Below are 144,179 nucleotides of genomic sequence, written 5' to 3'. Positions count from 1 at the left end.
TCAGTAGAAAGGTTTAGTTTGTACAACTTCAAGACCAGGAGTGTTTGTTTAGAGACCTGCAGGTCATTAGAAGCTAAGAAAATCTAAGTTTTCTATTTTGTATGTATTCATGGAAGAAGATGCCAGCTCACAAGATAGAAACTGGGGAGAATCAACTCAGTAGAATTTAAAGATTAGATAGGGAGGGGTTATTTGTTTGGATTTGAATTGCTATATGTCATTGGCACTGGAAAACAGGTTGAAATGGTGTTCTGCACTATGTTTTACATTTATAACTGAGTTTTATAACGAGATAGCTTAATCATACAGTCATAGAATCCTACAGCATGTAGACAGGCCCTTCTGCCCAAACTGATCCAAAATGTCCATCTACTCTAATCCCATTTCCTGCACTTGGCCCATATACTTATAAACCTTTCCTATCCATGTTTTTGTCCAAATGCCTTTTAAATGTTGTTAATGTACACGCCTCAATCACTTCCGCTGGCAACTCATTCCATATGCATACCATTCTGTGTAAAAAAGTTGCCCCTCAGGCTCCCTTTAATTCTTTCCCCTCCAACCCTAAACTGATGTCCTCTACTCCTCAATTCCCTAATCCTGGGAAAAAGATTGAGTGCATTCACCCTATCCATACCTCTCACGAACTTTTACAATTCTATAAAATCCCCCGTCAGTTTTGTACGCTGTAAAGAAAAATGTCCTGGCTTGTCCAACCTCTCCCTATAACTCAGAACCTTGAGTCCTGGCAATGTCCTTGTAAATTTCATATAGCAAGATGACTAAAACTGAACACAAAACTCCAAATGCGGCCTCACTAACGTCCTGTACAACTGCAACATAAATTTCCAACTTCTATACTCAATGCTCTGGCTGACAAAAGCCAGAGTGCCAAAAGCCTTCTTCACTGTGCTGTCTACCTGTGACTCCACTTTCAGAGAATCATGCATCTGGTCTCCCAGGTCCCTCTGCTCCACTGTACTCCATAAGGCCTTACCATTCACTGTGAAATTCCTACCTTGATTTGACTTTCCAAAATGCAAGACCTCGTACTTATCTATAATAAACTCTATTTGCCATTTCTCAGCCTACTTCCCCAGGTGATCAAGGTCCTTCTGCAATTTCTGATAACCTTTCTCATTGTCCACAACACTGTCTATTTTAGTGTCATCTGCAAACTTACTAATCATGCCTTGTACGTTCTTATCCAAATCATTGATATAGATGACAAACAGCAATGAGCCCAGCACCAATCCCTGAGGTACACACTTATCACAGGCCTCCAGTCTGACAAGCATCCTTACACTATTACCTTATGCTTCCTACCATCAAGCCAATTGTGTATCCAATTTGCCAGCTCCCCCTTGATTCTATGTGATCTAACGTTCCAGAGCAGCTACCATGTGGAACCTTATCAAAGGCTTTACTGAAATCCATATGTCTACTGCCCTGCACTCATCAACCTTCCTGGCTACTTCATCAAAGAACTCAAACAAATTTGCTAGGCCAGTTCTGAGAAAAGGTCACCAGATCCAAAATGTTAACTTTAATTTCTCTTCACAAATGCTGTCAGACCTGCTGAGCTTTTCCAGCAACTTCTGTTTTTGTTTCTGATTTACAGCATCTACAGTTCTTTCATTTTTTATTTCTTTTTTAGCTGCACAAGGGTCCCTAACAATATGGTGAGAAGCAACTACATATATTCGTAGTATTCCTCATCCACAGAGGTTACTAGCCTCAATGCGTGATCCTGGCATATTTTTCACCCACTTTATAATATAGTTCTCCATTTTAATGCTGCACTTTGGAGCACACTGTACCTTACAATTTAATGCTGCTGGCAGGACACTTTACATGCAAGGACTGCAACCCATTCATAGATTCTTCCAGGGTACATCTCAGGGCTCCTCCCTTAGCATTCACTCACTCTTCACCTACTTGGATGTGCACAGCAGCTTGGTCTTATCTTTCCTCAGCCAGATATACCTCACATTACTACTGTCTTTATTTCCCATTTAGCGCAGACATAAAGGAAGAAAGCTTGTCATAGTTGTCAGCTAGCCCCACTGGAGCCAAGGAACAAGGTTTCCACAAAGAGTAACTCAGCACAGTAAGTAATGGGTAGTCACTTGGGGCAGTCAGAGTCATGATGCTCTCCTCATAAGGGGTAAGGAGCCAAATGCCAGGCAGCAGTACAGCCCACAAACCTTCTGGAATCTTTCTGCCATACCAGGGGCTGTTTTCCTCATGGAATGACAGAAAGGCAGGTACTATGGGAGGTGAATGCAGGTGGCACATTTGTTACTTTTGAAGCAGGTTGGGGGTGCTCAAGAAAGTGATTAGGCAGTGCAGAGGACATGCAGTGTTAGTAGTGTCGAGGGCTTGGGATGAAAGCGAAGTTGATTGAGGGAAGATGGTATGGCCATGAGCAAAGATTGTAGAATACAAGCCTTGACGGGAATTGGGTAGAGTAGCAGAGATAAAGTAAGTGTGAGGTATTGGATGCTTATGCTGGCAAAATGAAGAAGATCATTGACATCCTTTCTACAATGCTGAGCATTCCTCCAGAAGACTGAGATTAATGTTTGGTGTTACAACCTCCATCTGCTAGTCCTGGTGGAAAAGGAAGTCCCACCTCTGCATAACCCATTCAGTAGGGCCTCCAGGTCCCTGCCCTCAAAACGTGGCATAAATTTCCCACTGCCTATCATGTCTGGGACCATGCTGATTGATTTCATGGATGGCACAGGCATAAGTGATGGAAGTGCATTTTAATATAGTAGCTGAGTGGAATGTTGTTCTGTGAATGGAGCATGGTAAGATAGAGCCAGAATCAAAACTGAGGGAGACCATATGGAAGGAGTAGGGAGTCAATGAGGCAAGTTTAATAAGATACAATGAGAAAATTCACAAGGCCTTGCAGCAGAAATTTCTCTAAAGAAACTCAGTATAATTCAGGTTGAGCCAAAAAAGTAAGATTCAGCCTAATAAAAAATTCTCAGTTATTTACTGTCCATAAAAACAGCAGAAATCCAATCCAACAAATCAAATCCAGCCAATATTGTTCCATTTGTTTACTCTCGATCACCAAAGTAATGGAAGCTATCATCATCAGTGCTACCAGAAGGTACTTACTCAGCAATCACCTGCTTACCACTACTGAATTGGATTCTACCAGGCCCACTCAGATCCAGACTTCATAATATTTTTGAGTTAAATATAAGCAAAAGAGCAAAAGAGCTGAACTTGACAGGTGAGGTGATAAATGATTTCCCATTACCTCAAGAAAGCATTTCATTCAGTGCGCCATCAAGGAACCCTAGCAAAATTGAAGTCAATGGGCATCATGGGGAAAAACATACTGTCGTAAACACAGTAAATGCTGGATAAACTCAATAGGTCTGGCAGAATCTGTGAAGAGAGAAATAGAGTTAATATTTTGTGTCCAGTATGACTCTTCTTAAAACAATGTGTCCACTGTTTAGAATCATAACAAGCATAAATGGTGTGGTTGTTAAAAGCAAACCTCTCAGCTGCAGGACATCAGTATAGAATTTCTTTAAGATAGCTCTTTTCTGATCAGCCTGTTCAGAGATGTTATTGCATACCTCTCAATCAGGTGGGACTTGAATCCAGGCCTCCTAACTCAGAGGTAGGAATAGTTCAATGTACCACAAGTGCCCCTAAATTCCTTATGTTAATGTCACGGACACAAATATCTTCAGCAGTTCCATTACCTACTATGCTTCCTTCACAAGGTAATAGGTGATAGCGGGAGCTGGTCCTTCCAGATTTTGTGAAATGTGCCACCAGACCTGTTGAGTTTCTTCAACATTTTCTGTTTTTATATTAAATGGCAGCAAACATTCATGGCATACATATGCTGGCAATGTTCATCTCCAACAAAAAAAGAGAATTTAATGCTCTCTTCTTGACATTTAATTGCATTTTTAATCGCTGAACCCACTATCATCACCTTTGTGGAGGGTGACTGTTGAACAGAAACATAAATGGACCAGTCATTTAACATGATGACAGTAGGAGCAGGGTAGATGCTGGGAATTCTGCAGTAAGTGATTTACCTCTCCACTCCCCAAAATGTGTCCACCTACAAGGTACAAGCAACAGTGTGATGGAATATTTTCCACTTGCCTGGGTGAATACAGTTCCAGCAACAGGCAAGAGGTTTGGCATTACTCAGGCCAAAGCAGATTCCTTGCTCCGCATCCCATCGCCCCCCACTGCACAATGACAATAGTATTATCATATACAAAATGCACTGCAGCAACTCAATAAGCATCCTTTAACAGCACATTCCAAATCTCTGGCCTCTGCTTTCTAGAAAGGCAAAGATAACAGAAGAATGGGAATGACAACATCTCTACCTCTAGAAGTTCCCCTAATTCAAACAGCATTCTAACTTGGAACTGTATTCTTATTTTCTACTGGGACTCCCTCCCTAGTAGTATTCGAAGAATACCTGCACAACATGGACTACAGCAAGTCAAGATGTCAACTCCAGATCAACTTCACAAGGGCATGAGGAATAGACAGCAAATATCTGCCATGCCAGGGATTCTCACATTCCATGAAAAAAAATCATTAAAATAAAACAGGTGAGCAGCAGTGGAGAAGGTGGAAGTGCAGGGAAAGACAGACAGGGAAAGCAGGAAGTGGTGGAGTGCAGTAGGGGAAGAGAAGAAGAACATCAAGGAGTAAATGGAGGAAGAGTGAATGGAAGGTAGGAGTGGGAAGGTGAAGAGAATATGGGGAAGGTTGGGCAAAAGAGTGAAGGAGAAGAAAGAGAATGAGCAATAAAGTGGCTATTGGAATTCCATCTGAAGAAGAATGGAATAATGCAGATGGGAACCACATATAAGATAAAGGAATACACCATAAATAGTAGGAAACTGAAAAGTATGATGGAACATTGGAATGCACATCCACAAATTCTTAAACATTATGGGACGTATAGATAAGATGGTTATGAAAGCAAATTACATATTTTCCTTTCTCTGAAATACAGAATATAAGAACATTGAGGATATGCTACATATAAAGCCCTATTTAGATCACAATTGGACTATCACATTTCTGGTTGCCACATTACAAACAGGATGCGACCATACTAAGATTAGATTACTTACAGTGTGGAAACAGGCCCTCCAGCCCACCAAAATGCAACCCACCCAACATTTACCCCATCACCTAACACTATGGGCAATGTAGCATGGCCAATTCACCTAATCTGCACACTTTTGGACTGAGGGAGGAAACCCACACAGACACAGGGCAAATGTGCAAACTCCACACAGACGGTCACCTGAGGCAGGAATTGAACCCAGGTCTCTGGCACTATAAGGCAGCAGTGCTAACCACTGTGCCACAATACCACACACTAAGAAGAGTACAAAGGAGCTGCCAGGTTTTGAGAACTTTAGCTATGAGGAAAGATTAGATAGGCTGGAGTTTATTTCTTTGGAAACTCTTGTGAATTATTCTGGAAAGCTGATAATTCTCCTTGGTTTTTCCTTAGCCAGAGGTGATTTGCTAACTAATCAGCACATATTTTTCCTGCAATATAAAATCAGAATGATCATTTGAAATTTGGCATTCATGTTGTTGTCCTGATGAGCACAACCTGTCATTTCAGCAACCTGTCCTTTTCGGCAATATTCCAAGATCTTTTCTACTAAGTAAATGAAAATTTAAAGTCATTGTTAAAAGGATTAGAATCAAATTGAGGAATCTTTTCACCCAGAAGGCAGTAGGAGTCTGGAATACTTCACTTTTAAACAGGGCAGAGTAAAAAACTCTCACTGTATTTAAAAAGTACTTGAATATACACTTGAAGTAGCGTAATCTAACAGGCTACGCGTAAGAGCTGCAAAGTGCAATCGGGCCCGAATACACTTTCTTGACTAAAACCAAAGTGATGGACTAACTAGCCTCCTACTGTGCCCTACATTTCCATGATTCCATGAGCTGCATCAACCCACATAAAAAAGTTGCAAATATTGATGAATTTTGCTTTGCAATTTTCTCATCTTACTCCCTCCTGTCCAGAAGGTACTCACTAATATTAGGTTGGTGTTCCAAACATGCTGGAAGCCCCTGGTACATCCTCAAATGGCAAATTTTCATGTCTGTGGAAAAATAGTGAGCTGACCTGACTATGGAAAATCTAAAGCTCTTTTCACCTAGCAAGCACACACATATTACATCAGGCATTATTGTATGGAGCATGACTGCAAGATCTGAGATCAAACTAAGTAACCTTGGGCCTATATCTTTCATACTATTTTTAACAATGAGTTCAAATTTCCTGACAGATGTGGCATCCAAAAATCAGAAATTGGTTCTCAAAGTTTATCAGAAAACTTGAAATAATTGCTTAATATTTTTATCCTATACAATGATGACAGATTTAAGTTTTGTTAACCAGTCTCTGATAGACCCCAAGTTCTACTGGCCTTCTGTAACACATTCCCAGCTCTATTATTCCATCTCACACACTCCCAGTTTTGTTGGTCTGTCTGAGATACATTCTTAGTTCATAAGCCAGTTTACAATGCACTCTCAGCTATTACAAGATACACAGCGTACACTAGGCCCATTGTTAAAATGTGTGAAACACACTCCAAACTATGTTATCTAATTTGTATAATTTATCCTCAACATTTTTAAAAGTCATTTTAGTTATACATATATTCTTTACGCAAGAGAGAGTTTTAGTTTTGTGAAAATAACTACTTTTGCATTATACCTACCTACAAGTTTTTGGAAGCTTTCCAATAAAACCTCTAAGTTGAAACGTATTGTGCTTTGTTGTCGCGTATCAGTTCAAAGGAAATGGTCTTATGTTAAGGTATTTAAGTATGTAATGAAGATGTTGATTTATTCATCGCATACTCTGATACTGGAACTGTACTATCACTTTGTTATAGGCACTGATACTGGGGCTGTACTGCCTCCCTGTTCAGACTGTATAATCCTCCTGTTATAAACACTGATACAGGGGCTGCCCTGTCAGTCTTTCCAGGTATTAAGTTAAAAATCACACAACACCAGGTTATAGTCCAACAGGTTTAATTGGAAGCACACTAGCTTTCGGAGCGACGCTCCTTCATCAGGTGATAATGAAGGAGTGTCGCTCCGAAAGCTAGTGTGCTTCCAATTAAACCTTTTGGACTATAACCTGGTGTTGTGTGATTTTTAACTTTGTACACCCCAGTTCAACACCGGCATCTCCAAATCATGTTTACAGGTATTGATAGCGAGACTGTACTGTAGGCCTGTTATGCACATTGATACATGGCTTTGTTGGTCTTTTATAGACATCATTAACTAAAATGTAATATTGGTCTGTTACAGACATGGATTCCAGGATTGTACTCTGAGCTGTTACACTGATACCAAGTGTGTACTATTGACCCGCGACATTCAGTAACAGCAGGAGCTGAGCACGAAATGGCTGAATGGCAAGCAAGCAGCTGCTAAATCTCAAGCAATGCATAAACTAACTTTGAACACAACAGCATACCTTGACTCAAGTTCTGCCAGTCTCTGTGGAAGCCATAACTCATCATCCTCACTTATTGGGATGTTTTGATTGCAATTTGTAACATTTATCTTTAATATTTTCACTAATAAAGACCTGAATAGACAAGCAAAAGGTAGTACCATTTGTATAGTTGGCACACAAAAAATACAGAACCGTCATTCACTTCATTGACACAGTGCTGATTTACATGCAAGCATACGAACAAGAACAACAGTAGACCACTCAGCTCTTTGGGCCTGCTCCACCAATCAATAAGATCATGGCTGATCTGATTTTAACCTTAACCCTATATTTCTGTATATCACTGATCATCTTTCATTCCCATGTTAATCAAGAATTTATTTCTCCTTAAACTATTTTAAGAGTCTGCATTAACTGCCTTTTGAGGAAGGGAATTTCAGAAACCTATGACACACAGAAAAAAAATGTTTTATTATCTCTGTTTTAAATAAGTGATTCCTTATTTCTAAACTATGACCCCGTACTTCGAGATTTTCCCCATAAAGGGAAACATCAACCTGGTCAAGTCCCCGGATCTTACAGATTTCAATAAGTAAACCCTGACTCTTCTAAACTGGTGAGGATAGAGGCCTACCTTGTCTAGCCTTAGTGTACGCTGTGTATCTTGTAATAGAGCTGAAAGTGCATTGTAAACTGGCTTATGAACTGAGAGTGTATCTCAGACAGACCAACAAAACTGGGAGTATGTGAGGTGGAATAACAGAGCTGTGACAGGTGTTAAGTTCACTGGCTTGTAGTTTCCTGCTTTCTGTCTCCCTCCTTATCTGGATAAAGGACTAGTCATTAGCTATTTTCCAAACCAAAAGAAACTTTCCCTGACTCTATTAATTAAAATTAAAACCAATACTCAACTATTTCATTGGCTATTTCTTTGTAGAACCTAGGATAAAATCTATCAACTGGGGACTTGTCAACTCACAGTTCCAACAATTTACTTGCCTGGTAATTATAATTTTCTTCAGTTGCTCCCACCTTTTCAATTCCTGACTTAATCATTTCCAGGATGCTACTTGTATCCTTTCTTGTAAAGATCGATGCAAACTCTGTTCAATTTCTCCACCATCTCTTCATTTGCCATTACTGATTCCTCAGACTGATTTTCTATAGGACCATTTTGTTAACTCTTCTTTTTTAAAATATCTAAAGAAACATTTCCTATCTGTTTTTATATTTTTGCCAACTTTCTCTCCCACTCTAATTTTTTTCTCTCCTTATTAATCTTTTTGTAATTCTTTGCTATTTTTTATATTCTGTCTAATCTTCTGGCCTGCCATCTGTCTTTGCAGAATTATATGTCTTTTGAGTTTGATATTACCTTTGACTATTTTAGTTAGCCATGGATAATAAGTCCATCTTTTAGAATATTTCTTACTTGTTGTAATGTATCTATTCTGCGCTTTCTGGAATATCCCCTTCAAATTACAGAACTATATCTCTATTGACCTATTTCTTAATCTAAATTGCCAATTAAGTTTTGTTAATACTGCTTTATGCTCTCATTATTTCCCCTGTTTAAATACAAAATAATCCACTTGGACCCACACTTCTCTCCCTTAAACTGTATATAAAATTCAATCATGCTATGGCTGCAACTATGCATGGACATTTGTAGTACGAGATCAGCGATTAACCCAGCCACATTGGTCAAAACCCTAGATTCCTTACAGGCCCTTCGGCTCAGCAAGTCAACACTGACCCTCTGAAGAGTAACCCACCCAGACCCATTTCCCTCTGACTAATGCACCTAACACTATGGGCAATTCACCAAACCTGCACATCTTTGGACTATGGGAAGAAACCAGAGCACCCGGAGGAAACCCACACAGACACAGGGAGAATGTGCAAACTCCACACAGTCACCCAAGGCAGGAATCAAACCTTACCTGGGTCCCTGGCACTGTGAGGCAGCAGTGCTAATCACTGAGTCTGCTCTGTGATTGGTGCCATGACATGCTGTATACGATCGTGTCCCAAAAAGTTTCAAGAAATTCCTCCTCTAGACTACTTTCCCCATTTGATTTTTCCACTCTATATTTAGGTTAAAATCTCCCATGATAATTGCTGTACCTTTTTGACAGGCCTCCAATATGTATTCCTACTGTTAGGGGACCTGTACACAACTGCCACAAGGCAAACTTGTCTATTGTTCTGATATATTTTATTGAAAGACCATCTCCTCCTCCTTTTCCTTATTTCCTGCCCTTTCTAAAATGTCACATACCCTTCAATATTCAGGTCCCAATCTAGGTCATCCTGCAGCAATGCTTCACTTCTGGCCTCTAGATCATATTTATTTATCTCAATTAGTATGACTAGTTCATCTGTTTTGCTTTAAAAGCTACATTATATGACCCTAACATGGCCAATGTGGAGCTGAAACATTAAGTCTGATATATGATGTTAAACTACACTGATCAGAAATTCCCAAACTCCTTCTATGATGTAATAAACCAACAGGGCCATGGTGGGATTTAAATTCAAGGCGGCAGAACATTACCTGCATTAATAGGTTAGCAATACTACACAAGGCCAAGCTTAACAACATTTAAAAAATTGTACAAGCATTGTTGTTTTATTGAGTGGTTGCTCACAACTGAGAGATGTACAAGTGAAAATTACTCTAACCAAGATTATTGGACAAATCGCTGTTGCAGAAGACCAATCCTAATTATCTAAGATTGTTAGTAAATTGTTCCTGATTAAGCAATGCTATTTTCCCAAAGTTGTTTTGGTTTACTGGGAGCTTGAGGAAATCGCAGGACTAAATCTAGCCACTAATCCTCAAACTGTAAGCATGGAACTAATTGCATGGCACTTGGGCAATTTGTCACATGGAATTTATGCTGCTTGGTTGAAGTATTTATTCCAGTCCTAGGACAGAATATAGATGAAGGGCTTGTGCCCGAAACGTCGAATTTCCTGTTCCTTGGATGCTGCCTGACCTGCTGCGCTTTAACCAGCAACACATTTTCAGCTAGGACAAAATATAGTAAAACTGGTTTAACAGTGGATGGAAAGCTATGTTTAAGAAAGCAACTTGAAAAATCCATTAACGACAGAACTTGGACAGATTGGTTAGTCTTCAGTTGTAACATAAACATGAGAATTCAATCCCTGGTGTGATCCCATGTTTACAGTGAGGTTATGGAAAATTTTCTGAACATTTCTACATATTGAGCCTGATAGTTCAGCAAAAATCATAATACGTTTTGTGTTTTATTTCTTCCAGAGTAGCTGTTTGTAAAGTCTGTTTAGAATGGTCAGGATATTGTATGGAAGCAGTATTTTCACTTGCCATAATGAAATGCCCATACATTGTCTGATAAATCTTTAGCAAGCCATTCATAAAATTAGTTTCATGCCTCAATAGACTTTAGACACACTAAGTGCATTTTCAGCCTTTGTTTCTCAATTGACTTAGAACTGACATCAGACAAGTAACTTCCTGCCTTCACAGAACAGTACAGTTGTATCAAAATTAATAAATAGACAGGTAATAATATTCTTATTTTTTCCAATATTCCAAAGTCATCATTCCTAATTTATTAAGATTTACTTTAATGCAATGAAATACAAATATAAAGAAAATACTGAAAATCTGGATATTTTATTCATTGGTATATTTCCAATTACATGATGACATGATGAAAGAAGTTAAAGTTTGTAAACTTTGAACAGAAATGAAAGAAGCAGACTTTGTTTTCCAATAAAGGGGTGAAGAATGAAGGAACATATAGACATGCAATAACATTTAAAAGAGCTAGAACAGTGGGTGGAAGAAACCTCTTCACACAGAGTTGTGAGGCTGTGACATTCCTACCCAGAGTTAATGTATGAGGCAAAATCAATGTCTATATTAAGAATTAAAGTTGCCATTCAGGTGGATTAAACTCCCTTTAGCCAGTAGGAAAGGATAGCAGAGGAATTAAAATCAAGGTGTGTGATTTAGTACTTTGCTCCTGCTCCACCACTATTTAACGAGACAGCTCAATCATACATCTCAGTCCAGTAGAAGCATCATGAAATTGTGAGCAAGAACAAGTGGCCCATTAAGAGGCCAGCCACGAGCAGGAAGATTAATATGGAGTTCTCGTGCTCTGTTTCTACACCAAAACCACTATTTTGCCATCTGCTCATATTCTGTACCACTTGTGTTTTTTGTCAACTTATTTAACCTATCAATATCTCACTGTAAAGTGTTTATATATCTCTGAACTTGCTTTTCCACCTATTTTTACTTTGTCTGCAAATTTATCTACAGTACATTTGCTTGCTTCCTCCAAGTCATTAATATATAATGGAAGCAGTTCTGATCCCAGCACTGACCACTGTGAAACCCCACTGGCAAATGGTCACCAAACTGAAAAAGAACTCCTTATCCTCATTGACTTGCTATGGACCAGGCCAGACCCCCTCCAAACATTTCAAGAAAGTAGCCTGGACCCTTTGCTATTTGATACAAGCAGTTGTAAAGTGGATATTCCAGGAGAGATGCAGCTGGTCAAACCACTTAGTTTTAAACAAAATAGAATTTATTTACAAGATTACAACGCAAACAAAAGAGAACAGAATACACTATGACTTAACCTATACAAAAACCCAACATATTGTCCCACCTTAATGATGCTGTTCCAAATACTTGCAACAATCTCCATAAACATCCCTTGGCAAAAAAGGAAAAATTAAACACAGAGTCTTAGAAGAAAGATAGAAATGGCACCCTCTTCCGTGTAGTTGTTTCTTAGATCAGCAGCCTCAAAACTGCCTGACTGCTTTCAGTGAACAGCCAGACTGCCAGAAAACAAATCAAACCAGAGGAATGCTGAGCTGGGAGAACTGGCCACTCTTTCATTGTACAAGTGCCTCTTTTTCAAAACTTGAAAGCCTTTTGCCTGAGGTAGTATCTATTAGCTATAATCAAACTGGCCCTATAACCAATCCAAGCCAAACTTTTTGGAAGCACTGTTTTTATGACCTCTCTGAAAGAAAATCCAAAGACAGCATAACCTTGTTAAAGGAGCAGCATCATTACACCGTTTCCTGCCTATTAGCCAATTCTTTATCCATGCCAAAATGTTACCGTCAACTCTATTGGCACTTACAACTTAAACTTTTGTGAGGTAGTTTGTTGAATGCTTTCTGGAAGTCCAAATACAACACATCTACTCCCCTCTATCCACAGAAACAATTTCCCTTTCATGAAGCCACATAAATCATGCTTTCTTTTAAAATTCCTACAGTGTGAAAGCAGGCCCTTCAGCCCAACAAGTCCACACTGACCCTCCGAAGAGTAACCCACCCAGAGCTATCCCCCTACCCTATATTTACTCCTGACTAATGCACCTAGCCTACACATCCCTGAATGCTAGGGGAAATTTAGCATGGCCAATTCACCTAACCTGCACATCTTTTGATTGTGGGAGGAAACCCACGCAGACACAGTGAGAATATGCAAACTCCACACTGACAGTCGCCCAAGGCTGAAATCGAACCCAGGTCCCTGATGCTGTGAGGCAGCAGTGCTATCCACTGAGCCAATGTGCTTGATTAAGTTATGATTTTCCAAATGTACTACTTCCTTAATAATTGATTCCAACATTTTTCCAATAATACATGTTAGGATATTTGACTTATATTTATCACTTTTTGACTCCCTCCATTGATAAATAGGAGTGTCACATTGTTAATTTTGCAATCCTCCAGTACTTCCTAGAATCCAAGGATATTTGGAAATTTACAACCAATGCATCCATTATCTTTGTAGTTACTTCATTTAGGATCTTAGGATTCAAACCATTAGGGCCAAGCGACCAATTTACTTTTCACACCATTAGTTTGCCTAACAATCTCTTATGGCGGTGTCGGTTCTAAATCCCTCCGCTATATTTTTCGATATTGATAGGATGTTCATAATATCTTTCAATATAAGACTGATGCAAAATTTCTGTTCAATTCCTCTGCCATTTCCATGTTTGCCAGAACTATCTCCCCAGATCGATTTTCTAAAGGGCCTATCTTTATTTTGAAGTCAATCTTAATTTTCACATATTTTAATAAATTCTTACTGCCTCACTGGGTTGCCCGCATAGTTTATTTTCTCTATTGTTATTATATTTTTAGCCTTGCCTTGCTGAATTCTGAAATGATATCAGTCTTTGGGACCGTCACTGACATTTGCTTTGTACTATGCTTTTTCTTTCAACATCATCCCCTCCTTAACTTCCTTGATTAGCTTTAGTTGGTTTATTCCTCTTCTAGAATCTTTCTGCCTTACTAGAATATATTTTTGCTGAGAATCATGAATTACCTCCTAAAACCTCTGCCGTTGCATGTGTATTGTCCTTCCTTCTAATCGATCCAATTGGTCAATTTTAGCTAATGATAACCTCATTTCATAGTAACTCCCTTATTTATGTTCAACACAGCTGTTTCCAATCCAAGATTCTCATTCTCAAACTGAATATTAAATTCAATCATGTTATGATTGCCATCATTACTTTCAAGAAGATCTTTCACTATGAGGCTTGATGGGAGATGGATGCAGCAGCAGAGATAGAATGAGCATGAGGTATTGGAGAGAAGATGATGGTGCAGAGCAGGAAAAGATACTGACTTCCTTCTTTCAGTGCTGGGTATTCCTCCACAGCATGTCATCAGATTACTTTTGGGGGATATGTTAGAAGAGGCGATGGCCTAGTGGTATTATCACTAGATTATTAATCCAGAAACTCCACAAATGTTCTGGGGTCCTGGGTTTGAATACTACCATGACAGATGGTAGAAATAAAATTCAACAAAAAAAACCTCAGCAATTCGGAATCTATTGATGGCTACAAAACCATTGTCATTTAGAGTCATAGAGATATATAGCATGGAGACAGACCTTTCGGTCCAACCCATCCATGCTGACCAGATATCCCAACCCAATCTAGTCCCACCTTCCAGCACCTGGCCCATATCCCTCAAAACCCTTTCTATTCACATACCCATCCAAATGCCTCTTAAATGTTGCAACTGTACCAGCCTCCACCACTTCCGCTGGAAGCTCATTCCATACACGTAGCACCCTCTGCATGAAAAGGTTGCCCCTTCGGTCTCTTTTATATCTTTCCCCTCTCATCCTAAACCTATACCCTCTAGTTCTGGACTCCCCAACCCCAGGGAAAAGACTTAGCCTATTTACCCTATCCATGCCTCTCATAATTTTGTAAACCTCTATAAGGTCACCCCTCAGCCTCCGACGCTCCAGGGAAAACAGCCCCAGCCTGTTCAGCCTCTCTCTATAGCTCAAATCCTCCAACCCTGGCAACATCCTTGTAAGTCTTTTCTGAACCTTTTCAAGTTTCACAACATCTTTCTGATAGGAAGAAGACTAGAATGGCACGCAATATTCCAACATGGCCTAACCAATGTCCTGTACAGCCGCAACATGAGCTCCTAAATCCTGTACTCAATACTCTGACCAATAAAGGAAAGCATACCAAACGCCTTCTTCACCATCCTATCTACCTGCGAATCCAGTTTCAAGGAGCTATGAACCTGCACTCCAAGTTCTCTTTGTTCAGCAACACTCCCTAGGACCTTGCCATTAAGTGTATAAGTCCTGCTAAGATTTGCTTTCCCAAAATGCAGCACTTCACATTTATCTGAATTAAACTCTATCTGCGACTTTTTAGCCCATTGGCCCATCTGGTCAAGATCCTGTTGTAATTTGAGGTAACCCTCTTCGCTGTTCACTACACCTCTAATTTTGGTGTCATCTGCAAACTTACTAACTGTACCTTTTATACTCGCTTCCAAATCATTTATGTAAATGACAAAAAGTAGAGGACCAAGCACCGATTCTTGTGGCACTCCACTGGTCACAGGCCTCCAGTCTGAAAAACAACCCTCAACCACCACACTCTGTCTTCCACCTTTGAGCCAGTTCTGTATCCAAATGGCTGGTTCTCCCTGTATTCTGTGAGATCTAACCTTGCTAACCGGTCTCCCATGGGGAACCTTGTGAAACACCTTACTGAAGTCCATATAAATCACATCTACCATTCTGCCCTCATCAATCCTCTTTGTTACTTCCTCAAAAAACTCAATCAAGTTTGTGAGACATAATTTCCCACACACAAAGCCATGTTTACTATCCCTTATCAGTCCTTGCCTTTCCAAATACATGTACATCCTGTCCCTCAGGATTCCCTCCAATAACTTGCCCACCACCGACGTCAGACTCACTGGTCTATAATCCAACTGGCTTGCTAAGGTGATTGGATGAAGTATCATCTAGACTCAAAACACCAGCTTGTTTTCTCTTCATTAATGCTGTCTGACCCACTGTGTTCTCCATCAGTTTTTCTTTTCAGTTCTATTCTCCATAATCCCTTTGTTTGCCTGCCCATTTCACAGAAACATGGTGGTGTGTGAAGTGGCAGGGATTTGAGCCCATAGTTACTATCGAAATATGATTTGGGAAAATGTAAACTTGTCCACTTTGGTAGGAAGCATATTAAAGCAGCATTTTGTTTAAATGGAGAAAGATTGCAGAACGTTGAGATACTGAAGAATCCATATGTCTTAGCCGATAAAACATGAAAGACTTGTATGCAGGGGTAACCTTATTGAAACATAAAATTCTGACAGGATGAGTATTAAAAGGATGGTTCCTTTTGAGGGAGATGGGCTGAGGGGAAGCTACAGTTGAAAAGTAAGGACTCTCCCTTTTAAGATGTAGAAATGGAGAATTTCTGTCTCACAAACTATCGTGTATTTTTGGAACACTTCCCTTGAGAACTGTGGAAGCAGCTGCTTTTGGTAATCTGTACCACCATAACACTTGTTTTTCTGTGCAGTGTGCCTCAATGACTACCACCTGGTGGCTCTGACCTCCATAACTATGAAGTGATTTGGGAGTTTAGTCACATCTCACATCAACTCCAGCCCACCAAATTACCATGATCCTTTGCAATTCACTGACTGACACAACTCCATGACAGACGCCATCTCCCTGGCCGTATACTCATCCATGGAACATCTGGATGACAAGGTTACCTACATCAGCTTCCTACTTATTGACTTCAGCTCTGCCTCTAACACCATAATTCCAAACAAACTCAACTCTAAACTCCCACTAGGTCTTGGCTGCCACAACAATTGAATTCTCAACTTTCTGACCTGTAGACCATAATCAGTACGAATAGGTAATACCCCTTCTCTGCCATAATCTTCAACTTCAGTGCTGTACAAGGCTGCATATTCAGCCCTCTACTATATTCCTTATATACTCATGACTGTGTGGCCTAATTCTACCCTAAATCCATTTACAAGTTTGCAGATGACTCTACGATTATAGGTCAGATCTCAAACAATAATAATACGGAATACAGGAAAGAGATTGAGTGCTTAGTGATATAATGTAAAGACAGCAATTTCTCCATCAATGTCAACAAAACGAAAGAGCTGGTCATTGACTTCAGGGAGCAGAATGGATCAGACGCTCCGTCTGCATTAATGATGCAGAGGTGGAGATGGTTGAAAGCATCAAACTTCTGGAAGTGATGATCAATGACAATCTGTCCTGGTCCAGCTATGTTGATGCGACAATCAAAAAAGCACACCAACGTCTCTACTTCCTCAGCAGGCTGAGGAAATTCAGCAAATCCACAATTTTTATAGATACATCACTGAAAACATCTTATTTGGATGTATCACAGCATGGTATGACAACTGGTCTTCTCAAGATCGCAAGAAACTACAGAGAGTCATGAACATAGCCTAGACCGTCACACAAATAGGCCTTCCATCCATTGACTCCATCTATACCTCCCGCTGCCTTGGGAAAGCAACCAATATAATCAAAGACCCCTCCCACCCCGGTTATACTCTCTTCCACTCTCTTCCATCAGGCAGAAGAGATAAATGATCAAATACACATACGACCAAATTTAAAATTGCTTTCTTCCCCACTGTTATCAGAATTATGAACAGACCTTTCAAATGTTAATTTTGATCTCTGTCTCTCTCTGCACTTTTTCTATGGCTGTAACACTGTAGTCCACACTTTGTTTTGCTGCCCTGATACATTTTGTGTGGTACAATCTGCCTGTATAGTACCCAAAGCAACACTTTTCACTGTATCTCGGTACATGTAACAACAATAAATCAAACTTTTCTCCTTCATTCTTTTCTGAGAACTTTGTATCCTTGAACGTTAATTGATCAGTCCTAACCATTTCTAAGTTAATCTTCCATTATTGCTACTGCATCACATACTCACCTGTCAATTTGCACTTACACCTCACCAACTCTTTATCATCATACTTTATGTATTTGCACATATGCTTTGTAAACGAATTTCTGTATTCCTATGATCCTTCTTAGTCTATTTTTATTTGATATGGTAGGATTTCCTTCTCCATTCCAAATATTCTCAATTCTTTATGCACCTCATTGTCATGTTCTACTTCTCAATGTTGGGTGTCCCTTCAACCAACAGACAGACAGAGTCATAGAGTCTTAGAATTGTACAGCACAGAAACAGACCCTTTAATCCAAATAGTCCAGGCCGAACACAATCCTCAACTAAACTAATCCTACCTGCCTCCTCCTGGCCCATATCCGTCCAAATGTTTCCTATTAATGTACCTATCCAAATTTCTTTTACATGTTATAATTGTATCCATATCTATCACTTCCTCAAGAAATTCATTCCACATGCAAACCACCCTCTGTGTAAAGAATTTGCCCTCATGTGTTTTTTAAATGTCTCTCCTCTCACCCTAAATATGTGCCTCAGAGTCTTGAAATTCTCCAGCCTAGGGAAAAGACAACTACTATTAACTATCTGTACCCCTTATTATTTTAAAAACTTCTACCAATTCGCCTCTCAACCTCCTATGCTCCAGTTTAAAAAGTCCCAGCCTATCCAGTCTTTCTTTATATCTCAAACCTTCCATACCCAGGCAACATCCTGATAAATCTCATCTGAACGCTCTCCAGCTTAATAATATTCTTTCTATGTCATGTAGCTCAAAACAATAATTTTCTATTGTTATGTCAAGAAGACGACCAAAGTCCTGCCCAATCCTAACAATGGTAAGGAGCAGAAACACCAGCTGATTTCTCACACTCTGGTTGGGGAGTTCTGAGACTAAATTCTATCATTTTCCTTCAGCTGCTCAGCTGAGGTATCCAAATAAGGAAAGACCAAGATTGCTGATCTTTGCTAGGGTCTTAGGTCTCTGCAGGATCGCAACGTACTTGCATAATCCCTGAGAAAAGCATATACCATTTGGACTAAATGACATATCTTGCCCACCAGCACGACACACATTGCTGATACATTCACACTAATTTTCCAAACTTGAAATTGCCGCTGAGAATACTCAATGTCTCCTGATATCTCTGATTCAGTGTGTACCTGACAATATCTCACCCTTTCCCATTATGATTCCTTCCATGGTGAGTTTTTCCAACTGAGTTGAGGCCATTAAGAGATGGTCCACCTCCACAACCTGTGCTATTGATATATATTTACTGTTACAAAGCAACTAGAACAGGAGACAGAATAAATTTTCTGGTATGGAAAATAAAATGGGCGGGGAGGAAAAAAGGGACAAACAATTTTGCAAAGATTACAAGAATAAAATCACAAATAACCATACCTGCAACTACCTCTTCGTCAAAACTAAGAATTGAGAATATTTCTGTAACTGTAATCTTTTAACATCAGAACATAACAGATAGGAGCAAGAATATATCATCAGACTCTTAGAGTCTGCTGTATCATTTAATATGATCATGTTTGATCTTTTTGCTTCAAATCCATATTGCCACCAGCTTCTTATATTTCTTCATTCTCTGTGGGATCAAGAAATCACTCAGCCCTGAACATACTCAGCAATGGAATATCAACAACTCAGAGTTACAATACATTAATTTACATTATTTTCACAGACATAGTGCTCTCAGTCCATAGGTGCTTCTGTTCTGGAAAACATCACATTCAATTTTATTCATAAATTGTAACCTTCACTTGTAAAAAATATGATATATCCAATCATGCCCTGCTTTTTCAGATAGATTGTTTCAATTCATTTCAAAGTTGTAACAACTCTGTTCTGAATTCAGAAGCATACCTATGTGAATACGTACGCTCACCTAACTGCCTTTACCGCTGCAAATTTTTAGATAGCACTTTCTCCATGAAGATTCATGTTTGCCAGAAACACATATCAGAAACCACAAGTACAGCATCTTTCCTTTTCCATCCATTATCCAATGAACAGAAAATTGTAAGCTGTACACATGAACGTTTTTAATCATGTCCAGTAAGGAAGGCTTCACTCTAGGAGCATGCAAATAGGAAATATATTTGAATTTGCCTTTTTTTTAAGAAAGAAGATCCATCCAAGGGCTCAATGGCCAAATGTGCTGCATTGTATGGTTTCCAAGCATTAGGGACCCAGTTTCTGTCTCTCCCTAAAGCTAAGTCAGCTGATCAAAGCCAAGATTGCATCTTAAATGGTGTCAGCACCGCTGACCTAATGAGAGGAGGGGTTGGGGGAAAAGTATGCCACATTCTTCACCACTATGCAACAGGACCAAATAGAATATATGCATAAAAAACTTAGGGAAGCAGAGTTACCAATTCCCAGGATTTCTTTTTTTTTAAACCATTCTCCCATCAAAAAATTATAAATGACAATGGTTAAATGTGTTTTAAACAAGATTGTATTTATGTAAGTTTAAAGAATGAGCCAAAGATCATGAACTATCAATGGCACAGCAAAAGTGAGGACTGCAGGTGCTGGAGATTAGAGTTGAGAGTGTGGTGCTGGAAAAGCGCAGGTCAGGCAGCATCCAAGGAGCAGGAGAGTCGACGTTTCAGGCAAAAGCCTTTCATCAGAATGAGGGCAATGGCATGGAACGATTGTTGTTTTGCTAAAAACAGACAATAGTAACTAATCTGTAATTAATAAACCACACAAATGGTTTCTGTTGTGAGAGCATGGATTCTCTGCAGGGATTACTTAATATGATTCTACCTTTGTTATGACTAGAGATAGCAATACCCATTAAGTCAGCTTTCAAAACAGAAATCTACATGAAAATAGTTTCACTCAACACAAAAATACAATGCAGAAAAAGATTCCAAACTTTTTTCATAAGTTAACAAAAAGAGTTGATGAGGATTTTTTTTAAAGACTCTTTCATAGGATGTGAGCATTGTTGGCTAGGCCTCCACTTGTTACCCTTTCTAAATGCCTTTAAGAAGGTGGCGGTGAACTGCTTTCTTGAACTGCTGCAGTCTGTCAAGTGTATGCACACCCACAGTGCTGTTAAGAGGAGAATTTCATGATTTTTATCCCTTAACCAGTGAAAGAATAGTGGCGTAGTTCCAAATGTATACAAATTGTTGAAGGTAGCGGGGCAGATTAAGAATACTGTGTTAGAAATTGGAGTAAGACTAGGGCACTGGACCCCACCCCTGAGGCTCCCAGTCTCCTTCCTGATAAAGGGCTTTTGCCCGAAACTTGATTTTTCTCCCCCATGGATGTTGCCTGACCTGTTGTGCTTTTCCAGCACCACACTCTTGACTCTGATCTCCAACATCTGCAGTACTCACTTTCACCTGATCTAATTGTAGCCTTAACTCCATTTTCTGACTGCCTCACATACCTCAACTCTTTTACTGATCAAGAATCTGTCAAGCCCCCTCAGAATCTTGTATGTTTCAATCAGATCACCTCTCATTCTTCTAAATTTCAGTGAATCTCAGCTCAATTTATTCAATCTTTCCTCATAAGATCACTCCCCTTCATCTAAAGAATCAAACTAATTAACTGACTCTGAACTACTAATACTGCATATATGTAGCTAAGGACATTCAGGATTTTAGGAGGCATAGAGTACAATAGCACATAACTTATGATATCGCATTATGAAACAGTGATTCAACGTATTGTGTTCAATTTTGAGCACCATACTTAAAGGATATCATGGTCACTTTCAAGAGGGTCAAGAAAAGATTTATTAAAATGGGTCCTGGGTTGTGAGGTTAGATCGGGAGAGGCAACGGCCTGTGGTATTATTGCTGGACTGTTAATCCAGAGACCCAGGAAATATTCTGGAGACCTGGATTCAAATCCTGCCATCGCAGAAAGTGGAATTTGAATTCAATAAATATGTGAAACTAAAGTTAAATGATGACCATGAATCCACTGTCAATTGTTGGGAAAAACTCATCTGGTTCGTAAATGCCCTTTAGGGAGGGAAACTGCCATCCTTACCTGTTCTGATTTGCATGTGACTCCAGAACCACAATGTGGCTGACTTTTAACTGCCCTTTGGGCAATTAAGGGTGGGCAGTAGATGCTGGCTGAGCCAGCAATGTCTTCATCCCATGAATGAATAATAAAAGAAAAGAATGTAGAAGGTGAAATTGTTTTTCTGAAAGGAGTTTGAAAGGAACTTTGATAAAGATATTCAGAATAATGAGGAGTTCAGTCTTCCCTGGATTCAAGGGAGGTGTCAGAATACTGAAAATTATTTTGATCAAGAAAAGTTGTCAGGATAATCCCAGTTATTAAAGATCGGTCAGTTTAACTTCGGTAGTGGGGAAGCTTCTACAAACAAGTTTTCAGGATAGAATCAATGAAAAAGATAGCTGATTAGGAATAGTCAGCGTGGATATTTTAAGGGGAAACCGTGTTTGACTAATTTGCAGGAAGTGTTTTCATGAAGTAACAGAAAGACTCAATGAGGGTAATGCCATTGATTTAATAGACATGGATTTCCAGGACACATTTGATACAGTACCACACAATAGACTTGAGGAAATTTTTAGATCATGGTTTAAAAGGGACAATTGTAATGTGGATACAAAAATGGCTGAGTAATAGGAAAAAAAGAGTAATGGTACATGAATATTTTTCAGCCTGGAGTAGTTTGTAGTGGAGTTCCCAGGGTTCGGTATTCAGACACTTGCTTTCCTTGATATAAATTCCAGTGATCTGGATCTGAGCTTGGAGGAAGCAATTTCAAAGATTGCAGATGACACAAAACTTGGCAGAATTATAAACTAAGGAGAACAGTGTATAACTCCAAAGGGACATTGATAAAGTTGGTGGAGTGGGTGGATAGACGGCAAATGAAGTTCAATGCAAAGAAATGTAAAGTAATGCACTTTGGTCAGAAGAAAATTGAAAGACAAAGTAATACAAAGAATACAATCCTAAATGGAGGGCAGGAACAGAGGGACCTGTGTGAATATGTGCACAGATCATTGAGGGTGGCAGGACAGGTGACAGGCAGAAAGTATTTAATAAAACAGGCAGTGTCCTTTAGCTTTATTAATAGGGGCATAGAATCCAAGAGCAAGATGATGTCTAACTTGTCTTTGACACTTGTTAAATATAAAGTGGAGTATTGTCTACAGTTGTGAACATGTAGGAAAGATGCGATTGGTTTGGACAGAATGCAGAAGCAATTTACAAAAATGGCTCCAGGAATGAGAAATTTCACTTATGATGATAATTTAAGAAGTTATTCTCCTTGAAGAGAAGAAGGCTCAAAGGGGATTTAACAGAAGTTTCAAAATCATGAGTAGGCTGGAAGATAGACAGAAACTGTTGCCACTCGTAAAGAAAAATAGGAATAAGATTTAAAGTGCTGAACAAAAAAAGCAATAAAGAGGTATGTGATTTTTTTTTCACAGTGAGAAGTTAAGGGATTGAATGCACTAGCTAGAAATGTGGTGGAGGCAAATTCAATTGAGGCATTGAAGAGGGCATAATTATCTGGATAAAAATAGTGTAAAAGGATATGGGGAAAAGGGAGAAGATTAGCACTTGATAATAATGCTTGATGGAAACGTTGGTGCTGGTATAATGGACTGAATGGACTCCTGCGCTGTATTGATTCTGTGATTGACAAAAGAATAAAGAATCAGAGGATATAATCAGAAACATAGATTTCCAATAATTGACAAAATGACTAATTATAACGAGGAAAATAATTTTACAGTTGGTATTTAAAACTTACTGCCTGAGAAGGTAGTAGAAGCAGATTCCAAAGAGATTGGACAAGGTCCAAAGTGAACAGAAAATGCAAGTCTTTGGTGAAATAATAGGGGAATAGGGCAGAGACCCAGCACAGCCTCAAATCATCTTCTGCTAGGAATTTGCAATTCAAATTGGAAATCAAAACACAAATAGATCAACCATAATCTTTGTGAGCAGGCTGAAGGGATGAAATGACCTACCTTTGCTTCTATTTTGTATGTTTGGTTAATTTAACATACCTCCTTCTGCATTGATGCAATAGCAGAACACATTCTTTTTTGTCTTATGTATATTTCACATTATTATGCAAAGTTTAACTGAATGGTGGAACAATCGTTGCTACTGTTTTGCTGTTAAGTAAAACAACATAATAATTCAGGTTGGGTATTATTGTACAAAGAGCTTTCTCAGTCTTTCTGAGGAGATACTGAGATAATGCATTTAAGGATGTGTGTAAAAGGCGTGATAATCCAGTTTAGAACAAAAAGGGAACTACTGTTTCTCACCTGGGTTATTCTTGCATACACATAAACCTACAACACTCAGATTGCCCACAGGAAATACTAGCACAACTGTACCTGAGCGTACCTGCAGTATTTAATTTTAAGGCTCATTTCAATGCCTTCCATGTTGGAACAGCCTGCTTGAAAGGCTCTTGTGAAAAATTAACACCAGCAATGATCTACTAAGATATATTGAGACCAATTTTCCAAGGAGTGACAAATTTCATGCAGATTGGCACTACACTTTTTTAAAAAATGCTCCACAAGACTGGAAGAAATTTCTGATCAGGGCTCCATCTGAAATGCAGAGCTGTATTTCCATCTGATGGGTCTGTCAGCGTAGAACAGTCAGCAGAAAACAAAGCACACTCACTGTATCACAGTGGTCAGTCCCCATATACTGAAATCTAGAAGTTCATAGTTGTGAAATGTTAAGTACATAAGATAAATGTAATGTTCGGGTGCTGGATGGGAGGTTAACAGGGGAGAAGTGATTAGGGTGCCAGGTAAATAGTGTGCCAAGTGAGTAAGGGGTAGGGGTCTCGGAGAGTCTCAGAAAACAAGACCTGGTAAGTGATTTAGGGCACCTATTGAATCTCTACGGTGTGGAAAAAGGCCATTTGGCCCAACGAGTCCAAACCAACCCTCTGAAGAGCATCCCTATTCCCCCACCCAATTCCCTGTAACACTGTATTTCCCATGGCTAACACACCTAAACTACATATCCCTGAAAGCTATGGGTAATTCAGCATGGCCAATCCTTCTAATTTGCACAAGTTTGGACTGTGGTAGGAAATTGGAGCACTCAGCAAAAACCCATGCAGACACAGGGAGAATATGCAAATTCCACACAGACAGTCACCTGAGGGTGGAATTGAACTCAGGATCTTTGTGCTGTGAGGCAGCACTGCTAACCACTGAGCCACCATGGTGTCCACCATGGGTGGGTTAAGGTAGAGGGAGGGGTGAGGGGAGGCGTATATCAGGTTCAGTCGGATGAAGATGTCAGTTCCAGTGGTTGAAATGGTGGCAGGTTATGGGCAATTATGGGAGTAGGGCTGGTGAGGCAACATGAGAAATAGGTTTGCTTCCAGTGGGGATTTCCCAATGGTGCAGGTGGGTGCAGGGCAAGAATGAAGTAGAAGCAAGATATGGGGTCAGGTCCAGAATGGGGCTTGGGATCCAGAGTGAGGAGAAATAGTGAGTTAGGTTCAGCAGTGTGGAAGGGTTAGAGATGCTGCACCATCCAAAACAGGGGTGATTGGATCTGGGGGTGGGGCAGAAATTTAAGTCTGGCAGAAGGGGAAGAGGGGTCAGGTCCGGAGAAGAGAAAAGAGTGATCAAATCTGCTGGCAGAGCAAGGGGCATCAGGTCTGATGACAGCAGAATGGCGGTCCAGGTAAGACAGGTTTAGATCTGGCAGCAGGGAAGGGAGGGTCAGGTCCAGCCATGAGGAAGGAGATTAGATATGGCAGTGCAGAAAGAAGAGTTGAGTTGTTGACTCCAAATCACAGAGTTGGGTGTCGGATCTGATGGTGAAGGGATGTCTGATGCTAGATATAGAGGGATTGTAGTCAGAGTCTGCAGGGAATAAGGAGTCTGGGGGTGGGGGGGGAGGTGCAGTGTGAAGTATGTTGATAGTCAACAGCATCATCAATCAGGAATTAGACTCGGCAGTTAATAATCTAACTTATCATGAGGAATTGTTTGCTTAACTGCAACGGAACCTTCCAAACTCTCTGATTTAAAATGATATTTTCAAAGGGTTTTAGGTGTAGGAGAATTGCGTATCGGAATCTTCAATTTCCCAGACAGTCTCTTCACATCTGCTTTGATGGGTTTCCATAGGATCCGCATGCAAAACTTTTATTGACAATTCAGATATGATTATCTCTCTGGCAGAAAATTGGGGACATTATTATAATTTTCAAAAAAAAAGTCAGACCACAAACACTTTCATACCAAAGGAATAAAATGTGTCCATAGTTGGGTACATTTCAATGCCACACTTGAGATATGGTACTGGTAGTCGTAGATAATGACCCAATACCTCCTAATACCTCACAAAAAATCTACACTAAAATAGGCCAAACACGAAAGAGGTCCAAGGTCTGTGGTCCACATGAGCTTCCTCTCAACCCTCAATCAACAAAATGCAGAAATAATTGAAGATGGTAGGACAAGTTAAGAAAACAGATAATGAAGCTTTATATTTAGGGCTACAGACCATAAAAGTAGGAGAAAGTGAGGAGTGCAGATGCTGGAGATCAGAGCTGAAAAATGTGTTGCTGGAAAAGCACAGCAAGTCAGGCAGCATCCAAGGAGCAGGAGAATCGACATTTCGGGCATAAGCCCTTCCTGAAGAAGGGCATATGCCTGAAACGTCCATTTTCCTGCTCCTTGGATGCTGCCTGACCTGCTGCGCTTTTCCAGCAACACGTTTTTCAGACGATAAAAGTAAGAAAGTTGTGATAAACCTGTTTAAAGCATAGGTTGAGTTTCAATAAGGTTTTGTGATCAGATTTGGACAATACACTTTGGATAATGCAAAGGCACTAAAGACAATGCAGAAAAAGATTCAGGGATGAGAAATATCGGTTGTGTGGATAGGTTGGAAAAGCTGGGGCTGTTTTCATTAGAAAGGGAATCCAAAAGGAGGATGGATGAGATGTACAAAATCATGAAGGAGCAGGTCAGATTAATACGGAGAAATAGTTCTCACTGAGAAAGGTACCAAAAACAGTTTGAAACTAAGTTAAACTGATTGGCAAACAAGCATTGGCAACATGAGGAAAAGCTTTTTTTTATATAGTATGTGGTTAGAAGCTGGAATGTCCTACCTGGTGGAGGCACATTCAGTTATGACTTATAAAAGAGAATTGATTAGTGACCTGAGGAGAGAAAAAAAATTGCTCTCGGGGAGAAAAAGCAAGGAGTTGAGAAAAGGTGACTTCCTCTGACAGAGAATTGTCACAGACAAAACAGATGAATGGTCTCCTACCAAGTTGACTATTTTATTAGCATATCTCATTATTCCTTTTACCCCTAATGTAAGCATCTAGCTTCCTCATAAATACATCAATGCCTTATCCATGGGTCTCCCCTCTCCCAAGGTCATATGATATGAAGATATGAGCAGAATGCATTTGGTCTCCCACACGCAGTCTCCAGTGTGGTTACATAAACAAAATTACAAAAAAGCATAAATTAAGCATCACGTTGCTAAGTAGGTAATAATAATTATCAATATCTTACAGGCTGTCTTTGATGCCTTAGTTGCGAACCGTTTGAACGTGCAGAACAATGATGAATGGACACCTAACTGTTCACATGGTAAATTCTGGACTTTGTTGCCTATGAAGATAATACCTATTATAAAGGATTCAATCATAAGATTTTTTTTAAAACACTGATATCCTGAATTTTCCCATATCTATTAAAAAATGCTGACTCACCTGCATTGGTCTCAATCTCTGATTATTGCCAAGATGGTCATTTCATTACATTGTTTACTTATTCTTCAGATGGAAGCATTGCTGGAAAGCATTTGCTGCCCATCTTTAGTTGCCCTTGAGAACATAATGGTAAGTTGCCTTCTCGAACCACTTCAGTCCATCAGTTCACTAGTTTCTAAGTTCTTTTTCTCAGCCCAAGAAATCATAGTTTTGCACTTTTCAATGAATAATTTGATCCTCCATCCCCACCTCTTTTCTGTAGTCACATTAATATTCAACCTCAATTTTGTTTTACCCTACAAATAAATGTTTTACTTACTGCTTTCAATAAATGGGCAAAGAGATCAAGATGATATTGCCTGTGTTACAAAGATATGTGGGAGTTTAAGCTAAGGCCACAAACAGCAAACCTTGCATAATGAACATCAAAGTTGGTGACATTTCCCTCCCCACCCCTCTCCACCTACCGCAAAGACCGTGCCCTCCATGACTACCTGGTCAGGTCCACGCCCCCCTACAACCCACCCTCCCATCCTGGCACCTTCCCCTGCCACTGCAGGAACTGTAAAACCTATGCTCACACCTTCTCCCTCACCTCTATCCAAGGCCCTAAAGGCGCCTTCCACATCCGTCAAAGTTTTATCTACACATCCACTAATATTGTATTTATTGTATCCGTTGCTCCCGATGTGGTCTCCTCTACATTGGGGAGACTGGGTGCCTCCTAGCAGAGCGCTTTAGGGAACATCTCCGAGACACCTGCACCAATCAACCACACCGCCCTGTGGCCCAACATTTCAACTCCCCCTCCCACTCTGTCGAAGACATGGAGGTCCTAGGCCTCCTTCACTGCTGCTCCCTCACCACCAGATGCCTGGAAGAAGAACGCCTCATCTTCCGCTTCGGACCACTTCAACCCCAGGGCATCAATGTGGACTTCAACAGTTTCCTCATTTCCCCTTCCCCCACCACACCCTAGTTCCAAACTTCCAGCTCAACACTGTCCCCATGACTTGTCCGGACTTGTCCTACCTGCCTATCTCCTTTTCCATCTATCCACTCCACCCTCTCCTCCCTGACCTATCACCTTCATCCCCTCCCCCACTCACCTATTGTACTCTATGCTACTTTCTCCCCACCCCCACCCTCTTCTAGCTTATCTCTCCACGCTTCAGGCTCTCTGCCTTTTTTCCTGATGAAGGGCTTTTGCCAGAAATGTCGATTTTGCTGCTTCTTGGATGCTGCCTGAACTGCTGTGCTCTTCCAGCACCACTAATCCAGAGTCTGACATACATGTCAATCCAAAATAAGAGACTCCTAGTCTCTGATGTGCTGGTCCAATTAGGATTCTGGTCAATCTTGCCAGTGGGAATTCAGCATTCATAATGTCCTTGAATAATGAGGGAAGATGATTAGCTTCTCTCTTCTTCCAATAGTCATCACTTATGTGGCGTACATATGTTGCTTGCTATAATCAGTACGAGCCTGAATGGTGTTCATGTCCTGCTGTCTGTAGGCACAGATTGTTTCAGCATCTGAAATGTTACAAATGGTACTGAACCATATGCACTCATGACACATCCTTACTTACAATTAATCTTGTAATAGAGGGAAGATCATTGATGAGATAGCTGAAGGTGCTGGGCTGAGGACACTTCCCAAAGGAACTCTAAATCAATGTCCTTGTATTGAGATGGATAACCATCTTTGTTTGTATTAATCAGGACTCCAACCAGTGGAAAATTTCCTTCTGATTGCCATTGCCTTCAAATTTTCTTGGCCTTGGTGCCACATTCAGTTAAATACTGCCTTGATGTCAAGGGCTGTCATGCTCATGTCACTTCTGGAATTCAGCTCTTTTTTTCTGCGTTTGAGCCAAGGCTATAATGAGAACTGGAGTTCAGTGACTCTGTCAGACTCATTTTGAATATTAAGCTATCCCTTATGCAGCATCTATTCATATAGATTTGCAGTAATAGACACTGGATAGTGATCAGAAGCAAAGCCTTGGAGGCATTTCCCTCCCACGCCCAGGCCCACTGAGGCTTATTTTAGTCCACCAATTGTGGTTTGAGTTGAATCAGTAAAATCACTATTGGTCAGGAATCAAACTTAAGACTTTCTGGTCCAAATTGCACAATTCCACAGAAGATTTATTTCTTTCTTTAAAGTGGCTTAATGCTTTTCTTTAAAAGTGCTCTTGTTGATTAAATACACATTTTAATAAAAAAAGATAAGGAATAGCTCTCAGATGCTTTTCTTCAGCCTGGGCTTGCTTGACAGTTAAGCCTGTTTGACATGTTCTGTCACTGGAAGGACTCTCATGAACACTGCATGAATATAACTACTTCTCTAAACAGGCAGACAACAGCCTAACAGTCCACTTCAGTCTCCACTTGAAGCAGAGCTTTGTTTCTCTCTCCCTGTGTGGGCTAGCTGTAAACTGAGACCCTCTGTTCCAGGTAGCCAGCCCGGTGCCCATGTTGGCCTCTGGGTGGAAGGTCACCAGGATGGCTTATACATGTTGATCAGAAGGGGATAGTGGATGGTGTGAATAGTTTAAGAAGCCCATTACTCTACAAGCCCTATGGCGGACAGAAGAGACTGAACAAAGAAACAAAAATACTGAAATGGCACGAGTTTTACTCAAGCTTATTATTCCAGAAACCGACATTATTATAACAAATGACACTGGAGGTACCATCGATCGCAATATGTCTCAAGCATAATAATCAGTAATTTATCAGTAATGATTTAGTAATCATTGATAAAATCAAACCTTCAGACTGAAGAATAAATATGACAACTAGCATAGGATATCTTTCAAAAATGTGACAAAATAGGTTGAAAGAACAGGCAAAGACCTAATTAATGCAATCATACATAGAATCACAGACGGTTACTGAACAGAAGGAGAGCATTCAGCCTGCTGTGTGTCTGTGCTGGCTCTCTAAATAAGCAATTCACCAAATACCATTCACCCGTCTTCTCTCCACATATTCTTCCTTAATCAGATAATAATCCAATTTCCTCTTGAATTCCTCAACTGAACCTGCTTCTATACAAGCTCAAGCAATGTGTTCCAGAATTTAACCACTCACTACATGATAAAGTTTAATCTCCACAGTTTATGCCAATTAACTTAAATTATGTCCCATTATTCTTGATCTCTCTACCAATGGGAACAGTTTTTCTCTATCCACTCTGTCAAACCTTTCATGATTTTTAATATCTTTATCAAACCTCCTCTACAAAGAAAACAGCTGCAACATTTCAAATCCATGGATTACAGGGATAACTAGCCATTTGGATACAGAACTGACTCAAAGGTAGAATTCAGAAGGTGGTGGTGGCGGGTCGCTTTTCAGACTGGAGGCCTGTGACCATTGGTGTGCCACAAGGATCGGTGCTTTTCATCATTTATATAAATGATTTGGATGTGAACATAGGAGGTATAGTTAGTAATTTTGCAGGTGACACCAAAATTGGAGGTGTAGTGGACAGCGAAGAAGGTTACCTCAGATTACAATGGGATCTTGATCAGATGGGCCAATGGGCTGAGGAGTGGTAGTTGGTGTTGAAGTTAGATAAATGTAAAGTGCTCCATTTTGGGAAGGCAAATCTGAGCAGGACTTACGTACTTAATGGTGTAAGTGTGGGAGTGTTGCTGAACAAAGAGACCTTGGAGTGTAGGTTCATAGCTCCTTGAAAGTAGAGCTGCAGGTAGATAGGATACTGAAGAAGGCATTTGGTATGCTTTCCTTTATTGGTCAGAATATTGAGTACAGGAGTTGGGAGGACATGTTGCGGCTATACAGGACATTGGTTAGGCTACTGTTGGAATATTGTGTGCAATTCTGGTCTCCTTCCTATCAGAAGGATGTTGTGAAACTTGAAAGGGTTCAGAAAATATTTACAAGGATGTTGCCAGGGTTGGAGGATTGGAGCTATAGGGTGAGGCTGAATAGAATGTGGCTATTTTCCCCTGGGGCGTCAGAGGCTGAGGAATGACCCTATAGAGGTTTATAAAATCATGACAGGCATGGAAAAGGTAAATAGATAAGGACATTTTCCTTGGGGTGGGGGAGTCCAGAACTAGAGGGCAGAGGTTTAGAGTAAGGGGAGAAAAATTTGAAAGGGACCTAAGGTGAAACTTTTTCACACAGAGGATGGTGTGTATATGGAATGAGCTCTGTATATGGAATGAGCTGTCAGAGGAAGTGGTGAAGGCTGGTACAATTACAACATTTAAAAGGCATCTGGATGGGTATACAAATAGGAAGGGTTTAGAGGGATACGGGCCAAGTGCTGGCAAATGGGACTAGATTAGGTTAGGATACCTGAACGGCATGAACAAGCTGGATCGATAGGTCTGTTTCCATGCCATACATCACAATGACTTTATCTTTGTAACTGAAATTCCTCGTCCGTAGAAAGATCCTTTCTGCAGTCTCTTTCCTAAAATGCAGGATCTAAAACTAGACTCAATTCTCCAGTTGAGTTTAAATAGTGTTTTCAACAAGTTTAAAATAAACTTTAAAATGAAAGAAAGGACTACTGATGCTGGAAATCCAAAACAAGTACAGCAAATTCTGGAGAAACTGGGCAAGCCTGATAGCATCTGTGGAGAGAAAGCAGAAATAGCATTGCGAGTCCAGTGACCCTTTTTCAGAACTGACCTTTGTATCGTAGTTTGTGACAAAGTCCACACATTTACCTAAACACATTGACCCAGATATTTTGTAGTATTGAGACCAACAATGACAAATCAGACAATTGATAAAACAATCACAACTTCTATTAAACAAATAGTTAAAATAAGCAAGCCACTCAACATTTAATTATTTATATTTTGTCTATATATCTGAACTTGGGGTGGGCTGGTGAAGGTTCAATAGTCTCTCTCTGTCTTCTTCTGAAGTGGATCTCACATTGCAGCTGAGCTCTCTAGAAAGGGCATCTTGGCTGTAACATCTTTGTTGGTTAAGTTTCTGCTGCTTTCCCAAGGCCAAATCCAAGGTTATATACCTTTCCGGCAAACCTTTCAAACAAAGTCCTTATTGGTCGGAGAGAACTTCGATGTTCCATTCCAGGAGTAACAATAGTGCCTTTGATCATTTGCACTCCTTTCACTGTTCATGGCATAGGTGACGAAGGCCAGGTGCCATCTGGCCTAGGAAAGGGTTCAAATGCAAATGCACCCTTTGTCTGTATCGATGACATGTATCATTTGCATCCATTCGTAGTTGCTTGAGTTAGGAGGCCCTCATTAGTACCCTTGTGTTGTAGCCTAATCAAGTCAGCATCCTGTCTCCAGAGAGTGTAATTGACAGATTCTTAGCCAACTTCACTTAGACCCCAATATTCAGTTCCGTTGGCCATTTCTACACTAAGTACCACAAAAGCCATCTGGCCACAGTATAACTGAATACAACAGGTCTTCTGTTACCTATGCTGTAAGAGTCAGAAGAGAACGAAGACAGCAGAAAAAATTTAGCCAGAGCATTGTTAGTGCAAATATAATGGGGCATTTTCTAGCTCACCCAACATGTCACATGGCACTGGTTAGTCATGATTTGTGTTAACTTTGGACAAATTAACTTTGGAGCAAATAATATTTTCAGATGGATAGAAAGATCCTGCACATAAATAATCCAAAAAAGAAAATGACTTGTCATATTTATTGGGATTTTCCTCATTTATTAAACTTCCAGAGACTCCTGTTAGAAGATGATTACTCCAGCAGGGCACCAGTACGCCACCTAACAAAACAGTATTTGTTTCACAAGCCACGGCAGTGCTTTAGGTTAGTCCAACCAGGGGAGGTAATACAGAAAGTCTCAACTGTGTTTCTATCTCCTCCCTACATATACACGTACGATCCTCTAGGGCAGAGATTAATGCTCAATTATCAGGATTTTCCTCGTACAGTATGATTTTCAGATCAAATTTCTTAAGTACTCTTAACAACTGCCCCAAATGCAATGAGCTGAATCGACACCAAATGGAAATCAAAACTTCCTGGTTTTCACTGGGCAACATATTTGATAACTGAAACCTGGCGATAAAAGATGAAATTTTCTTTAGCAGTATTTACAAAAATATGGTAACTATCATTACCACTATTGATGGTCAATGCAACAATTGGTCATTACCAACCACAATTAGCCTGCAACAGTGGCAGACACCATTAGGCTACAACTGATCATATCTTTACTTGGGGAAACCATCATGCTTTCTCTCATCACAGGGTAAAACTTCCCCTAAAGCCCATGACCTCAGGACTTCATGATGTACAGAAATTATGAAATGACCACTATTAATTTACCTCTTTCAAATCAAAGTGAAAAAAATTGATGCAGTATATTTGGATTAAATTAGAAAATAGTGAAACAAAAGTGACATAGCATCTGAAAGACAAAAGAGAGCTTTATATTTTGGTTGCATGCCAAAATAGATAAGTGACCACACTTAAAATACTTCCATTAGGTCTAAAATGTATAAAAATGGCTAAAATCAGAACTGTCCTTCATGACCTGCGATACTGTCACACATCACCTTGGGTTGAATTTGATGTTCTTTTTGGCTAAGTCCAGGAAGTGTCAAGATGTTTGGAGGGATTTCTGCAACAGGTTCCTAGCCATTTCTTACCAAACTCACTTCACCAAACTAACAGGTGTCATTCCCAAAACAACTTGACACTCAGTAGATATCCTCTGGAAGACCAATATCCCATACATTCATGGCATCTTTAAAAGACTACTGTGTATCCAGACAAGCACTCAAAGCTGCATTGCTCAGTCAACGACATTTGCAGATGAGGTTGGAGAACAGAAGGATGGCATCATAATTCTCCAACAGGGGTTTGGAGGCCCTGGTCAAGGATGCACTGCAAAAGAGAGGAGCATGCTTTCCGGAGACTGGCAGAGACAGCCACACCACTAGACCCTGGTAGACTGGTCCAAGGTTGTCACCAGATTAGTGCATCTCTATGGTGTGGAGGTGTGGCCAGCAGTCAATAGCCTTCTCCACTATGCCTGGATAAAAAGACTTATGATCTCTATGCTAACTCAAAATCATGATCTCTGCAACTGCACCCAGCTCCTACAAAGGCTCACGCTCTGTCACTCCCAGTGTTGCTTACAACATTTTCCCTCACTCACACTCTCTATCTGTCCAAACCCCACCTCCAGGTAAACTCAGAGACTACTAACCTTGCACACCTACTCATTCCTTCAGAATACCTCACCACCTTACCAACACCTGCACCAGCACTAACAGCTATACCACCCAATTTCATCTCACTCAATGTCTCCCTTTCTCTCTTGACAGGAGAAGAAAGCCCAGGAAGAGACAACTCATACAGGTGGAGGGATGTCAGATTTCGGCTCCTCATCCCATACGAGGACAGAATTGTGGACTTGCAGAAGACTGGAACCACTTCTGCCAGGATGTCATAAAAATCAATGTGCCACCAAGTGAACTGGTGCCACCCTTCATTCCAATACAGCTCTCATGTTAACCACATTCTAAGTGAGAACCACTGCACACCACCTCCAAGGACTGGCTGCAATGCCGTTTTTTACCCCTTGCAAGTACTACCAATATGTCTAGCACTTTCACAGAGAAATGCCTGGCTACCCCAGAAGCAACCTTCTTGATCTTTGAAGGTAAGAATAACAAGGAGGAGGAAGGAAAATAAGAAAGCTTATTAAGGGCACTTTGGTGGCACAGGTGACAATGCAGTATACATTATTTAGCACTTTTATTGCGAATGACATTGCTTTCACTCTCCATCTGGTCTTTTGTCTCTTTGTGTAGCCCCAAATGAAATGATCCATTATGCAATATAACTTTATGGCTACACAGGATGTGCCATGGATTGTTGTCTCCAATGAGAGCCTGCTGCAGCATCTGGAATCAAGAGGAAAAAGGCATTTAGAGCTAGTGGGAGCTGCTGACACCTGTGGCCAGTATCCTATGATATCTCTATTCTTTCCTGGGCCTTGTGTTCAAAAGTGTTGGTGTGAATGAGTCGTCAGTGATAACTGGGGCAAGGAGGTTTACTGCAAACATGGGAGAAATGCATTAGGTTGGCCAGAGATTAGAGATCCCATTGAGGTACAAGGCATGGGACTGTATTTAATGCTCCTTCCCTTTAAAAATCTAACACCGTTGGTCTTGCAGCTCCAAGCCTCACAGGTCAACTCACGTAACCCACCCAATCTGAGTGTGGTTGCAGGCATTCTCTTTCTCAATGCGCACTTTGAATTTTCCAGTATGATGGAAGATAGTAGTGACATCCATTGACCAGAGGCTTCCAGCTTTCACCTCTACATGTCAATGAGCCCCCAACATCCAAAATTTCCTTACTGGTAGCCCTTCTGTTTAACATCTTTTGCATCTCCAACCTATTTTCATGAGCCTGCAGCTGCCAACCTTTACCCCCTGCTCCAAGCAAATGATCTGACTCTGCTGAGCAATAGTTGCTCCTCACCATGGATGAATATCCTTTCCACATAATTCCCTTCTCATTCATGCTTTACTGCATCTCCTCATTGCAGATACTATTGACCCTTCAAAACTGTCATCCCCTTTCCCTCAGGCCATGCAGCCACTGGTCTCGAAGAGTAACTTGCAAAATCTCATTCCTGTGACAGGGACTTCTTCCCATCTAACCCTATTACCCTTGGATTTTGTGGATGGACCTGACAGATTGACAATGGCCAGCCCTCTTAAGTGATTGACAAAAACAGTCAAGACTCCTGACTGTGGTTGTATATCTCCTTGATCACATTAGCCTTATCCCACCCATCAGCACCCCCCACCCACCCACACACCCATCCAAAATGGAGCCACAGTTTTGAATATGACACCTCTGTGGTTTGCAGAGGCACAGGCCCAATGACTGAGAACACCTCAAGCAGATGCCTGACCATTGCAAATACCCTGAACCTGTATGGGAGACTGCCATTAAGCACTAGTGCTGGGAACCCCTAATTGCCAGGTACCTCTTTGATTTGACATAAGAGTATTTCCCTAAGATTTTGGGACATGACTGCCCGCTTGAATCACATGTAGTGTATTTGCTGCATAAGCTGCTGGCACATGGTGCAAGTGTGAAATTATTGCAGTTTAGCAGGATATACGCTGCCTTTACAGAGGACTGCGGGCTCGCAAGGCAAGCTGCCTGGTTATGTGATTGCGCTAATTGGCATGACATGATAAGGCATGGTAAGGCAAGATGTGGATGGTGCGAGCAGGTAGGCGCTAATTGATTGAATGCTCAGAGAAAAAAATGAGCAAACTTAAAATTTCTGCTTAGTCTATTCCTGGAACTGACCCCTGCACAAAGTGTATCTGCTGCAGCCTTTCAATGTTAGTTACTGGTGCATTCTGCAACGCAAGTGCTTCCAGTGTGCCAGTCAGTGTAATGGAGAGGCCATGATAGTTGTGAGGTGTTGGCAAATACTGAATCTAATGAACTTGGATTAGGGGTGCATGACTGTGCATGGTGGTCCCTCAGAACAAGCAGTAAGCTGAATTTGTCAGGTCCTCACTTTGATTTCCATGGAGCAAGTGAGGGCTGCAGATGCTGGAGATCTGCACCAAAAAGTGTGGTGTAGGAAAAGCACAGCAGGTCAGGCAGCATCCGAGGAGCAGGAGAATCAATATTTTGGGCATAAGCCCCTCATCAGGAATGTGGTTTCCATGTTAAGCTTTCTCAGTATCTAACTTGTCTGCCACACTGAAATCAATTAGGCAGGTTGAGCTGATTAAGAAGGTATTTAACAAGTAATAGTCCCCTTATTTGCAATTCACCCACTGTCTCGTGAGACATTGACTGCACCACTTGTCATAACGATAAAGGATAGAGGGAGTTACTCATCAGACTCTCGGACTCTGCCACCGATTCTGTTAGCAAATCTCACCATAGCCCACGTCGCTCAAATCTAAAAGATTCCACCCTATCTTTCACTGTTACTGGAAATCATGAGATTTGTGTATAGCCACATGTAAAATCATAAGAAACAGGGGCAGGAGTAGACTGCACAAGCCCTTGAGCCTACCTCCACCATTCATGGTTAATCATCAACCTTAACTCTGTTTGCTGCCCATACCTCATATCCCTGATTCCCTAAGAGGTCAGCTTTACCATTTGGCTATTTATTCCAGAGTGTGGGTAAAAAAGTTACAGAATACCAGCTGAGAATTGAATAATAATTGAAAACAGGGGAACATCATGATTTGGAACATGGTCCTGCATAGGCTTTGAAAACACAATTTAACGCTTCCATGCAAGAGCATTGGTGCATTCTGCTGTAGTGGATAGGATTTAAGGGAATTCATGGGCCTCTGCCATATTCAAAAATTTGTACAATGTGGCCTCTGCTGGAGTTACAGGTTTTGTACAAATGAAGATGTAGCCATTGTTGGCTATGCCACCATTTATTATACATCCCTAATTATTCTGGAAAAGGTAGTGGTGAGCTATATTTTTGAACCAGTGAAATTTTTGGGCTGTAAGTACAACCACAATGCTGTGAGAAAGTGAATTCCAATATTTTAGCTCAATAACAGTGAAGATTGGTGATATAGGTCCAAGGAGAAAGTGAGGACTGCAGATGCTGGAGATCAGAGCTGAAAATGTGTTGCTGGAAAAGTGCATCAGGTCAGGCAGCATCCAAGGAGCAGGAGAATCGACATTTCGGGCATGAGCCCTTCTTCAGGAATGAGGAAAGTGTCAAGGAGATGAGACTGTGGTAGCGAGTCGGTTTGAGGATGTGGCTGAAGAGCTTCTGGGCAGAGGAGGTGACCTGGGGTGTGCAGTGAGAGAAGGACTCACTGAAATCCTTGTAGAGGGAGGAAGAGAGCTTCTTCAAGGAAGGCATCCTTGCAAGAGGATTCGCAGTAGGTTAAAATCTTTGAGGAGAAAGTGAGGACTGCAGATGCTGGAGATCAGAGCTGAAAATGTGTTGCTGGAAAAGCGCAGCAGGTCAGGCAGCATCCAAGGAGCAGGAAAATCGACGTTTCGGGCATGAGCCCTTCTTCAGGAATGGGGAAGGTTTGACACTTTCCTCATTCCTGAAGAAGGGCTCATGCCTGAAACGTCAATTCTCCTGCTCCTTGGATGCTGCCTGACCTGATATAGGCCCAAGTCAGATTGAGGTGTGGCTTGTAAGATAACTTGCAGGCAATGTTGTTCTAGGCATCTGCTGGCCTTGTCCTTCTGGTTGCTAGAAGTCATGGGTTTGGAAGGTGTAAATTGGACACGTCTTAGTACATTGTTGCACTACATTTTGTGGATGGTATCCACCGCAGTCATTGTGCATTGATGCAATGGAGTGAACAATGAAAATGGTGGATAGGTTCCTGAATGATGTCATGTTTGTTTCAGCATTTTTGTGTCTATACCCATTCAGACAAGTGGAGAGTATTCCATGACACTCCTGATTTGTTACCTTGTAGACAATGGACAGGCATTGGCGAGACAGGAGTTGAATTAATTACCACAGAATTATTCAATGCCACAGTATTTATTGTTCCAGTTCAGTTTCTAGTTGACGGTAACCACCACGATGTTGTTTTTCAGGGATCCAGTGAAGTGAACATCATAATTATATTCACTTATGCCTATGAAGGTCATTTCCTGATATTTGCGTGGCGCAAATGTTATTTGCCACTTATTAGATAAAGTTTGGATACTATCCAAGTTGTACTGCATAGGGAAACAGCTGCATCTGTAGCTGAGAAGTTGCAAGTGGTGCCAAACATTGTGTAATTATCAGCTAACATCCCCACTTTTAACCTTATCATGGAAAGTCATGATGAAGTAACTGAAGATGGTTGGACCTAGAAAGGTTTTCTGAGGAATGAAAGGTTCTTGAGGCACAATGATAGGGTCTTTACCTTTGAGCTGCAAATGTGTTGCTGGTCAAAGCACAGCAGGTTAGGCAGCATCTCAGGAATAGAGAATTCGACGTTTCGAGCATAAGCCCTTTCTATTCCTGAGATGCTGCCTAACCTGCTGTGCTTTGACCAGCAACACATTTGCAGCTGTGATCTCCAGCATCTGCAGACCTCATTTTTTACTCTTTACCTTTGAGCCAAAAGAACGGGTTCAAATCTCACCTGCTCCTGAGGTATACCATAACATATCTGAATAAATTGGTTTAAAATATCTACCCTGAGGAACACCTGCAAGATATCCTTGAACTGAGATGATTAACCTTCAACAGGTTAATCACAAGTGCCTCCCTTTGGGTGGGGTATGATTCCAACCAGCACTGAGGTTTTTGTTTTCCTGCTTCACTTTGACTCCAGTTTTGCTATGACTTTTTGATGCCATACTCAATGAAATGCTGCCTTGATGTCAAGAACAGTCACTCTCATCTGATCTCTAGTATTCCGTTCAACTGTCCATGTTTGGACCATGGCTTTATTGAGGTCAGCAGCTAATTAGCTTTGATGGAACCCTAAGTGAGTATCAATGAGCAAGTTATGCAGCAAGAGCTGCTTGCTAAAATGGTTGACAACCTTATCCATCACTTTTCTGGTGATCAAGTGTAGACTGGCAAGGCAGTAATTGGTTGTTTTGGCCCTGAGCATCTTTTTGCGGACAGTATATACCTGGGCAACTTTTTGTATTGCCGGATTAACACTAATGTTGTGGTTAGCAAGATTAGCTTGGCTTGGGGTGCAGTTAACTCTGGGGCACAAGTCTTCAGTCCTATTGAAGAATGTCATCAGAACGCATGCTTTTTGCATTATCTTGTGCCATCATTCATTTTTCATATCATGTGGAGTGAATCAAATTGACTGAAGACTGACAATTGTGATGCTAGAGACCTCAGAAGGAGGCTAATTTGGATCATCTGCTTAACATTTTTGACTGTATATAGATGTATATACTTCAACTTTGTCTGTTACTTTAATCATCTGGGCTTCTCTATCATTGATGGTGGGGATATTTGTGGACCCTGCTCCTCTTGTTAGTTGTTTTTTTCTTATTCATTCAGAGAATGTGAGCATTGCTTGCTTGGACAGCATCTATTGTCCATTTCTACTTACCATTGAAAGGTGATGGTGAGCTGCCTTCTTGAATTGTTTCAGTCCAGGTGCTGTAGGTATACTCACAATGCTGTGACAGTGCCTACTGTCTTACGTAATACAAGGTAGTTTATTCCATGATAGCAATGGGTTCAAGTTACACGATTAGATACAATTATCTCCAGTCAGGCATGATCCATTGAAGATTTCATATCAGATTGTTTGATTCTCCACCTAAAGGTTGTTTGGCATCATCAGATTGGGCAGAGCTTATCAGAACTTCAACACCATGTTGTATAAGTTAATGCTTCTGAAAGACGTGTCCTCAGAATTAAGCACCTCAGGGATTGAAGGCCTATCTACTAAGAGCCACCTGCCAATCAGAGGCCAGCAACTCTATTGAACACCAGCACAACCATGGAGGTGTGCTGCTGCTGATAGACACCATACAAAGCCTAATATCATTAGACTCCAGGTCAAAGTTGAATGTTTTGGGGGTGGGTGGGTTTGTGGCATGAAGGTCACTGAGTAGTTGGGAGGACGTGTTGGCAACAAGGGAAGGTACTGGCTCTAAGTAAGTCTCCCTTCCCGATCAGGCACTCAATTGCCTGGTGAAGGAGGTGCACATGAGGAGGGACATCTTCATAACAGGGGGCAAGGAGGTTCCTAAACAATCCTTTACAAAGATAATTATAGGAGCCAATGCCAATTGTGTTGGCCCAATGGCATTGATGCAGTGCTGAAATAAGTTTAATGACTTCACAAGTATAAAGAATTCCCCTTCAAATTCCAAATCCTTACAAATGAGCCAGCAACCGCATGTATTGCTTGATGCACCTCACCCCAATCCAACCAGCAAAGTATGTCAAGCATAACCCATACCTCACATTTAAAGTCGTACCCCAACCTCACTTAGCGGTGTTGCAGACCTCACAATCTGCAGATACAGCCAGTTATTCAACCACGGCAACTACATCATCTAAGTATATTGTATCACACTCTTTGACACATTTCAATCTCGTTTCCCAGGTAAGGTGACACATAACAGAGAGTAGCACTATCTAACTAGGGCGACACACACATCAGCATGTCTTCACCCCATAGAGGAGACAGTGGTAATCAAGCTTGTGGTCAGTTGCAAGGCTGAGACTACAAAGGACGATACTATGCTTATACCTAATCCGCCTTATCAAACCACACCTCTCCCACTTCACACAAACGCATGTGACACAACAGTTGCCAGTGCGGTCAATATGCAATTCCCGGATACAACAATTCTAGATTTGTGCCTTTCTCCTTTCAGATATCCAAAATAATGATATCTCAGCAAACAGTGATTTGGAAGCATGCAGGCAAAGAGGAGCGCACACTGATCATGAAAAAAAGTCACTCATCCTCATTTGCAATCAATTTAGCTTCTTGAAGTGAATGTACTTCAAAGCGGTATTTTGCAACCAGCAGAGGTCTTCTAGGTGGGATGTACAATTTCATAAGTAATTGTTAAGAATTCTGAAAAAAGGGCAATAGGAATAACATCTAATACATGTATATGTACTACTCAGTTGCCAGTAGAGGAAAGTGGGAATGTTTCATGTATAGGAATGTTTCAGATAATGGTATTCCTGAGAAAGATAGGTAGTCTGCAAGCTTACGATTCTGTGAGAAAATAAATGTGATGTCTTACGATGCCATAGTCACCATTAGCATGAAGCTGCCAGGTACCAATGCTTCTCTAGGTAGAATATCATAACTTTTGCTTTATGTAATTTTTAGTTGCTTAATTTTGTGAATACACCAATATAGTGTGTATCAACTTTCCTGAGACAATGTCAGAAAGAGAGGGCACAAATTAACAGTTTGGTGGCATGGCAAACAGGAAAAAAATACTAACAGTAATACATGGTAACTTGAGGCCTACCAGAATGGTTGTTGTTATAACAGGTCCTTCAACTCGATACTAACTTTGTGCAGAGCTTGAACAGTATCTGCTTCAACATGGGCAACTCCAATTTGAACATTTTCCAACCCAACCTTGATACGGTGAATAGCTGGTGGCTGAAGTCTCAGTTCCCATTCCAACACAGGTAGAAAAGACCAAAGTCTGAGTGCTGCAGTGAAAATTCAGTCATGGGCCTTGAAATCACAGCCATGCAGCACAGATGTCTCTCTCCTACCACGGCTGCAGATACCCATGTTCAAAGCAGTTTACAGAGTTTCACAGCAATCTGTGCTTCAACAGATTATTCACATTGAGGAGGCACCACTTTAGGTCATTGATTGAAGGCAGAAGCCTTCTGAACACCCTCAGGATGACAGCTGTACTTGCCAGGTGCCTGACAGCGAGCCAGCTCAGATTGTTGCCACTGGAATGCAGTCCAAAGCCCTGCTATTTAAGCCCAGAATTGTTCAAGGATTTCCTTTATCTGCAGATTTTAAATCATCTTGCTGCAGCCAATAAGTAGCACTGAATAGAATTGAGACAGTCAAAGGTTCCACAAAACAGGTGCTAAGGGAACGTAGAAAGGTTATTAATTAAATTTTGCATGAATAAAATTTTCCTGAATAAAAGTGTTAAGAAATATTTGTTTTGAGGTAGTATTTATTTCAGGGCTGTGAACAAGAGGACATTGCAATGATGAGGCGTGGAACTATTGTGCAGTGGAAATCTACAGTGATATTCAAAAGTAACCAGAATTACATGTAGAACTCATGAACATTTCTCATTTCCCCTCCCCCCACCTTGTCTCAGTCCCAACCCTCGAACTCAGCACCACCTTCCTAACCTGCAATTTTCTTCCTGACCTCTCAGCCCCCACCCCCACTCCGGCCTATCACCCTCACCTTAACCTCCTTCCACCTATCGCATTTCCAACGCCCCTCCCCCAAGTCCCTCCTCCCTACCTTTTACCTTAGCCTGCTGGCACACTTTCCTCATTCCTGAAGAAGGGCTCATGCCCGAAACATCGATTCTCCTGCTCCTTGGCTGCTGCCTGACCTGCTGCACTTTTCCAGCAACACATTTTCAGCTCTTATCTCTAGTATCTGCAGTCCTCACTTTCTCCTATGACAAAGCTGAGACCAAGTGATGAGCACATAATTGTGGTACAAAGACACCACTTGTCATTCCAAAATATAGCTGCTACCAAGCTCAATTATGTAATTCTAGTTTTTATAGAATACTTGAATCTGCATCATATTATAGTTAAATAGACAAACTTCCAGCAAATTATCAAGCAGATACAGAGTTGGAGGAGTTTTGGGGTTTCTTTGCAGTACAGGACAAGCTGATGTGTTAGTGTCATTTATGGCAATAAGATATAATTATAGCATGACCTGTTTACATAGTAATTCCCACTACAATTAGAAATATGAGAATACATGATTAAAAAAAATTGTTAAACAGTACAAGAAGTAATTTTTTGATATGTTATGCATGACTATAATCCACTGGAAACAACACATTCCAATTTACATACTAGGAAGTAAATGCATATTTTAATCCACTTAATGATTATCTGATTCAGGGAATAATTTAAGAGCAACAATATTACTTTACATTAAAAAATTAAATGCACAAACTCAAAATTTAGAAATACATTGATACATTTTAATGGTTAATTATTCTGGGACCATGAAAGCAATCACTAACCCCACCATCAAATATATCTTCTAACTCAAGACAGGTCAATATGGGATAAAGATGGCGAAGCTAAAAGCGAAATAGTGACATTACATCTGTTGTAAGACTGTTATTGATTGTGTAAGAGCACAGGGATTGCCTGAAGGACAGCCATACTTAATGCATCATACATGCACAGAAAAGAATGGCAAGAAACTGGAGAAACAAGTATACAAAATTTATCCTTAAATAAAAATCAAAACAATTACACCATATTTCACCCATTTCTTTAGTATATGATTGCATGAAATAGTGTGGTATGTGGCCAAATACATTGACTTCACAGATGACTAAAGGCCACAGTCAAGAAGATTTCAGGTTCAATCTTTAGCCTGTCCTTTTTCTCAATCATGGTTGTGGCTAGAATAAAACTAAAATTTCCTCATGTTTCCCTTCTTGATCACTGCACAGGAATTTTCATTTCAAATTGCTTACTTTTGATGATTGAGAACAGACTTGGGGTTGACATTGTCCACAACTGAATAGCCTGACAACAAGTGATGGCAAGGCTGACATGTTAGAACAGCTTTTTGTGATGTGAATGCCTATGGACTAGTGTCACAGCAGAAGTGAGCACCATCAGAAAAATAAAATCAAAAATTAGGAAAGTAAGTGGCTCAGTGGTTAGCATTGCTGCTTCACAATGCCAGAGATCCAGGTTTAATTCGACCGTCTGGTGACTCTATACTGAATTTGCACACTCATCCGTGTCTATATGAGTTTCCTTCAGGCACTTTGGTTTGCTCCCACAGTCCAAAGATGTGTAGGTTAGCTGGATTGGCTGTGCTAAATTGTCCCATAGAGTCCAGAAATGTGTAGATCAGGTGGGTTGGCTATGGTGAATATGGGGATAGGAAGCTGGGTCTGGATGGGATGTTCTTCTGAGGGTCAATCTGGAACCAATGAGCCGAATGGCCTGTGTCTGCATTGTAGGGATTCTATACGTCCCAATTTTGAGAATAATTAGAATGAAAGCACATTTCAAAATTATGTTAACTTGTTCCTTGATAGTCTGTTTTTCTTTTAAATTAAATCTGTATAAACTGAATCTGCTTTTAACCTCTGAATATGTTTTTCCCAAAAATTAGAAAAATCCAACAATAATATCTTAAAATAAGAACTGTTTTAATGGAACAGTTATCTTTGGCTGGCTTCATGAACTCAGATTCTGTCCAAACATAATTCAGATGGAATCTTGCAGTCTTCCCCCTCCCCCAAAACCATTCATTCCTTTTGTGTGGAATTTTTGATCCAAGCACAACACTTCAACCCAAAACCTTGACTGCGGATGCACTGTTTCCCCAATTATCCGGGTTTTAATGCACACTCACACTAAATGTATCCAGCCCTTTGCCAAGCTTTTCCTACCAAGTGACGCCAGACCATTTTCAGACGCCTAATCATTCTTATGAAGTCTTCAGGATTTTTTCCAGCACTTCCTGTTGTTCCCATTTGGACTGAATCAGGGAAAGTAGGATTAAGTTAACTGTGGCACAGGGACTATAGAATGGTCTGTGGGATAAAACAGAATGGTCTGTTCCTCAACTGGACAGTGAAGCTTGGTATTATCTATGATAACTTCAGAAATATCCCGTAGTCTGTTTATAAATTGCACTTCTTTTATCAATTATATTTTCAGTGATTTTTTTGAAACTGATAATATGAATAACAAATTTAATTCTCCAAGTATAAAAGACTGAGTTGAAAATGTGTTGCTGGAAAAGTGCAGCAGGTCAGGCAGCATCCAAGGAGCAGGAGAATTGACGTTTCGGGCATGACCCCTTCTTCAGGAATTCCTGAAGAAGGGCTCATGCCAGAAATGTCGATTCTCCTGCTCCTTGGATGCTGCCTCACCTGCTGCGCTTTTCCAGCAACACATTTTCAGCTCTGATCTCCAGCATCTGCGGTCCTCACTTTCTCCTATAAAAGACTGAGTGCTGAATATAGTTAAAATATAAACCAAATCAGTTTCTGGAAATGAATGCCAATAAAAGAACATCAAATTATATGGTAAAGCTATTAGTTGACACATGGAAGTTAGGCATCATGTATATTGTAAACCAGGTCATGGTAACATTTTGGCATCCGAATTATAATAGGATTCCCTGCTGGCTCTCTTTATCATCTATTATTTACTTCATCACATACAGTATGGTTGGGATTGTTTTTTAGTGTTTATAAAATTCTTTGAAATAAAAAGAGCATGCAATATCACGCATAGTGTGTCACTTGGTACAGTATCACTGAGGTGTCATTAATGTCATGAAGTATTGTAGTGAGATGGAGAACAACTTGATTAATCTGATTTAACACTATTTCAGGCACTTGTACATCCTGGTTGTTCATAATATGGAACCAAGCATACCCACTCCACAGTCTAAATGTTTCTTATAAAAAAAAGGATATGTAAGGGTAGTCAACACAACATCATGTTCATTACCAAGAAAATTTTGAATTCTAGGAATCTCCCTGTTATTGTCTGTGCCTAGCTCCTGTTAAAATACTATGTCATATTTGGATCAACTTTGTTTATATCCTCCCAAGATGCCACACGTAATTCATCCCAGTCTGATTTTAACTTTAGTGAGTTAGAAATCAAGCACATAACAAATGGTTTCTGCATTTCATCTGAGTTCCTTCAAATGTTAATTTCAGTAATCTTGTGTACATTCACACACTGCCTACTTCACCCAATATCCTCCTAACTCTATGATTAACTCAGCCTCCACTCTTCCAAATCTGATGTGCTCTTTTCCATATTTTACTCTATGCTGAAATTTAATCATTCACTGCATTGTCTTACATTCCTTTTACTCCTGCATATTCACCACACTCTTACACTTAAAGATTACCTCATATTCAGCATTTTCAACGCTGCTACAACCCTTTTCACGCCTGTTTCAATGACCTCTTACCTGGGTTGTTACACTCTACTAAATACAACATGTAAATACAATTTGGAACCTCATCAAGAAATTTTGATAGCAGATATCTAGGGAAAGTTGTAGATGTAAGGTAAAGGTTGGAATGTAATTTGAAGGGTTTGAGGATTTATATGCAAAATAACAGAAGCCACAAGTGCAGATCTTAAGTGTACTTTTATTCCACTGGAGAATTTGTGGTGGTGGCAGTTGGGTTTCTGGAACAAATTATATTTTACTTGTGAACATGAAGAAAAATTAAATATATTTGTTTAACTGACAGTTCATTTATGGACAAATCTTCCATAACCAGGTGGGAATAAAGCAAGCTTAGAATTGTTCAGAATCAATAGCATTCTAATAATTTTACTGGAGTGGTTAATATAACAGCACTCAGAAGCCTTGGGAAGAATGTTGTTCTACTTTCCTGATGAACTAAGTAAGCTGAGGCATGGATTAGTGTCCTGAGTCAGCTGGTCACCACTATAATTTGCTTTTGATTCCTTGGGAATACAGAGGAAAAATATTTGTTGTGGGTTTCTGCAATTTGATCATTATCCAGTAACTTGAACAAGAATGGGACAATCTCTAGAGGAAGGGATTTGGCTTGGCCATAATATTGCTCATAATATTGTTAACTCTTATAGACCTCCAAGAAGAGTGACAATTTATGCAAGGTGCCCCACAGAAGAATTTTCAGCCTGCAACCCTAATTTCTAGCAATCTAGGCTTTTAACACAACTATACATTCTGCTCTCTTTTTAGCACAGCCATCTCACTACTTCACCACATTGGTCTTTCCCATGTTAAATTTTATTGAATTCCATGTGAGAATCTTCCAAATGTAGTGTTGAAGTGCCTTTTATCAAATTTAAAAATTACCTTCTATGCAGCGGTGATAACTGTATATACAGATTCTTATCCTCTTGATCTGTCTGCAGCCTTTATGACAGTTAATTATAATAACCTCTTCCAATGTGTCTTCACCATCATCTTTGCAAGTGGGTCTTCAATATTCTCTTAACACTCTTAGCTATCAAATTATAACCATGAAATTACCCATTTCGGTTTCTCTTTCATATTCTACAGTTACATCTGACATTCCTCAAAATCTGCCTTGACTGCCTCTTCTTTTCTACTAAATGCTTCCATGAGTGACACAACTGAATATATCAGTTTCAAAATGTATAGTGGCGACATGATCTCTACCTCACTACCAACTATATCAGCCTCTCCACTGCCTGAAAATGTTATTGTGCAGTATCCAGTACTGAAGGAGCATGAGGTGTTTTCTTATAAAATACTGGCAAGAAAGGAGTCAGTGTCTTTAGCTTCCCCCCCTCCCCCCCAATAATCTCATACAAGAAAAGATACTCAGTTAACTAATGGCGACAAAGGCTGACAGTCCCTCCCAACATGCTGATCAGCATCCCTGAAATTTCAAGGAAGATTCTGTAAAATTAGTGGACACTTTGCCTGTAATCTTCCAAAATTCCTTATATTCTAGGAAGTTCAGGAACTTCAGGAAGTTGCAAATGCAAAATCACTTTTCAAGAATAAATGAAATTCAGAAAGCATGGAAGCATTGGTCAGTTAGCCTCATACTTGCCATTCAGAAAATGCTGGAATTCAATGTTGCTACGATTAAAGAGTCGTAGCAGGATATTTATAAAATAATAATAAAACCATGTTGATTTTGCTTGATTGTATGAAAGGGAAATTGTCTTTGACAATTTATTAGAGTTTTACAGTCATAGTCAGAGTCACACAGCATGGGAACAAACCCTTTGGTACAACCAGTCCATGCTGAACATAATCCCAAACTAAACTAGTCCCATCTGCCTGCTCCTCACCCATATTCCTCCAAAACGTTCCTATTCATAGACTTATCCAAATATCTTTTAAATGTTGTAAGTTTGCCCACATTCAACCCTCTGTGTAAAAAACATTGCCTCTCATGTCTTTTTTTAAAAATCTCTTTCTTCTCATTTTAAAAATGTGCCCCCGGTCTTGAAATTCCCCATGCTAGGGAAAAGGATACCTAATATTACCCCTACCTAGATCCCTGATAATTTTAAAAATTTCTAGAAGGTCGCCTGTCAACCTCCTACTCTCTACTGGAAAAAGTCACAACCTATCCAGCCTTTCTTTAAACCTCAAACCTTCCAGGATGTAACAATTTAGGTGAATCAATGTTCGATAAGATGTCATGGATTTAAATTTACAAAAGATAATTCCACAAGAAGGCGCATTAAAGGTGACTCAACATGCATAAGAGCTATGGTGTTATATTCAATGTATTCAAATTGACAAGAGTTTTGGCCAAAGAATCAAAAACAGAATCAGGATGTGAGATTTATTTGTTGAAGTTCAGAAAGCTAGTTGGTAAAGGATAACACTGGAACCCATGCTTTACTCTGACAGTAAAACATGACAAGAACATACGTCCTAACTCAACCACACCATGAAATCACTTTATATTTTAAAAAATCAATCTGTCTAGATGTGTTACAACACATCTCCATGGCCATTAATCATGATATTGAACATGATCCTATACCTTTTGGGCCACAAAAAGGGACACTACCTCTGCACCATTAGGTTTATCATATCATTTAATATAAAAAGTTCATTTCTTTAATCAACATTTTTGAACTTATTATGACAATTCCATGGCCATCATGTCTGCAGATGGGACTTGAATTGCGACTTTCTGGCCCAGAAGTACAAACACTACCACTGCACCACAAAATTCTTGTCAACTACTCTTAATTAAGCTGTTCAAAAAAGTTATCTCAGACCTCTGGAGCAGGTGGACCATAAAGTCAAATCTTCTGGCTCAGAAGTTGGGAAGTAGCAACTGAGCCACAAAAGCTTTATAAAATCACTTTATAAAAATATTTTCAATCAAGTGTTCAGATATATTAATCATCAGATAGGTCAAACAAGTTGTCAAAAATTTAGCCAATGCTATGTGAAGTAGGCAAAATAATATTTTCTACTTTGATAAAACAAAGAGAAAAGCAAAGTATTATTTAATTGGAGAGCATCAACAGAATGCTGCAACACAGAGGGATATTGGTGTCCTTGTATACAAAACAAAAAAAAGTAGTACATAGGCACAGCAACTAATTCAGAAGTCAAATGGAATGCTGATCTTTATTGCAAGGAGCATTGACTATAAGAGAGTAGGGAAGTTTTGCTACAACTATACAGGGCATTGATAAGACCACATTCAGAGAGCTACAAAGAGTTTTGGACTCCTTATTTAAGAGGGATATATTAGCTTTGAAGACATTTCAGAGAAGGCTCATTCACAAATTGATTCCTGGGTTAAAAGGTATTGTCTAATGAGGAGGAATGAGAGTGATCTCATTGAAACATTTAAGACTCTGAAAAGGTTTCATCAGTATAGGGGAATGTTTCCCCTTGTGGGTGAATCTAGAGACGGGGCATCTTTCAGAATTAGGGGTTCAGCAAATAAGGTAAGATGAGGAGGAATTTTGTCTCTCCAAGCGTTTGAATTCTTTGGAACTCTCTACCTCAGACAGATATGGAAGCTGAAAATATTGAATATAGTCAATATTGAGATGGACATTTTTTAAGCTATAGAGGAAACAAAGGTTTCATTTCTATTCTTCTATTTCTTATGTATTATGGAATCATGGAATCCTTACAGTATGGAAACAGGCCACATGGTACAACCAGTCCACACTGACACTCCGAAGAGCATCCCACCCAGACCCATTCCCCAATCCTAATATTTTACATTTCCCCTGAAAAATACACCTAACCTACACATCCCTGAAAACTACGGGCAATTTAGCATGGCCAATTCACCTAACCTGCACATCTTTAGACTGTAGGAGGATACCAGATCACCTGAAGGAAACCCACGCAGACACAGGGAGAATGTGCAAACTCCACACAATCTTATGTAAATTCAACTCCATAGCTATCAAGCACTGTGTCCCTAGCCTATCACAGTTCCAGAACAGTGATAACTTGATAAACGTCAAAAATTATTAAGGTAAATCTCGTGCAGAAATAAAGGATAAATACAATCCAGCCAATTATTGCACTATCAGTCTATTCTCAACATCAGCAAAGTGATAGAAGCTGCTGTCAACAATGCTTTCGAGAGGCACTTGCAAAGGAATAACCTGCTCACTGACACTGCAGGCTCCAGCAGAACCATTAAGCTCCCCAGTTCATTACTGTCTCAGCCCAAAAACACAGACATAAGAGTAGTACTTGACATCAAGGCAGAATTTGACCAAGCACGACATCAAGAAGCCACACGCTACTGATTGCAATCATGTCAAGCACAAGGGAAGATGGATGTTGTTGAAGATCAATCACTTCAGCCCAAGGATATTACTACATGAGTTCTTCAGGATAGTGCCTAAGGTCCAACTGCATCAACTGCATCATCCGTGACCTTTCCTTCGACATAAGATCAGAAGTAGGAACGTTTATTCATGATTATATAATATTCAATACCATCTATGACAACTCAAGAAGGGAGGGAATCCATGTCCAAATATAGCAAAACTGGAGAACGTTCAGGATTGGGCTGATAAGAGGCAAATAACATATGCACCAAACAAATGTCAGGCAATGATCATTTCCACCAAGATAGAATCTAACCAACACCTCTTGACATTCAATTATATTACCATCACTGAATCTGCCACTATCAACATCCTTGGAGTTACCAGTTACCCGGAACTGAACTGGACTAACCATATAAATACTGCTGCTGCTGAAGTAACTCACCTCCTGACCATTCTGATGCCTTCTGACCATCTACAAGACACAAGTCAAAACCGTGATGGGATATTCTCCTATTCTCTTGAATGAGTGAAACACCCATAACATTCGAAAAGTTTGAGACCATCCAGAATAAGGCTATCCAATTGATTGGCAACACACTCATAAACTTCAGCATTCATTTCCTTCACCACTGACACACAGTAGCAGCAGTATGTACCAACTACAAGATTGAACTGAACAGAACTGAATTGAATTGAATTGAATTGAATTTATTGTCACGTGTACCAAGCCACAATGAAAAGCGTTGTCTTGTGAGCAATACAGGCAGATCACAGAGTTAAGTAGCATAGATAGTAAATAATACGTAAACAGCAGCAGAAACAAAAACACAGGTACAGGCGAATGTTAAGAGTTTGTGAGTCCATTCAGTATTCTAACAACAGTAGGGTAGAAACTGTTGCAAAGCCAGCTGGTGCATGTGTTCAGGCTTCAGTACCTTCCCCTTGATGGTACAGGTTGTAGAAAAACACTAGGGTGGGATGGATCTTTAAGAATGCTGGCGGCCTTTCCTTGACAGGAGGATTGATAGATGGATTTTATAGATGAGAGGTTGGCCCTTGTGATTGTCTGGGCTGAGTTCACCACTCTCTGTAACTGTCTCTGATTTTGAATGGTACAGTTGCCATACCAAGTTGTGATACATCCAGACAGAATGCTCTTGATGGTGCACCTATAAAAGTTGGCAAGGGTATTCGCTTTCATGCCAAATTTCCTCAGAAAAAGAGACATTGTTGGGCCTTTGTAACCAGTGCATCTACATGAAGAGTCCAAGAAAGCTTGCTGCGGTTGACAACTCCCAGGAGTTTGACATTCTCCACTTGTTCCATCTCTGTGCTGTTAATGTGCGGGGGGGGGGGCATGAGTAACATTCTGCCGAAAGTCAATAATGAGTTCCTTGGTTTTGCTGGCATTGAGAGCTAGGTTGTTATCAGCGTACTGGGTCCTCTACCTCCTGTCTGTAGCCTGTTTCATAGCCATCTGAGATTTCACCAACTATGGTAGTGTCATCAGCGAACTTGTAAATGGCATTAGTATGGTGTTTGGTGACGCAGTAATGGGTATACAGTGAGTACAGTAGGGACTGAGTACGTACCCCTGGGGGGCTCCAGTGTTGAGTGTTAGTGAGGATGAAATATTGTCCCCAATCTTCTGAGGGGATAATAATGTTGAAAGCTGAACTGTAGTAAATGAATAGGATTCTTACGTAGATTTTCTTGGTGTCAAGGTGTTCAGGGAGGAGTGAAGGGCAAGTAATATGGCATTTGACATGGATCTGTTGGTCTGATAGGCAAATTGGAGTTGGTTAAGAGTAGTGGGGAGGCTGGTGTTGATTAATACCATGACCAACCTTTCAAAGCACTTCACGACCACCGAAGTTGGCCACTGGGCTGTAGTCATTCAGACATGCCACATGAGCCTTCTTAGGCAAAAGGACGGTGTTGGCTTACTTGAAACAGGCAGGTACAATAGTCTGCTGCAGGAAGAGGTTGAAGATGTCTGAGAAGAACTCTGCCAATTGATCTGCGCATGCTCTGAGTGCACAGCCTGGGACTCTGTCTGGTCCCATCACTTTCCATGGATTCACACGAAGGAAAGCTGATCTGACCTCTGATGCAGTGACTGTTGGGATAGGTTCATCAGGACTGGTCAGAATTGGTGTTACCACTCCACCGAAATTCTGCTTAATGCGAGCATAGAAGGCACTGAGATGGAGCTGCATTGCAGTAACTCACCAAGGTGTCTATGACATCACCTTCCAAACCCATACCTCTACCATATAGGAAAGGAGAGAATCCTTAGATTCTGCATAAGTCCCCACAGAAGACTGAAAAACTGCCAATGTAACACATTATTTAAAAAGGGAAGGAGACAAACTGATAACTGGAGGCCATTTAGCTTAAGGACTGTTATTGGGAAAATATTACAGAAATACAATAATATGATCAAGTGGATAATGTGGAAGGCAAATGGAATGTTGGCCTTTACTTCAAAAGAACTTCTTCTCTCACAGGGTAGTGAATCTGAGGAACTCATTATGTAGAGGGCTGTCAGAGTTGGGTCATTGAGCATATTCAAGGTTGAGATAGACCGATTTTTAATCTATAAGGGAATCAAGCCTAATGAGGAAAAGGCAAGGAAGTGGAGTTGAGGACTTATCAGATCTGCCATGATCTCAATAAATGGCAGGACAGGCTCGAAGCGCTGAATGACCTACTTCTGCTCCTATGTCTATGGTCATATGGTAGCATTAGTTAAGTTTCCCTCCAAGCTACACATTATCCTGATTTGGAATTATAACACTTTCTTTCTTGGATCAAAATCAAAGACTTCCCTTCCTAACAGCACTGTCAAAGTCCCTACAGTCTAAGAAATTCAGTAATTCAAGATGGAAGCATGAGCAAATGAAAACAACTATCAAGTCCATCTCTTTGTTTGTGACAATTGGCTGCAACTAAACAAGTCTGTTCACATTTAACTTGTGTTAAATATAATCCTGAAATGGTCTTTCAACCACATATCCTTGCTGTCGCTAGGACTACCTATTTTGACCTTTGTAACATCACCTAGTTCCACTCCTTAGATTAGATGCTTAGATTACTTACAGTGTGGAAACAGGCCCTTCGGCCCAACAAGTCCACACCGACCCGCCGAAGCGCAATCCACCCATACCCTTACATTTACCCCTTACCTAACACTATGGGCAATTTAGCATGGCCAATACACCTGACCCGCACATCTTTGGACTGTGGGAGGAAACCGGAGCACCCGGAGGAAACCCACGCAGACACGGGGAGAACGTGCAAACTCCACACAGTCAGTCGCCTGAGTCGGGAATTGAACCCAGGTCCCTGGCGCTGTGAGGCAGCAGTGCTAACCACTGTGCCACCGTGCCGCCCTGTTTCAGCTCATCTGATGAAACCCTCATTTCTTGTGTTATCCCTAGATGTGACTATTCCAGTACATCTCTGAACAGTTTCCCACACAGTATACTCTCAGAAAACCTTATATCCTCCAAAGTTGCTGTACATATCCATGATCACAACAAATTTCAATCATCCATTAACCCAATGTTCACTGTTCTGCACTGGTACCCATTAATCAGCATCTCAAGTTTAAGATTCACATTATTCTTTTCAGATCCCTCAAGTATCCTATTTCTTCCTATTTCTGTAATATTATCCAGGGCCTTACCCCTTCAAAATAACTGCACTCCTCTAAATCTGGACCATCAAGTCTCTTAAACACTGATTTTAATGACTCTGTCACTGCTGACCATTAATGACTCTGACACTGCCAACCATTAATGACTGCCACTGCTGTCCACAGCCTAAGCTCTGGACTTCACACCCTCAACTTCTCCATCTCTTTGCTCTCATCATTTAAGGCGGTCCTTAAAACCTACTGCTTCTGGGGGGCTTTGTGTCATATTTTATTTTATGATGCTCCTGTGAAATATTTTCAGAAACTAAATGTTACTTTAAAGGTACGATATAGAAGTCCTTTTTATATATATGGATATAAAAATAGAATTTACTGACGTTGTTGCTCAATAAACCTATTTGAGACAACAATATCTAAGTGTTGCAAAATCTGAGATGTAAAAAAATAACGACAACTTCAACTTGAACTGTATATGTAGCCCTCAAGGCTCCAACAAACACACTTCACTGCCACAGACGCCGCTGCAGTAAGGGATGCTCTTCAAAGATTGAGTTTAGGCCAGATTGTTTCAGAATAGTAGTATCTAACTCCTCTATACTTGACCTGTAAATGTTGATGACTGTCCTTTGCAACTCAAAGAGTTCTGTCCTAAACACTAATAGCTTTTCCAAACTCAAAATCCACAAAAAATGTGTATAAGACACTTAAAGGGTGGTTTGGAAAGTCTCTTGGAGTTTAAATATTTTTTGTCTTACTCAATGAGTCGATATTTTAGGATTTTAACCATGCTTAAATCCTTCAGACAGTCAGACACTAACTTTCTGTTCAGCCTTTCCAAAGCCAGGCAGCACATAGTTAAAATACTCTTGCATTCAGCTCAATAGAGGCTGACTATTTTCCCAGGAGGTCCCAAGGTAGTGCTCGTTGCGAGTCCCCAGTCCCAATAAACAGCTTCACTGTCTCGACTGGAGTTGGTGGGTGGCATGTCCTGGCTCAATAGGGGCATTTGCAGCGATGTCCTGTTCCCCCAGCCCCCCAACCACCCCCCCCGTCGGAGAGATAAATGAACACTACATCACGGACGCCAGGATTTTTTCTCTTGGTGAAAGACGACTGTGTGAAACTCAGACTGTGAGAGCAAGTGGCCTGGTGTTCTTACTCCTCACAGTGGTGTCTGGGTTAGTACTCTTATATCCTAAACGAACTGTTTAAGGAGTCTGCAAGCTTCGAGCTGTATTGCTCCTGTGTCAAAAAGAATAACACATTAAAAATGCATACAGATACTGATATTTATGCAAAACAGTGAAGAAATACAACTGTTCCACCTTACAAGTGCACCTCAATCAATCAGAATGCTCACTTTTTCACAGCACCCTTCAGGTTTACAATTGCTGACTACGTGACCATTGGTTTCATTTGTATAGAAAATGTACAAATTCTTCTATTATTTTATGCACTCTAAAGATTGCTGTTTGTGTGTCTTGTCTATCTCTCCTTATGTGTCTGTAAGTTGCTCTGCCCCACAAGGAGGGTGACATGGCATTTCTGAGACAAATGTAGGCCATTCAGCCTGACTAATCCACACCGGTGTTAATGCTGTACTTCAGCCTCTATCCATCTTTTATCATCGTAATTCCTTTTCATTCATACGCTTATCGAATTTCTGCTCAACAACAAGTAGACCTTTCCATCTTGTTTCTTCATTCAATATAATCATGGCTGATTTTCTGCCTCAACTTGAGTTTCCCTCTGCTCTTTATATCAAAGTACTGAAAGTCTTGAATACAGTGGACACAGAAAAAATGTTTCCAGTAGTCAGAGAGTCTCGGACACAAGTGAGGGGATGACTCTTTAGAACTGAGACAAGGAGGAATTTCTTTAGCCAGAGGATTGTGAATATGGAACTCATTGCCATAGAAGGCTGAAGATGCCAAGTCATTGAGTGACTTTAAGACAAAGATCAATATGTTCTTGATTAGAAAAGGGATCAAATATAGGGAGAAGGCAGAAGAATGGGGTTGTGAAACATATTAGTCATGGTCAAATGGCAGAATTCTGCTCCTATATCTTAATGTCTTATATCCTTTTCTTCCCTAACTGATCTAAAATCGATCTATTCCAGACATGAATATATTCAATCATGCAGTATTCATAATCCACTGGGATACAGAATTCCACAGATTCACAAGATTTCAATAATTAACCCCTGATCCTCAAACCTTGCCCCATTTTCGAAATTTCCTGAACAACCTCAAAGAGTCCACCCAGTCAAGTGTCTTCATAAACATGTATGTTTCAGTATTAAAATCTTTGATTCTTTTAAACTCCGTATAGTAAAGGTTCAATTTACTCAACTTCTCATCCCAGTCACCAGTCCAGTGAAACATCCTTATACCATCTCCAATGCAAGTATCCTTCCCTAGATAGGAGGACCAAGGAGTAGATTCTGAAAGTCCACCATAACAATAAACTAAGGTGGGAGACCTGAATTACCATTTTAGGAGGTCGGATGATGGAGGAAACAACTACCCATCACTCATTAATCTAATTAAAAGGCCAGAGATCAGAACTGGCCTGAGATTTTGTCATAGTGTCTGAAGCTTAACAGACGTCTAGAGGCAGCCGCCAGGTCGCAGTCTCATAGCTGGTGGGCTAAGCGCTCCAGGATCAATATGAAGCTTAGCCTCCCACCATATCAGTTCCCCTGACACTTACCATGTCTACGTGGCCTCAGACTGCCTTGCAGAAGGCTAATTCTATCCATGATCGTGGTCCAACAACTAAAGCCAATTCTTTTCTCCAAAGTTCTCAAGAAGTGCTGTAAGTGTACATCCATTTATTTTCCTAATTGCTTGCTCTGATTGATAATATTCTATCCTTTGCAAGGGTATATCCACTTGTGTCTAAATATCAACATTCATATGCTTTAGATCATTTAATTTTTTTAATTACTATCAAAGTAGATTTCCCCACATTTCTGCTGCAATAATGATCCTACTGCACACCACTAATAGGCTGCTAACTTAAAAATTCCCATTTATTTCTGATTAGTTAATGAACAGAGCAGCAATCTTTCAATGATGCTGAAATATCAACCCCATCTGCAAGAGACCTTATTGTGCAAGTTAAATTTTATGTGGTACCTAACCAAATATATTTTGGAAATCCAAGAGTACTATATCTACTAGTTCCCCTTTAACTACCTTACCCATTGCATTGTCACTATCCTCAGATTCTTATTGGATACCATACATACAATTATATGGATAACAAGACATTTATTCATCAACACAAGGAGTGTTCAGGGAGTGCAGAAATGAACTGGACTAATCATATGACATGGCAACACAATGAAATGAAGTCTAAACCGAGGCCTTTCCTCCTGGAAGTAGGTTTCAATAAGGTTCTGACTGGCTGCTCAAACCCAATGTTGAATAGCTAAATAAAAATCTTTGACCTGTCTCTCCTGGTCACCGTCCTCATCCCCACCCACAGAGCATTGCTCTCAATCCCCATTTTGTCTCCACCAAGACAATGCTTTTTTCAAACGGCACTAGATAGGATGGCCACTCAGGAGAAAGTGAGTACCGTAGGTGCTGGAGGTCCGAATCCAGAGTGTGGTGCCGGAAAAGCATAGCATTTCAGGCAACATCTGAGGAGCAGGGGAATCAATGTTTCAGGCATAAGCTTTTCATCAGGAATGGCTACCTATCCCTTCTGAGTGTAAGTCCTGCTTGAGTGAATAACCACGGGTGGTTAACTAAAGTAACGATGGAAAGCATCAAATCTAAGGAAAGCATTTAAGCTTGCAAGTTTGAGTAACCAGTCAGATGATTGATCAGAATGGCAAGAAATGAATAAAAGATTATTCAAGAGGCAAAAAAAAGGGTATGAAAGGAAACTATCTCAGAATGCAAAAATAGGCAGATGAAATATCAAAATTTTGTTTCTCTCTTCACTGCAGGGAATAAGAAAGAATTCTAGTAATAGTTGTGAATCAGGGAGGTAGAAAGGAAAGAAGAACTTAGTGAAATTACAATCAGAGAAAGTGTTCAGAAAACTGATGGAGTTGTGGGCTGGTAAGTCTCCAGGTCCAGATGGATTTTGTCTAGGGGCTTAAAAGAGGTTGCTGATGAGATTGTAGATGTGTTGGTGTTAATCTTCCAAAACTCCCTAAATCCAGGAAGGATTGTATTAAATTGGATAGTAGAAGGAAAGGAATCAGAATTAAGTGAAGGGTCTTTTGATTGAAGTATACAAGATCCTGAATGGTCTTGACAATGGGAATGGAAAGATGTTTCCTCTGGAAACTGGGGGAATGATTTTAAAAGTAGGGGTCACCCTTTTAATACATTGATGAGTAGATTTTTTCTCTCTGAGTTATGCAACTTTGGAAATTTCTGCCTTAGAAGGTGGTGGACAAGGGGTCAATAGATATTTTGAAAATAGAGGAGGATAGATTCCTGTTTGCTGGAGAATCAAGGGTTATCAGGAATACATGAGAATGTGGATGCCAAAAGATCATCCATGATCCCACAGAATGGTGGAGCAGACTCAAATGGTCAGATAGGTAAAAACAAGGACTGCAGATACTGGAAACCAGAGTCTAGATTAGCGTGGTACTAGAAAAGCATAGAAGGTCAGGCAGCATCCGAGGAGCAGGAAAATCGATGTTTCGGGCAAAAGCCCTTAACCAAGATTCCTAATGAAAGGCTTTTTCCCGAAACGTCGATTTTCATGCTCCTCAGATGCTGCCAGACCTGCTGTGCTTTTCCAGCACCACTCTAATCTAGACTCAAATGGTCAGATAGTCTACTTCTGTTTCATTTGTCATGTGTTCATAAATGAAGCTTAAGCAACTTAACTCTTGTAACTGACCTTTTTCATCCCTGAAACTATTCTGGTCAATCTGTTCTGCATAATCTCAAAGACCTTCACAACCTTTTTACACGAGCAACTACAGCTGACACAATAAAGCTGAAACAGAGCTTTCTGAAGTATATTTTATCTGATTCTATACTAATGACATCTATTTATGCTATGCAAGATCACATATGATTTGCTGAATAATATCAATGTGCCCTGCCAGCTTCAAAGATAAATGCACATGCACCTACCCCTGAGTCCCACACAATATTTGGAACCCTGCCATCAAGGTTAAGTAGTCACATGTCTTGAAATGACTACTGTTTACTGATAATTTCCTGTCTGGGTTTATGATTGTCAGGTTGCAGTTTCCAATGTGGTGACTGTAGTCTAAACCCTGATTGTCCTCCTGATATTGTGTTTTCTGAGCAAGCTGTATGGCAAATATTCCAGAATCATCTGCTTATGTCTTATTACATCTGTTTTTGTGTACCAGAATATCAGACCAAGAGCTGTCTGAACATTCTTTTATCTGAACACCTGTTTATAGTCTTTAAGAACTAAGACTTATTGGCCAAAGTACTTTAAAAAAAATCCATTCACAGGATGAAGGCATAGCTGGATAGGCCAGCAGTTAGTGCGCATTCCTAATTGCCCAGGCAGTTAAAAGTCAACCACTTTGCTGTGGATTTGGTGTCACATGTAAAATTAGGTAAGGATGGCAGTTTTCTTCCCTAAAGGATGCTAGTAAACCAGATGGGGTTTTCCTGACAATCGACAATGGATTCATGGTCATAACCATCAGACTCTTAATTCCAGATTTTAAGTGATTTTAAATTCCACAATCTACCATGACAGAATTCAAACCAGGTTCCCCAGGGTCTCTGGATTAACAGTCCAGTGCTAATGCCATTAGACCGTCACCTTTCTCAAGCTGAATTTTTATAGAACGAAATTGTTCTGTTTTCCCTTTCCAGGTGGTGTGTGTATCTTTGGTTATCTAGACTAAACATATATATTCTCATAATGCAAAGTATGTCAACCAGCTTTGCATCTTCATTGAATAAATGTTGTTTCATAATGAATTAATATTTTTGTGTATATTAAAGGAATTTAGTTGGTTAATATTTTTTATATGTCAAGTCTAATGTAGAGAAAGCATATAGAGTCATAGAGTCATAGAGATGTACAGCATGGAAATAGACCCTTCGGTCCAACCCGTCCATGCCGACCAGATATCCAAACCCAATCTAATCCCACCTGCCTGCACCTGGCCCATTTCTCTTCAAACCCTTCCTATTCATATACACTTTCAAGTTTCACAACATCTTTCCGATAGGAAGGAGACCAGAATGGCATGCAATATTCCCACAGTGGCCCAACCAATGTCCTGTACAGCCCCAACATGACCTCCCAACTGCTGTACTCAATACTCTGACCAATAAAGGAAAGCATACCAAACGCCGCCTTCACTATCCTATTTACCTGTGACTCCACTTTCAAGGAGCTATGAACCTGCACTCCAAGGTCTCTTTGTTCAGCAATACTCCCTAGGATCTTACCATTAAGTGTATAAGTCCTGCTAAGATTTGCTTTCCCAAAATGCAGCACCTCACATTTATCTGAATTAAACTCCATCTGCCACTTCTCAGCCCACTGGCCCATCTGGTCCAGATCCTGGTGTAATCTGAGGTAACCCTCTTCGCTGTCTACTATACCTCTAATTTTGGTCTCATATGTAAACTTACTAACTGTATCTCTTATGCTCACATCCAAATCATTTATGTAAATGACAAAAAGTAGAGGGCCCAGCACCTATCCTTGTGGCACTCCACTGGTCACAGGCCTCCAGTCTGAAAAACAACCCTCCACTACCACCCTCTGTCTTCTACTTTTGAGCCAGTTCTGTATCCAAATGGCCAGTTCTCCCTGTATTCTATGAGATCTAAATTTGCTAATCAGTGTCCCATGGGGAACCTTGTCAAAAGCCTTACTGAATTCCATATAGATCACATCTACTACTCTGCCCTCATCAATCTTCTTTGTTACTTCATCAAAAACTCATTCAAGTTTGTGAGATATGATTTCCCACGCAGAAAGCCATGTTGACTATCCCGATTCAGTCCTTGCCTTTCCAAATACATATACATCCTGTCACTCAGGATTCCCTCCAACAACTTGCCCACCACCGAGGTCAGGCTCACTGGTCTATAGTTCCCTGGCTTGACCTTACCACTCTTTTTAAACTGTGGCACCATGTTTGCCAACCTCCAGTCTTCCGACACTTCACCTGTGACTATCAATGATACAAATATCTCAGCAAGAGGCCCAGCAATCACTTCTCCAGCTTCCCACGGAGTTTTCAGGCACACCTGATCAGGTCCTGGGGATTTATCCACCTTTAACAGTTTCAAGACATCCAGCACTTCCTCCTCTGTAATCTGGACATTTTGCAAGATGTCACCATCTATTTCCCTACAGTCTATATCTTCCATATCCTTTTCCTCATAAATACTGATGCAAAATATGCATTTAATATCTTCCCCATTTTCTGTGGCTCCACACAAAGGCTGCCTTGCTGATCTTTGAGAAGCCCTATTCTCTTCCTAGTTACCCTTTTGTCCTTAATATATTTGTAAAACCCTTTTGGATTCTCCTTAATTCTATTTGCCAAAGCTATCTCATGCCCCGTTTTGCCATTCTGATTTTCCTCTTAAGTATACTCCTACTTTCTTTATCCTCTTCTAAGGATTCACTCGATCTATCCTGTCTATACCTGACATATGCTTTCTTCTTTTTTTAACCAAACCCTCAATTTTCTTAGTCATCCAGCATTCCCTATCGCTACCAGCCTTCCCTTTCACCCTGACAGGAATATGCTTTCTCTGGATTCTCATTATCTCATTTCTGAAGGCTTCCCATTTTCCAGCCGTCCCTTTACCTGTGAACATCTGCCTCCAATCCAAGGAAGGATAGAAAGGGAGGCAAAAGAGGAGGGGGAGTGGCTTTTTGATAAGTGGTAGCATTACAGCTGTGCTAAGAGAGGATATTCCCGGAAATACATCCAGGGAAGTTATTTGGATGGAACTGAGAAATAAGAAAGGGATGATCATCTTATTGGGATTGTATTATAGACCCCCTATAGTAGAGGGAAATTGAGAAACAAACTTGCAAGGATATCTCAGCTATCTGTAAGAATAGGGTAGTTATGGTTTAACTTTCCAAACATCGACTAGGACTGCCATAGTGTTAAAGGTTTAGATGGAGAGGAATGTCTTAAGGGTGTACAAGATAATTTTCTGATTCAGTATGTGGATGTACCTACTAGAGAAGGTGCAAAACTTGACCTACTCTTGGGAAATAAGGCAGGACAGGTGACTGAGGTGTCAGTGGGGGAGCACTTTGGGTCCAACGACCATAATTCTATTCATTTTAAAATAGTGATGGAAAAGGATAGACCAGATCTAAAAGTTGAAATTCTAAATTGGAGAAAGGCCAATTTTGACGGTATTAGGCAAGAACTTTCAAAGCATATGATTGACCATATTAGCTACCAGGTAAAATAATAAATTTGTGTTGTGACCTATGGAGCAGATAAACTAGAAAAAGACAGTTGACTCCTCTCATTTTGGTCTTCTCCAATCACATTGCTTCTAAAACATTACCCATTACTGATGCTAAACTAATTGGTTTGTAGTTACTAGGAATATATTTTCATCTGTTCTGCCTGTTCTGGACCCAAAACATTAATTCTGCTTTCTCTGCACAGATGGTGCCAGACCTTTCTTCAGCAATTTATGATTTTGTTGTTGGTAATGTCTTTTTGCCCACTGTGGAACAAGATAATCACATCTGCTGTCTTGCATTTCCCCAATAAAAAGATAGTTTGGAGTATTATGGCAAATCCTTCCATTATCTCCACTCCTACTGCACTTAACAACTTGGGATACAACTTGACTAGGCAACTATTCACTTTGTGCACAGTAACATTTCTAATGCACCCTACTTCTCAGTTTTCATTCCACCTTGATTATGTTCATTTGATCTTTTCAGCCAAGATCCTTACTTCTGGCTGTCCTTATATGATCATTTAATATGAGAGCTATTCCTCCTTCCTTTCCATTCCATCTGTATTTTAAAATTTCTCCTTCCTTTCCAGTCTGGGATATTTAGTTTCAAACGTTGGTTACACATATCCATAATGACAATTATATCAAATCTACTTATCTTTTTTTGTGAAACCATTTCAACTAATTTGCTGCATATTCAAACAAAGAGCATTTAATTTGGTTTGTGCACCACTAATTTCTCAAGAATCTCAATCACTTAAAATCTGTCTTTTTTTCCTAATCTTGTCATAACTTCTTACACTGCACTATTACGTCAACCTTTTCTTCATATTTCTAAATCTCATGCCACCTGATCTGTTCATTTAGATTAGAGTTCTACCCACAAGTTTACTTATACAATAAACCATGATACTTATCCCATCATGGTTTATGAGGGACCAATCCAATGGAATGGCTCCCTTCTTCTCTAGTTATTGGTGCCAGTGTACCATGTTCCCACATCACATATTGAACTACATGTTTAATTCTCCAATCTACACAATCCTATGACAATTAACCCAAGGTTCATGTCACAATTCAGGAATTAACAGATTCATAAAATGCACAGAGTAATGCCATCTGGTCCATCATGTCTATGTCAATGCTATGCAACAGCAGCTCTTAGACCCACTTACCCCTCTTTTCCCTGTAGCCATGCATTTTATTTTCCACCAAATAAATATCTCATCCTCTTTTCAAGTCTATGATTGACTGTACCTCCACCACACTGCCAGGCAGCACATTCCAGATCCTATCTTGCCATACACTGAAAATGTTTTTGTTGTCTTTTGCAAATCTCCTTAAGTCAGTATCCACTGATTCTTGATATTCCAACTTGGATGAATAGGTTCTCCCTGCCTACATTGTTTAGATCCCTCGTGATTTTGAACACCTCCATCAAATCTCCTTTTTTTTAGATTAGATTAGACTTACAGTGTGGAAACAGGCCCTTCGGCCCAACAAGTCCACACCGACCCGCCGAAGCGCAACCCACCCATACCCCTACATTTACCCCTTACCTAACACTACGGGCAATTTAGCTTGGCCAATTCACCTGACCCGCACATCTTTGGACTGTGGGAGGAAACCGGAGCACCCGGAGGAAACCCACGCAGACACGGGGAGAACGTGCAAACTCCACACAGTCAGTCGCCTGAGTCGGGAATTGAACCCGGGTCTACAGGCGCTGTGAGGCAGCAGTGCTAACCACTGTGCCACCGTGCCGCCCACTATCCTCCTCTTATCTTCTTTTCTCCATAGTGATTAGTCCAACTTCTCTATTCTATTCAATAACTGAACTTGCTCAACCTTGGAATCATATACATTATTTTTTTTCTGCACCCTCTTTCATGATTTCACAACACTTCTTAAATAGTAATGTCCAGAACTGGACAGAGTATTTCAATTGAGACTAATGCAGTGTTTATGCAAGATGATCATGACTTCTTTGTTTTGGTCCTGTATAGCTTTACTAGCCGCTTTCTCAATTTGTCCTGTAACTTTCAATGATTTGTTTGCTGTAAGCTCCAGATCTTTTTGCTCCTGTATCCCCTTCTGAACTGTACTTCTTTTGTCATGCCTCTCATTCTTCCTACTAAAAAGAATCATTTCAGGCATTAAGTTTTACCCACCATTTGACAACCCCTTCTGCCAGGCAATTTTTGTTCCCTTGTAATTTATTGCTATCCTCCTCACAGTTCACAATAATTCCAAGATTTTAGTCATCCACAAATTTTTAAATTGTGCCCTGTATATAAAGTGTAGGGTATACAATATACAATCAAAGGATACAGTCCTAAAACCAATTCATCTGGAAACCATTTTGAAAAAAACGCTTATCAATACAAACTGTTTATTGTCACTCATTCAATTTCTTACTTGTCCTTTTTATTGTAGGATCTACAACTTTGCTGATAATTTTTTTATGTGACAGTATTAAATGACTTTTGCAAGGCCTTGCAAACTCCATCAACCCTATTACCCTCATCCAACCTCTTTGAATTTGAACAATTCAAATAAATTACTTAAACATGATTCCCTTGAAAATCCTGTGTTTGCTTACCTTAACTCATCTGTATCTGTCCATTCTACCTCTCCTTATAAATTCGAAATGATTTTCCATAACTGAGATTAAACTGATTGCTTTGCCAGTGTTGGGTTTTTCCTCACAATTTTTTTGTTAAAATATGGATGAAACTTTTGCAACTCTCCAGTCCTCTGGTTCCACCCTGGCATTTAAAAAAAACAATTTTGGGCAGAATATTGTTCATGGTTAATTTGCTGGCAAGGGGACAAATAATTCATGGATTAGTGTCCATGGACAGTATTCCCACCCCAATGGCAACTTAGGTTCTTAAATGGGCTATAAGGCCTTATCTTGTCACTGGTGATATAAATCCTTGTCACATGCACAAGCAAACCTTGGCAATTTTGCTTATCGGCTGCAGCAGCAAGATGGCCCTTATTCAAAGGCACCCAGAGTCTGAGTGAGGGGCCAGGCATTAGAAAATGAGGTTGAGGCAGCTGAAAACCATCTCACTGTCCTTGCTGTTGAACAGCCTCACATATCCCTCTGGTGAGAGCCCAATGGATATCAAAACAAAAAAGATTTTCTTGCACTATATGACTCAAACCAGAGGTGCTAATATATTTCAAACAGCATGAAAATAAAGTGGCTTAAATGCATTTTGGTCCTTCTCCCACCAAAAAAATTATAAGGATGAGAAGAAGTAAGAGGAAGAATTCATGAAAACAGAAGCACGCTTTTCATGCAGCAAAATGAGACAATGCGAAAAATTGGATAATATATCACAGGAAAGTGAAACTCCTGGATCTACCAAAATGATTGAGTGTGAAGCAAATAGCAGTAGCAATTCAGATAATAAATTCATTATTTTTCATATCTAACAAGAAGGTGTCATGGTGTCACAAATTACTTTAAGTGCCTACAACTCTGAAGTGTTCTCTAACTCCTAGGGACAGCTAAACTATGCTGGGTGGGTAATACCAATTCTACATTTGGCACAGCTGTATGTGGCTCCCTTAGCATTAACTGAATAATATGTTAACACTTTAATTGAAAAGCCATACTATGGATCTTAGCAGAAGCACTTTCTGACATATCTCTGAACAGCTATCAATTTGTTAACATAATTATCAGCTTGTCAATTTAGTTAGTTTGAGGGGGGTTATTCAGAGGGACATGATAATTTTTATATTATTTATAATATTGATTCTTAAGGAGAAATTATAGTCTTCCCCATTCAACAATTCTCTGAAAACTATCCAGATAAAGGGCTGGACACTCCAAATATTTAAATTATGCTGGATATGCTGTTCCTGATTTGGTATTTGAAAGTATCTCTAACTGCAGCTCCTGAAAGCATGGGTTTTGGAGCTAGAATAGTGGCTAGGGACATTGTGGGGTATCTGTGAAGCTGACAGTATTGTGGATAGCATGTACAGAAAGGTGGTCTCACCACAGACTAAGACTTCACTGGCAGAAAGGGAATGAGTGACCACCAGGCAAGGTAAGTAAACTAGGCAGACACTGCAGGAAGCCCCTGTGGCTATTCACTTGCCACATAGATACACTGGTTTGAATACTGTTTAGGGGGAAATGGCCTCTCCAGGGAAACTAACAACAGCCAAATTCATTGCACCGCTATTGGATCTGCCACACAGGAGGAGAGGAGTAAGTGTGTTAATGCAACAGTTATAGGGGATTTAATTGTAAGGGGAATAGATGGACATTTGAGTGGCCACAAACAAGACTCCCAGACTATATATTGTCTTCCTTAGTCACAGATGTCTTAGAGTGGTGACAAGACATCCTGGCGGGGGACAGTGAACAGCCAGTGGTTATGGTACATATTGTTACTAATGACTTAGGTTTAAAAAGTAAGATGAGTCCTAAAAGCAAAACATGCAAAGTTAGGAAGGAAGTTGAAAACTAGGACTTCAAAGGTAGTGATTACAAGGTTACAACCAGTGCCACATTAGTCAGGGTCAGAGTAGAAATAGCAGGATAAACCAAATGAATATGTGGCTGGAAGAATGGTGCGAGGAACACCATTTCAAATTTCTGGGGCCTTGGAATCAGTTCTGGGACAGGCATGCACAAAATGGACAGGTTACACCTTGACAGGACTGGGACTGATGTCCTAGGGCAAGTATTTGCTAGCGTAGTTGAGACAGGTTTAAACTAGAATGGCAGTGGGGTGCTGGGAATGTAGGCAGCGTGACAAGGGAAAGAGAAACAATGATGGTGATAAAAGAAAGAACAGTAAAATGAAAAAAACAGTAAACCGGATAATCAAGGGCAAGAGATGAATAGGGTTATAGCACAAAGAAAAGTTAGAATAATTAAAAATTAAAAAAAGCTAAGCCTAAAGGCTTTGCACTTTACTGTACAAGGCACTCAGAATAAAGTAGATGAACAAATGGTGCAAATCAAGGTAAATGGATTTGATCTCACAGCCATTACAAGGATATGTTTACAAAGAAATCAGAACTGGGAACTTAACATTTCAGGATATTTGACCTCTCATCAAGACAGGGAATACAATATGGTGGGTTAGCACTAATACTGAGATATGAAATGAGGATAGTTATGAGAGTTGATAAGACCATAAGACATTGAAGTTGAAGTTAAGTCATTTGGCCCATTTAATCTGCTCCGCCATTCAATCATGGCTGATAAGTTTCTCAACTTTCCTACTTTCTCCCCCTAACCTTTGGTCCTCTTGACAATCAAGGACCTGTATTTTAAATATATGTTTTAAATATAAATATTTAAATGTACTCAATGACCTGGCCTCCACAGCCTTTTGTGGTAATGAATTCCATAGATTCATTACTGTCTGGCTGAAGAAACTTCTTCTCATCTCCATTCTAAACGGTCTTCCCTTTATTCTAAGGCTGTGCCCTAGGTCCCAGTCTCTGATAATGGAAACATCCACTCTGTCCAGACTGTTCAGTATTCTGCAAGTTTCAATTAGAGCCCCCCTTCATATTTCTAAACTCCATTGAGTATAGACCAAGAGTCTTCAAACAGTTCTTCTATGTTAAACCTTTCATTCCTTGAATCTTTCTTGTGTACCTCCTCTGGACCCGTGCCAGGTCCAGTATATCCTTCCTGAGATATGGGGCTCTAGGGTGCTCATAATATTCTAAATGTGGTCTGACCAGAGCCTTATAAAGTCTCAAAAGTACATCCCTGTTTTTTATATTCTAGTCGTCACAAAATAAATGCCAACATTGTATTTGCCTTCCTAACTACCAACTCAACCTGCAAGATTATGTTAAAAGAATCCTGGACAAGGACTCCCAAGTCCCTTTGCACTTCCGATTTCTGAATTTTGTCCCCAAGAAGAAAATAGTCTCTGCCTCTATTCTTCCTACCAAAGTGCATAATATCCCTGCTTCAATACTACCTGTCCCTCCATCTAGCTTTATGTCATCCGCAAACTTATCCAGAATGCCCTCAGTTCCTTCACCTCAATCGTTAATGTATAAAGTGAAAAGTTGTGGTCCAAACACTGACCCTTGAGGAACACCACTAATCATCAGCTGCCATCCTGAGAAGGACCCTTTTATCCCCACTCTCTGCCTTCTACCAGACAGCCAATCTTCTATCCATGCTCATATCTTGCCTCTAACACCATGGGCTCTTACCTGACTCAGCAGCCTCCTGTGCAGCACCTTGTCAAAGGCCTTCTGGAAATCCAATTAGATAACATCCATTGGCTCTCCTCGGTCTAGCCTGCTCATTACCTCCTCAAACAATTCTAACAGGTTAAGCAAGCATGGCCTCCCCTTGATGAAACCATGCTGACTTTGGTTTATTTTACTATGCACTTCCAAGTATTCAGAAATTTCATCCTTCACAATAGACTCTAAATTCTTACCAACAACAGAGGTCAAGCTAATCAGCGAATAATTTTCCACCTTTTGCCTTACTCCCTTCTTAAACAAAGGGTTACATTAGCAATTTCCCAGTCCTCTAGGACCATCCCTGACTCCATTGATTTCTGAAAGATCACCACTAATGCCTCCACTATTTCTTCAGCTAACTCCTTCAGAACTCTGGGGTGTAATCCAGGTGATTTATTCACCTTCAGGCCTTTTGGTTTTTCTAGTACTTTTTTCTTGGTGATGACCTCATCTCTGTCCCCCAACTCTCTTGAATTTTTGGGATGTTACTTGTGTCTTCCACCATGAAGACCAATGCAAAGTACTTATTCAGATCCTCAGCCATTTCTTTGCTCCCCATTATTACTTCTCATGCTGCCCAATGGTCACTTTTGCCTCTCTTTTGCCCTTTATATGTCTGAAGAACTTCTTTTATATTACTGGCTAGCTTGCCCTCATATTTAATCTTCACCCTCCTTATTTTTTTTTTTAGCTGTCCTCTGTTGGTCTTTGTAGTGTTCCCAATCCTCTGGTTTCCATTGCTCTTCACCACATTAAGTGCTTTCTCTTTTAACTTATGCTGTCCCTGACTTCCCTTGTCAGCCATGGTTGTTTTGTCATCCCTGTACACTATCTTTCCAGTTAGGCTCCTCTCCCAGTCAGCTCCTTCATCGTGCCTCTATATTTGCCTTTATTCAACTGCAATACCATTATATCTGATGCCACCTTCTCCCTTTCAAATTACAGAGTAACTTCTATCATATTATGGTCACTGCTTCCTAAGGGTTCCTTCACGTTAAGCTCCCTTATCAAGTCTACCTCATTGTACATAACTAAATCCAGAACTGCCTGTGGAGTAGATAAGCCACAAGCTACTCCAAAAGACCAGCTCATAGACATTGCAAAAATTCCTTTCCTTACAATCCACTACCAAACTGATTTTCTCAGTCCACCTGCATATTTAAATCCCCCATGATCACTGTAACCTTGCCTTTCATACATGCCTTTTCTGTCTACTGTTATATCTTGTGCCCTACATCCTGACTACTCATGGAGGTGCATAACTTCCACTATGGTGTTCTTATCTTTGTGGCTCCTCAACTCTCCTCACAAAGAATCTACAACATCTGACCCTATATCGTTTTCTGCTTTTAATCTATTTTTATTTCTTACTAATAAGGCAATACCATCTCTTCTGCCCACCTGCCTGTCTTTTCAAAGGATATATATCCTTGGATATTTAGCTCCTAATCCTGATCACCTTGCAGCCACGTCTCTGTTATGCCCGAATGATGTAGAGTCCATTTAGGTGGAGATAATTAACAGCAAGAGAAACAAAACATTGGCAAGAGTAGTGGATAGACCTCGAACAGCAACCACACTATAGGAAAGGGTATAAATCAACCAATAAAGGAGCATGTAAAAAGAATACAAGAATAGGGCAACTTAATCTTCATGTTGATTGGGTCAATCAAGTTGGAAAGGGTAGCAACAAATTCTTAGAGCCAATGAGGATACTTTCTTAGAGTAATATGGCATGGAGACAACCAGGAAACAGGCTGGCCTGGATCCAGTAAGGGGTAATAAGACAGATTCAATAAATGATCAGTGAGTAAAAGATTCCCTAGGAATAGTGACCATAACATGACTGAACATTAAGTTGTATTTGAGAGTGAGAAACTTGGGTTGGAAACAACTGTGCTTAACTTAAATAAAGGGAATTAGAGGACAGAGTTAGCCAAAATGTCTGGGTGGATAGATTAGTAAGAAAGACAGTGAGCAAGCAGTGTCAAATATTTAGTGAAGTAATTCATGACGCTCGGCAAAAATAAGAAGAGTTAAGAAGAGTATAAAGTTGAAAGGAAACATATATAAAGACATAAAAGTAAGTGATAGCCCTAAAAACTGGGATAAATTTAGAATTCAAAAAATGGACGACTTAAAAGATAATAGAGAAAATAACTATGAGGGCAAATTAGTATATAAACAGGCAGTAAAAGCCCCTTAGAAAATGAATCTGGGGTGATGGTTCTGGAGAACAAAGAAATGGCAGAAGAATTAAACAGATATTTTGCATCAGTCTTTATGGTGGAAAATATTACAGATAGCCTATTAACACTAAATAATATAGGGAAGAAATTAAGTACCAATACCATCATTAAAGCTGGAGTATTAGACAAACTAACGGGGCTAAAGGTAAATAGATCTCCTGGGATCCTGGTCCTCCTCTGCATTTTGAACAGATCTTCAGTTGTAACTTCTTCATGTGAGATTATTCAATAGTCACAGGCGATTGCCACTGGCCCTAACTTTGCTCGTGCACTTGTTCTTTCTCAATTTTCTGCAACTTTTCTCTGCACAGCCTGTGACAATAACTCCTCAGGAATCCAATGAGCCAATGTGCTTAGTAACATGAACAGTTGGCATTCACATCTCAAACAAAATTCAGTTTATCATCCTGGATACAGTGGGACATGAAAAACTCTCACAAGGAGTGCCGTAGAGAGCTATAGTATAGGGTCCCTTCACATAACAGACTTATTCTAATGTCGGTAGCACAAGCCATGTTTGGCAAATTCAGGAGAAGAACGCAGCTGCAGTAGGATTACTGATATCTCATTACCTGAAACCTTGAAATATCACCCAAGAAAGGCAACATCGCATAAAAGAACAAATACTGATAGTTCAAGGTCAACCTGTGAGACATTGTACAGTCTTTGTGAATTGTTGTCCACAGGTGACACTTTGAGGTTGCCTGTGATTACTTCTGCTTCACAGAGATGGCTATGATCAATTTATAAACACCAATTACATGGTCAAGATTGCTTGTGACCAGGATTTATATTCTACACAGTTAGCCACAGCATGCTTTTCACATGAAGAATTCTATGGTTACAGATATCACAGTATACTGCGTACATGCCTGATTAATGCAATTGCCCTAAGGGTTTTACTTTACTCACATGTAGAGCCCATGTCCTTCAACAGGAGAAAAACTCTTATGCCTCTCACTCTGTTATGGTGGTAGCTATTTTTCATTTCCATTGTGCATTTGCAATTCGAATGAGGATGGAAGACAACACAGGTTGTATTTCATGGAGTGAGTTTTAGGCTCAGCATGTTTATTTAGTTTCCTGATGAAGGGCTCTTGCCTGAAACATCGATTCTCCTGCTCCTCGGGTGGTGCTTGACTTGCTGTGCTTTTCCAGCACTCCACTCTCAACTCTGATCTCCAGCATCTGCAGTCCTCACTTTCTCCTATGTTTATTTAGGTGATCTCCCAAAATCTCATGTTCCTTTCTTCCTTGCACTCCCCATTGATCTCATCAGTTCTATGCTTATGCACATTCCCATTAACTCTTTAAATTAAGTCTTCATGTTCTAACATTGCCCTCTTAGCCCTGGGCTACCAACATAGTTATGCCAACCACCTCATTGCACTTTTCAAAGCTACTTAATCTTAACAGTGACCATTGATGACACCTCTCCCATGGTAGCCCGTATCCTCCAAAGCAGTATTGTCTCCCATAATTCAATGTTGAGTTTCACCCCCATCACAATTATTATCATCTCTGCATCTGCCTCCAGTTCCCACATCAGACTTCTTTAAGTTGCCATTACATGTATGTAATCTACCTTGACTTTCAATGAATAGACCCTAAGACTAACTCGACCTACCCTGTGACTGATTTGCAACATCAACCCCAACTGATGACTAACCAGCTTCCTGGCAGTTGTACGACTAATCCCAAACTGGCTGCATTGGATCTGCAAGACTGACCATGGCCCAAAGTCTATAATGTAATGATATGGAACCCTTGACCCCCAATTGACCCAAGTGACTATCAGGCTGCATCCTAGTCCCTGGACTGAGATCTGATGATGTTGATAACATCTAACTGTTACAGGATTGTGACTTGTCCTTAACTCAACTGAAGATTAGTCCCCTTAGACTGAGACATTTGATTGAGGCACTTTCAGAACGTTTGCCAGTTACGTTGCTGGCACATGGCACTGGTGTGAGATTGATGTGGGATGGTATGCCATACAGCACAACGTCCTCCCTTTCAACTGATCTTTGTTCACAGCCGTCACAAATTTCCTGGCTTTATTCCTGTTCTAAAAATGCAAGGGAAGGCAGGCGTATAGTGAGATGGTAAATCCTGAATGAGATGGCAATGCACAAGAAGACCAGACAAGGGGAGGCAAAGATGCAATCAGCATTCAAATAAGTGTAAAGTGAATGAGTAATAAGACAGCAAGCTCGCACCCTGAGATGCATTCTGTTTCAATTCATGAGATGGGTGCCTGTCCCTGTGCACAAAGCTGCCAGGAAGTTACATTACAATGCGTCAAAGTGCAGTACTGAAATAGCAAACTGTATTAGAATGGATATGTGCATTTTGCTGGATCGATAAACCCAAAGTAATATGCCAGAGACTGCAGTTCTTCATTGCTCGACAGAGCCTCCAGGGAAGCAGTGGCTGCTTGTTATTTAATAATCTTTCTGACGCCCAGGCTTATCTAAATATCCAAATCTTCAGCAAGTAATTGTGGAAGGGGAAATATGAAGTGAATGAGAGAGAGAAAGGATGGGGAGTTGGGAGCATGAGTAGGAGGATGGCTTTCAATGGGACATCGGTGATTAGGCACCGAGTACCTTTGAATGAGGGGTCCCCTTGAATCCCGTTGGCAATGACAATAGGGTTTACTTTTCTATCTACAGAATGCTGAATCCCCCACCTGCAGCTAGGTAAATAACACTGATGGAAGGTAAGGCTTTTAATTTGCCATTCATTTCTCAATCAAAGACCGCAAAAGGCAATGGTAAAGGAAGACAGTCCATGAGCCGCCTGACCACAGCTTTAATTAGAGCGGAGGACAGAAGATGGCCAAGCCCCCACTTGACAGTCTTCAACCAATTAAATACTCCCACCCGCTGCCACATTCACTATTGGGGGAGGAGGGGCATTAAATTCCATCCCATGTCTTTTAACCGAAGTAGGATTCTGTCATAACCAATTACACTAATTTACAGATCTACAAGTTTAGCTTGGGATTATGTTTCGCATGGACTGGTTGGACCAAAGGGTCTGTTCCAACAATTATCATATTACAACAGCCCAAAGATTTACCATGCCTTAATCTTAATCTGGTGCTCCTTGATGTTGGCACTGGATTTTAAAACTGAAGCCTTTCTTGTTCCAAGTGCTTGAATTTCAAAACCTTTGCTACATTCACTGTTTGAACTCAAACTGGAAGAGGAAGCAAAGAACTGCTCCCACCTCTCAGCCTGCACTTCAGTGAAGAGGAGAAATCATTTCTTTCCAAATTGATAAACTGTTTGCTTATATTGCTCTCTGACACACACAGCTGAGATCTAGAAAGGAACTACATCCATGTTCAAAATACCACTGCTATTTTAACACTCTCAAAATATTGAAGAGATATGATTTACTGAATTTTCACAACATTCAAGTCACATCAAGTCCAAAAGATCAGGTTAACGGGTAGTCAGACCTTTTAACAATAAAATACAAAATGTCAGGAATTATTGGCTACGTACTTCAAGTACTATTTCCATTGCAAGCTAGCATTGCAGATAGTGGCTCTTCAGTTGATAGTATACGTATCAGCTCCTTGCTAAAGCAAATTTTTAAAAATTCCACTGTCCTATTCTTTTCCCTTTTTTTATGTTCTCTTCTTCTACTTTTTATTAACTTTTTCCTTAAAAATACAACACTCCATCTGAATACTCCCATTTCATGCTTGCAAAACTGAAGAAAAATATATACTGATTCTTTTGTAGATTATCAACATTCTCTGACTTTACAGTTAATCAGATTTGGAATGTGTGGCACTGGAAAAGCACAGCAGGTCAGGCAGCATCCAAAGAGTCAACATTTCAGGCATAAGCCTTTCATCAGGAACTTAAGTTAATCAGTTTATATAACAACATTAACTACCACAGATCAATTCGAGCATTATCAATGTGTTCTGAATTCTTAACTTATTTTCAGTCCCTCAAGTAGCCATTTGAAAGTTACATACTACAGTACAGAAATACATATCCATACCTGAAAAAGCAACACAACCCATATCTCTTCCATTAGTCTTTTCAAAGCTTACCATAAGGTGGGTGACAAGTTACTATTCATTTCACTTTTTTTTGACATCAAAGTATACAAATTAGCAACACTTCAACTGGCAGGAAGTGAATATAAAACATATGTTTAGTTAAGGTATTCCTGGGTTTACACTGACCCAAGTATATTGGTTCTCCTTTAGAAAATTAAAGAGGTTGTGTTACTTGTACTTCTGCTAACAGAAATAAATCTTCCCTAATCAGCTGTCTAGACCCCTCTTAATTTTATAATATCTAAAGTAATTTTTCCCTAAGTCTCCTCTATTCCAAAGAAAACAATTTCAGTTTATCCAATCTTTACCCATAGCTAAAATTTGCAATTCCTATCAGGATCTTCGTTAATCTTCTCTGTGGCCTCTCTTTTATACAGTTCCAGAAAAATCTCCCTGATATTAAACTCTAGGTCCCGGCTATTAAAGAAACGTATTCCATATAGCTGCTTAACCAATTTATCTACCTGTCATGATGTTTTAAGGGACTTACTCCAATGTTTGTCTCTGTGTTTCTCAGTACCTCACCATTCATTGTAATATTTCTTTATTGTCCTGACTAATTATTTTTCCTCAACCAACATCAATAAAAACAGATGATCTAGTCATTTAACTCATTGTAATTTGTAAAACCTTGCTGTGCCCAAATTGGCTGGTGCAATTTTTATATTACAACAGTAACTAAAACTATTACAAATTATTTCATTAGTTGTAAAATACCTGGGCCATATTAAGGTAGTGGAAGCCTCTACAGAAATCCAGGCTTTTCTTCCTTTAAGTGAACTTACCCATTATTTGGAATGAGGGACAGTACTGCCCATTAAAAAATAAATTGAGACTTCCTAAGGATTCCTGCAGCCTTTGGACGAGTTAAAAATGAAGCTAATTGGAGTAAGAACGGATGTCAGACAGATCTTTTGCACCTAAATTGTAATTCGGGTGAGATAATAAATTAACAGTCTAAGATACATAAATAGTCAATAGAGGAGATTCAGGGGCCAGTGGGGTGTGTTTCCTGGGGAAATGATTAAAAGATATTGTGGCAAGGCAGGAAGAAACGTTGGTCTCTTGGTAAGGAATTGGTTGATCAGTCATTTTCCTGTTCATATAAATTCTATGCTCATATGTTTGCTGCTTTGTTTCCACAAGATGTGCAACTAATTCCAAGGCATTGATCACATATACACTCAAAGCTCTTAAATACATATATCAGAACAGATGTCACTTGAGTTAAACAAGCAGATAATGCCAGGCTCAAACACTGGGAAACAGTTGCTCCATCTGCTACAGCAAGCCTGTCAGCACCTTGGCATCCTTCAAAATGCCAAGTGGATCATTGAAAAAGGGGATACAGTCACTTTCAAAGTGTTTCATTTTATACTAAAATCTGTTTCTCAAGTAGCCTCCTTCAATTTAAAGGACCAATAATTGGTTGGGCTATACGTTGAAAAGATAGAAGAAGTAGGTACATTCCAGTTTTTATTACGTTAATTGCAGGGTTTTTTTGAATTAAATACCTCAGATATATTAAATATATCTGCAAGTTGTTTAGACAAAATTTGTGTGAATTTTTTAAAAATATTAATTTTCTTACCTGCACAAGACAGAGGGATATAGAATTGCACAGAGTTTAGGGCAAAGATACATGCTATTCAGCTCAATTAGCTTAAGTGCTGTTTACCTTCCATATGAACATGCTCCAAATGCTCTTCAAACCTGATCAGAATATACCTTCTATTCTTTTGTACCTATGTCCGAATCAAGCTTTCCTTTAAATTCATCTTAGCTATTTGCCTCAACTAATCCCTGTGGTAATAAATTTCATATTTTTAGCACTCTTCATAAATAATTTTCTCCTGAATTCTCAATTCAATTTATCAGTGGCTGATTTTTGTGACTGATCCTCCACTAGTCAAAACAGCTTTTCTGCATCTATCCAATTAAATCATTCCATAATCTCAAAGATCTCTTATTAGGTCATCCCTCAGCCTTTTCTTTTATATGAAAAAGCCCAGTCTGTTAGTTCTCGATAACTAAAATCTCTCAAAGATCATCTTTGAAATTCTTTCTTGCACCTTTTCAGCACTCTATATTCTTATTATAATTTGAATTTCAGACAGTTCACAGTACTCCATGAAGTAAGTTTAAGATCATTTTAGTTCTATTCCCCTGGAAATGAACCCAAATATTTCCTTGTCTTTGATTTTAGTAGCATTATTAGCCATCTTCTTTATACTGAGGTTTGACCCACAGTGCTACGACCTCCACTGCAGGTATAGCAAGTCCCAAATCCACTCCATGTAGAACGGTGATCAAACTCTGAATGACTGGCAACAATCTGATTTACATCAGCCATCAAGGTAACTGACTCAACAAGCCCAACTCCCCAAGGATTCTGAGTTGCAAGGCACCACATGTTTATGTGTGCAGTACCCTAGTACGTGGAAAATGATAGTAGAGACTATCGTTTCTTTCCATCTCAAGACTGACCAAGAATCTCTCCCACTCTTACCATCTGGAATGGTATATTTTGGAATGATCTACACGTTGATTTCCCCAATATGAATGCACCTTCCTTAGCCATCAATCCTAGAGTGGGACTTGAACCCAGAGTTTCGGGCTCAGAGGCAGGGATACTACCTACTGTGCCACAAGTCTTCCTTTCTCTTCTTTACCTCTTTCATTACTTTATCTGATTTGAGTACCGATTGTTTTTTTTTGTTTTTATTTCATCCAATTCAAACTCCTACTTTCCAAAGGGATGTGGCCTCCTTACCTTTACTACCAAAATGCACCATTTTTAAAAATATCTATGTACAATTGCACAAGGAATAACTGACTGGAGATCAAGTGTGTTTTTCAGGTCTCAAAATCTTTATTATTCCATAATAGATTTACAGGATTCCCAGCTGAACAGAGCAATAAACTGAAGAGTGAGACTATGTGTCAAGCCCAATTTTTGCATAAGTATATTTTTTTCAAAATAAATGATGGATTAAAACTAATTCCTCATAATTAACTTCCAGCTGAAGAATTCAGTACAGAAATGCTGTGTGTTCTTCTGGTTTTTTTTCTGCTCTGGTTTTTGAAAAAAGGTGTTCCTTATATTCATCTTTCCCATCAACAAAACTGCAAGGGATTAATATAAACCAAAACTTCTTCCCCAGAATTATTTATATCACTATAGTCAGGCATTCACCTGTTTGGAGTCTTAAATCTTTAGATTCTAGTGGGGATTGCTACATTTGCAAAAGGAAATTTACAATCACTAACTAAAAGATGTTCTGTTGAGGAGAAGGATCCTGAGAACCTGTCAACCAGAATGTCCAATATTTTTACAGGCTATATATATTGCCAATAAGTGCTTCAGTCAAGTAGTTTGGAAGGGTCCAAGACTTGCACTGTTAACAGATCTCAAGCAATGTAACAGCAAGAATCTTTTTAAAAAAAGGCCTCCGCATGCCATGTTATGGGGGGGGGGGGGAAATCCCCCTGTTAGTCTGGTTTAATTTGACTCCAAAAGCACAGCAATGAATCAACAACTGCTGTCTGATCCAACTCAACAAGCAACAACAAGGTAAATTACTTTGTCATAGAAGCTGGTTTTGCCAGTGATGCCCACATCCTATGGACAAATAAAAAAAAATTAGTGATTCTTGAAAAACGCACATGTGCATGAAAAGTATCCACAGGATCAGAGTAATAGTTTTGTGGAGTCGTCGTAGAAATTCTTCTCCAACACTGATCACTCATCCAAATATTGACGTTTGCACCAAATTACACTACATACGTATCACTGATAAATCAGTCTTTTGTCTCGTTGCAGCTTGTTGCTGTTGCGGAACGACTGTAGCAACTGCCTACCTGACTTCAGTCACTGCATTTCCGTGTAGTTCATCATACAACATGCTCGCTGATCAGGCATACATTAATCAATCCCATTTATAAAGTTAAAGGGTCCACAACAATAACGTCTTGAGACAAAGGAAAATCACTGGATCCTTTACTTCAGTGCCCATAGTAGCTGTTATTGATACTTTAGACAGCAGCTTGATAATTGTTCTTCAAACAAAACCCTTCTGACTAGATAAGAAAACAAACTTCCATTCAACAGTAGTTAGGGATTTACCGACAGGCTTGTCCAAGCTGAAAACATTTTTTAGGTTTAACCATCCAAATTATAAGTATTAGAATGGGAAGCAACTGCATAGCAGTATATAGGATAGATTCCCTACAGTGTGGAAATGGGCTCTTCGGCCCAACAAATCCACACCGACCCTCCGAAGAGTAACCCAGACCCATTTCCCTCTGACAAATGAAACTAACACTATGGGCATGCTAAATTGCAATTTAGCATGGCCAATTCACCTGACCTGCACATCTTTGGACTATGAAAGGAAACTGTAGCACCCGGAGAAAACCCATGCAGGCACAGGAAGAATGTGCAAACTCCACACAGACAGTCACCCAAGGCTAGAATTGAATCTGGTACCCTGGTGCTGTGAGGCAGCAGTGCTAACCACTGAGCCACCGTGCCACCCCCATAAAAAAAATGCTTGCTTATTCATGAAACATATAGAAACCTCAAACTGAATTTTCATTCTGGGGTCAGGGTTCTCATCTATGCTGCACTACTTCAGCTTTAGGCACACAAAATGATTTCAAAAGAAAAAGCCAGTAGTTGTCCCAGCATTGAGATGACTATCTGGAAAAGGGTGGCAGCATGAGGAGAAAGTGGGTGTTGCATGCTGCAGGCCCAATTTAAAGATAAAACAACAGGCAAGCTTATTGTAGCTACTTCAAAGAGAAATAGAAGACAGAAGAGAGGAGCAGACTAACACTAGGTCAGGGCACCTTTATAGATGCCTCCTTTGAGGTTTGTTTTGGAGGCTGTGGCAAGAGAAAGAAACAAGCTGCAGGTGGCTCAAAATGTGAGCAGTCACAACATAACGAAGAGGACATAAGATTGCTGCGATACATTTCAATTATCTCCTTACATTTGCAAAGTACACTTTGATGATAAACCTCTAAGTCTATGGTCACCAGCGTGCATATGAGCAAAGCATATTGAGAATGCACAGTGCTCCCTGCTGTAAGACAATTATGCAATGTAACTGAGTCATGCTAAACATTAGAGCTATTGTGGTTGAGCAGCTAACGATATGAGAATCTCTCATCAAGAAACTTCATAGGAGTAACAAGATGCATGTAGGTTATTGGACACCCTGTGTTTGGACAAAACTGCCAGCATCTGTGCAGTGTACTTCATTATAGCTTTTGATCACCCCAAATGGGTAATGCTCTGGAAAATGAAACCTATAAGTAGGCTGTCCCACTTTTTCCTGCCTGAGGAGGCACACCCTGTTGTGATTGCCATCTTTGTGGTGTAGGCAACACACAAGACGATCAAATCTGATGTGATTACTTCACTGGAAGTGGAAGAGAGTATCATTCTCTCAATTTCTGCCTCCAAATCTTGCACAGAAAAGAGCACAATGCCAGAAAGAGGTCTCTTTCAAGTAGTGGGAAGTCCCAAATAGGGGGAGATGCTCTTCGACTGGATATGGTGGCATTGCATTAAATAACAGGTGTTGCAGTGATGGTAGTCTATCCAAGGTGAAGTATAACAATCTCAAAAATTTTAGGTGAAGGAAGTGCGGTGCACTCTTCCCTATTCAATGCAATACCATACGTTTGATACGATAATCTCATGCTTCATCCCTGCAGCAGCATCTGCTGACAACAGCGTTTTTTCATGAACATGTTTTAATGTCTCCCACACAGTTAATTGGAGAGGTGAATTGTGTGGCTGCTGAGGAACATCTTTTGGGTTGTTGACAGAAGTGAAGCACTGTGCAGGCACCATCCACCTGAGATCTACCAATTGTCAAACCAGCTTCGCACAGATTGCACTGAGCGGATCACAATTCGTGAGTGAATAAGAAGTGAAGCAGCAGACACAGTTGTGGACAGTCTGTATGGAGGAAAAAAATAATTCCTGGGATAACAGGTTGTTCTATGATGACAGGCTAAGTCAATAGATTCTGGCCTCTTTGAAGTTTACAAAAATGAGAGAATGTATCATTGAAACATACAAGGGTCTGAAGGAAGTTAATGTGGTAGACACTGAGAATTCTGTTTCCCAAGCTGGAAAGTCGAGAGGGGCAAAATCTCATAGGACAGATTATTTTTGATAGTGATGAGAAGAAATTCCTTCACACAAAATGTTGTGAATGTTTAGCATTCTTTAGCCAAGAAGGATCTAGATACTCCAACGTTAAGTATATTTAAGGTAGAATTAGGCAGATTTTTGATCTCTCAGGGAATCAAGGAACAGAGGAAGCAAATGGAGTTTAGACAAAAGATCATTGATGACCTTATTGAATGGTGGCACAGGCTTGGGAGACACCTATGTCATTTTCTTAACTATCTACGCCATCTATGCCATGAGGCTCTGTCACAGAGGCTACCTCTGCTTGAAAACCAGTGCAGCAGCCGGCAGAGATACATACTACTGGCACTTCCATGATGAGAGTAATCACCAGAGACATTCCAGCGCACGGACACATTTTCTGAACTGCTTCCATGCAAATGTTTCCTTCATTACATAGGAGACCAAAACTACATGTAATAATTGTAGCCTAATCTCAACAATGCCCTGCATAAGTTATAACAAAACTTTTTTATGGCCAACATTCATTTTGATTTCCTAATTATTTGCAGTGTTTTGTGTAGGAGAATATGCATATCCCAGCATCCTACAATATTCTGTAGTCCTTCTCCATTTAAATGCAATTCTTCTGGCACCATTGCCATCTTGAAAAGCTTGCTGTACACCTGAACAGATACTATCAGTTTAGAGTTGCCCTGCATGGTTCCTGATATTTGCCCTGAATATGACAGACAGGGTCTAAGTCACACCTCCCTTTGCAGCAGCAAGTTGGTGGTCCTGCTGGATAGGGTGGTGCACAGGCAGGACTTCCTATTCTCCCAGGACCAGCAGTAGAGGCCATGACACCACACCATGCCTGTCTAGTCTAAGGGTGACATAGCATAAGGAGACTAGACCCAGCCATCTGAAGGAATGCACAGCAATGTAGAAAGAAGGTCATAGAAATGCAGAAAATAGAAGCGACAGTGGGTCATTTGGCCCTTAGAACCTGCTTCATCACTCATTATGATCATAGCTAATCATCCAACTCAATAACCCTGTTCCCACTTTTCCCCCAATTCCCTTGACTCCTTTAGCCCAAATGCCGAATCTCTTCTTGAAATCATTCAATGTTTTAGCCTCAATTGATTTCTGTGGTAGCCAGTTCCACAGGCTCACCAGTCTCTGCATGAAGAAATTTCTCATCATCTCAGGATACATGGTTTATCTTGTATCCTTAGACTATGATCCTTATCCCCACCATCAGGGACATCCTTTCTGCATCTACCCTGTCTAGTCCTGAGAACATATCTCATTCTTCTGAATGTGAAATAACCATAACTAATTCAACCTATCTTCATATGTCAGTCTTGCCATCCCAGGAATCAGTGTGGTAAACCTTTGCTGCATTCTCTCTATAGCAAGAGCACTCTTCCTCAGGTTAGGAGGCCAAAATTGCATATAGCATCTCAGGTGTGGTATTATCAAGGTCCTGTATAATTGAGACAAGACATCCCTGCCCCTGCACTCAAATCCCTTCATGATAAAGGCCAACATACCATTTGCCTTCTTGACCGCATACTGCACCTGCATGCTTACCTTCAGTCACTGGTATATTAGGACATCTTGATCACATTGAACATTCCCCTGTCTCAATTTATAGCCATTCAGATAGTAATCTGCTTTCCTGTTTTCCTTTATTCTCAAACACTAGTCACTGAAGCTGATGCCCTTTAATTACCAATTCACCGTTGCCTAGCAAGAAACATCACTCAACCAATTCGTAAAAGATGCAAAATGTTGCTCCTGACACCGAGACAGGCCTCACTGGACTTCTCACACAATTCTGCCATAAATCTCACCATAGCCTAATCCCCCCATTGTGTCCACCATTAGATGTAAACCCATGATTGAACAAGACTTTCTGAAAAATCAATAGATCGCTAAGAATTACACTAACAACCAATTTAATATTATCAGTTGAACTATATATCTTCCCACTCAAGGCTCCACCTCTGCAAAAGAAAAGGAACACACAGCCAGACATTGCACAATTTTTGAATCTAGACAAAGCCTTGGTGGATAACTGTGCCTTATTGCATTCTCCATGGCAGTGCTTTGGCCAGACTCTACCTGCCAACAAATTAGCATTCTTTATCTCACACAGTGCAAATTGTTCCCATTGAAATTTTGAATTCTTGTATCTCTCCTGAAAAATACAAGACAACATTCTTGAACAGCTGGCCTTTTTTTTAGCATACTCAAGCTCTACACTACCAACTGACTGGATAATAAATATCTGAGATCCAGCACTGGTTTACATGATGCCACATTAGTTACCAACCAGAAATGACAGTTAATTCGAATCTCAAGCAATCAGGCTGCCTCTGGTTTATCCACAGCTACTGGATATATTGTAGCAATAGCTGCAGATGCAGAGCTCTGCATTATTAACTGCAGTTTGTGGTTCATTTAATTGAATGAAATTTTTTGAGGCTGTGTTAAGTACGAAATATAATGGCCATGTTGTTGCTTACACCCAGACTTGTTTCATTTCCATTTTTTATAGCAATAAGGCAAAAGAGGGGAGGAGTCAGTGATCAACACAAAGGTTTATGTTCAGGCACTGTGTGGCCACTACAGACTTGTATTCCATCCACGTCTGGTAACAATGAATGTATTTATACATTATGGATGCATTTTCTCACTTGGAGAAAGTGACTCTCAAAACTAAATATCTTAGAGAACAAGAAGAATTCGGGTTAAAAGTACAAGGACCATAGTGACCCTGTCATCCTGATGAATGCTTGAATGTCTGAGGTGGCTTCAGTGAACTTCCCTTCTCCATGTATCTTCTTCTACATCATTGTCACAGTGCTTCTCCCTCTTCAAGATCCATTGCTCTTTCTAGGCTGAAATGATCAAAAGCAAAGTAGACTACAACACTGTGCAAGAAGGGCGGTACTTCTAAGGTGCCACCTAACTGGCCAAGGCATCAAACTCGTATCTCCAGTTTTGCTCAAATAGTTTTGCTGATATGCTGCTGTCCCTCCATTTCCTGACAATTTGGGCATTCTTAACCCACTTGCACCTATCAAAGCATTCTTGCTGTGCAGTAAAGCATTCAGTTGAACCTCAGATTATTGGAGGATGAAGGCATCATGATATTTGCTCGAATGATATGCAAACACCTTTCATAAAATGTTTGCTAAAGTCAAGCTGAAAGTTTGAAGGATTGGAGGTCACCTGATATTTACTCAATGCTTGATGATCGATTGTGTGCAATCAATGACACCCTGCACCTGATAGAATATAGCAATGTACACAAATTTGATTACTCTGTGCCAGTCTTGTTTCCTCCATTTGGAACTCAATTCTCCTCTTGCCCTCTCAATTAGGTCACAATGACCTGCTTTATGCAATAATGTGCTGCCACCTGAGAAATTCCATGACGATTCACTGTTGATTCATGGAACAATTGGTGGCAAAGAAGTTCAAAGCCTCTTGTGATTTTTACAACTATTGGCAGGACATGCCAATGAAACCAGCAAGGCCTGTAGATTTCTTGTTATTAATTAAGAAATCAGGGCATTGCTGGCTTGGGCAGCATTTATTGCACATCCCTAGTTGCCCTTGAGGTGGTGATGGTGGTGAATAGTGTTCTTGAACTATTTGGTAAAGGTGTCCCCACAATGCTGTGGGGAGGGAGCTCCAGGATTTGATCCACCAACACTGCAGGAGCAGTGATATACTTCCATGTCAGGATGGTGAAACATTGCGTCTACTGAGTGTCGCTGGTCAAGGTTGTGGATGTGGTACAAATCAAGTGGGCGGTTTTGATCTGGATAGTGTCAAGCTTCTTGAGTAGCTGTTGGAGCTACATCCACCACACAAGTGGCGACTATCCATCACACTCTTGACTTGAGTCTCACAGATGGTGGATTGGTTTTGGGAGACAGACAGTGAGTTACTTACTGTAGAATTCATCGCCTCTAACCTGCCCTTGGTAGCCACATTATTGACATAGCTAGTCCAGTTCAGCTTCTGGTCAATGGTAACCCACAGAATGTTGATAGTAGAGGTTTCAGCAATAGTAACGCTATTGAATGTCATGGGACAGTAGTTAGAATTTTTTAAAATTAATATACGGGATAAGGGCATTACTGGCTGTATCAGCATTCTCTGTTGTTGGAAATTACCATTGCCTCGCATCTGTGCAACATGAATATTACTTGGCACATGTTAGCCCAAGCTTGAATATTGTACACTCGGATGGTTCTTTGGGCTACTTCACTATCTGAGGAGTTGTGAACTGTGCTGAACACTGCAATTATGAGCACTGAACATCTCCACATCTGAGCTTATGATGGAAGGAATGTAATTGATGAAGCAGCTGAAGATGTTTGGGCCAAAGATGTCTGCAGAGATGTCCTACAGCTGAAATAACTGACCTCCAACAACTATCATCTTTTATGCTCCCACCAACAGAAAGCTTTCTACCCGAAACCATTCATTCTAGTTTTGCTAGGGCTCCTTGACGGCATACTTTTTCCAATACAGCTTTGATGTCTAGGGTAGTCAATCTCACCTCACCTCCAGAATTCAGTATTTTATCTATGTTTAAACCAAGGCTGTAATGAGGTCAGCAGTGAAGTGAACCTGGCGGAACCCAAACAGAGCATCAGTCTGCAGATTATTGCAAAGCAAGTGCTGCTTGATAGCATTGTTGCTGATACATTCCATTACGCCACTAATGATTGACAGTAGATTGATAGGGCAGTAATTGGACAGGTTGGACTTGTCCTGCTTTTTATATACAGGACATACCTGGACAACTTTATACATTGTCAGGTAGATGTCAGTATTATAGTTGCATTGGAACAGCTTCATTATGGGGCACAGCAAGTGCTGGAGCACATCTCCTTCCAGTAAACTTGCCAGAATGTTCTAGGGGTCCATAGCTTTTGCAGTACTCAGTGCATCTAGGCATTTCTTGATATGACACAAAGATATATGGAGGAAAAGGTAGTGTTGAGGATGCAGGGAGGCTGCAGAAGCACTTGGACAGTCTAGGAAAGTGGGCAAAGAAGTGGCAGAACGAACACAATGCTGGGAAACATGAGACTATGCACTTTGGTAGGAAAAATAGAGGTGTAGGCTATTTTTTGAAATAGGGAAAGGCTTCAGAAATCTAAAGCAAAAATAGATTGAGGACTCCTAGTTCAGGATTATTTTAAAGTTAACATACAGATTCAGCTAGGAAGACAAATGTCCTGTTAGCATTTATTTTGAGAGGACTAGAGTACAAAAGGACTGATGCACTGCCACCAAGGCTGTATAAGGCTCTGGTCTAACCATGTTTGGAGTAGTGTGAGCAGTTCTGGGCCCTGTATATAAGGAAGGATGTGCTGGCCTTGAGGGGATCCACAGGGGTCCTGGGATCATTTACAGGAATGATCTTACGAATGAAGCGCTTGTCATACAAAGAGTGACTGAGGACTCTAGATCTGTCCCCAGTGGGGTGTAAAAGGATGAGGGACGATCTCATTGAAACTTACAGAATACTGAGAGGCCTGGATACAGCATATGTGAAGATGTTAACCTTAGTAGGAGTGACTAGGACACCAGGCACAGCCTTAGAGTGAAGGAATGACCATTTAGAACTGAGATGAGGAGAAATTTCTTCAGCCAGGAGATGGTGAATCATTGCCAGAGAAGGCTGTCGAGGTCAAGTCATTGAATGGATTTAAGACAGCAATAGACAGGTTCTTGACTAGTATGGGGATCAAGGGTTATGGGGAGAAGGCAAATGATCAAATGGCAGAGCAGACTTGATGGGACAAATGGCCTATTTCTGTTCTCACATCATATTATCTTATATCATACTGAGTGAATGGAATTGGCTAAAGACTGTCAACTGTTATTCTGCGACAGTCTGGAAGAAGCCAATATGAATCATCAATACTTCTGGCAGAAGATTGCTGCAAGTGCTTCAGCATTACCTTTTGCACTAATGAGCTAGGCTCCCGCCTTCATCGAGGACAGGGATATTTATTTAGACTCCTCCTTCAGTTAGTTGTTTAATTATCTACCGCCATTCATAACAGGATGTGGATCTGACTTATTTGCTCTGGAAACACTTTGCTCCATCACTCACTTACTGGTAGTGCTGTTGGGCACACAAGTAATCTTGCTTTGTAACTTCATCAGGTTCATACCTCATTTTTAGGCATGCTTGGTATTGTTCCTGGTATGCTCTCCTGCACTGAACTCTTCTTTGAAGCAGAGATGATGCTTGGGGTTGATGGTAATTGTAGAGTGGAGGATTTGCCAGACCATGAGTTTGTAGATTATGTTGCTGCTGACAGCCCTGAGTGCCGCATGGATGCTTGGTCATGTGTTGCTAAATCAATTTGAGGCCACACTGCTCAATGCAGAATATTCTCAATATGAAAATAGGACTTCATCTCCACAAGGACTATGCGATAGTCACTCTTACCAATACTGTCATGGACATATACACCTGTAGAAAACAGATTGATGAAGATGACAATGGTGTTGTCTGGAACACAGTATGTAAGGTATGACTCCATAAGTATGATTATCTCAGACATTTACTTGACCAATCTGTGATACAGCTCTTCCAATTCTGGCACTAGCCCTGAGATGTCATACGGGGGACTTTGCAGAGTTGACAAGGCTGAGTTTGCCATTGTCATTTCCAGTGCCTATGTTGATGCCAGGTGAGCCATCCAGTTTAATTCATTTTTGATACTTTTTGTTGGTTGATATAATTGAGTGGTTTCTGAGGCCATTTCAGATGGCAGTCCAGAGTCAACCACAGAAATGTGGTTCTGAAGACAATAAATGCCAGACCAGGTAAGTACAGCAGTTTCCTGAAGGAAATTAGTGAACCAGAGTAGTTCTTATGTCAATTGAAAATGGTTTCATTGCCATCATTAGACTTTTAATTCCAGATTTTTACAGAATTTAAATTCCACAGCCTGCTGTGGTTGGATTCAAACCAGAGGCTCCAAAATGTTGCCAGGGTCTCTGGATTATTAGCCCACTGCCAATACCCTATACTATCACCTCTGCTTCCTCAAAAGACGATTCCATGTCAGAAACTACTTGACTTCTTATTTCACCTATCTAGCTCACATCCAATGGAGCAACTTATTCCCATGTCTCGGTCTGGCCTGCTTTCTGTAAGCTTGATTGTCTAGATTTTCTGGACATCCCCTCCATATCTCCCTACCCTAGTGAACGCTGAAGGTTCCCAACCACACACATATCAAATTATGCCATTGCTCGGACTTCAAATACTCATAACAGTCCATTCACACAATGCAAACTATTTGCAAATTCTTATCCTTAACCTTCCCTTACACTTACTCATAGTTATTGCTCAGGGACCAACTCACTTCCAGTTGCATTACTGTCTCCTCCTCTTGGATGTTCCTGAGACTCTTCATGGTTCCCATCTCTCCTGTCAAGAAATGTAAACTGGCACTTAATAGCTCTCTGACCTAATCAATCACTCATCCACCATTTTCAAGCTGTTTACCCAGTGCTGTTTCTTGACAAAATTTTCAAAATCATTCAGCATTGATAGTGCTTCAAGAAAGACTCACAATGCTTGACAGAACAAAATTGCAGGTCCATCTGCCTCCATGTCTGCTTCCATTATGTAAAATTTAGTCCTTGTAAACCTATGTTGTCAATGAGAATCTAGGAAATTTCACAGCATTTGTCCTCCTATCTAACTCAAGTGTTCATAATGGACCTCAATAGGTTCTTGAAAGTCATTAAATGAACCTTGGAATAAGCTGAAGAAATCACTTGAAAATTCTATTTTTTGTCTCAGTAGTTCATGTTAAAATACCAAAACCTGGTTCCACAAAGCAGCCAAAGTATCCCGAAACGTCGAATTTCCTGTTCTTTGGATGCTGCCTAATCTGCTGTGCTTTAACCAGCAACACATTTTCAGCTATATTAAAATGTACCATTAGGTTGACAAAACAGACAAATAACAAAAATATCTAGTTTTCAGAACATGGAGCTATGATATGGGTCAGTGAAAATTGTGCATGCACAAATGTGGTCCAAAAGTATGATCATAAGAGCACTACAAGTGTAACACCCTTTTTCACTGCTTCATTTATACAAAGTATAGATTCCATTCCAGTTATATCACTGTTAGTTTTTGGAATTGATTATTTCCTATGAGTATTTTTTAAAGGCTCAAGGTCACTTGGTGTCATTGGCTAGGCCAGCATTTCTTTCCTACCTCTAATAGCCCTCAAGAAGATTGGTGAACTGCCTTCTGGAACTACTGTAGTCCTTCAGATATGGGACCATCCACCATGCTTTTAGGAAGAGAGTTCCAGAATTTGATCCAGCAATGGTGAAAAACAACAATACAAGTTAGGATGGTGTCTGACCTGGAGGGTAATTTGCAGGTGAAGATATTCTTATGCATCCAATGTCCTCCTTCTGGATTATAGAAGTAGCAAGATTGGAAGGTGCTACTGATGGAATCTTGGTGAGTTGCTGCAGAGCATCTTGTAGATGGTACACAATGTTGTTATCATGCATTGAAGGTGAAGGAATTGAATGTTCAAAGAGGTGGATAGAGTGCCAACCAAATGGACTCCTTTGACTTGGATAGTGTCAAGTTTTTGAGTGATGTTGGAATTGCACTTAATCAGGGAAATGGAGAGTATTCCATCACACTCCTTACTTGTGCCTTGTATATGGTAGACAGGTTGAAATAGAATTGATAAGTTACTTGCCATAGATTTCCTACCTCTGATTGCTCTCATTGCCCTAGTATGAACTGGCTGGTCCAGTTCAATTTTTGGTTTATGATAACCCGCAATATTTTTGATGATGAAAGGTTCAGCAATAGGAATGCCATTGGATATCAAGGGGCTATGGTTAGATTCTCTCTTGTTGGTGATACCAAGATTTAAGAGCAGCGTCTTTCCTGCTGTTATCAGAATTTTGAACAGACCTCTTTATTGTTAATGTTGGTCTGTCTTCCTCTGCATGTTCTCTGCAGCTGTAACATTGTACACTGCCTTCTGTTCTGCTACCCTGAAGGACTTTGTATGATACAATTTGCGTATATAGTATGCAAAACAACACTTTTCACTGTATCTCAGTCCGTGACAACAATAAATCAATCAAGACCATTGCCTGCCACTTGTTTGACACGCTTGCCACTTCTACTTACCAGCCTAAGCCTGGATCTTGTGTTGATTCTTCTGCAGAGAGACCTGGATTGTTTCAGTATCTGAGAAGCAAAAATGGTTCTGGACGTTGTGCAATCATAAGAAATTCTCCCTAATTCTGACTAAATGATAGACGGAATTTAGTTGATGAAGCAGCTGAAAATTATTGGACTTAGAACAGTACCTTGCGAGACTCCTGCAGCGATGCCCTGGAGCTGAAATGACTGACCTCCAACAACCATAGCAATCTTCTTTTCTGCCAGTTCTGGCTTCAAACACTGGTTTGAATGTTCCCTGATTCCCAGCTTTGCTAGGGTTCCTTGGTATCATACTCAATCAAATACTGCCCTGATGTCAGCAACAGTAACTCTTGCCTCATCTCTAGAAGTCAGCTCATTTATACATATTTGAACTAAGATTGAAATGATGTCAGGAGCTGGGTGGCTCTGAATAAACCAGTGCTATTTATTAATGCCCTACCAGCATTGTCTGAGATATTTTTTACAATATTTATTTCTCCTACTCTTTTGTAGTTTGCAAACAAGAGTAAGAACAAAGGCTAATTCTTTTTTTCCCTTTTTGTCCGAAAGTCATGTATAGCTTCCTACTGCTTCGCTGACAAAAATCAATTAAATCAATACAGACTGGGAATCAAACCTGAATTTATATTTTAACTCAACATCTAGAAGACAGAAGCGAAAGCATAGCTTCTGCTGTTTTACCAGAACAATTTCCTCATTCCTGATGAAGGGCTCTGGCCCAAAACGTCGAATTTCCTGTTCCTTGGATGCTGCCTAACCTGCTGTGCTTTAACCAGCAACACATTTTCAGCTGTTTTACCAGAACGTCCAGTTTCTTTTGTTTGTTTTTATGAGAAGTGGCAGTTTTACTGAAAACTTTCTATGAATTCCTCCATTAGGCCAACTTTGTTAATCTGAATTTTCCAGTTTATTGACATTGCGTGTAAAAATTCCCATTAAACTATTTGGAAAAAGGATATGAGAGACCATTCAAAACCATGGGCTTATGCTTGACCTTGAGATTGTCTTCAATTCAGAATCCTACCCATGATCAAGATTCCTAAATTCCACCTTTATGTCACAGTCTCCCTCTACCCCTCCCTCAGTCACTCCACAACCAGAATGCACTTAAAATGCCTTTGAAATACATACTCAGCTAATTGCATTTATTGTCCATGTTAGTCTCCCAGTCCCAATGTTCCATAATGCTGACTTGTTTGACTTTCTACAGCATTTACTCTGTTCTGCACAAAGTCCCACAAGTCTATTACAAGACTGTCATGACTGTCCTCATAGGTTTACAATGAAAGAACAAACTGAAATTTACATATACCTTTCATGACGTTAGAACATCTCAAAATATATCACAACCTGTCAAGTGCTTTTTGAAATGTAGCCAATTCTGTAATGTAGGAAATACACTAATCAATTTGCACACAAGGAGTTCTCACAACTAGCCATGAAATAAATAACCAGATTATCTGTTTTAAGTGTTGCTTGGGAAATAACTGTTGGCTAGGACTCTAAGAGAGCTCTCATGCCTTTTTTTCCAAATAGTGGCATAGGAACTTTTACACCCTTTGTCCATAGAGTGGAAAATTCAGGTTGGCAAAGGCACCTAATGGAGGAGTTCATAGAAATTCTTCAATAAAAATGCCAATCCGAATAAAAATAGGCAACATAACAACTTTTAAATTCAGAAATAGTAACTGGTCTATACACTAGCCTGACAAAAAACCCAATTTATCAGGAAAGGCCCCTCAACCCTTCCACACTGGCAGTAGGAAAGCTGTAATTATTCCCAGGTCAGGCATTCCTATGACAGGCAAACCAGCCAGTATTCTAATTGATGATTTTTGTTTTGTTCATTCATGGAATGAGGGTGTCACTGGCTGGGTCAGCATTTATTGCCCACCCCTAATTGCCCAGAGGCAATTAGGAGTCAACCATATTGATATGGACTAGATCAGATAAGGATGGCAATTTCCTTCCCTATAGGACATTAGTGATTCAGTTTTTTTTCCCCCAATATTCAACAATGGATTCACAGTCATTATTAGACTCTTAATTCCAGACTTTAAATTCCATCATCTGTCACGGTGGGATTTCAAGCCATTCCCCAGAACACTACCTAGGTCTGTGGATTAACAGTCCAGAGAGAATACCTCTGAGCTATCATTTCCCCAATCCAATATTTGCAGCTGATGAGAATTATTTTTCATGGAATCATTAAGGAACAGTTGGAGGCCATTCAACCTATCAAGTTCACATAACTTACAGAAATTAATTCAATCCCACTCTTCTACTCTATCCCTGTAATCCTGCACATTTACTTTCGTCAAAGTGCCCATCCAACTTCCTTTGAAATCCTCTATTGTTGCTGCCTCCACCACCCTCATGGGCTACAAGTTACAGATCATTATCACTTACTGTGCAATAAAGTTCTTCCTCACATGTTCCGACGTTTTTGGTTAAAACCTTTAATCTATGTCCCCGTCTACATGTACCATAAATTAATGGGAACAGTTTATTTGTCGACCTTATTTAAGCCAGTCACAATCTTGTACATCTCTATAAAACCCACCCCTCAATCTTCTTTGCTTCAAAGGAAATTCACTGAAGATTGAACTGCTCACACTCTAAAGTTTCACCTCAAGAGTAAACATATGACTGAGACAATGCACTAGGCTTGGTTGCTATGGTATATTTCATTGGGCTGTTTCAATAATCTATAGCTGCCTTGAAACAAGCTCTTTGTCTTTCCTTCAACTGGTGCAACCTAAACTGGAGAATGACATAAGTTACATCTCAGAAATAGCTGTAAATCAGGAAATGGAAGGGAGAGAGGAACTCAAGAAAATTATAAACATCAGCAAAATTAGACAGATAGAAGATTAACTAGTTAACAGTGTAAACAGATCAGTTCTAGGGCTCGTTTTTTACAGTTCTATAAATTACTTGGATGAGGGAACCAAACATATAGTTACTAAATTTGCTGATGACACAAAATAAGGGAGGAAATAAAGTTGCAAAGAGGATATAAAGAAGCTATAAAGGGCTATTGTTTGGTTAAGTGAGTAGGCCACAGTCTGACAAATGGGATGGAATGTAGGAACATGAGAAATTATTCACTTTGGCACCAATAAAAAAAAGAAGCATTTTATCTAAATTATGAGGGTTTAGAAGAATAAGAGATCATAAAATTGAAACATATAACACTCTGAGGGGTTCTGACAGTGCACATGTGAAAATAATGTTGTCTCTCATAGGAGAGTCCAGAACAAGGGGTCACTGCTATAAAAAAAAGGGGTGGGTCACTGAAGACAGAGAATACAAATATCTTTCTCACATATTTTTGAACTCTCTTCCTCAAAAGGGTGTTGAGGCAGATTCTTTAAATATTTTTAAGATAGCTGTAGATAGATTCCTGATAACCAAAGGTGTAAAAGATAATGGCAAGTCAGCAGAAATGTGGAGTAATCAGATGAGCCATGATCTTATTAAATGGCAATGTAGGCTCAAATCACTGAATAGCCTATATCTTTTCCTAATTAATATGTTCCTATGTCCATTAGAGGGGAAGAATCCCTCAATACTCCAATGGAAAACCTAGCATATAGAAATTTGCACTGTCTCTGGATTCGGACATAAACCGGGTGTTCCCAGTCAGAAGTGGGAATACTACCACTGAGATGTTGGCTCTGTGACTCATTAACAATGATGCAATCAAAGAATGTCTCCAAGTCAATCATGTGTATGCTGGTTCACCTGAAGTGCAACTCAACTAGTCTGACTCTCCACCCTTGCACTGTGTTAATTTTCGCTTTTCTTGTGCTTATCCAAATTAATCTTAAAAGTCATGATCAAAACTGCTTCCATCACGGTCTCAAGCAGTGCATTTATGGGAGACAGTATCGTAGTGGTAGTGTCATTGGAATATTAGTCCAGAGTATCAGATTAATGTTCTGGGGACAGGGGTTGGAAATCCACCATGGAAGATAATGAATTAGAATTCAAGGTTTGTCTAATGGCAACCATGTAACATTGTCATTTGTTTTAAGTAACCATCTGGTTCACTGATGTTCTTTAGGGAAGAAAATCCTTAAGCTTGCCTTGTCTGGTTCATATGTGATTCCAGGCCTACAACAATGTAATAGAAGTGAAAGTGCTACAGAAACTCAGCAAATCTGGCAGCTGTGGAGAAAAAAAAACATAGTTAACATTTCAAATCCAATGATTCTTTTCTGGAATAGGGTAGGGTGGGGTGGGGAGGATGTTGCTGGACACTGATGGACTTTACGCTGTTGACAGCAGGGGTTGAGTGAGTAGAAGAGACATGAGGGTGCTTAGGACAAAGTCAAAGGGGAAGCTAATGAAAAATCTAGATACAAAATTGGTGTTAATGACAAGTGAGAATATCAAGAATAGGTTTGGTTTGCTAAGGGTCGATCCATACAAACAAGATGGGGGGGAGGGGGCAGAAGGAAGTAGTGGTAGGATAGTGTAGTGTAATCAAAATGGAGGACAAGGGAAATCCTATTGTCTTGGTAGGGACAGAAAAGAAAAGGTATAGAAGTGAATGAAATTGGTCAAACATGGCTAAGGATCTCGTCAACTATGATGGGGGATATCCTCAGTTGAGGAAAAATTAAAACATGTTGGAGGCACCCTGTAGAAAGTGACATAATCAGTTATATGATTGACTTACTACCTTCTGAAAGGCCATTCACCTTAAGGGCACTTAGGAATGGGCAATAAGTCCTGGCCCAGCCAGCAATGCCCACACTCAATGAATGAATAAAACAAGAAAAAAATTCCATGTCATAACCATTCACTACATGAAACAAATCTTTTTTTATTATTGTCTTTTATTATTATCTTTTATTATTATTATTTTTCCCAAACACCTTAAAATAGTGTCTTCTAGTTCTTGACCATTTTACCAATGGAAACAATTCTACTGATGGAAACAATTCTACTGATTGATTTAAATTCTTTAGAATTTTGAACAGTTCTATCAAATTACCTCTCAACTTTCTCTCTAAACTGAATTACCACAGATTCACCATATCTACTTAAGTGAAGTCCCTCATTCCTGAAACCATTCTCATAAATCTTTTCTGCACTCTCTTTTAAGCTTTATATCTTTCCTGAAGTGCAACGTCTAGAATTGCTCACAATAACCGAATTTAGGACAGGCTTGCATATAATAGAGCTCAATTATATGTCCTTTTGAGGTCTATCGCTATCATCTTCTCTGTTCATGATAGCTTGAAGTTTTCCGTTAACTACAAGTCAGAATATTAATATATATCAAGAAAAACAGTAGTCCCACGGGGTAAAACCGCTTTGTAGAAGAGGTGGTTAATTAAGGAAGGCCAGTGCAGATTTATTAAAGGTAATCAATTTGGTTTCTTAGCACAATGGGTTTGGTGTCAAGTACACGAGGTTCCAAAAGGTACATGATGAAATGCCACAAAATAGGTTTGGTAGCAAAGGTGAAGCCCATGGAATTAAGGAGACAATGGCACTGCAGTTATGGTGTTTGATGAGTGACAGGAAACATTCTTGTCTTAGGACTGTGGGAAAGTATACTATTCTTATAAGGTGAAAACAGACTTAAAGGGCTGAATCTTATCAAAAATATCAGCTTATTGTCAGATTTCCTGTAGGGTTTCTCTCAAGGGGTCTAAGCAGATTTTCTCACAAACATGCCAAATCCACCTTATTCATTAGGTACCATGCCACCATGGTGACCTGCTCCTCTGATGCTGAACCAATTTTCCCATTTGCAGTGAGACAAAGTATTCACCACTGCCCAAATATACTGGGTTCTCTGGTGCTGATGCCGTATTTTTAAAAAAAGTCATTGTGCATCCAGTCAAACACTGCCTGTTCAAAGCTGCCCTGCACAGTTCAAAAAATTCCCAAACATGAAATAGAAGGAGAAATTGGTGCTGCACTTTGTAGTCAGGGACATAAAGGTCCTGATGAATGGTTGGTGGAGAGGAGGGCTTTCTCTTCTCAATGGAGGCAGAACAGACCAGATCTTACCTATCTGGTCCACCATTGCCACCAGGGATAGATCAGTCTAAACTATCCACACGAATGCCCAGTAATACAGGAAGAAGGACATTCTCCACTCTGACAAGATGATTACCACCATCTTCTCTCTGCTACCTTACACTCACTCGCTGTCTCTCCTATTGCACACACCCTACAAAGGCTCATGATCTACTATCCTCATATTGCGTGCAAAATTTTCTCTCACTTCCTTAGATTACTGTCCTTGCATGGCCTCTGAACTTTCCATATACTCAACTGGGACACCTCACAACCTTTCCCCAAACTACATCAACACCAAGCGACTATGGCTGAACAAATCAAGATGGTGGTTAGGTATCCAACATTCTGCACATAAGGTGGTCTAATATCAGACAATACCCTTGATTTATTGTGCCAGGACCTCCTGCCAGAATGTCACCCTTAACTTGACTGAGAACTACTCCTTGTAGACATTGAGACTCTGTATATGCTTGGTTGAAGCATATACAGTGTGTTTTATACTTGAGCTGCTGACACATGATGCAGGTGTGAGATTGATACAGCACATTGCTGAAGAGGCACACATCCGCTTCCTTAAATAAAAGCAAAATACAGTGGATGCTGAAAATCTGAAATAAATGCAGAAGATGCTGGAGATACACAGAATATCTAACAGCATCTGCAGAGAGACGAACAATGTTAGCATTTTGAGTCTGATATGATTCTTCTTTAGAACTCTGAATTTTAGTGTTTATGTCCATCCCATTGACAGATGAGTGCTGAAGCATGATAAGTTGCCTGGCTTCGTGTCTACAATGAAAGGCAAGACAAGACAGAAGTACTCTGACAGCCTGTTAGCTCTGGCAGAGGGAACAAAAAGGCAAGGTTGGGATACTGTGAATATTGAAGTAGACACAAAGTGAGTAAATGCTAGAAAATGATTGAGCAGGCCTAAAATGCACTCTAGCCCAAATGTCATCCCTGCATGCAAAGCATCCTTCCTGCAGCATTACAATGAAAGGTCCTAGAGCTATCCAAAATGCAGCACTGATGTGCAGAAAAGTACTGTTTGTGCTTCAAAGATTAGCTATTACGATGTGGTGTAGCTTGGATATGTCAGATGCCAATGTCCATCAACATGAACTGTATGCAGCCACTGCCATTTTAGTGTGCCCTGAGATTTTGGTGCTGAGAATCTAAGATGGAGATATGGATGAGCAGGCAGTGAGCTGGATTGCCAGGTGATCGTTCAGACCTTTGTTCAGGAATTCTTGATGTCTATCCAACAGGTGGAAAAATGTAAAATATTAGTGAGGCAAGATTTAATAGGAATGAAGATGATAATGAATGATAATCCAAATTAGGCCTCTTATTTCTCATCAGTGAGAATCTCATTTCACCATCGAACTCTTGGTTAAAAACGGAACTTCTTGCTTTCAACGTTACAACGATCATCGCTGAAAATTTCACCAGATTTTTCCCAAATTTCTCTCCGCGGCACATGTTGTCAAGGGCTTGAAGTGCTCAAATATCTGCAATTTCCTTATTCCCTAATTTAATATTTTCTCTGCCTCCCATGAACTCACATTTCCTTTGACTGATCTCTTCCCTTTTATATACCTATAGAAACCAATGTCTCTTGCTAATTTAGTCTCTACCTTGGTTTCTCTATCAATCTCTTAGTCATTCTTTGCTGAATTCTAAAATTGTCCCAAATCTTGGATTATGAATTGGCTCAGATGATCAGGTAGTAGAATCAATCTGGGTAGAGGTTAGGAATTAAAGGGTCATATATACAAGTCGAACCAGTTCATATGTCTCTTAACTGTAGTGATAGTGCTGGGAAGAACATTAAACAACAAATAATTTTGAGATTGTAACAAAAGCAAAACAATAATTTGGGGAAGTTTAATCTGTGTATCAACTGGACTAAATACATTGACAAAAGTACTCTGGAAGGTGAGCTTCCAGAATATCTTTTGTGACAGTTTTCTGGAACAATACGTTGTGGAACCAACTAAGGATAAAGATAGTTTAGATATCAACTTGCAATGAGGAAGATTTCATTATTAATCTATTCGTAAAAGAACCTCAGCAGAAAATAATTACTTTAACACACTGAATACCATATTACTTTAGAAATGGTCATATTTCATCCCTAAACAAGAGTTTCAAACTTCAAGCCAATTGCCTAGATATAAGGGGAAAGCTGGCTCAGTTTCATCGACTAAATAGATTGAATGGTAGGGTGACAAATAAACAGAGGGAAATGTTAAAAAAAAGGCAAAACATTCTTCAAAAATATATTCCATTAAAAGAGATAGCTGCACAGAATGTAGTGGCCATAGTTATGATTTACCAAAACTTCCCAGATTCTAGAAAGATTTCAAAGAATTGGAAGTTAGCAAATGTAACACTACTATTAAAATAGGAGGGAGAAATCAGGAGACTACAGACCAGTTAGGCTGACATTAGTCATCATGAAAATGCTAGAATGACTATGAAGGAAGCCTTAAAAATGTGTTTAGAAAATTATCGTATGATCAGATAATAACAATATTGTTTTATGAAAGAGGTAATTGACAAATTTACGAGAAATCTTTTGGGGATACAACTAGGAGAGTAGATAAAGGGGAACTAGTAGATGCAGTAAGCTTGCATTTTCAAGTTTATCTAATTGATAACATGATGCACAGAAGGTTAATATAGAAGCAGTCACTGAGTTCAGCTTTATACTTCAGCATGAACAGAGCATTGCTTAACAGACAGGAAGTGGCAATACGTGGAACCAGTCCTCAATAGGCATGTAAACTTACTGCATAAAGACAGAATACAGTGGCCATCCCTGTACCAAAACAAAATTCTAAATTTTGCTATTTCCTCAAAAGGGAAATTAAAACAAAATACTTGTGTAAGGGAGCAATATTAAATGCCTTGTTTTAGTATATAGCTGGTACATCAGATCCATTGCACTGCTTATGCTCCTGTGTTCTTTCAGCATGAACCAGAGTAACATACCCCTGTTTATCTGCTATTCTGTATCAAACCATTCTTAGAAATTGGAAGTATGCTTAAATAAATATGTTCAATACTAAGCTTTTAATAGGTAGAAGATTATTTTAGATTAGGTCAAGTTTCATTTTACTAAGACTGCTTCAGTTTTATTTCACTGGAGGCCAAAACTAGGAATAATTAAGTAAAAATAGTTAGGAAAAAGGGGCCATAATTGGGTAAGTGCATAAACAGACAACCACATTACAAAGTTATGTTAGGCTTTTCATTTCACTGTGCCTAATTAAGATGCTTCATGAAATAAAAGATTTAATTAGTGGTAAAATATCAATCAAAACTATCAATACATTCAATAGTCTGATAAGGAATTGAAATTGTTATACTGGACAGCCATTATGAACAGCTTAATAACAGACATTACAAACAGCTCTGGACATAAATAACTAATAACAAACAAATGTGAACAATGAAATTGCTCAACCTAAATCTCAGAAATAGGATGTTTCGAAGAAGTTGTAGAACTAATCAAGAGGAATAGATAAGGCAAAATGGTGTAAAGGCCTGATTGATGTACATGCAAAGACTCTGAAATCTCTGGAAGGTGGGAGCCAATAAAATAATAGTCTTTTACTCCATGGTTTAAACAAAGAATTTGATGAAAAAATGGATACTTAAGAACTTTTACAGGGCAATTAAGCTCTGCCAATGTAATATTCAGATCCACTTATGAAAAGGATATCAAAGAAGAATTTTTAAAGGAATGCATTGCGTTAAGCATTGGCAAGAAATTCCTAAGAATTGATCTTTATCAACTTCAGGCTAACGAACGGTAGATGGAGAAGTCATTAAGATGTGAGGTGCCAGTAAGAAAAAAGGAAGAAGAGCTATTTACACATGCCAACCATCCTGTTTGACGGGGATCAATACTCACTTCTTGTCATGATCATGTCTTTACAATATAACTAGTGTCGTATATTCTGTCTTAAATCTGATTAAATTCAACACGTCCTATTGGTTGGAGTTGATTCTGATTGATAACAAACCGCATTTAAATTAAAATAACAACAAATTGGCAAGCTTCAAAACTAACAGCACTCAATGTCCAAAATTTGATTCCAGTTTGGAATTTCACTCCAGATGACCTGCTCCATAGCTATTCTAATCCAAAACCCCTGACTAAGTTCCAGCATGTAACTCACTTCTATATACACTAAGCACACAAATCCCTTGATTGGATCCTAGCTAACTCTCAGATTTTAGTCTTTTTTTACAAAATACATTATAGTGGGCTCTGGTCAAAATTGGGATGGAAAGTTGTTGTTGGGTTTTAAGCAACTGCTCCAAGATTTCCAAGTCATTTGTCTGAGTGTGCCTTGTTGGTTTGTACAACAATAAATGCAAAATGTTCATTTAGATAGATCACAGTTTGCTACCATAATGCACCTTCAGACACAATAGACCATATTGATCAATTTACTTTCAGCACTACCCTGAAGCATGGCGCCCACTTGTAGGCAATATATTAAGGTATAAAGTACTCTGCTGGTAATATTGAAACAATCGAAAACATAACTAGTTCTGTCTCTTGGCTGAAGAACAGCCATAAATATACAGTATCTGGTTTAAATTTATTTTGTCTGGCTCGCAAAGAAAAAAGTAAAAGCCAAGATTTTTGATGTTGTGGAATTTACAAAGTCTTTGAGCCCCTACAGGGTGTTGGGTCGTTCCCTAAGCATATTTCTGAATATATTTATTTACACACAAGATAGATATATGGGAGAATTTGTGTGAAACATCTCAAGTACTTGCTAATGAAAGAAGCAAATGGTAACCCCTACCATCACTACAACCCCCTCCCCTTGTCCCAAACTTCTCTAAATTGTTGTTGCTGTGTCAATGGTCTGGGTGAAGTTTCTTGTGGCCTTGCCAGTAGTGTTTTTCATCTGAGTGAGGATGCAGATGAAGGGCTGCATTATTCATTGGTGTTGCTGGGCGCCTGCCAGGCGGCGAGGTCTCTGAATCAAATTTTAAAAGACAAAACCCTCTATGAATGGATGTCAGAATATAAGAGGCTGGGAGAAAATACTGAATGCACTTTGTGAGATTTAAAGACGGGGAGACTGGCATTCAGATAAGATGAAGATAAAAAACAATATTAAGCCACAGTCTAGACACATGGCATACAGTTTATACAGCAACACTTTCTGTAATTTTTTATGATAACTCATTCCACTTAATTAATTAAAATTAAGATAGTATTGCTTCACACTTCAAGTTATACTGTTGTTGAAATATTTTCAGGATTTTTGAGGGACATGGAAATACTCTCAAAATATTTTTAAATCCCTATTTACTTGTGGCTTTTGGGCTGCTATAATATCTCCACTAATGCTGCCAATTCTAGTAAAAACAGGCAATAAGACAGATTTTAAATTCATAAATAGTAACTAGTTTAAACACAATGCTGAAGAACTATCCGATTTATCAGCAAAGGCCCCTCAACTCTTCTGCACTGGCAATGGCAGAGCCTGAGTTATTCCCAGCTCACAAATAAAAGAGAGGCAAATCAGCAGTATTCCTAATTCTGATCGTGTGCTCCTTACTGAGAGAATATTTGTCATAAAGTCATTAAGGCACAAAAGAAGGCCATTCATCCCATCAAGTTCATGCACATTAAAACAATCCATTCAGAACTCAGTCCCATTCCCCTATTCTATCCCTGTAACTCTGCACAACTACTTCTGTCAAAGTTCTCATCCAAGTTTCTTTGAAATCCATATCATTGTCGATCCCACCATCCTCATGGAAAGCCAGTTGCAGGCCATTACCACTTGCTGTGTAATCAAGCTTTTCCTCACATCTCCCTTCACCTCCTGCTCAAAATCTTTAATCTGTATCCCTGTATACTTGTACCATCAACTAATAGGGATAGTTTTGTTTACCCACCAAGATAGCAGTAGGGTAGGGCTCCTGTGCCAGAGCTCATTCACTTTGACCACTTTTCTTTTTCCTTTTTCTCCCCTCTCTTTTCTTTTACTTACTATCACTTCTGCTATAACGTATGTTTCTTCAGTGCGAATTGGTTTTAATGTGATTGAAGAATTTAGACCGGTATTTGTAGAACATGAACTTTCCTTACCTATACTGCTTATAACGCAATTCTGGCTCCATTAATTTAAATAGCGCATCTATTGCACCATTATCTTGTAATGCAAGATTACTCACAAATAGAACTATCGCATCATATGAGGACCAACTGAGCTTGGACAGCATCAGTGACAGCAAGAGCCCAGTGCACAGACCTCAAATGGTCTTGAGGGGAGGGGAGTGGGCCCAGCATGGACATCAAGTGATCACCTACTTACTTTTCCAGAGCAAACACAGGACCTGAAAATGGCAGCTGCTACTTAGGCAGAGGTGACGTCAGCATAGGCCCAGCAGCAAAAAATGGCGCCTCAGAATCAAAGGCTCTGTCGTCGGTTGGAGGCAGCGCTGGCAGTGTGATGACAGCTGGGCATCATGGCAACATCAATGAGGTGGGCCCATCTGCAAGAGACATGACTCTGACATTGGTGGGTCTGGCACAGGAGGTGGCAAGGTGGTGCAGAGGAGTATTGGCCCAGCAGCAAAGATGGTGCCTGAGGATCGGAGACTTCAATTTTGATTGGGTCCGGTTAGACAGCAGCAAAGCGGTGGCAGAGCGATGATGATGCAGGCATTGTTGACAGTGATGAGCTGGCTCAGAACTGATGGACTCTCTTCAAGCTATAGCTTTCAAAGGTTTGTATGGATTTGGCCAAACCAAAAGCTCACCAAAATACCTTCAATTTAATAGTGAACATCCAATCATTTTCAGTTGCTTCCTCAATAATATCACCTCCATCAAAAAGTCAGAAATAAGCATTTTCACCTTTGATTGTACAATGTTTATCATCATGCACAACTTCTTGCATTCTGAAGTCCATGTCCAAATGCAGTAAGACCAAGACAATAAACAAATTTGAGCTGAAAAGTGGCAAGTAATATTCACACCACACAAGTACCAGGTAAGGACCATCTCCAACAACAGAAAATGTAATCATCAACCCTTGACATTCAATGGCATTATCATCAGTGAATCCCCCACTATCAACATCCTGGAGATTACCATTGCCCAGAAACTGAACTAGACTAGCCAAATAAATACTGTGGCTGCAAAAGCACAAGTCAGAGGGTAGGAATCCTGCAGCAATTGACCCATCTTCCAAGGCTGTCCACCATCAACAAGGCATAAATAAAGAGTGCGACAGAATACCCCCCACTTGCCTGGATGAGAGCAGCTCATCATCTTGACTTTGCAATATCTGACTCTTTCTTTTGTGTTGTTGGATAAAACTCTGTCTCCCTACAGCTCATTGACTGCAGATATTCAAGAAGGCAGCTCACCACCACCTTCTCAAAGGCAAGTAGGAATGGGCAATAAATGTTGCCCAGCCAGCCTCACTCACATCCCATGAGTGAATTTAAGAAATGCTAAAAGATGTGAGGGTTTTCATGTTTGTCCATCAGTTGTGGGTATCTCTAGTTTGACCAGCACATATTGCCTATCCTAAATTGGCCAAGGGGCAGTTAAGAGTCAACCATATTGCTTTGGATTTACAGTCACATGTAGGTTAGACCAGGTAAGGATGGCAGATTTCCTTCCCAAAAGGGCATTAGTGAACCATATTAATTAATATAATATTCTCATGTGGTTATTTTGTATAATTATACTTGTTTTTGGTCTAGCTTTTTAAAAAATTTGATCATCTGCTATGGTGGGACAACCACCTCAGCTTAAAGTGTTTTCACGAAAGCACTACAAAAGGGGAATGATGGCATTCAACTTGCATCGCTGAACTATCATTCAACTCTGCTCCATCATGATATGATCTTCTAATGGGAAGACAACTGAAGATAACACACACACACACACACATACACACACACATCTGCTCCAGCCACTGTACCAAAGGCACAGAACTATTCAATTTGAGACCAATTGTGCTATCACCAAGTAGTTGAACAGACAGCATATCCACATCCTACACATGCAATCAGAGCACACATACTGGTGAGGTGGAGGTAAGGGGCACAAAGTTGCAATATAAATACAGCTGTCTACCCAATGCAATCAATTATCTACTTAATCTAACCAAGTAAATATACTGCATTCATCCATCAATCCAGATAACAAGTTAACTGATGAACATGGATTATCTACCAATTTCCAATGGAGGAAAAATGAAGAACTAAGTAAAGGAAAACAAAAGTCATACAATCACAGAGATCTAGAAAAAAACTCTTCAACCCATCATGCCTAAGCTAATCACAAACAATCGCCTAATTATTCTAATCCCATTTCCAGCACTTGGCCCATAACCTTGTAAGCCTTGGTATCGTAAGTACACGTCTAAATACTTCTTCAATGTGATGAGGATATCTGCCTGTGCCACCCTGACAGGTAGTGAGTTCCAGATTCCCACAAACCTCTGGGTGAAAAAGTGTTTCCTCACATCTCCTTTAAACCTTTTGTTCTTGTCTTTAAATCTATTGTCCGGTCATTGATTCCTCCATCAAAGGAAAAAGATCTCTTCCTGTCTATGCCCCTCATAATGTCATACATTGTAATTACATTCCCTTTCAATCACTGCTGCTCTCAGCAGTGATTGAATCTGTCCAAGCCCTCCTTGTAACTGAAATTCTCCAGCTCATGTAACACTCTGGCAAGTCTGTTCTGCACACCCTCCAGTGCAAGATTAAGGACCGCAACACAGAATTTAAAGTTGTGTTATGTTTGATCTCTGCAATATCAAAAGGGGAATCTGAGACTTGGGTGTAGAGAAGAGGTGTAGTGTAATGACTAGTTCTAACTCTTCAACATGTTGATCAGATATTATATATATCAGAGGAAGTAATATAATATTATATGATTTATTTTCCACATTCAGATGAAATGTCATCAAGCTGAAGCATTATTTCTGATTCTTTTCTCACAAATGATTTCTGGCCTGCTGAGTATTTCCAACAATTTGTTTTTATTTGTATTTTCTTTTGATTGGAGATTAAGCAATACTGTTTTGGGAGGATGGAGGGATCTTTATCTGCATCTAACTATACTTAGTCAAGTAAAATTAAATTTTCAAAAGTTCCAGTTATTAATATTAGCAGGTCTCACTCTGGTAAGAAATTCGAGTTTGCCTCCAGTGAGGTCTTTTACATGATTTGGCAATTGTTATATTATTCCTTGTAAAATAACAAATTTGCTTTGGATGGCAGAATATTGAAGAATCCAACATAATTTATTTGATCTTATTGTTTTTACAAACAGTACAATCACATATAAGTGTCTGGGGTAAGATTAATCTATTAAATTACAACAGAGAGCAATATGTTTCCATATAGTTTCATGCCTGAAGGTGTTAGAGATAAGATGACATATGAGACCTTTATTTCCTCAGGTCATGTGCTATGATGCACTGATGATATCATGAACTTAAACCTCTCTCTTAAATCTATCCACTGTGTGCAGTGACATACTGACTGTGAGGAATAACACAACTCCTTTTACTTTTATCCAAAAGTGATACACATCATTGTATATGGGCGCATGCTGTTGATTCTATTACTAAACAGATATGTAAAAGAGAATTTACAAGACTGACATTTCAAAGTTCAATATAACATTTTGGAGGTTTAACAATTTATCCTGATCTTGCATGGAGGGATTAACATTGTTCTCTGTTGCATTTGTTTGTCAAGTTGGTCATCTTGTTATTGGTTACTGTCATTCAATGTCACCATTCGATCATTATCACCATACTCTTCATGCATGATTGGTGTGCATACATGGATCTGAGCTGTCTTCTGTTTTTTTTTACACAATGTAACATTATGATCAATGTAGCACTTTTTATGATTGAGTTTGTTTACTTTAGACAATTGGTAACTCATAGTATCTGTCCAGTAGTTCTCAAACTGCTCAGTCATCACCTGTCTCTTTCATTTTCCATTGTCTTCAAAGAAGAGTGTCTTGTTTCCTGGAATGGCGAGACAATTGGTTGCTAGGCATGGTCATTAGCATTTGTCTTCTGAGCATTAGCTTTATTGAGGAAAATAACCCCATCTCTATTGCTGTTACAGAAAAATATAGCAATGCAACACAAAAATCTTGCTTTGTTGCTCAACACTCCATGATCATTGATTTGATAGCATGGACCATACATTCTGCTAGACTAATTCAGCACGCATAGTAGGGTGACTCTGATATATGGATTGTTCCCCTCTCAGTACACATATCCTGAAACATTTGGCCTGTATCCTGTGGTCCATCGTCATGTACGATTTGATCCAGGATAACAACTGAATTGAAAATAGAACAATGAGTGATTTTGAGATGTCATCTGCCATTAGAGTATAAACTTCTCCCTGCACTGTGACTAGGTCTAATGCTATTTTGTCCAAGTAGTGGATGGAGGATCATGTCCCTTCACTGCTATGATTGATTCATTTGATTTGCCTTGCATATATTTGCAAGTCAGTGAACATTCTGACTTATTCCTGGCTAGTACAAAGATACATCTAAGTCATCTTGTCTGTTTAATAGCTATGTTGCCTTTTATCCTCCACATGGTGTGTGAGATTAACAACATAGAAATCTTGGTTATCTTCTGAAATTTGACTTTCACTTGGTTGATTCTGAACTTCCCTGATGGGTCACAATTGGGCACCTTCTTAACATTTTCCTTGCAGCCAATATTGTGATGTTGTAATGTCATGTTACTCACACATGTTTCATTCTGGGGTCTGACTGGATCTTTTGAACCAGACTTTCTGCACACATCACCCAACATATTTTAGTGCCACATGCTTCACAGATATCAAGAAAAGCCAGACACCTTTTGGCAAGTGTGAAAAACCACATTTGTTCAAGATTTTGTTGGTTTGGTATGTTTTTCCATCTGCAGTAATGGTGTTAGCTAAAACATGTAATCGTTGTTGATCTACTATTATGGCTTGCTACATGTACCTGTCCTCAAATAATGCATCAAACTTATGGTGTGTTTGTTTTAATTACCCAGAGATCCTTCCTAAAAGTTCTGATTGATGTAGAAGCAATGACTAACTTAATGAGCCTCTCTGATAATTCATAGAGTCATAGAGATGTACAGCACAGAAACAGGCCCATTGGTCCAACTCGTCCACGCTGATCAGCTATCCTAAATTAATATAGTCCCATTTGCCAACACTTGGTCCATTTCCCTCTAAACCCTTCTTATTCAAACACCCATCCAGATGCCTTTTAAATGTTGTCATTGTACCATTCTCCACCACTTCCTCTGGCAGCTCATTCCATGCATGCACTACCCTCTGCATGAAAAGTTGCCCCTTAGATCCCTTTTAAATCTCTCCCCTGTCACCCTAAATCTATGCCCTCTAGTTCTGGACTACCCCAACCCAGGGAAATTTACTCTATTCATTTACCCTATTCATGCCCTTCATGATTTTATAAACCTGTATAAGATCACCCCTCAGCCTCCACAGCTCCATGGAAAATAGCCCCACCTATTCAGCCTTTCCCTATAGCTTTGGCAAAATCACAATCTTATCCGATATTGTTGCATCTTTCAACAAACTGGTCAATAGAATTTGTCTGTGTAGCTTAAGATGGAAATTATTCATCCTGAAACTAATTTTTACCTTTACCTGGTCTTTGAGAACATTTCAGCTCTTTTCTAGACCTTTTTGATTGACCATGGAAATGACAAAATGTGTTAATTCTGTAAAACCCTTCCTTTCTCATGGCAAAAAAGATTTTAAGTGCTCTTTTCTTAAGATCACTAATAACTTGGTCTGTAAAATAGAACTACAAACATTATTTGGTTAGTTGTAATTCAGTAAAAGTGTCACTGGATGCCCAGTCCATAATGATGCTTCTGCGGTCCATAATTCTTCCTTAAAAAGCTTTGAGTGTATCATGTTAAATTCTGTCTCTCTGACTTTGTGATAAATGTAAATGAAATCTGCCGTTTCACTGGCCTTAAAACTACTCCTTCTAAATCAAAGATTCTGTAGGCTTGTAGTTGTATGTTTCTGCCTGTAGCTAGTGTATGTGACATAACAGTTGCGATGATCTCACACAAGCACTTTTTTATTTTCAATGTCAATTTGGAGAAAGGAAATGATGGAACCTATCAACTGCTGGATACAGGTAAACTCTCTTAATGTAAAACATCTCTTTTTGTGTATTTAAGAGGATCTTTTAACTTGCCATCGTCTCTTAAATTGGATCAGTAATCTTTTGAAGAAAGTGAGATGTAGATTACTTACTGTCCAGGTCTGCAGTTTTGGCTGTATTTTTAATGTCAATCTTTTATTTTTAAATAAAGCACTTTCAATAATTTCTTTGATCTGAAGGAAATAAAATTCTAATTAAATATAAATCAGCTCTGGCTCTTCTTGGTGGTCAGTACACCACCTACAAAACTGTAGTGCTATTCTCAAAAATTGATGCTAAGAATTCTAATTTGTTCATTGGAGGTCAATTAATTTTGCAAATATCAAGAGTATTGTAATCTTTCCATACAGTCACTGCTGGTACCATGCTGTGATCTTGTCTCTAGCAGGATGCTTTACCTGATACAGCAATCCTTATGGCATCCCTCATAATATAAGAAACTGGGCATGGCTTTTATGATTTTGATGAACACATTTGTTACAGATAGCTCTGCTGTGCAAACATTACACGTGGAGACATACAAGTGTCTGGGCTAATATTAATCAAGCAGCACAGTGGCTCAGTGGTTAGCACTGCTGCCTCACTGCACCAGCAGCCTGGGTTGGATTCCAGCCTCAGGTGACTGTCTATGTGGAGTTTGCATATTCTCCCTGTATCTCCATGGGTTTCCTCCAAGTGCTCCAGTTTCCTCCCACAATCCAAAGATGTGTTGGCTGGGGTGGATTGGCCATGCTAAAATGCTCGTAGTGTTCTGGGAATTCGAAGTTAGGTGCATTTGTCAGGGGTACACGTTGAATAATAAGGTAGGGGAATGAGGTTGGGTGAGATACTCATTGGTGTGGACTTGTGGGGCTGAAGTTTCCATACTGTAGGAATTCTACAAAATAATCTATTATATTGAAACAGACAGCAATGTGCTTCCAGTAAAATGTTATATATCAAGTCATCCAAGGTTAAGATAAGTGTGAAATCTTTAAACTTTCAGGTGACATGTTGCTTTGCAGTGAAAATATCATGAGCATGTCTCTCAAATATATACTCCTCTATTGACCATGAAACATAACACAACAATAATTAAGGAATAAACTTGCACAAAATATTTATCCCCTCATTCTGGCAATTGTAAGCTTATCATCTTTGACTTTTTAATAATGGGAAATGGAACATATACCACTAGGTATTATGCATGCATTAATTAGCATCAAACACACTCATGACACATGTAAAGCTCTTTCTACATTATCCTGTCAAATATTCAATTTACGTTATATGAACATGATATTGCATCTCTATGCTTGGAAGGGAGTCCTCTGCCGATTAGTATGATATTTTCCATTTGCACATCAGCTAGCCTGTGAGTAACTTTGCTAATCAATGCCAAATTAGTAGCACCTTTATGTAATAGCCTCTGTCTATTAGGGACTAGACGGTACCATATTAAATTTGGTTCACGGAGAAGAGGTATTTTGTAATTTTTCTTAAAATAAGTAAGCAATTGCAAGCTCCTAAAAAGAAATCAGAGATATCTTTTGAATAAAATATGGCAAAATAAAATTTAGAGAAAATGTACTCTCATAAAAATGTCACAGAAATTTCAAATAGTTCCCAGGAAAGTTAACACCTTAAGCTAACTTTCTCATTAACCGAATAAACATTAATGTTTCAAGTTTTGCTGTTACGTTCAGATTATAATTTCAATCCTTCAATTAGATAGCACTTTGAATACCGTGAATACCCAAGATAACACACATTGGCCCTGTCTTCCTCACTAACAAAAAAACTATAACCTCTCACTATAACACACTGATATAGTACACTGTTTATGGCTCTCTGACTAACAGAGAAAGCCATGTAAGTACTTTCACTATAACAGGCTTTTTGTATAACTGAAAGACTAGCATTATAGGGAGTGTGTGGGGGGTGGAGTGGAATGGAGTGGGTCGGGGGGGGGGGAGCTGAGTGCAATTCATTTAATTTGCGTAGATTAAACAAATTCATTTCAAACTGAGATATTTTTCCCCTCTATTAAGTCAAAATTAATTAGTGTTATTGCAACAAGTCCCAGCCATTAATGGAAAATGTGCCCTCAAACCCTGGCATGAACCATTCTTCCAAATACGTTATTGCTATTTAATGACACCTTATTCAGGATTTATATTTTCTGGTCTATTTTTGTTTGTTTTTAGTTTTTTTTAGTGCCCTTTCTGACAGCCAAACCTGCAAGATCTCAGCCAACTGTTGACATCACCTTATTTAAATTTTACCCAAAAGCACAACACATTCCGGGTGAGATTGCATCTTTCCTTTGGCTACTCTCCAAGCTACCGTCTCACAGAGAGCCATAACTGACAGGGTTATTAATGAAGGTGGTAATTCTACACAAGCAATAATGTTCACCACTATTAATAGACAAATGCAGCACTTTCAACATTAACTCTTTCGGCAGCAGAGAAGGAAGTCAGTCTAAAGAGATTGCTTTAAAACCAGAGATTGTTATTTCTCGACACGTATTTCAATTTCCCTTTTTCTTCCACTTTTCTCCCTATTTCTCCTGAAAATAGGCTACTGCCATGGTGTAAACACACATATGCCAGAACCTTCCACCCATTCCCAAATGGCTATTCTTCAAGAACCTAGACAGAGGAGTCTGGAATTTCATACAGCATTCTCCTGCCTAACTCTTGGAGTAAAGCACAGAACTCCAAAGAAATAGCTTGAAAATGTGTTTTTCTTTGCATATGTGGTTTTCCTGAGGCTTACACACCAGACTCCCATCAAAGTTACAGCAGGAGATCTATAAGGTCCAGAGTATCAACAGGCTATTCAACATTAGAGGCATTACAGCCGATACCAACTTGGTCTGCGACCAGCAGTCAACACACAGAAATTCCCCACAAATACCACTTGGATGGGATCAAAGTTTCAAAAGACAAGACAGTCACCATGAAGCCAGACAATCTAGTTCAATATGGCTACTCTGAATGATCCTTGGACTGCTATTTTAATTTTGTATTGGTTGAATTACTGTCTTTTCAAAGAACAAACCATCTCTGTGCATGGAGTGGCCGAAGGATGGAGGAATCACCAGAAACATTGCAACAACTCAGCCTAACTAAGCTGTGAAAATTGAAACAGTAACAGAGCTTGGATATATTACACAGTTAACAAAATTTTGCAATCAAGTACTATCACACAATAAAAGAGAAAATTTCAAACAGCTTCCACAGCAGCCAAACCTTCAGCATCACAACAACGGCTTTAATTTTTTGCAGTATCCTGAGTGTTAATGCAAAGTAACCAACCAAATTACAGCATATATTTTCTACGGGTCAGGGTTCACAAAGTGGAAACTGAGGTGGGAGAGGGTAGGGGTTAATTTCAAGTTGCCATTTACATGCTATTCTTTAAAGAAGAAGCAAAACACAAAGTTTGATCAAGGGCTCTGCCTCTATTTATATAGTTATTTTATTTTCTCCTCCCAAGGACTTTTTTTTTCCATGCAGTAATCACCTGACTGGGAATTAAGCAAATATATTTGTCAACACTCAGTGTTCAAACTAACTTTTAGCAGACTTACAAGTGGACTAAAAACTGATCAGACAAATCAGACATTATTTTCACTCCAATTGTTGTGCATAAATTTAAGGCAGAAAGATTTTAAAACAAGTTGACAGTTTCTGGGAATCTCTGGTACAGATGTGTTTATTTAATTTTGGTTCACTAAGTTATATATGTTGCTTTCAAGAATGTCTTATTTTTGCTGAAAAATTTCTCCACTATGCCAAGTTATTGCCTTGTGTAAAATTTATTTTCTTGAAGATAAGCTGCAGCTGCCTTTTGATATAAGAAGAATGTATCCATGGTATAAATGCTGTAACTGAATTTATTTGAGCATCACTGTCATGGTATGTGTAACAATTTAAAGTAAAATAACAAAATAAGTTTGAGTGCTCATAATTCAGAAAATCACATGAAATTTCTGTACAGGTATAGTGTCTCTAAACCAGCAACCTCAGGAACCGCGTACTAGACTTTGGATTTTTCCAGTTTTCCAGTCAGGTGGATCAGGCAAGCCAAGTTGACCGAAGTCAACAGTTGCTGGGAACACAGGGTGCTGGAAGAGGCCAGGGTAAAAAATTTATAATGAGCTCACACCAATGCAGCATTTCGCTGACCAAGCCATTAAGCTATGTTATTCTTTTAATAAGAATTAAAATCATGCTTGCAGCTTGTAAAAAGTCTGGTATTTGGATAGTTCTATTTTTGGGTAGACAAACTTAAGTCACTTACTTGTATTCAAGGTTTTCCTACAGTGTGCAACTATGATAGACCTTGTAAAGAGTTAATCTCTTCATGAGTGAATTATTGTGCTCAGTTACGTTCTTTAACTTTTAAAGCCATTGACAGTTGCTTATGCTGCAGGTGCTATATACTTCACAGCAACATAAGAAGATGCTACCAAAGTCTTTATCAGAATGGTCAACATCTGCAGTGAAATAAACAACGGCATTAACAATTTGAAAGTGAATATTTTAGTCTAGTCTAATTATGAAATTTCACAAGGCTTCTCCCAGAGTCCAGTCATAATTTCAGACTGACATCAGAGGAATCCATAATGAGATTAAGTTCCATTGAAAGGTCATTAACTTGAAATACTATCTTTATTTCTCTCTTCACAGATGCTGTCAGTCCTATGTATTTCTAGCATTGTTTTTATTTCAGATTTCTAATATCCGCATTATTTACATTTTAGATGACATGGAAAATATTCAGTTTGGGATTCTGCCATATCTGGCACAACACCAGGAGCAGCTCATTGTATTTTTTTTGTATCTGCCAAGCTACATTTGCCTTTATTAACTTTTTTCAGTGCATAAACCTCTGAAGTTCATGCACAGAAGTCAATACATTGGCACATTGATGTGTTTTCATGGACTTCATGCAGTAGCCATGCAACTTAAAGAGAACATAATTGAGTGGTGAGACATGTTTCTTACTATGCAGCAACAAGTTACCACTGAAAGGGATCATAGCTCATTAAATGTTTTATCAATGGCACAACTCACCTCATTGCTTTACAACAATCTATATTGCAAAATTCACCAAAAAGCTAGACATCACAATGGCTCAGTGGTTAGCACTGTTGCCTCACAGCACAAGGGACCTGGATTCAATTTCAGCCTTAGGTGACCGTCTGTTAGCACATTCTCCCCATATCTATGTGGGTTTCTTCCCACAGTCCAAAGATGTGCAGGTTAGGTGAATTGGCCATGATAAATTGCCCATCGTGCTCAAGAATGTGTAGGTCAGAGGAAGTATAGGATAGTGAAATAAGACTGGGCAGTGTGGACTTTTTGGGCCAAATAGCCTATTTCCACGCTGAGGGATTCTATGAATCTTCAAAATGGAAGGTGGCATGAATGGTAACTGGCAACTTCAGCCTGTTGCTGACTGTAAACAACCTCCATACTGCTCAGGACGAAACAGCATCATTACACATGATCCACAGGAATCCGACATATGCATCTCAAATCCACAGTTACTGGCAGCCTACATTTGTCAACACCTCACAATCATCAAGTACCTGTCCAATCCAATTACAGAATATTTAGGAAGTACAGGCCTGCATTGTAGGTCATATCACAACAAGCACTGAAAGTTGCTATGAACCCACTTTGCGTGCAGAGGGAGGCACAGATTGAACTAGGCTACTCTTCAAACCTGCTCACATGCTCTTAATGCTGACATACTTAGCACCTACGTGCATGTTTGCAACATTCTTGCCTTACCTAGCACATTGGTTTTCCAGCCAGACCCAGAGACTATTAGTACTGCCATATTAACATGTTCTTTTGAGCAGACACACAGACAGGGCCTGGTTGTCATACCTGTCAATAAAGATCTGTCTGGGTGATGATATCTTGCTGTTTAGCTCTCTGAGATGTCAATCTAAACCTTAAAACATGTGCCAGCTGCTAACACACAAGCATACAACACATTTATTTAACAGTCTGCACATAGTTTAGGGGCTTGGCCAGGGTCAGTTGTCTGCTCCGGCCAGGTATGGTCAGGGAATACATCAGTCCAGTGAGTTGGGAAAGGTCAATCCTGGCTACAGGAGGGAGAATTATTGGCAGTGGTCAACACCATGGGTTCCAGTAGTGGGATGTTCGGGAGCAAAGTTCATATTTAAGATGTAATGACAGAACTGGGAACAGGGAGGAAGTTGGAAGCAAAGATTGATATAGTGGGTTTCCACATGAGGATGATGGTTTGAAATGGGCTATCAGGGTAAAGCATGGTAAAAAGGAACATGGAGGCTCAGAGTGGAGGAGTACCTCACAACTAGACAGAGCCCAGTTCTGATGTTATCCATGTGAGCTACCTTCTCTGCTTTCACTTCCCATTCTCTAGATGTGAAATGCAACTGGAGCGTCACTTTGATGGGCAAAACTGTGGGATCGACATCTGTTAGACTATAGGACGTCAAAGGGCAAATATGTGAAGCATGCATTTGCAAATTCTTGCTGTATTTCATTTGCAATAATTTTTCACCTACTTGCAATGCATGCAGGTGAATATGCTTAGGTTTCAAGTGCCGATCAAAGGAGTATTGTACCATGCCTTTAGTGTTTGTCACTCCTAACATCGCCTCTCTGTTATGCAGATGTTAGTGGCAATGAGTTTAAAGGATCTTCACCAAGCTGATGTGCGTGGTACAAGTAGTGCCCTGGTGGAGGAGACAAACTGGCAGCTGAAATTGTTGCTTTATTGCATGAACCAGTCTGGGTAAAGCTTCCAAGACAGTCTGGAGAGAGTGTACTGCATCATCCTGGTGTGCTGTGCTCTGCACAATAAGAAGCAGGCAGCAGAATATTTAAATGCACAGGAACAGAGAGAATGAGATCAGTCGTCTGATGAGGAGGATGGAGACACTGGGGAGAAGGAAGCCTTCTTTATGCATGACAGACTCAGATAAGTCGAGTGCTGCAAGCCAGACAGGATTTGATTGATAACCAGTTCCAGTTGAGATCTGGGTGCAGTGGATCACTATGGACTGTAGGATAGTCATTGCTCAAGATGCCAGCATTTGATTTGTATTATAGATAAGGGCTGCAGACTCTATTGGTTCTGTCTGTGTTTGAGTCTGCTAGTTGCAGATAAAAACTCATGAATTCTTCAATTGTTTGCCTGTATGGAATGTTCCCTGACAGGACAAGAACAAGATGTGGGTCTACAGTGAGCACTCAGGACACAGTAGCAGTGACTTAGACAGGGCATTGTGAAAGGATGTAACTTAGGATAGATCAACTGTATGGCTCGGTGTTTAACCAGCAAGAAGGGAACAACAGTGAGGGTTCAGGGATGTATGTGTGAGAGAGTGTCAGCCATTCCAGTGGTGTGCTGTGAGCAATGTGGCTTTATAGTTGCTGAGCCAATAAGTTACCAGTGAGGGCAATGCTTGCCCAGGTGCACAACAACCTTTTAAATGGGGTGTAGGCACTAGGCACACTGGTCTTTCAGCAGATATCTACTGAGTGGTACATTATTCCAAGAATTGCTTGGTAAGATGCAATCAAATTGAATGAGGGATAACATAGGGGTAGGGTAGGTAGTGAATGAGGCACGTTCTGTAAGTTACAGAAAACAATCTTGCTCGATCTTGCAGCAAAAACCTTCCAAAAATTCAACACAAATGATACTTAGACAAAAGAACATAAAATTCAGTCCAGAGATTCTATACTTCTATGTCAAGGATACAGTGATTTGATTATCTCTTTTTGGAGATGGCCATTACCTGGCATTTGTTACTTGACAAATGTCTAGCTATTGTCCAGGTGTTGCTGCATTTGAACATGGAATCCTTCAGTATCTGAGGAATCATGAAAAGGTGCTGAAAATTGTGCAACAAACAGTCAATATCCATTCTTCTGGCCTTATGATGGAAGGAAGGTCATCGATGAAGCAGCTGAAGATAGTTGGGCCTAGAATACTACCCTGAAGAACGTCTGCAAAGATGTCATGGAGCTGAAATGACTGACCTTCAACACTCACAATCATCTTCGTATGTGCCAGTATGATTCCATCCAACACTGAGTTTGCCCTGATTTCCATTTGATTCTAGTTTTGCTAAGATCTTTGATACCTCATTCAGTTAAATGTGGCCTTGATGTCAAGTGCTTTCACTCTCACCTCACCTTTGGACTTCAGCTCCTTTGCCCATGTTTGAACCATACTGCCTTGAGGTCAGGAGCTGAGTGGCCAAGCCAGAACCAAAGCTGGGCATCACTGATCAGGTTACTGCTGAGCCAGTCCTACTTGATAGCACTGTTGATGACACCATTCATGACTTTACTAAAGATTGAGAGTAGACTAATGGTGCAGTAACTAGCTGAATTGGATTCATCCTGATTTTTGTGTACTGGAATTCCTTGGCAATTTTCCTAGATATATGCTAGTGTTATAATTGTACTGGAACAGCTTGACTAGAGGTGCAGCATGTTCTGGAGCACAAATCTTCAGTACTATTGCTGGAATGTTGTCAGAGCCATAGCCTTTGCAGTATACAATGCCTCTAGCCATTTCTTGATATCATGGAGAATAAAAGAAATTGGCTGAAGACTGGCATCTGTGATGTTGAGGATCACTGGAGGAGGCTGAAATTTATCATCCACTTGGCATTTCTGCCTGAAGATTGCTGGAAATTCTTCAGCCTTATCTTTTGCACTGATATGTTGGGCTCTTTCATCATTGAGGATGAGGATACTCGTGCAGTCTCCTCCTCCAGTGAGTTGTTTAATTGCTGATAATCATTCACGACTGGATGTGGCAGGACTATAGAGCTTAAATCTGACCCGTTGGTTGTGGGATCGCTTAGCTCTCTCGAACACTTGCTGTTTATGCTGTTTGGCTTGCAGGTAGTCTTGTTTGGTAGTTTCACCAGGTTGACACCTCATTTTTAGGAATGTCTGGCACTGTTCCTACCATGCCCTCCTGCACAGGGTATTAATGAGTCACAAATGGAGGACTGTGTCCAATTTTAGTCTCTTTACTTAAGGAAGCATATGCTTCCTCCAAGATAATTACAATGAAGATTCAGTGGACTGATTCCAAGAAACAGGGGATTGTCCTGTTAGGAAAGATTAAGTAGATTAGGACCTTGAAGCATAAAGTTCAGTCAAAGGAGTGGTGTTTTCATTCAAATACATAAAATTCTTAAGGACTTGACAGGGGGAATGCTGAGAAAATGTTTCCCCTGGCTACAGAACTTGGGGTCACTGTCTCAGCATAAGGGATTGTATCAATTAGGACTGAGATAAGAGAAATTTCCTCACTCAAAGAGTTTTGAATTTGTGAAATTCTCCAACTAGAATGCTGTGAATGCTCAGTCATTAAATACAATAAATACCTGACATTCGCCTCCTCACCATTCACAAAGTTACTTACCTATGTAAAGCATTCTGTGCACCATATCACTCTTTGTGGCGTTAATGCTTGCTTATCCATGGTTTTAGGGGCCAAGAATGTCAAGAAAAATTCTCAAGCAATGAATGAACTTGGAAATGGATGCAATGATTATGTACTCAAACTGTACAGTATTTCTGGGACTGGAAAGTGTGCACTGTGCATGTGTTGGCTGTTGTGTTATGTTATGAAACATTGTGGCTCAGTGGTTAGCACTGCTGCCTCACAGCCCTAGGAACCTAGGTTCAATCTAGCCTCGGGCGACTGTCTGTGGAGTTTGCACACTCTCCCCGTGTCTGCGTGGGTTTTGTCCAGGTGCTCTGGTTTCATCCCACAGTCCAAAAATGTGCAGATTCAGAGAATTAGCTATGCTAAATTACCCACAGTACTCACGGACGTGTAGGTTAGGCCCATTAGTCAGGGGTAAATGTAGGGAAATGGGTCTGGGTGGGTTACTCTTTGGAGAGTTGGTATGGACTTGTTGGGCCGAATGGCTTGCTTCCACACTGTAGGGATTCTATGAGGAATTGGAAAGCATTTTACCAATCATATTAAATGTTCATCAGCAAAAACAGATTATCAATGCACTTCTCCCGTTGATGGAACTTGCTATCTTGGTTCCTTTCATAATAATAATGACTCCATTTCAAACAAACAGGCATTTGGATGTTGATCAGACTATGCTAAGGCATTAAACAGTACCTATGCAAACAGAAATCCCCTAACATTTGCACAGAAGAAAAGAACAATGTAAAACTGAAGGCAGATTAACGTGTCTTCCTAAACTAGAAAAATTGGGATTACGTTTTGTTCCATTTTTGACAATTTATTTCCACTATTTCTCAAGTAGAAAAACATTGTATTTAATCAGATTTTATTGAGTTTTAGTGAATTTGCTGATACAGATCAAACGTTTCAATAGTTGGAAACAGCCATTGTCAGCCATTATAAATTCTGTTTGTTGATTACATTTTCATTATGCATGCTGTGTTCCAGGAAGGTATCCCCTACAAATGGTAGGATATTATTGTATATTCAAGACAGAGGCCAACAGATCTTGGAAATTAAGGGGTAGGGGGATAACGCATAAAGGTGGAGCTGACATGTAAGATCAGCATGATTTTGCTGAATGACATTGCAGTTCAAAGGGTGAATTGGTCAACTCCTGTTCCTGTTTTTTGTGTTCTTATGCTTATAGAATTGTTGTTGAAACATGAGGAGAGGAATACGCCTGTTAACCACTAGCTAATTACCCTGATGTCAACCATAAAAATGCTAGTCAAAATCATTGCCAAGGCCAAAATTAACTTGAAATTTGCAAAGGATGGATTAATAACTAGCAACTAGGGTAGATTTGTAAAAGCAAATTAAGACTAAACTGATTTGAATTATTTGTTGAAGTAAAAGCGGTCATAAGTGATGCAGCAAATATCTACAAGGACTTTTAAAAGGAGCTAATAAAGTACTACATAAAAGACTTTTACAGTGAATAGAAGCAAATGGCATGAAGAGTGATAACTTGATTTGTAACCAGCTCCAGAATAAGTAGCAGAGAGTAATGGTGAACAGATGTCTTTCTGATTAAGTGTAGTGTATGCAATGAAGACCAAGCACCACCTTCGTTCTTCTTATAATATACAGATAGTGGCCACAGAAGGAGCATTCATGTCATGGTATCTGTCAGGCTTTTTGTAGCCCATTAATCCTTCTACAACTTTCTGTCATTCAGATTTCAAGAACCTGAATGGAACAATCGTGAGGGTAGGTGCAGCAACATAACACATAGATCATCTACAGATTTCCTGGACCCGGGTACGAGGCCTACAATTTCAAAAATTGCAATGATTCAATATTTGACAAAATGATAAATAGTGAATATAATTGTAGAACTATGTGCAACATCATTCTATTGAATATCGGACTATTTAGTACATTGGCTTTTCACTGATCTACAAACATTATCATTTTCTGGATTTGATTTGAAGGAATATATTTTCATTCATTCACTAATATTAGCAAAAACAAAAGTGATTATTTAATGTGATCATCAAAAATTGATGGCATCTGAAAGCTTCCTGACCAGAATTCTATCTGCATTATACCACTTACATGAACTGCAATATGGCATTAACAGCAAATATTCCAGTTATTGAAACAATTCCAAATACTTCAGAAATCTCTACCATTACAAATTCTCGAGCATTCAATACTCCAAATAATCCAGCATTACAAACAATCCAGTAACTGATACTGGATTACTTATATCATCACAAATAGATTATTTATCTGTACCAATACAGATATTGACCACCAGAATAACTACAAAATATGCACAATTAATCCAACTAAAAGTAAAGTCTGCTTCAGCATTTTGGGTACCTAAACACTATCATTCATGGGGTTCTCCAATCCAGAATCTCTCAAAATCAACTCACACTGCTTGATAATTATCAGTATTATAAAATTTGATTGAATAATTCCAGACAATAAAAACTCAATTAATACATTAAAACTCAATATATTCCATAGGTGTTAAAAGGACAAAGAATAAAGAAAAGAAAGATCAGACTCACATGAATAGTTCTGTTCCTCATGCAGACAGTGAACACTAATATGGACTAACCTATTTCCATGTTGTCACTTTTGAATCACACCACATTATAAGGAGCCAGTCTTCCATTCATGTCTTTGCTAATTATTTCAAAGAGTAATCCAATTAGTCCCAATTCCCTAACTCCCAAACATATATATATTTGATTCAATCTGTAAAAATGTTGTATCATTTAATATTAACTAAGAGGAACATTTCTGCTTTTTGCACATTTCAGCCTATTATTTTTCACTGTTATAATACTCTGACATATTACTTCATTTTCTTTTGCTCAGGAGATGAGTAAGTTGGATTATGATGTATTACCTCTATTGCCCACACTAATCATCATGAAAATGCAAGAATGACTATGAAGGAAGCCTTAAAAATGTGTTTAGAAAATTATAGTATGATCAGATAATAACAACATTGTTTTATGTAAGAGGTAATTGACAAATTTATGAGAAACCTTTTGAAGATGCAACTAGGAGAGTAGATAAAGGGGAACTAGTAGATGCAGTAAGCTTGTACTTTCAAATTTATCTAATTGATAACATGATGCACAGAAGGTTAATAGAGAAGCACTCATTGAGTTCAGCTTTATATATCAGCATGAACAGAGCATTGCTTAACAGGCAGGAAGTGCAAATATGTGGAAACAATCCTCAACAGGCTTGTAAACTGATTGCATAAAGGTAGAGTATAGTAGCCATCCCTGCTCCCTTTATACTTCTTTCCAAAACTAATTCCCTTTCCTATTTATTTATATTATGCCTAATTTTGTCTTTTTACTATCTTTCCTTTTGCTGTTATCACTTCTTTCAGATCCCTTGTACCCATCTCCTCCAGATTCAAGAACAACACAGCTTTTATAGCATAAAGCTGAGTGAGAGGGGCAACTGTGAGGAGGATGTAGAGATGTTCCAGTGCGACTTTGACAAGTTGAGTGAGTGGGCAAATGCGTGGCATTTAAGTATAATTTGGATCAATGTAAGGTTATTCACTTCTGTAGCAAAAATAGGAAAGCAGATTATCTGAATGGCAAAGGGAATGGAAAAGGCAGGTCCAATGAGATCTAATATCCGTCTACACCAGTCACTGAAAGTAATCATGCAGGTGCAGCAGACAGCGAAGAATACAAATGATATGTTGGCCTATTTAGCGAGAGTATGGAACAGAAATGTCTTGCTGCAATTATGCAGGGCCTTGGTGAGGCCCATCTGGAGAACTGTATGCGGTTTGGTCTCCTTATCTGAGGAAGGATATCCTGGCTGTGGAAGGAGTGAATCAAAAATTTATCCGACTGATTCCTGCGATGGCTGGACTGCTGTATGATGAGGGATCTCATAGAAACCTAGAAAATTCTAACAGGACTAGACAGGGTAAACAAAGGATGTTCCTGATGACTAATGAGTCCAGAACCTGGGGTTACAGTTAAAAGATACAGGCGAGGCCATTAAGAACTGAGATGAAGAGAAATTTCTTCACCCAGACAGTGGTGAGCCAGTCGCAAATAAAGTCGTAGATGTCAAACAATTGAATATTTTCAAGAGGGAGTTAGACATAGTTCTTAGGGATCAAAGGGCAAGAAGAGAAAGTGGGAACAGGGTACTGAGTTGGATGATCATCCAGGATCATATTGAATGGTGGAGCAAACTCAAAGGGCCAAGTAACTACTTCTGCTCCTATTTTCTATGTTTCTAGGCCTAGCCTAGCAACATCCCTTCCTAGCTTGCAGATATTATTTGGTCAGTTTACTACTTTTATGTATGCTGTCCTAAAGAAAGCAGTGTCTGAACGTCCAACAATATTGACTTAATTACAGAATAACCTTGAATTTCTTTTTATGAATAATCTTTGGGTTATCACTATAAACTGGAAGATCACATGTAGGATTTTGGAAGAGGAGCTTGAATGTTTTTGCATTCCACATCCACCATTATAAGGTCAAAAATAAGGACTTGAAACAGAATAAAGCCAAACTTTGAAGTTTATCATTTCCAGTATACAGTATAATTTACAGTATTATTTGAAGGAAGTGAATTATCAATTACTTATTATACCATTTACCGTCACAGTTACCCATTAAATTAAATCAATTTGCTGAAGTTTTATTGTGAGCCAATCAGACCACAACTGTTCGGGAATATATGAATCAAACATGAAAGGAGAAATTTAAAAATGGCTGACAACCACTAAGGAATTAGGAAGATAATGTAACAACTTATGCAAAAGGTAAACCTCCAACAATACAGTATTCCTCCAGCATTGCACAGAAGTGCCAATGTAATTACATATTTAAGTCTCTAAAATGGGACTTCAATGGTTTCTAATTTACAGGGCATTATTCTCACCGTAACACTGCAGAAGCATTAAATAGTAGTTCAATGATGAATCCAAAATGATTGCGGAGTGGAGCTCCTGAGTTGGAGCTCCTCCACTCAATCCATTCCTTTTCTTCTTTCGTTCTCTTTTCATTTTTCTTTCATTTCTATTTATCTCCTGTCCTGAGAAGGCATTGTTGGCAGTGGGTTGAGACAGCGCAACAAAACCCAGTACGGGCGCCCGGCCTTGAGGTGAAGCCCAGTGTGAGCACCAGGTCTCATGACGAAACCCAGTCCGTACTCCCAGCCTCGAGGCCAAGCCCAGTACGAGCACCAGCCTCGAGGCCAAGTCCAGTGTGAGCATCCAGCCTCGAGGCCAAGACCAGTGTGAGCATCTGGCCTGGAGACCAATCCCAGCAATTACTCCCAGCCTCGAGGCCAAGCCCAGTGTGAGCATCCAGCTTCAAGGCCAAGCCCAGTGTAAGCACCTAGTCTCGAGACCAAGCCCAGCACATACTCCCAGCCTTGAAACCAGGTCTGGTACAAGTACCCGGTCTCAAGGCCAAGCCCAGTGTGAGCACCTAACCTCAAGGCCAAGCCCAGTGTGAGCACCTGGCCTCGACACCAAGCCCAGCAGATACTCCCAGCCTCGAAACTAAGCCCGGTGCAAGCATCTGGCCTCAAGGCCAAGTCCAGCACATATTCCCAGCCTCGAGGCAAAGCCCAGAGCAAGCACACAGCTTGGTGGCCAAGCCCAGCGCAGACTCCCGGCTTCGAGGTCAAGCCCAGTGTAAGCACCTGACCATGAAATCAAGCCCAGCACGTACTCCCAGCCTCAAAGCAAAGCCCAGTGTGAGTACCCGGCCTGATGGCCAAGCCCAGTGTGAGCACTCAGCCTCAAGGCTGGCAGTCTGCGCCAGGCTTGGCCATCAGGCCAAACCCAGCATGGATGTATTTCCTCCGTTTGATTTTGTTTTCTCTCTTCCTCTGCTTTAGAAGGACTGCAGGACTGTAATGCTGAATGTTTTATTTTATTAACATATTTTTCTAATTTATATGTAATATTTTGGACTTAGACACCTTTGTAGCTCAGATGGTGCCAGAAATGTTGAGTTTGTACACTTTTCACTGTACTCATGTATCCCTGTACTTGAGTACCCATGACAATAAAATCTAATTCTGATTCTAATATGTTCTTTCAGTTAATGTTAATCGAGCCAGATGTTTGATTCATCAAGGTTCCTCAGATAGCACTTTCCAAAATTGATATCCACTACCATATAGAAGGATGCGGACAGCAAAATACATGGGAACACCTCAATTTGCATGTGCCTCTCCAAGCCACTCACTATCCTGACTTGGAAATATATCACCCTTCCTTCAGTGTCACATTGGGTTACAATATTGGAACTCCCTCCCCTAACAGGATTGTGGGTGTACCTACACCAAATGGATTTCAGCAGTTCAAGGTGGCAACTCACCATCACCTTCTCAAGGGCAGCAAGGGATGGATAGTAAATGCTGGCTCAGCCACAGACTCCTATTCATGAATGAATTTTTAAAAATTACTGGAATTATTGGATTAACAGATATTCATTCTAATCATCTCATCCTAATATCATCTAAAATTTAGCTCCCATATTGTTATATTTGTGGTTGTGAAAATTATACCTTATTCATAAACAATAATGTTCTTTACAGCAAAATTTGTTTTATAAAAACTTATGCTTCTTAAGAGTCAGTTGACAAATTAAAAGTATTTTAAGATAAAACCTGAAGGCAAGAAGCTTAAGATTAGTATCTAAACCTAATTAAGGCAAATATTAGGGGCATGAGGGCTGGGCAAATTAATTAATTATAATGGATGGAAGCAGATCATTGAATATTTTTAAGGCAGAGTTAGATAGATTCTTGTCAGGCAAGGAAATCAAAGGCTGTTAGACATAAATATGAATGTGGGATTTGAAACACAAATAGATCTGTCATAATCTTGTTGAATAACAAAGCAGTTGGAGGGACTAAATGCCCTGCTTCTGTAAATATCTCAATGATGGTAACCCCACCTGCCATGGAAGAAAGTGATAATTATTCAAGATCACTTTCTATTTCAAGGCTGTGAAACCTTGTCTTTTAATACTAGCAGGCTCAGGAGTTCCATTGCTTCCAGAACACCTTTATTTTCTGGACCAAAGGGGGACATTTTCTCAGGGTCATCTGGAACCCTCAGTTACATCTCACTTGTAACTCATCATTATAGCGTAATGACTTCAGGTCGAACTTTCTGATCTGCACAGTCAGTTAGAAGTCACCACTAGCAACAGTCATTCACAAAGTCCAAATTCAATTTTGGATTTCCAGTGGTTTGGATTTTGTCACCTCAAATTTTTGCCTATCAACCATCTGATTCTTTGTTCTTAATCAAATGATTGTTTTACAAAATACAGGCACAAATGACTAATGTAAGATTGTTCCCAAATGCACAGAGGCTCCTTTCAGTGTTTGATCCTACTGAAGTCATTAATTTCCTCAAAGCTCCTTGGTGCCAGATTCACACAAATGTCTCAGCCAAATGTATTCGTTTTGTGTGTGATAGCCAATCACAGCCATCCTCAGCATGAGTAACTGGGCAGCAAACAGGAGTGGAACTATTTGAATTTTCTCCTTAGTTCAGGGACAATTAAGTGTACCAACAGCTGCTCCAGTTGAGATCATCCAATTCAAGCTTTGCATTCTTACTTGCACAAAACCAATTAACCTATTAGAGGAGAGTCAAGAGTCCTTCTTCAGATAGTGAACAGGAACTCACTGCTTTAACCATCCTATCAATTTGGAATGGGTGATTCCCTGATCTAACCATCACTGCTAATATGAGGTGCTGAGCACAATCTGATGCATCCACAAGAGAAAGCTTAGGTACCTACAGTAGTTTCTGTACACCATCTGACACACTAACAAAGACTCGGGAATAGTTCATTCAGCCTGACTGCCCCAACAAAAAATGGCACCATGCCATGGGAACAAACAAGCAACCTACCTATTAAAACTAATGCTTTTATCACACTCAGGTTGTAATATCCAAGTACAAACCTCAAGCTGGTAAATGAAAGCATTTTAATTCAGGCGTTTGAACTCACCAGTTCATCAGTAGATAACTCTTAGCCTATGCATATACTCCCGACTGCTGGTGGAACAGAATAACAACAGCTCACAGCTGCCAACTAAACCTGGATTTCTACCCACACAACAGGCATAAAAAGCACACATAGCTGGGGTTAATTTGTGGTCATAAACAAACCAGAGTCGCCACTGTGTTACGCTTCAAGGGAACAATCTATCTTCATTACTTATTTACTTGGAATCTACACTGTGCTGATTAGTGTATTAACTGCTATCAGAGGAACAGTGTTTGATTTAAGACACAAACAAGACAAGACCTCAATATCTCCTCTGTTGTAGGTGAGGAATGCTTCTGCTAAGTGAGTTAGGAAGAAGGAAAGCTAGGGGAGAAAGGGAGTTTCCCAGCCATCTTGGTGCCAGTGAAGTGGTTACATTCTGTCTAGTGGACGAAATGAAATTGATGTTTTACTTTTGAAAATTTTATTATGCAGTCAGCATGCTTTTTCAAATCTGTAATGGATAGGTAGGAAGCTAAATCAAAAATTTGTATTGTTTTGGTTATTCAACAATTAGTTCCAGCACCTCCACGTTGTTGTTTATTTTTATTATTGTGCAGGCATTCATTAGAGCAGTGGCACCATACCAGAAAACTGACTGCAATTTTCACAGATGTGCCAGCAACATGAAGGATCCTGACGCTGCATGGTCACGGTACGGTAAACTAAAACAATAGCAAATTAATAAAAAAGTGACAAACAACACACAAACTTTTTTTATAAATTATGTCAATTGTACAACAAATCATAAGAATATTAGTGATACCATACAGGTAGATTTGAGAATTAATCAAAGTGAATATTCTATTGAAATAGTGCCAGAACACAAACTGCCAGATGCATGGAATAGCACAATGGTCAACAGGTAAAAAAAATTGTGAGGCACCTCATCCAGAGATAGGTAAACATTACCATAATGAACAAAGAGGTTTGCTCCTTCATTTTGAAGACTGCCATTAATAATGAGGATTTTAAATTAATAGTGACCTGGCAATTTCTCAAGGTAAGAGTATAATCGATATGTTGTGGGTAGGGGGTGGCAAATTAGATAATACCAACTACTTTATGTGGATATAGAGAGTTTCCAGAGTGTGGAGGGAAATGATAGTTTCGGCAAGAGGAAGCAAACTCCGGTCGCAAACTAACAAGCCCCAGGCCACACTCAAATGCTTAACACTACCACAACAGCACTCACAACTGAGTATTTTCACTTTTACTGTCAGAAAAGGATACACACACACACACACACACACACACACACAGACACAGACACACACAGACATAGCTGTTAATGTCTGCCAAATGGAAGCCAGGAATACTCAACATAGTAGTTTTCCTTGTCATCTAGTTAGAGTTATATTTAACTCTTACAGCTCTAGATTACTGCTCAGGACTGCCTTTGGATCAATCTTAGAACAAACAAAATTTTTCCAACATCCAAAAAGTCATGGGAGTACAATCCTTATCACGGTACCTGCAGTAATTTAACCTGGAGTTGGCACTATGTGTCCATCCCTCCCCTTCCCTCCATTCCCTTCCCCCAACCTCCACAGTCAAACGTGAGGCATTATGCAATCAAGCAGCTGCTGACTAGATTCCTGCTGAGGCTTTGTGCTGTTTGCTCAGCATTACAACCTCTTACAATGCAACGTCTTCAAATGATTACCACTTTTGTTTTTGACTATTAAATCAAGATTTTTCCCCTCTTGTACAGTTTGCATGTTTGCTTGGTGTCTGGCATCCTTGAGGAGGGATGCCAAAAGAAAGCAACACGTCATAAAACAGCATGAAAAGAAAAGAGTACTTCAACTCACCAAGTATACTCAATACAATATCCTTATAGAGTTCTCCACCCACTTACATTCCTGTATATAAATTCTGCAAAAATAGACAAAAAAGTAGCTTATGGCAAAGCAGCACCACATGGCAAATATCTGTGCACAGTGGCTCAGTGGTTAGCACTGCTGCCTCACAGCACCAGTAACCCAGGTTCAATCCTGGCCTTGGACAACTGTTTGTGTGGAGTTTGCACGCTCTCTCTGTGTTTGTGTGGGTTTCCCACAGTCCAAAGATGTGCAGGTAAGGTGAATTGGCCATGCTAAATTGCCCGTGGTGTTAGGTGCATTACCAGAGGGAAATGGGTCTGGATGGATTACTCTTTGGAGGGTTGGTGTGGGCTTTTTTTGGCCGAAGCGTCTGTTTCTATATTGTAGGGAATCTAATTTAAAATACTATGAGTGAAATCTTAGAGGGCATTTAACAACAGTGACTCTGGTGAGAAACACAGCAGAATTGTACAAATTCAATAAGGCCTATCTCAAAGTCAGGATTAAGTCACTGCATCTTTTAATTAGGTCCTGGGCATTGAAGCAACATTTTTACTAGGCAGCAGTGAGCACACCACCTGTCCTGACTCTTTCGCCTCTTCTGTGGGCTGTTTCCTCTGAAATGAGAGAGTGGCAGGTATTAAGGGAGATTATTTTTGGGGTGGGGGGGAAGTTAAGCAGGCAGCGCAGAGACCATGCAGGGGTAGAGGTGTTGAGGCTTGATGGATGAAGGCGAGTGAGGTAAGATGTTGTAGGGAATAGTGAGTGGTAGAACATGAGCCTTGGTGGGAGGTCGGTGCAGTAGCAAAGATAGAGTGAAGTTTCAGAGAGAAGATTGTGGCATAAATGCTAGTGGAATGTAGAAGATTAATTACCTTCTTCTGATACATGCTATGCTTTTCTCCAAATGCTGAGACTGCACTGACCCAGGTCTGATGTTGTGGCCTCCACTGCCAGTATTCAGTGGAGAGGTTCCACCTCTGCACCACCCTATGCACCACGACCTCCAGGTCCTCGCCCACAATGTGGGATGTCAATTTTCCCTGTCTGCCTGTCTAAGGCGAATGTCAGGAACTGTGCAGTTCAGCTCTGGACAGACAGCTCATCTGGGTACACACAATCTTTTGAAGATGACCTTGCATCAGGGATGTCAGGCCTTTCCAGGATATCCCAGCAGTGGAGGGATGTTCAGGATATGGCAAGTGGAAAAACAGACCTAGAATTGGATGAGAAGGGGACTATAAGAGCAGTTAATGAGTCTAAAGAGTGGGACTGGAAAAAGCACAGCAGGTCTAGCAGCATCAGAGGAGGAGAGGAGTTGATGTTTTGGTTCAGAACCTTTCATCAGAGAGGGTGGCACAGTGGCTTAGTAGTTAGCACTGTTGCCTCACATCACTTGGGCCCCAGGTTTGACTGTCTGTGTGGAGTTTGGACATTCTTCCTGTGTCTGTGTGGATTTCCTCGAGGTGTTCCAGTTTTCTCCCACAGTCCAAAGATGTACAAGTCTAGTGAATTGGCCATGCTAAATTGCCCATAGTTTTATGTGTATTAGTCAGAGGGAAATGGGTCTAGGTGGGTACTCTTTGGAGGGTCAGTGTGGTGGTAGTGTTGAGGATTTGAGTGTGGCATGTGGCTTGTTGGGCCGAAGAGCCTGTTTCTACATTGTAGGGAATATTATCTAATCAGAGCTCATGAGAACTGCAGATGAAAGTTCTGGCCTGAAACATCAACTCCCCTCTTCCTCTGATGCTGCTTGATCTGTTGTGCTTTTTCCAGCTCCATGCTTTAGCCACTTTGACTCTCCAGCATCTGTAGTTCTCACAATCTTCAAGTTAATCAACCTAGATTGGTAAGATGCAGTGAGAAAGCTTGCTAAACCTTGTAGAAATATTCTATGACACATATCCAAAAGATTAAGGTTAAGTATATTAGCTTTAAAATATTAATTGCAATTTTTATTCATTGTGCTTGAATATTTTCAGCATTAATTCCTAAAGAATGCCTGAGTCTTGCAGACCCAGGAATTACTCTGCATGTTTGAAATCTGAGTAGTAGCTGTCACCAATCTTAATTTCTGTTTAAATTGAAAACATTTAGAATAGAAAGGGATGGTTCACTATATATAAAATCATTGTGATCAGAATTAGTTGGTTGACCTAGATAGGAATATGCATCACACAAAATTGAATAGGGCCTTTCATTCCATACAGGAAGAGGTATCGGCAGCAAGGGCTAAAGGGTGGCTCTCAGCTGGTCCTACAATTCGATCCTTCAAACAGACACAGTATGCCCTTGAATATGGGACACCACCCTTGGGCCGACTGTTGAGTTTGCTTTTTGGATGGTGACTGGCCTGCCTGAGATTAGGCCTTTAAGTGAGCACCAATTGCTTAATTGGAGGCCACAACTGGTTGTGAAGTTGGATTGCAGTTCAGAAGTGTATAGGCTCCAGATATAATTGAGGCAGAGGTGAAAAGCACTGCCAGCCTCCTGCCTGACTGATGACCCCCTTTACACCAAATTAATCTCAGAGAAGGGCATTAAATTTCCTTATTGGTGTGAGAAGCCACAAGTTTTCTAAGAAAGTTGAAGCACACACCTGTTTCTCATGGTCAAAGTGTCCCAGACTAAACTGACTGGATTCCTATTGTTATTGGTGTCATTCTGTCATTCTGATCTAGATGAGAAGGCTCTTTGGCGTTTCCAGTCAGATATCAGTTAAACAGCAATTAAAATTGATTGGGATCTTACTGGTAAATAAGCTGAAGTTTTGGTTTTCAATGGCCCACCTGCACAGTTTTTGCTAGAGCAAATCTGGTTCAAATCAAGGCCTCAAATAATTTGTATTTATGTCACATCTTTCATAACATACGAACATTACAAAGTGCTGCACAACCTAAAATGCAATCATTGAAATGTCAGTTTCCCATATTCTAACACATGTCCAAGCCTTGACTATCCCACTGCACAATGGTTTACATCAATTGGGTTCTAATCCACAATGCCTCAAATTTAATATTTTCACCGGAGTGTTAAATTTCTTTAATTACCTCAGTCTTATCTAACTCTATAACCTCCTACAGACCAATGTCTTTTCTTAGATGAAAGATGTGTGCATTTGCTAGCAACAGAAAACCTTTTCTGCTACCAGTTATTGATGTAGCATTCCTGCAATTTGCATGGGATGCAAGCATCTTTGGATCAGCCAACAGTTTCTGCTTATCTGTAGTTGCTCTTGAGAAACTCTTGACAAGTTATCTTCTTAAACCAATGCAGTCTGTTTCCTATAGGCATAGAGTCATACAGTCCTGCAGGTTGGAGACAGGCCCTTCAGCCCAAACTGGTCTATGCCAACCAAATGTCCATCTACACTAACCCCATTTCTCTGCACTTGGCCCACATTCCTCTGAACCTTTCCTATCCATGTATTTGTCTTTTTAAATGTTGTTAATGTACCTTTCTGCCTCAACCACTTCTGCTAGCATATTCCACATGTCCACCACCCCCTCCCCCCATGTAAGAAGTTGCCCCTATAGTTCCCTTTTATTCTTTCCCCTGTCATCTTAAACTGATGCCCTCGTGTTGTCGATTTCCCAACCCTGAGTCCATTCACCTTATCCATGCCTCTCATGATCTTATACACTTCTATTAAGACACCACCTCAGTCTCCTACGCTCTAAAGCAAACAGTCCTAGCTTGTCCAACCTCTCCCTATAACGCAGACCCTTGAGTGCTGGCAACATCCTGGTAAATTTCTTCTGCACTCTTTCCAGTTTAATAACATCCTTCCTATAGCAAGGTGACCAAAACTGAGTACAAAACTCCAAGTGCGGCCTCACCAACGTCCTGTGCAACTGCAATATAACTTCCCAACTTCTGTACTAAATGCCCTAACTGATGAAGGATAGTGTGCCAAAGCCTTCTTCACTCCCCTGCCTATCTGTGACTGCACTTTTGAAGAACTGTGCAACCGAACTCCAAGGTCCCTCTCTTCCACTACAATCCTTAAGGCCTACCATTCACTATGAAACTCCTACCTTGATTTGACTTTCCAAAATGCAAGACCTCTCACTTCCCTATATTAAACTCCATTTGCCATTTCTTGACCCACTTCCCCAGCTGATCAAGGTCCTGCTGGTTATGAAAACCTTCCTCACTGTCCCCAACACTGCCTATTTTAGTATCATCTGCAAACTTACTAATCATGCCTTGTACAGTCTCATCCAAATCATTGCTATAGATAACAAACAGCAATGGGCCCAGCACCAACCCCTGAGGTACATCACTAATCCCAGGCCTCCAGTCTGGCAAACATCCATCCACTATTTCCCTCTGCTCCTACCATCAAGCCAATCAGTTTGCCAGCTCCCCCTGGATTCCATGCAATCTAACCTTCCAGAGCAACCTACATGTATACCTATACCAGCCTACCTATAGGAACAGAGCTGAAAATGTGTTGCTGGAAAAGCGCAGCAGGTCAGGCAGCATCCAAGGAACAGGAGATTCGACGTTTCGGGCATAAGCCCTTCTTCAGGAACAATCATAGTTCTATTAGGAAGGAAATTTCAAGAAATTACACAGTGGCAATGGAGGAATAGCAAATAAAGGATCCAAGTCAAGATAGTGTGTGTCTAGAAGCAGATACTGCTCTTGACCTCCTGAACAGTATGGATGATAGGTTTCTGAGGAGCTGTCAAAGAATACTTGGCAAATTGTTGCAGTGTGTTTTATTGATTGTTCACACTGTTGCCACTGTTAGTTGGTGGTGGAGGGAATGGATGTTGAAGGTGGTGTAAAAATATGCTGGTCAAGTAAACTGCTTTATCCAAGATGGTGTCAAGAATTTTGAGTGTTGTTGCGCTGTACTTATCTAAGAGTATTCTATCAGTGTCTTCACTTGAGCCTTGGAGATGATTGGTGTGGCAAGAGATAACTTACTTGCCATAAAATTCCTGGCCTCTGACACTATCCATGACTGAGACCCCTTACTTCCAATACAAACCAAAAAGAAAAATTGCTTGACTAAACAAATGAAGATGCAAGAACTGGAGATGAGCATATTTGAAACAAAAGAGGAGCAACAATAGAACATTCCAAAGCACAGTGAAAAAATGTTGATGAATTAAAGGAATAGATGAAAAATTGCAACAGAATATGATTGGTTGGAGGCTAGATATCTCCATATTGATAGACACCAGAGGTTAGTGATTGGTTAGACAGAATCCAGGCATGTACTTTTCCATGATGTGGAGATGGACTATGACCCCACATCATGTGACTCCTGACCTTATACTTTTCTGGACAGAGTTTTGTTTCAAGTTACACATCATAAAAACTCCAACACATTTATCCACATGCATACATACACGCTGGTCTCATCCAAGTAATTATTAAACAGCATATAATAATCACCTGTTCCCTGATTCCATTTGGTTTCAGGCATCCCTGCCAGACTCTACCGGACAACAACAGATGCTCTCTCTTTACTATTAGCATAACTTTATCCCTATAAGCCATATCAGGAGAAACATTTTCCATGCATATTGCCCTGTCGTGATGAGGCTGGCTCCTGTCTGGTACCACTGTGCTTAACACAGGTTATTTTAAGCTTTGTAATTTTTGCTATTTGGCAGCATTGTTAATTTGTTTTTGTAATTTGTTTGTAGCTATTAAGATTTCCCGATCACATTGGCTTCTGCTCCTGGTGGCATTTCTGGTCTGTATTATATTCCTTGATCTTATTTAACTATGCCTTCTAACTTGATTTCTTTCTGGACTGTTACTGTTTGATATTTCCCTCCTGTTGAAAAGCTTCCTTTGAATGGTTCATGTTCTCTTCCTAGAGGCATTTTCAACACCAGATCCACCATCCAAGCTTACATTGCACTTTCTTGCCTTCCATTTTTGTCCTTCAAGATGAGATGTGCATCATTTATATTTACATACTAATATCCTTTCTGGAATTTGGATTTTAAAATAGATGCAGGTGGGTGTCCGTTACCTTTGTGAAGGATTTTCTTTAAAAAATAGACAAATTCAGAAAGTTCTTCCAGAACTGCAACTTAAATCCAACATTTTATCTGATAGCAGGTGACTGTGAATTCCTGTGCTATTAATGCAAAGGTTACTGTACTATCGTGTTTATGATAGGTAAGGTACATATAATACAGTTCACTCTTAGTTCAGAAGAATCTAGATGTGAGCTAGTTTTTAATTCAGTTCAGAAGATACCTGTGTTGTGTTCAGAAGCAATTTTAGTTTGCCTCCTAAAATAGAGGCAGATCAGCAACAAGTGACTGCAAACGAAAGGTACAATTTGTAAAATCAAAACAATTTGGTGAGAAATCTACATTTTAGTGGATCTATGGCTTGGACTCACAAATTTGTGAAAATAACACATTTACAGATTTGTAAATATCTTATTTGATTGATCTCCACAATTCACAGCAAGAAAATAATCAGGAGTCAGAAAAAAAGACAACAAAAGGACTGAAATGAGTGTAATTGCCATAACAATTGGGTTGAGTCAGGAAACAGGTTGAAATTTTGTTTTCTGTGTGTTTAGATCTATCTTCTTTATTTTGATTGCTTACTTTTAATTTCTCCTTCTGCGTAGTAAAACTCTATTGTTGTTAAAAAAAATCTGCAGTATCACCTGACTATATCACCATTACAAATGATCACATAACTATCTAAACAAACTAAATGTTTATCAAGCTAAATTTCATCCTGGGATCTGACTTGTCCAGTAATATTATCACGTGGGATCACAACAACATCATATTCCAAATCTAAGTCAACCCTCTCATCCCTGATCCTAGATTTTCAACTAATTATGATATTTTCCAGGCCTTCCCCGCTCTACTTAGAATAGTCAAACTTCTCTGTTGACTAGTTCCTTGAAAAGATATCTGACTTCATTGCCCACTTTTGATAGTTGTGTTTTGGTACTGATGGCCCAAATATTATCATTAAAACTGATCTGTGTTTCATAAGACAACTGTCAATTGCAAAGTCAATTGCATATCATATGGTTGATAACTATTGGGTTCCTCATTACTTTCTATAATTCCTTGAGAATTTGTAAATCTGTAATCAATAACAAACAACCTTGAACAGTGTACCTAAAGAGTCTGGGTCCCATGCTATACAACGATTATTTTTCTAGCTTTACCAGTAATCTTGCTTGTGCCTCTCCACTCTTTAAACTCCTCTCTTTTATAATAAACCATGTCTCTCTGTTTGAAACTGGTTTTCAAAATTCTTATGTTTTATTACAAAGCTTGCCAAATTCTTTCTGGATGTAATGGAAGCTGTTCTGCCTACATATAGTGCACTTAAATGTTGAAAAAGGTACAGCTCATGATAGTCCAGTCACTAGCGAAGAGCTGATCACTTATTGATGATTGAACTTTGGGATTTTGTAATAAAAATAACTGACATGGACCATCTCCTCCAATCATCTGCAACAAATTCTTAGCAAGTACAGCCCATGCTTCTATAAATGATCAGTTCGTTTGGCTGATCTGCCAAATTTTTACTGCATAGCTCCTTTCAACTCATCCCACTGCTAAAACGGCTTTCTGCTGTCACACCCAGAATTATTATGTTCACATTTGCATGTATTTCTAAATTCATCATAAGCAACCCCCCCCCCCCATTATCATTGAGAATTTTGCCAGTGTTCTAAATCCTATCCGTATCCACTTTTCCATTACCTTACCCACAATTATTTTCATATATTTACAATTTTCAGTTGACACAATCTGATTGCCAAATCTACAAAAAGGTAGACTGAATTTCTTTTTTCTTTAATCCACACCTTTAAATCACAGTCTCATTAAAATTCTTCACTAGGAATAGACTTACTATAGACTCAGCATCCTTCAATACTTCTTACAAATTTTACATCCATAACTTATCTCTTCTAAGTTTACTGTATGATTTATCCCTTATTCCTGTATCCTTTACTAAACTTTGTGACCTTGTGAAAGACAGATGGGTAAATTGCCTACTAGATTTAACACAATTAACATTTTGTCTTCTGAACTTCTGCCCCCTAATGCCAATGATACTTCTTTAATTTGACTAGTGGAGAGGTTATGTTTCATTAAGGAAAATTGCAAATTAACAGATTTCTAAAATTTAGGCATTCTCCATATCAAGCCCATATCAAATCTGCACTTTTTTCATTAATGACCAATCTAATAATAGCAGTGTTTCACTGGATATTATGTATGTGTTCATATAATATATGATTCCAGCTATTTTCTAAGAAAGGGCTAACTCTTTTTAAAGGTTTTAGTGTACTATCATCCCGAAATCTGAAGCTGATGGAAGTTTGCTGCACAACACTGCACAAGTTAAAAATTCTGCCATTACACGTTCGTCAGTGGGCTAAAACTTGTTGTGACCAACGCAATGCCCTCTCATTGATCCATATCTCCACCTTCTTCCTCCGAATTTTCTGTTCCATGTTATACCAGTTAGGACACCTCATGACATAATACTACATTGAATTACAACTGAAATATCAAATTACTCTGCCCTAAGCATTTCTGTGACTCATTCTTTTATTCTCAATCCAAAGTTCCCTTCACTTCTCAAAATCATCAAAAGCAATTTCTCTTAATTAAAATTCTTCTTTCATACAATTGCATGCAACCTGCATTTAGGCTGTCTCACCACCCATTAACTTTATATCTTCCATTTTTTATGAAATGGCTGATTGTCCCATTTGCACCACGAACAGTGCTGGAAAAGAATGCTTTCCTAGTCTTTTTTGAGCGTTTCTGCCATTTATTCTAGTATTATGCATTTATCTGAAAACTTTACTCCAATTAAAACTGTCTAAACTCAATACTTTGGCAAAATGTAATAGCTTAAATATTAACACAGATTGGGAATTTCTGCCATCTTCTATTTTCACCCCTTCTGAATTTGGTCAAAATCCAACCGGGCCTCTTAATCAGTACATAACTCATCTTTTTGCGAAATTTTATCCATACAAACCAAGAGTTTGTCCAAACCTCATCTGTGTCGCTATCATTAGTCCTTCAATTTGAAAAATGTTGCTTCTTTTCCTGCGTTTGTTTTGGTAGTTAAAGAACCTAGGCCATACTTTGTTTCTCCATTAGCACGTAAATAACTCAAGCCCATATTGTTATTTCATTCTTTCGCCAGACATAAGATTCACTACCAGCAAACAGGGCCAGGTAATCACAAGGTTATTTAAACTTTGATTCAGCCATTTTTCTGAAGTTTTCTCCAAATTACTCTTCGGTTGGAAGAGTGCTTAGCTTTCCATCTTAGACTTACAAACAGCTAACAATTCTTCTGCTACCAGTGATAGACACCAGTTGCTAAAGATAGATTAGACAGAGTCCAGGCACATACTTTTCTAGTCAGTTTTATTCCAAGTCGCACATCAAAAATTCTGAGTTATATACGCCCAGTTGTCAACCAAGTATTTAAGACATTTCCCTAATTAATCTGTTCTGAGATATTATTATATACCTCTAGAACAGGTGGGAATTGAATCTGAGCCTCCTGATCCAGAGTATGGGAACTGTACCATAGTGCCAGAAGCGTTCTTTCTCACCCAATTTTTTTTTTAAAAACAATTCACCCAATTATCCACGAAATAACATATAATCATCATCTGTTCCGTAGTTTTTTTTGGTCTCAGGCATCCCTGCCAGAACCAACTTGACGATAATGCATTTTAAATGCAATCAGACAATAATTTTTTTTAAGATTCCAATTTACCCCATCTTTCACGATAGCACTCTTGAACATCTTCATGCGAATACAGCAAACCCTATGTTCTCCATTCTAGGACGCTCTTCTAAACTGAATACTCCAAATAATTGCATTTTGACATACATATCACTGTAAAATATCATATGACATGCAATATCAATTTATAAGCCATTCTATAGCATAATATATATTCTCCAAACAATATCAATCCCAACATTTTATGCTATTTCTTTCTTATTTGAAATTTTTTGGTTCACTGCTAAGAGATACATCAGGAAAACCTCTGAGAGGCTCACTGCAGACAGTTCCCTGCATAGTTTCCTAGGTATTCTTTATTATTCATCATTTCATATCGTCAGTATTAGTATCAAATAATTTTGGATAAAACCTGTTCCTTACCTCCACAATATATTTCCATTTATAATTTCCAACGAACTCCCTGACTTTCATTAGCTATGCTTTTACAAGTGAAGTATCAATCAAAATGCAAAGTGTTCTGCCTATATGGCACCCCAGGTTTCTCCTGTTGTTTTTTGTAAACAACAGTTATAAACTCTTTTTAGTCAAAATGAATCACAAACCTGTTCAGTAGCTCTTTGGTGACTGACAAAATTGAAGTGGAATTGCAGGTGGATAGGATAGTGAAGAAGCCGTTTGGTATGCTTTCCTTTATTGGTCAGTGCATTGATTGTAGGGGTTCATGTTGCGTCTGTACAGGACATCGGAATACTGAGTGCAATTCTGGTCTCCCTGCTACTGGAAGGACGTGTGAAACTTGAGAGGGTTCAGAAAAGGTTGTTGCCAGGGTTGGAAGGTTTGAGCTGTAGGGAGAGGCTGAATAGGCTGGAACTATATCCCCTGAAGCATCAGAGGCTGAGGGGTGATGTTATAGAGGTTCTAAAATCATGAGGGGCATGGGTAGGGTAAATAGACAAAGTCTTTTCCCCAGGGTGGGGGAGTCCAAAGCGAAAGGGCATAGTTTTAAGGTGAAAGACGGAAGATTTAAAAGGGACTTAAGGGGTAACTTTTTCATGCAGATGGCGGTGCATGTGTTGAATGAGCTGCCAGAGGAAGTGGTGGAGGCTGGGACATATAAAAGGCATCTGGATGGGTATATGAATAGGAAGGGTTTGGAGGGATATGGATCAAATGCTGGCAACTGGGACTAGATCTGCTAGGATCTCTGGTCAGCATGGATGAGTTGGACCAAAGGGTCTGTTTCCGTGCTGTATTTCTCTATGACACTATGAATCCTCACTCGTGCAATATGAAATCAGTGCAAAGGGAATTGTATTAATTACTGACACAGGTTAAAGATATCAATGAATATGAAGAATTAAAACAATGATATGCAATACAGTCACCAGCCTCCAGAATGCTGCACCAGTCAAGGTCACCAAGTCAGGGTCAGAAGCATGACAATATAACAATCTCAGGGCATGGACTCCCAAATAAAAGCATCATTTTAGCAATGTTAATGAGATACTACAGCAACACAGCACTGGCAGTGTGAGTTCATCACGAATTAAACCTACAAAATATTTTTAAAATTGAATACAAATTATCTTTTTTTCCACAATGAAAGGTCTGAGTAATACAGGGAATCAGATAACCCTTAGAGATTTCATGAATTCTCAACGTTATTCAAACATTTCTTTGAGAGCTCAATGTTATATATACAAGTCCAATAGTCTATCCCACAAATCCCCAATCTTCCTACACAAACTGAGAAACAGCTGTTATTAACAGCTGCAACATCCCGTCATGAACAAAGGATGTAGATTAAAATAATAGGCGCATTCAAGCATCAAAACATTTTCTTTCAAAACTTTTTGAAATCTTAAAAAGGTTACAAATAAAAAATTGAAAATTCAAAAGAGAAAAGGCTGAAACTTTCGCAGGGATGAAATAGAGAGCACTCTTAGAATTTCGATAAACACCTGATTACAGAAGGGTTCTTTGTTCAAATCAAGTTAGTGCTCGATTAACAGTTTCCCTCAGCATACCACTTAAATGCTCCAAGTGATCTCAGTACCCTGTAGTAGAGAAGATGAACATTGCTAGTTATTCCCTGTTTCAAGGCATGTAGATGTGGAACGGAAACAAAACTGGGTCTAGTTGGGATGTCCAACAATAAAGAAGTCAGACAAACGTTATTACCATTAACAATTCTACATGAATTGGCTGCAATCTGTTTCCAATATAAATGAATGCACATCACAAAAATGATTTTAATCTTATACAAATGGACACAAAACTAGTAGCCTCATTCACAAAATGCAGAAGATGCTGTGTGATAAAGGTTCATAATATATTACCACCATTTGGGAATTTGAATTTTAAAGTAGAGCCAAATAGGCTTTCATTTTCACTTTTGTAAAGGTGATTAGTTTTATAAAGGTGGGGTGGGTTAACTGCTGAATACTCAGTTAGGAAAAGACATAAAGTAGCCAGTATCTGTGTGTTTTGAGGACAGACAGTAATGGTGATAATCATATCTAGTCAATGTACAGAAGCAAATGCTTACAACTTCATCAGTTAAGTAAGAAATTAAAGAATTAAGATAGAAGTGATATTTTACTGGGGTTGAGTGTAAAAAATATTGCAGGGTAAAGAATTGAATCCTTTTTGCTATTTATATTGCAAACTTGCTAAATTGTTCTATGTATAGATTTATTTTTCTCTTGGGTAATAAACTTTTTTTTGTTAAAGGAAAGTTGGCAGCCCTATGTAATTACTTTGAATAACTGACCACCATTAGTAATCCAATTTCAAACATACAACTTACGATCTATCAAGCCAGGTTTCAATCTGAAATAATACTTGTCTAGTATTACCATCAATTGGAATCTAACAAAGTAGGGGCTCCTGGAAGGATACAGATTCATTGAATTTAAGAGAAATTTGTGAGTCATTTGAAGAGATGGGTCCATGGAGAATCTAGACATAAAACACAAGTGCCATTATGAAATATCTTACATGGGCTGGGAATTCAAGTGGCTTTGACTGTAGCTAAGAATTTTTCTGGGAGTAGAAAATGAAACATTATATTATTTGAAATCTTTGACTAATGCTACATTGAAAGAGTTAGCAGACACATTGGAGGCAGAAATAAAAGCAGACTCTAGATCGATTGAGATGCTAAAAGTGATTATCCAGCCTGAAAAATTAAAAGGAGGGCAATCAGAAATTGAAATAATCTCCCCAAGAATTAACTAAGATTGAAATAGAAATGTTTAAAAAAGTTTGAATTAGTATAACAAGAGAAACAGTAATGAACAAACTTGAATTTAAAGTAAATAAAGAAGAGATGAGCATTAGAAGAAAACAAGAACAAAAATAAATGAGCAATAGAAATAAGAAACTTTGAATTGCAAAGTCAGGAGCAAGAAAAACAAAGAGCAATGGAAAAGGCAATGGAATTTAAATGCTTGAATTATAAAGAGATAGGAAAATCAGACTACATGACTTGGCTTAGAATAAAGGAAGAAAGAAGAGTTGGTAGCTCAGATGATGATTCTGTTTCCTACGAGGAATTTGATATAATTTAAATCCATATTCTGTCACCAAATTTATAGAGATAGAGTTGAAAGATATTTTACTTCATTTGAAATACTAACAAGGAAGATCAAGAGGCTAGAAGGTGTTTGTGTCTTAGTATTATAGTGTTTTGATACCTATAAGCTATAAATGTGCATACACCAGTTTATCAGAAGAACAGACCGCAGACCATGAAACTGTTAAAGAGCAATACTCAAAGCTTATGAGCTCATCCATGAAGTTTATCAATTCAAGTTTAGGAAGAAAACAAAAAAAAACAAATCAAACATTTGGAGCATCTGCAATAGATAGAGAATTGTTATGAGATTAGTGGTTCCAATCACTGGAGTTAGGGAAAAATTGAGAGGATGAGGCAAATTATGATTATGGAAGAATTCTGAAATAGTATTCTAACAACCTTTAAGACTTATTTAGATGAGCATCAAGTGTCAAAGGTCTGAGAAGCAACAGTTTGAACAGCTAACCATGATATCTCACATAGACATTTCCATGTGGGGAAATGATCACATGGGTATTAGGGAATTTGGAAGAATTGAAAACCTGAGAAAGGAAAATACATTTGCTTTAGAGAGCAAACAGAAGAAGAAGGAATTAATAAAGGAGAAAGGCATGAACCAAAAAGTGATATAAAGAAAATATTGTGCTTTCATTGTAATTAGACTCAATATACTAAAGCTAACTTTAATGAGTTAAATAGAAAACCTACTACAGTAGTAAAAATGCTAAAAATTCTCAGAAAAGGGTACATCAGGAAAATAAATGGGGTTTAAAACTATAGCAGTAGTATAAGTGGAGCATGTTCCCTCAGAAACATGTTCCCTTATGAATGGAGCAATGACTCAGTATAGAGCTGAAAATGTGTCGCTGGAAAAGCGCAGCGGGTCAGGCAGCATCCAAGGAACAGGAAATTCGACGTTTTGGGCATAAGCCCTTCATCAGGAAATGGCTCAGTATAGTCAGTCCTTCTCATTTTTTTTAATGGGCATTTTGGAGTGGGTTTTACTGGCTAGGCCAGAACCATTTCCAAATCCAAATTATCAGTTAAGAGTTAACTACGTTGCTGTGGATCCAGAGTCACATGTATGCCAGACCTGGTAAAGATTTTTATTGAATTCAAGTGTTACTTCTGCTTTGACAGGATTCACTAGAGGGAATCCTGAGGGACAGGATTTACATATATTTGGAAAGGCAAGGACTGATTAAGAATAGTCAGCATGGCTTTGTGCATGGGAAATCATGTCTCACAAACTTGATTGAGTTTTTTGAGGAAGTAACAAATAGAACTGATTATGGCAGAGCAGTAGAAGTGACCTATGTGGACTTCAGTAAGGCATTCGACAAGGTTCCTCATGGGAGACTGGTTAGCAAGGTTTTATCTCATAGAATACAAGGAGAACTAGCTGTTTGGATACAAAACTTGCTCAAAGATAGAAGACAGAGGGTGGTGGTGGAGAGTTGCTTTTCAGACTGGAAGCCTGTGACTAGTGGT

The sequence above is a fragment of the Hemiscyllium ocellatum genome, chromosome 20 (assembly GCF_020745735.1).
Source record: "Hemiscyllium ocellatum isolate sHemOce1 chromosome 20, sHemOce1.pat.X.cur, whole genome shotgun sequence".
In the NCBI taxonomy this organism is placed as follows: Eukaryota; Metazoa; Chordata; class Chondrichthyes; order Orectolobiformes; family Hemiscylliidae; genus Hemiscyllium; species Hemiscyllium ocellatum.
Note: the sequence above shows the minus strand (reverse complement) of the source record.